This window comes from Ciconia boyciana, chromosome 4 (genome assembly GCF_034638445.1).
Source record: "Ciconia boyciana chromosome 4, ASM3463844v1, whole genome shotgun sequence".
In the NCBI taxonomy this organism is placed as follows: domain Eukaryota; kingdom Metazoa; phylum Chordata; class Aves; order Ciconiiformes; family Ciconiidae; genus Ciconia; species Ciconia boyciana.
In genome coordinates this window covers 19,493,127-19,637,305 of record NC_132937.1, presented here as the reverse complement: position 1 = coordinate 19,637,305, position 144,179 = coordinate 19,493,127, and positions in this window count along the sequence as shown.

The window sequence follows — 144,179 nt, the reverse complement described above, 5'->3', positions numbered from 1 at the left end:
TAATGACTCTGATCCTGCTGCATCAAAGTCAATGAGGATCTCAATTTTTTCAGGGAACACTGGATGATTACTAGTGGACATGTAAGTGAAGTGTCCTGGATCCTGAAATTTTCACTCCAGACCTCTTTTCTGCAAATCTTCCCTGAAGTCTGTGTATGATATGAGGACATAACAATTCTACATTTGGTATTTTGTTGAATTGTTGGGCACAGTGAAAATATTTATAAAGCTGTTGAAAAGATGTGAAGCATTCAGCAGTGGTGTATTTAGGTCTGTGAACTTTCCATGATTATATTCTTCTGGGATAATCTCCAGACCTGAAAGTACAGGTTATAGATCCACCTTCTGATGCTGTCTGTAATGACATTTTGTGTGCATTGGCATCAAAGGAGATATATATTCCACCATTACCACTGAAAACTTAAGAGGAATATATATCCACTACAATAGGGAATGCAGTACAATAATTATTATTGAGGAATTTAAAAAAAACCCCAACAAACAGGTGACTTGGCTAAGATCATAAAGAAGGCTGTGAAGGAGTCCATAGTTCTCAGACAATTTTTAAGATTTCCATTTTTCTTTCACAAAACAATAAAATAAAGAAAAGCTAATCTTCTCTCTCAGTAGGAAACTATAATTTTGGCCCATCAATAAAAAGTGATGTTTTTCCTAGACAAAATGAAAGTATGGAAACCATTAAAGTGGCTTGAAAATCCATTTGTTTTTTAAAATAAAAGTGAAAAAAATCTGGGCATAATTTCTGCATAAATGTTGCTTACACATACCAATACAATATAATAAAACATATTTTTTAATAGATTTGTTAAACCAGTCAAGTTATTTTTTTGGAAAAAATCATGTATTTCTCCTTTTTTCTTGTATTTAAGACAGACACACACACACACACACACAAAATTCCTGTTGTTAATTTTTCATAGGCTAATTCTGATTTAAGTGACTGTATGGAGAGGTCATAAATATTAATTAATTTCATCATTGTTAGAGACTTTGTTGATATAAATAACCGTCATGCTAATTTTCTGCACATAGCTAACTTGTGACATTGGCTATGACTGTTGTTATTCTCTTCCATCTCTTGCCACTATTGTCTCAAATAGGAATGTACATTTTTAGGAATGTGGGTTGTCTATCCCTTTGTGCTCAATATGTTTCTAACACAAGATTCCTTTAAACCAGACAAGACTGTGTTAAGAAATTGCAGCAGCTCAATTTGTATTATGTTTCCTGGTTGTGCAAAATGCTAGTATTTCTGTCCTGAGGGTTCAAAATGGATCCCTCAGTCTTGTCAGAAGAAATATTTTCCTACCTCCATAATATTTAAATGCAAATATTTTTACTATAATAATTGAATAAAAGAGAAAATGTACTTTTCCATTCCTTCCCTTTATGTGTAAAAATGAATAACTGAAATCACTTTTGAATTTTCAGTTCATCAAAATTCATTGGTTGTGGTGGCAACAAATGTCTTTGGTGCAAATTTTGAAAATATTACTGCTACTACTAAACCCTAAAATACTGTAAGAAAGCATTAGGGAAGAAAAACCACATTTCTTATAAAAAGTTATCCTTCTGGTTGAGAATAGCATTATCTTCAGGAAGGATCCAAAGACTGAAAATTACAACCACATACTGTTTTCAGTTGATTAATCATGGTGTGTGCAATAGATTAGTCAAGTAACATAGTATGGTTATAGTGTCTGATTTGAATTCAATAATATACAAAGAACAACAAATAATGAACATGGAAAAAATAATAACAAATAATAAATTATCTGCACACATGGGAATTTCAAGGTTAATCCAATACAAGTTGAAATAATGAAAAGATTCACTTTTTACTTCAATAGAATTTGGATCAGACCCATGAGTTATTGTATAAACAACATTAAACGTTAATTTCTTTATATATCTGTGTAATAAAAACTCTTATGAATCAAAGCAAATAAAATGGAAACAAAAGAGGCTGAAACTGCATACTGAAGAGTAACAAAGAGTTTGAGAGTTTGGAGAAATATCTGCTGTTTTTTCCAGTTGCTTTGTGGTTTGGTTTTGTTTTGTTTTCATTTTTGCTAGTATTCAACCATCTCTGTTAAATAATTTGATAAAACTGGCTTCAAGACAAGTATCTGTGGCAGGGAAGAGGGTCATTACTCCCAATCTGGAATCTTGATTATTGGTCTAGAAGAGGTCAGGAAGTTTTTCCTTTCCAACGTGGGATTTTGGAAGAACTATTTCAGAAGATGTCTAAATAGAGGATGTCTAGTTATTCATTTAAATGCCACATAGTGCACAGAATAGTGCTTAAGGAGATTTTTTTGTTGTTGTTGCTAAACATTTGTGAGAAATGCTAACAAAAAAAAAAGTTACTGTCTTCTCAGTTAATGTAAAACTAAATACTAGAATTGCACATAATGAATGCATTTACAACTGGTTTGTGAAGGATCGCAATTTGGTTTCTCCATTTTGGAGGAGAATGGAAACACAGAAAGAGGGATCTCTGATATGAGTTAAGAAGTCTTGAAGTCTTCTTTTGGGTTACCATGCTAGTTGCCTGTTATTCCAACAAGAACATATTTTGCTCTGTTGTAATTTACTGAGTTCCATCTTAATGCTTTTGCCTTTGGAAGTCTCTACCTAAACTTCTACTGCTCTAAAGGTTTCAGAAAAAACCTTATGATTTCCCATATGAAGTTATTTTCAGCCATCATTATCAGTTAGCTTAACCGCTCTGTACAGAAAGCAGTCACTTCCTCATTCAGCATTTTATGGTAAGAAGGACTTTATTTTCTCATTTACTCTTGTAAAGCAAGACCTCTGTTCCCCTGCTAGAGGTGTAGTCCAAATCTGTCTTCTGACACTTCCAAACTCCTTCTTATAGCGGATCTTTAAATTGATATTATACAATACTATGATACAGTTATATTTTACCCAATTTCTACTGATCAGGTTTTCAAGGGCACACAATATATTCTTTACAGCATTCCAACTTCCATTTGCATTTGTAGTTCCTTCCCATGCTGTGCCTCTAATGAATATACATAACACATAATTCTTTTTACAAAGCTCATTAACAAAATCATTGAGTAAGACAAGGGTTGAGGCAAATGTTTGAGGAATACCATGAGCCATCAGACACATTAAGTCATGTGCACTTCCCCAGAGTTTGTTGTGGTCCAAGACAGAGAAGCTTCTGGAATAAACCAACACCAGGGTTATGCATCTCTAGAAAGTTAAATTTCTGGATTGGTCTCTGTTACCTAGGTGTTTATACCCTGCCAGGATTTGACTTAAATGCATTAAATAGGTGGTTTGAGAATTCCCTGTGTCTTTAACTGGGAACAGAAATAAAAGATGTTTCTCATGAGCACAGAATCTCTTTCTTACTGTACACAGCAGAAGAGGTAAAGGAGGGAGTGAAAAGGTACCAGCCTACCCTAGTTGGAAAGGTAGAGTAATTTAGCCCAGAGTCTACCAACCACCACCTTTCCTTAAGCAAGTTCTGACAGTTCAGCATGGGCTGTAAACAGAAGCAATAGGTTTAAACCACAAATTCCCAGTGCCCAAAATATACAACTGCAATGTGGATCTTCCACATGAAAACAGAAAAAGGGAAGACAAAAGAAATTTCACCATTCAGTTACACTTATTCAGTGATACAATAGACAAACCAAATTTTTTTAATATTGCATGTCATCAGTCTCCATCATTATCAAACTCCTTGTGTAAGAATAAAACGGGTCGATGAAAGAATTGATCATACATGAAAGTTATGCATTTTAAGGAGTCTCTACCACATTTGTATTTTATCAAATAGTTCCTAATGATGTTCTATAATACAAAATTAAATATTTCTGTCTCCACTGTGTGTTCTTATACATGAGTTGGGCATTAATCATTCAACAATGTACCTGCTTGTTTATTTATACTAGGTGTGATTATTTATATTCTGAGTAGTTTGCAAGGTCTTTAACTGCATTGCCTAACCATTTTTATGAGTTTAAGATTGTGTGGGGAGAAGGGAAAGGTTAAGTTATTGAACTCATTTCCCTGCTCTTGTAATGGAAACCATTTTCTTATTATTTTATTAAAAAATAAATTGATTTTTTAAAAAGACAAGAAATAAGAGAGCTATAAAAATATATGTTTACACCTACTACTGTTTCAGTTATACTGGAAAGTGTCTAGAGCAACTCCACTTTGATATGAATGATATATGTGTATTTAAAACACGTCCCTATTCCTATTGATGACTATTTGAGTTGTGGAATTTTAACACATTTTAGGTGCTTTGCTAAATCTGTTTTTTGTTAAGGAGTGAAATTTATATGACCAGTTATATGCATTATCTATCTCACTGAGAGCTGTCTATATTTTCCTTATACTTACTGAAAAGAAATAGGTAAATTTAGATAATAGTTCACATCATCTTATTTTCAAGCAAATGCCTAAGATAGATCAGATAAACAATGTACTAAAATACTTAACACTTTTCATTAATTAGGTTTCCCTCAGACACACTTTGCAAAAACTGTGGAGTTTGGTAAGAGGAATTTTCTCCTCTCCAAACTTCTATCCATTGTCCTTGGATCAGGCCCTATGAGCAATATCAAGTGTCACTTTACTAATGATTATGATACGATACAATAAGAGTACTAAGATTACTTTGAGTATACTTGTGTTTAGCTTTTAGCAAATGTCACATTCATTGTGAACTACATATTTACAGAAGCCTGAACAAGCATAGACAGAGCAAAGGACTTTACAGTTCATATGGCTTTTAAGGCTCCATAGAAAATAGTTTACCTGAGTGCTTACCAAGCAATATGTCGTGCTTTTGCAACTACTTTTGGTTTGGGGTTTTTTAATGTGGATTTATTTTTTTTTTAAATGTGGATATTTTAATCTAAAATTTACTGCAGACTGTCATATAGTAACAGAAATTTTATTTGCTTATTTGTCTTAGCCCAAGGTCTTAGATCAAATCTGTGATAAAAATTGATCCCTTCACTCCCCACACCATGGTGTAAGGATCTTTATTTCAATCAGATATTAGAATACTTGGTTGAATAACCAAAGTAACTTTTTATATTTGTCATAAGATAACTACATAGCTAGCCAATGCATTAACTGATCCTACCCACCTGATTCATCTATCTCTGTCTCTCTCTAAGTTTTTCAATGATTCTTGATTCCACCCATGTATTACATATATGTAATAAGCTTCAAGATATTTCTGTAAAAGACATTATAGTAGTTCATCTATGTTCCCCTTTTTTTGCTGGAGTTCTCACATGGAAGAGGAAAAAGTTCATTGGAAAATTACCTAGGAATGACACTCAGAGAAGGATTAATCTTTCCTTATTTTATATGTCTACAGTGTAGAAATCTGCAGCTCATCTCCTTCATCTAAACACCTTAGGAATTAGTTACTCTGAATTCTCACATATCGTCTGTTTTAGAGGCCTACTTAAGAATAGAGAAATTTTGTCTGAGCTGTGGATATTTCTCTACATTGATTAAACAGGGATGTTTTGTAAGTGAGTAGTTCAAATAAAGTTGTTTATAACTTTGTTGTGGTTTAACCCCAGCCGGCAACTAATCACCACACAGCCGCTCGCTCATTCCCCCCTGGTGGGATGGGGGAGAGAATCAGAAGAGTAAAAGTAAGAAAACTCGGGGGTTGAGAGAAAGACAGTTTAACAGATAAAGCAAAAGCCACACACGCAAGCAAAGCAAAGCAAGGAATTCCTTCACTACTTCCCATCGGCAGGCAGGTGTTCAGCCATCTCCGGGAAAGCAGGGCTCCATCACGTGTAACGGTTACTTGGGAAGACAAACGCCATCACTCTGAATGTCCCCCCCTTCCTTCTTCTTCCCCCAGCTTTATATGCTGAGAATGACATCATATGGTATGGAATATCCCTTTGGTCAGTTGGGGTCAGTTGTCCCAGCTGTGTCCCTTCCCAACTTCTTGTGCACCCCCAGCCTACTTGCTGGTGGGGTGGTCAGCACTGCTCAGCAGTAACAAAACATCCCTGTATTATCAACACTGTTTCCAGCACAAATCCAAAACATAGCCCTATACTAGCTACTATAAATAAAATTAACTCTATCCCAGCCAAAACCAGCACATTCTCCACCCCTTATTCTAAAGCATCTACGTCATGCTCAGGTCTCACACTATCCAATACATTCTCATTAAGCACCATCACCCTTCCCATCCTTTGATATAATACACAGATATCATTCCCTTAGTCTATGGACCACCCCTGTGAAATGTCTGTAAAATGTCCACAAAATGTCCACTGAGTTCATTTAGTCCATGACTTTGGGCTCCATCTGTTATGGTGGTCACTCAAGACAGGAGAGGTGGTGTGTTGCTTGGAGTTACTGGGCACCAAAGCCAGCTCAGGTTGGGTCACTGCTGCACTTGCACTGCTTCTTGTAAGGCTTCTCCTCCATTGGTTCAGGTGGTTCCTTCTATAGTAATTCCCACAACATGCAACTCAAATCCCGGGTTACAACAATTTAAAGGTATTTGCATTACAATCTTGTCGCGGATGGAGTGAGCGTGCACTTCACTCGCAAGAGAGAAGTAAAAATATAGTTTATTGATACAGAATAGGGAGTTAACAAAGTTCAATGCGACAGTGTTTTAACAAGATTTGATGGCGAGGCACACTTGATTATTTACTGCATAGAGGACAGGGTCAGACCAAACTGTCAGGGAGACCCTCCCGTTGAGTCATGAGGTTCGGAAAGGATCCCCTTGCTTTCTAAACTCCTTCTCAGAGAGGAGTCTAGGTGCGGCTAGATCCAGTCCTAGTCCCAGACTTGGTCAACGGTTTATGTCTAAAGGATTATATGCGCGCAATCAATCCTTTATATCACTTAGCTAAGATTTCAAAGTTTAGCATGCTATTAGTCACTTACCGAGGATCTGTTGCGGCAAGGAATCTCTCAACCTCGAGGAGTAACCTTGAGAGGCGTCCGTGCTCAAGGGGAGATCCTGGCGTGCAGCCCGCTGCCGTGCAGGAGAGCTCAAAGGGCCCTGGTCTGTCCATTACTTAAGGAGTAAGATGATTGACTTATGGTCATATTTGCATATCAGCAAGAGGTTTAGATCCCTGCTTCAGGCAGCCCTTGGCTACTTTGTTGCCATTCGTCCTCAAGGTCCAGCATAAGCTGGATGCAGCTATCAGGATGACTCCCACTGATGGTTACTGCTTGTGCAAGGAGCAGGGCGGGGGGAGCACACCGCCACACTCCACCCCGTGACTATAGTCAATTCATCTTACCTTCACAGAGTGGTGGTACGGTCACCTCTTGCCTCTGTGCCATAAATAGTATATTGATAGTTTGTGCGCTCATAGATCCACGGTAAGTAGACAGTGAAGCACTGCTATTTGTTATGCGTTAATTTGTATGTTTTGGGTGGTTGAAGTTGGGTTATTTGTTTTATCGTGTGCCAAACCTTTATATACAATATAATTATAAGCAATAGACACACTAATGTTAGAGTTAGTAAAATGACAACTGGGTGAAGCATAAGATTAAACACTCCCGTTGCTGTCGGTGACCATCCAAGAAGAGTCTCCCACCAATGGTGTTCTCCATCCTTCTTCACTCTTTCCAAGACATGGTGTATCTCTTCTGCATCATGATGAACGGTGATCAGAGTTTTGTGTCCATTGTTTCGTATGCGTTCTAGCAGTTGACACAGGTTATCGTGTTGTAGTAGTTTCTTCACCAATGTAAGATTCATTCCGATGGGGGTAGGCAATAAATCTCGACTCAATGTATAGTTAGATTGTAACAATTGATAAGACGTAACAGGAGCTGAATAATTGAAGTCACATCCCACAATTTTAGTAAAGTTACAAACACAAATATTTGAGCGATTGCTTGTATCTACAGTAACGTTATCTACAAATATAAAATCACAAAGGGTTCTCATACAAACACTTCCTTTTCCAATATACACAAGTACAGTTTCAGGGGCTTCATCAGGCTGTATTTCAAAATGACAAACATTTTGTTCAGTGTCAAGACAAATGTCTTGTGCTTTGAGGGTGTTACTCTCACAAATAAATCCTTGTTGTTCCCGTACAACGCATGCATTAACATCAACAGTTTGCCATTTGTTTCCATTTCGGTGGGCCCATACTCTATATTCTAATGGATAGAGTACAGTTCCATTGTGATTCAATCCCAGCGCAATGATTGGGTATATGGTATATACCGAAGCATTGTGAATTGTTAAGACAAAAGCTGTGGCCTTATTGCTAATGGGGTCATAAGTGAAATTGACTAAATACCACCAGGACTGGAATTCTTTCTCAAATTTAGTTGCATTATCCCAAATTACCTTTCGAATTTCAGTGGGTAAGGTGCCCTCTTCACCTTCTCTTATAATTGCTGCTACCATAGATTGCATCCACAGTTGAGCTTGGATACAACTAAGAGCTAGAGCAACATTGGTTTGGGCTACACCAAGTGCATCCACAATCAGTTGGTGGTCCCTTTCATTAATTCTTTTCCACTGAGGTAATATATCAGATAAGAGCCATTGGTTAGATCCCAATGCTAATAGAGAAGACCGTAATGGGTGTTCTAATTTGTTTAAATCACTTGTTGTTGTGCTCAGTTTGTTTACGAGTACTTTGGCATCGATACTATTTAAGACTCCCAATCCTGTCCCTATGATACCGGTCACATCTCTCCTTGTTCGTCTTGGAGAGGTGAGGGTTCGCCCATGTAACCATGCTAACCATCCTGCATAGGACGCACCTAGGAATGGTGAACAGGTCGGTTTGATTGCAGACATATTAATTTGCATCAGTAGTTCTACTCGTTTAAGAGACCATGATGGAATAAATAACACTTGTTGTTGGCCTGTATTTTTGATCACATATGGTCCAACTTCAGAAACCTGTGGGGATAGAATTGTCTCATCCTTTACAGTCAGGGCGGATGTTGTGCTAGGCTCAATAATGTCTATTTTAAATTTAAAGGATAATCCCACACGACGGTGAGCCCAGAGGCAGACTACAAAAACAGGTTGTACTAAGGTAAAATTGTACCAACAGTCCAGTCTCTCAAAGGCGCAAAGTTTCGTATCTTTGGCTATTGGTTTTGATGTAATGTTGTACACAGAAATCTGAGATGCCTTCTCATGGGTAGACCCATTGATCATCCGGCATCCTATTTTAATTTCTTTCCCTGCTGTTCCTCGGAGCCGGGGAACTTTATCATCAGCTTCATCTTTATCCCAGCTCCATTCGTTTTCTAAGTATGTTTCAGTTCCGTGCATGACCACGGTGGAAAGCTTTAAATCCCCCTTACTAGAGTGTATTCCCATACTTCCAGTGTACTTAACACGAGCTTGGGACCATGGCCATTCTAGGGTTCTTTGACCACAGGCTAAGAAGAGCAGCATTGTTAGGGTTTGGAATAGTAACACGAGCACAGCATTTCCGTCTGCCATCCGGTGGGGTGCTGTAAGAGAAAATAGAGATTTGTTTCGGTGGGGAGAGTCCGAACAGGTTACCCCATTAAGAAGAAGGAAAAATCCATCGTGAACTAATTCTGTGTTTTGCACCACTGCTATCAGTAGCTTCCCAGGCAAGTGGGCCACGAGGTTTAGTTAAAGTCATAGGGACAGTACCGATGGATGGTAAGTTGACCATCACAGGCTGTCCTGGCTGTAATGTCATTGGATATTCTCTTTTCCTAGTAGGTGGAGCGCTAAGCTCAGTTTTTACAAAGAATGCTCGGCTTACAGGGCTTCCAGTAGGCCCATATTGATTGTTTAATTGATGGAGTACTTTGGGAAGTCTCGTATCCCATTGAGCTTCCTGTGGTTTGAGACTCCTTTTCAACAAGCCGTTAGCTCTTTCTACCATCCCATTTGATTGAGGGTAGTATGGGGTGTGGAATACCCATCTAATTCCCTCTTGTTTTGCCCAATCTTGCACTTCCTTACACGAAAAGTGTGAGCCATTATCACTCTGGATAACATCAGGAGTAGGTAGATTTGAGAACCAAAATGATAGCCCTCGCACTGTGTTTCGCCCATCGGCTTTCCGACATTTAGTCGCCATAAGCAAGCCGGAGACTACTTCCACTCCTGTAAGGATGTATCGATATCCTGCAGAGGATTTGAATGGTCCGATATAATCAATTTGCCATGTAGACCATAAAGTTTTCCCTTCATTGATATGTAAAGGTGGTGCTTTAGCAGGATGATCTGCTTGTAATTTCAATCTACACTGAGGACATTCTGTAAGAATAGTTTCACAAGTTTTTCTATTTATAGGCCAGCCTTTACTCTGTGCAGCAAAGTAAAGTGCTTCTTTACCTGTGTGGCCTAGGTTTTGATGTAACCATTCTCCCAGTCGATACCACTCAGGATTTAAGGTGATTTTCCTCATTTTAGTTAGCTCATCTACCTTTTGATTCCACTTTGTGGCTGGTTGATTATCTTTAGCATGAGCTTTTACCCATCCCATCTTGAAAGGTGTTTTCCTGGCTATATCTAGTAATAATTGCCAATCTTTGTTTCTCCAAACTGGGGATCTATTTACTTCCCAATTCAAGGTTTCCCATTGACAGAGCCACTGTGTGGCACCGGCCCACACAGCATAGGAGTCTACATATATGATTTTTGCTCCATTCTGTGCTGCCAAAACAACTGCTCTTATTTCTCCTACTTGTGCACTGCCTTCACCTTCTTCTACTACTTGTTTGCCAGTGGCAATGTCTAATGCAACAGCCTTATATTGCCATTTACCGTTTACCCTTTTTGCTGAAGCATCTGTAAACCAAATGTTTTCTGTTGGTATACCCTCAGTGAGGGGTGGTGCATCCAGAATGGGTGAAGGTTTAAAAGGTTGTTGTAACGCTAAAGGGTCTGTGTTTATGGGCATCTGCAATTTGGAAACCTTAGTGTGTCCTTCAGTTAGTTGCATATTTTCTGCCACTCCTGTTAGGTAGGCATACCATTTTCTGCTAGTGGGTTTTTGTGCAACTCCTTCTGGGGGAGCAGTCCCCTTTAGGATTGCTTCTAGTAAATTAAATGGTCCTCTAGTTTGCACAGGTTGTCCCTGATGTATTTTCTCAACTTGTTTAACTGCTCGGACTAAAGATAAAAGTCCCTTTTCCCATTCAGAGTATCGTTGTTCTGTTTCTTTAAATGCGGTTGAGCTAAACAATAAAGGTCTTTTTGGACCATTGGGCCCAGTTTGGAACAGGTAAGTAGCGTGTTCGGCGAAACCCCATTTGGCTATAATAGGGTCGCGGGGGTGCACTGGTCCCAGTGACTGATATGTTTTTAACTCTTCAGTTAGAGTTTTGACTGCCTCTTTATGTTCTAATTCCCACTCCCAGGATTTGCCTTTCCGTAAGAGGGACGGGAAATGATAGAAAATCCAGGCACATGCTTCCTCCAATATCCTAAAGTTCCCATTAATTGTTGTAACTCCTTCCTTGATTGGGGCATTTGCAGCTCTTCAATTTTTCTTAAGGTATCTGGAGGAATCACTGCACTGCCTGCTATCCACCAAGTACCTAAAAATTTTACTTCTTTACTTGGTCCCTGACCTTTTCCGGGTGGAATCTCAATTTCTGCTTTATTTAGTGCTTGCCATACTGCTGCTGCCGCTTCCCCAACTGTAACCAGATGTAACCAAAATGATTAGTTCATTCTTTTGTAACTAAGCAACATAGAGATAGGAGCAGGTTAGACAATGCTTTAATATTGTGTTTGTACACCTATGGCTATGGATATGCTACTATGCCCAAAGACAATTGGACAAGGAGTAGTACGGACATGCTGCTATGTTCCCAGTACAGCCCCAGCCCATCTTGACAAAGAGTCGAGGGTGGTTAGAATAATTGGTTTGTGTTAAGGGTGCCAAATCATTGTTAGGAACCATGCACCATGAAGAAGGGGAGCAAGTTACATAAGCAAGGTGGGATTGCGCATGTCCAGAAGAAGGGGTCAACTAAAGGACACACCTGTACGACCACCAAGGACCACCAGAGACCCCCACGGAAGCCCCTTGGAGTTCAAGGACGCATGCGTAATGACCACGCAAATATGATAATTAGTTCCAGGAAACAGAATGAATCTGCATGATCATTCCGGGAAATTTGATGCATATGTATGTAACTGGACAATATAAGTTTCGGCTGATGTAACCTGCGGTATGCACGCTAGGTGGAACGATCCCCCGTGCATCCGGCGCCGTAATAAAGAATGCTTGCTTCTTAATACTACATTGGTGTTAAGGAGTTTGATTCCCAATTTCAGTGACACAACCTTTTCAGGGGAAGTTCCTCCAATCAGAATATCATCTATATATTGGTACAGTTTCACTTCTTGGGGGAGTGAGACTGTCTGTAAAAGTTCAGCAAGCGCAGCATGAGCAATCGTGGGTGAATGTTTATACCCCTGTGGGAGTCTGTTAAAGGTGTATTGTATTCCCTCCCAAGTGAAAGCAAACTTCTCTTTATCCTCCTCCTTTAAGGGAACCATAAAGAACATATCTTTTACATCTAGGGCTGCCATCCATGGGTGTGCAGCTGCCTCCAAAGTAGCTGTTAAGTTGGCAATGTTTGGCACAGCAGCTGTGAGCGGGGCTGTATTGGCGTTCAGGCGCCGATAATCGACAGTTAAACGCCACCTCCCGTCTGGTTTCCGGACAGGCCAGACAGGTGAGTTATATGGGGAGTGCGTTCTGGAGATAATTTGTCGTTTCTCCAAATCAGCTATGACTTCAGAAATTCCATTTCGTGCTGCAGCAGAAATGGGATATTGCAGTACGTTAGTGATTTTTGACTCGGGGAGCGCAGGGGCTGCGCGCAGTGCCCGCACTGCAGCCTCCCGGTTTCTGCTGGGGTTAGGATCGATGTTTGAGCCGAAGGACCACACGCTGCCGTTTGGCAGGCGCCAGGTTCGTCCATTTAAAACATCAAAACCTAAAATATTTTCATGGTGATCTTTAATTGCAAAGCGAGTACTCGACATGCGCTTCTCGCCTGGGAGCCATAAATTGACCTTGGCAGTTTGGCACTGAACACTCACTCCGTTCACACCAGTAATTTTAACTCTTTGCCATCTGGGTTGTACGTCCAGCTTCTCGGCATCTTGTTGTGTTAATAGTGAAATTTGTGCTCCCGTATCTATTAAAAACTTTACCAATTGTCCTTGAGGACCAACTGGAATTAAAATGCATGGGCCATTATCACTTATCCACTGATAAGCCTCCACTTTCTGGACAGGCAGGCCCAGATGCCTTCCGGACACTACTCGCTTTTTGACTTCATGTCCTGCAATTCCTCCCTAAGGGGGAGGAAGGGGTTGTCTCCCCTTCTGGGGTCTGGTGCAGGAGGAGTTGAAATATGGTCCTTCCTTTCACCGTTATCTTGTTTCTGGAATGCTTCAATTGGACTCAAAATAATGCCAGTAGGCTGACCTTGAATCGCAGCTCTGGGAATGCCTAAAGCTAATGCATTCCTCCACAATTCATTCCTCTGTTCTCGAGATTCTGTTTGGGGGTTTTTAAATTTGTTTCCCTTCAATCTCGTTTCTGTTCCCCGTTTTATGGGTCTTACTTTGTGATCTCCTCCCCGGGGCTTCAGGTTTTGTTTTTCAGCTGGTGCATCGTCCCAGCCCATCTCAGGGCTGTAGTTCACAATGCCGTGCATCAAATCTGCCCATGTAGGGAGCTGCTTGTGGGCATTTTGAGCGTTGTCACCTAGTCCCTCATTGTGTTCTGTGTCTTTCTTGATCTCATCTCGTTTTGCAACTAAATGGGATTTAAGAATTGCCGGGGCTCCTCCAATCAGTGGTTTTAACATTGCAAAATCTACTGTAGCAGACAGTGGGACGTCATGGGACCCTCGTTTGTGCATGGCTTGTATACAGGTGGCTTTTGTGACGGCTGTAGAGAGCTCACTTAAAGATTTAATGGGAATTATGGAGGGTTCACCTTGCTCCATGCTGTCTATTCCTCCAGCCCAATAAGCTACTTGGCTGGTGATAGAATGGGGTGTATTTGTCGGGTCGGGTCCTAAATTTAAGAAAACTCCCGGACCCCAATAGCCGCTTGCTTCATCCTCACTCAACATTATTCGGTCACCGCCACTGAGGCATACTCGCCACAAGTATTCTGTTTCAGTTTCACCTGGTTTTCTGCTATATCTCTCTTGCAAATTTGTCAGTTGCAACGGATCCCAGGGGATGGTTCGCGTAGTATGTCACGGATGACCACCCCGAGGGCCCACAGTTCTTTCTGTTTTAACAATGGGCCTGGCTTCATACTCAGGGGTGTAACCAGATGTAACCAAAATGATTAGTTCATTCTTTTGTAACTAAGCAACACAGAGATAGGAGCAGGGTAGGCAATGCTTTAATATTGTGTTTGTACACCTATGGCTATGGATATGCTACTAGACCCAAAGACAATTGGACAAGGAGTAGTACGGACATGCTGCTATGTTCCCAGTACAGCCCCAGCCCATCTTGACAAAGAGTCGAGGGTGGTTAGAATAATTGGTTTGTGTTAAGGGTGCCAAATCATTGTTAGGGACCATGCACCATGAAGAAGGGGAGCAAGTTACATAAGCAAGGTGGGATTGCGCATGTCCAGAAGAAGGGGTCAACTAAAGGACACACCTGTACGACCACCAAGGACCACCAGAGACCCCCACAGAAGCCCCTCGGATCTCAAGGACGCATGCGCAATGACCACGCAAATATGATAATTAGTTCCAGGAAATAGAATGAATCTGCATGATCATTCCGGGAAATTTGATGCATATGTATGTAACTGGACAATATAAGTTTCGGCTGATGTAACCTGCGGTATGCACGCTAGGTGGAACGATCCCCCGTGCATCCGGCGCCGTAATAAAGAATGCCTGCTTCTTAATACTACATTGGTGTTAAGGAGTTTGATTCCCGATTTCAGTGACAGTTTTGGTGACCCAGATGGGACCCTGCTTCTGAATTTCGACGGATCCGAGGGATCGCAGGACCTCCAGCCGGCACCGAGGGATTCTCGGGGAGAACCTCCGATCCCCGGACCGAAGAATTCTGAGCAAGATCCCCTGGAACAAGGTAATAAGGCATTTTTCTAACGGGTAACAGAACTTTAGGTAGGACGTGGGTTAGAGTCCCACTCTGGGCAGTACGTGGGGTTAGAGTCCCACTTTAGGTAGGACGTGGGTTAGAGTCCCACCAAGCCTGCTCGTAAGGCGCGGTGAAAGCTACGCAGGGTTGGGCTAAGAGGTACCTCGGTTGGTAAGTCTCTGCTAGGCGAAAGCCTGTGGAGCGGGGCCCAAGGGGGAGTCTTTGACGGGGGGTTGAAGTCTCCAAGGTTGGGATTTCTGGCAGGGGGCTGGAATCCCAGAGGGAGCTCCAACAAGGGTTGGGGTCCCTCTGACTAGTGCTTGTGATAGTGCACAATCTCAACCACTAGTCGTTTGGGAGATGGGTACATTTCCGAGTAAGAAACCCATCCCACAAACCCATCCCACCTTTGGGATGTATTTTAAAACATTGGAAAGATCTGGGGGGTGATCCTTTGACTCGGAAACAATTAATTGAATATTGCAATCATTGGTGGCCAATGTATACTTTGGAAGGTGGGGAGAAATGGCCAAAGAATAGTACATTGCAATATAATACCATCTTGCAATTAATGTTATTTTGCAAAAGGGAAGGTAAATGGGATGAAATACCTTATGAGGTATTTATTTTTGCTTTGAGAAATCATCTGGAGTGGCAAAAACAGTGTGGGATTATCCAGTAAGATTTTATGGTATTGACTTTGGAGAAAAACAGGGAAGGAATAAGCGTTTAAGATTATGTTGCTCTGCCTGTAGCATTGGAAAAGGGAATGTCCCAAAGTGAGAGAATTGGATCACTCAACATTATTCGGTCAACTCAAAATTACTCAACTTCACTAAACTTTTTTCGGTCACCGCCACTGAGGCATACTTGCCACAAGTATTCCGTTTCAGCTTCACCTGGTTTTCTGCTATATCTCTCTTGCAAATTTGTCAATTGCAACGAATCCCAGGGGATGGTTTGCGTAGTATGTCGTGGATGACCACCCCGAGGACCCACAATTCTTTCTGTTTTAACAATGGGTCTGGCTTCATACTCAGGAGGATTTGTGGGGAACAAAGTGTCGTCGTCTTCTCGCTCGCTATCATCGGGATCACCCCAGATGTCTCCATCCCAGTCTTCAGGGGATACTATTAATTTCCTAATCTGTAGGATGTCAGGGGGGCAGGGAGCCTGTATAAGCATCATCTCGACCTTTTCTCCCAACTTTTGTCTTTTTTCCTTTTCCTCCTGTAATTGTTTCTGCAGTTGTTCAATTTTTAAACATAGTAACAACTCAGTTGCCTTTCTACCTTCTATTTCTTTCTCTAGGTCCTGCTCCTTTTTATTTCTGTTCTCTCTTTCCTGATGTGCAGCTTCTAAACAGGCACCTAGCATCTTGCAGATAACTCCTTTCCCTTTTCCATCCTTTATGCAGCCTCTAGTTACTTTTAGGTGTTCTTCAATGGCTTCCCAATTATGCCAATTGTCTCGAGTCCATTCTGCTGAGAATTTGGGACTCGGATTCACTCCATGCCTCCATAAATAATCAGTGATACTACTTGCCATCCTGACGACTACGCCAATTTGTCGCGGATGGAGTGAGGGTGCACTTCACTCGCAAGAGAGAAGTAAAAATATAGTTTATTGATACAGAATAGGGAGTTAACAAAGTTCAATGCGACAGTGTTTTAACAAGATTTGATGGCGAGGCATACTTGATTATTTACTGCATAGAGGACAGGGTCAGACCAAACTGTCAGGGAGACCCTCCCGTTGAGTCATGAGGTTCGGAAAGGATCCCCTTGCTTTCTAAACTCCTTCTCAGAGAGGAGTCTAGGTGCGGCTAGATCCAGTCCTAGTCCCAGACTTGGTCAACGGTTTATGTCTAAAGGATTATATGCGCGCAATCAATCCTTTATATCACTTAGCTAAGATTTCAAAGTTTAGCATGCTATTAGTCACTTACCGAGGATCTGTTGCGGCAAGGAATCTCTCAACCTCGAGGAGTAACCTTGAGAGGCGTCCGTGCTCAAGGGGAGATCCTGGCGTGCAGCCCGCTGCCGTGCAGGAGAGCTCAAAGGGCCCTGGGCTGTCCACTATTTAAGGAGTAAGAAAGATGATTGACTTATGGTCATATTTGCATATCAGCAAGAGGTTTAGATCCCTGCTTCAGGCAGCCCTTGGCTACTTTGTTGCCATTCGTCCTCAAGGTCCAGCATAAGCTGGATGCAGCTATCAGGATGACTCCCACTGATGGCTACTGCTTGTGCAGGGAGCAGGGCGGGGGGAGCACACCGCCACAAATCTCCAGCCCTGGTCCCTTTGGAGCAGACCATCGTGTTTAACATTGCAATGGACTCCTCCCCTTGCCCCTGCTCCAGCTTGGACTTATCCACAGACTGCAGTCCCTTAGGGGAGTACCTGCTCCAAGTGGAGCCTTATTTATGAGACACAGTCTCTCCAGGGGTATACCTGCTGTGGCATAGACTTATCCACAGGCACAGTTGCTTTGAGATGCACCTGTTCCAGCGTAGCCTTCTGCATGGGCCACAATGCCTTCAGAGATATACTTGCTCCAGCGTGGCCTTACCCACAGCCACAGTCCCTTCAGAAGTAAACCTGCTCCAACATGGCCTTACCCACAGCTGCAGTCCCTCCAGGGCTGTACGTGCTCTGTCATGGCCTTATCCATGGCCACACACTTTGAGGTGCTCCAGCATGACCTCATGCACAGCCACTGATGCTTCGAGGTGTACCTTCTCCAGTGTGGACTTATACTTGGGCCACCATCCCTTCAGAGGTATACCTGCTGTAGCACAGACATAACCATGGCCACAGACGTTTCTAGATGTACCTGCTCCGGCATGGGCTTATCCATGGGCACAGACACTTCAGGGTGTCCTGCTCCCATGTGTACTCATCCACAGGTCACAGTCGCTTTGACTTGAGTTCATACTGGAGTTCAAGCCTATCCAGTTGTCCTCGTTTCGGCTGGGATAGAGTTAATTTTCTTCCTAGTAGCTGGTATAGTGCTGTGTTTTGGATTTTAGTATGAGAATCATATTGATAACACACTGATGTTTTAGTTGTTGCTAAGCAGTGCTTATACTAGTCAAGGACTTTTCAGCTTCCCATGCTCTGCCAGGTGCACAAGAAGCTGGGAGGGGGCACAGCCAAGATAGTTGATCCAAACTGGCCAAAGGGCTCTTCCATACCATATGACGTCATGCTCAGTATATAAACTGGGAGGAGTTGGCTGGGGGGTAGCAATCGCTGCTGGGGGACTGGCTGGGCATCGGTCGGCAGGTGGTGAGCAGTTGTATCACTTGCTTTTTTCCTGGGTTTTGTTCCTCTCTCGCTCTCTTGTTGTTTTCCTTCTCATTACAATGTATTGTTATTATTATTGTTCCAATTATTAAACTGTTCTTATCTCAACCCACGAGTTTTCTTACTTTTGCTCTTCCAATTCTCTCCTCCATCCCACTGGGGAGGGTGGAGGGTGAGGGAGCAGCTGTGTTGTACTTAATTGCTGACGGGGTAAACCACACCAGTACAGCAGCACAGAAACAGCAGCGATGCCCTTGCCTTCTGCCAGCCCAGGCACATGGCCATTGCTGTTATCAAAATGTTCCCAGGCACAGCAGAGTAAGGTGATAAGCAGTACAGCCGCACAGCAAGCAGCAGAAGCAAAAAGCAGCCACTAACGAGCACTACTCTCTAATATACAGTAAGGCAAGCAAGCCCCATGGCAAGCACAGGAGCCTGCCGATTAATAGCTAAACAGCAATAACAGCTATAAATTCGATACAGCACATTCCAATCAAACCTGTTGTTATCTTAAATCCTTCAAGCCCCACGTTGGGCGCCAAAAAGGACTGTCGTGGTTTAACCCCAGCCGGCAACTAATCACCACACAGCCACTTGCTCACTCCCCCCTGGTGGGATGGCAGAGAGAATTGGAAGAGCAAAAGTGAGAAAACTCATGGGCTGAGAGAAAGACAGTTTAATAGGGAAAGCAAAAGCCACGCACACAAGCAAAGCAAAGCAAGGAATTCCTTCACTACTTCCCATGGGCAGGCAGGTGTTCAGCCATCTCCGGGAAAGCAGGGCTCCATCACACGTAATGGTTAATTAGTAAGACAAACGCCATCACTCTGAATGTCCCCCCCTTCCTTCTTCTTCCCCAGCTTTATATGCTGAGCATGATGTCATATGGTATGGAATAGCCCTTTGGTCAGTTGGGGTCAGCTGTCCCAGCTGTGTCCCCTCCCAACTTCTTGTGCACCCCTAGCCTACTTGCTGGTGGGGTGGTGTGAGAAGCAGAAAAGGCCTTGATTCTGTGTAAGCACTGCTCAGCAGTAACAAAACATCTCTGTATTATCAACCCTGTTTTCAGCACAAATCCAAAACATAGCCCCATACTAGCTTCTATGAAGAAAATTAACTCTATCCCAGCCAAAATCAGCACAGACTTATACCTAATTAGGTAAATCCTTATTTGAAGTAGCTTCTTTTATCTTTTCCATGTCATAGATCACAATGGCCTGAGACCAGAAAAGTAGGATAATTTAATTCAAGATTCAGAGATATCAGACTAAGAGTTATCAGTACAAGCAATTTTACTTCAAATCAGTAGTGTGCGAACTAGCCAGTTCCTTGCTGTATTATAGTCATAAAAGAACTGTGTAACCTGTTCAATTACCATAATCATTTCCTAACAGCCCTGAGGGTTTCTTTTTGGAATTTTCTACACCAGTGCTGTCCGCATTTAGACAATGCAGAAGTCCTCATGAGTTTCAGACAATAGAGCTGATCTGGGATAATACACAAAATACAGACAAGATGGAGAATTCATTCTAGGGAATGATAGAGCCAGAATCATGCAACAATAATAATAATGCAAGGCCCAGTAACAGTAAAAGTAGCACAAAAATTAAAACAATGACTATCAGCTTAGGAGGAGAGAATTTATTGGACCTCCACCTCTAAGTCCCTGGTCTGAATCCAGATCTAATGAGTGTCACCAAATGTCACTCTAATTAGACAGCGATAAATGTTCCAGAGTAAAATGAATTCCACAGTCTGAACTCAGCTTCAAGTGGGCATTTGTCTTCATTATGAGCCCAGCATATATTTGGCACAGCCTGTACTCCTGTCTTTAAAAGAGGTTCATAAGTTAATGAACAGGAAGACTGAAATATTCGCCTCATGCCTAGTACCACATATCTGGGACTGGGGTAGGGGACAGAGTGAAGGACTTCATCTTCAACATCCTTTCCTTCTCCCTTCTTTACATACATAATGGATTTGCTTCTTGTAGATCTTTCAGTTGTTAAAAAAAAAAAGAAAACATTTTCACAGGATAAAATGTGCAGGTGATAAAGTTACTCTCTTCCTGCCCCTCCCATCCCTTCCCCTCCCCTCCCTTCCTCTTGAGTATCCTTGAGTGGCACTCAAGGACACTCCACAAACATGCCACAAAGATTCAGAAGTTTTAGATTTTCACTGTTCTTCCATAACTCAGTGTTCCATCTTTTAAGTGTGATTACTGATGAAAAAAATAAAAAAAGAGAAGATGGAAACATTTCAAGATCAGGCAGGAAAGAGTCTTTCTGCTCTCTTACTTAATTCCTTCTTTCCCATCAGAAAGCCCTCCAAACTTTGGTTGATGGATCCACAGAGTAGTAAGTACATTGGTCTGTACCATAGATTTTGTATTTCCTTCTATTTCTCATTCTGGTTTTTTTTTGTTTTTTTTTTTTTTTACATAATTTGATTTTCTGATGGACAACATAGACAACATAAAAACACTTTAGTCTTCTACTCAAATTCTGCCCATGAATGTCTTTCTTAGAACAAATGATTCACATCATCCAAGGCTTTTGCTGATGCTGTATATCTGGAGAGCAACATTAGTATTGTAAGGAAGAGTAATAGTTTGCTTAGGAGTTTGACAATCTGAAACAAGGAGGGAGCTGATTAGGCAGTAATTTGAAAATGTTTGGAATTATAGTACTAGCAGGAACCCAATCTTTAATTTTTTTTCCTCATTTTGACTGTAATATGGAGTAGGCTGGATGGAGATGTTAATGTTTTAGAATCATAGGCATTAGAGTTGAGGAATGCTCTTTGGCCAGGACAGGGGCAATGCCAACAACTAGTCATATTTGCAAGTGCACCATGAATTCAAAGTAACTCAGCTGAGTCCTGTAGTATTACCTTGCACATGCACAAATATAACTAAGAGCTTGTTTATTTCCTCCTCACTGCTTAACCTGAACTTCTGTCACATCCAAATTTTACCGTTCAGAGTGTGTATGATTAATTTAAAAGTAATTTGATCCTATACCTTGAGAAAGCTTGCAGTATTACTAGAATGTAATCATTTACTAGAATGTAGTCAGAATCAATGACAAGCTTGCATCAATTACTAGAATGTAGTCAAAAAAAGGAGCATCCATCTCTTGAGAAAAGACTGAAGGAATTTCTTTTGTTGAAGCAAGCAAAATTAAAGCTGATATGGAATAGGGAGGCAGAGAGGAAAAGCAGCTACTTGAGCTAAAGGCAATTTTAACACAGAATAAATCAGTATAAATGACCATGAATAAATCATATTTAGTCCATTAATAGACTTTTATCCACTGGGATCTAGAAACCTTTCTGGAGAACCACTCCTATAGCAACAGTGGGGGAAAAATAATAACTGGTTTTAAAATGATTGCTCTAAGTTTACAGCAATGGTTATACACCATTGTGCCAACGGCAGCAGAGATGGGTCTGGATGGATAAAGACACCCATTCCACTTTGTGTCTGTAGGTTAGCATATAGCCTGCAGTAGATATGTCCTATCTCATTGATGTTATTCCATGTCCTAATCAAAAAATAAAATTCTTTAGTAATTGAACAAGGAGAAAAATCTAGAAATTTCTTGCAACAAGCTTCCAGTTTCTGCTTCATTAAGCTGACCCACAAGCATGCTCTGACTATGAAGTTAGCAGGCAGCGGCTCCTCTTGACTCTTGATGGCTTTGAATACCATATTCTTAAGTCAACTCACTCTATGCCTTGCATCAACCCTCTCACAACCCAACTAAGAGCTCTGACTCATTCTGCCAACAGAGCACTTAAAATGAGGTGTTAATGCTGAGATTTGCCAAATGGCTAGATCATAAGTAACTTTGCAAGTCCATTGACTTGGACTCTAAGTCAGAAGTAAGTTACAGGATTTAAGAGCATACATATATTTAACTGCTCTCTTTTTACCACTTTCTCTTATACAGCAGAGAGCACCTTTATTAAAAAGCCTTACAATGCTTTTTTTTTACCTAGGTGTGGCGGTGTGCTCCCCCCCGTCCCTGCACAAGCAGTAACCATCAGTGGGAGTCATCCTGATAGCTGCATCCAGCTTATGCTAGATCTCGAGGACGAATGGCAACAAAGTAGCTGTCGTGGTTTAGCCCCAGCCGGGAACTAAGCACCACGCAGCCACTCGCTCACCCCCCCCGTCGGTGGGATGGGGGAGAGAATTGGAAGAGCAAAAGTAAGAAAACTCGAGGGTTGAGATAAAGACAGTTTAATAGGGAAAGCAAAAGCCGCGCACGCAAGCAAAGCAAAGCAAGGAATTCCTTCACTACTTCCCATGGGCAGGCAGGTGTTCAGCCATCTCCCTGATGGGTTCGCCCCGAGAGAGGGTCCCGCGCTACACACATATCATTCCCTTAGTCTATGGACCACCCCTACAAAATATTTGTAAAATGTCCATAAATGTCCACAAAATGTCCACTGAGTTCATTTAGTCCATGACTTTGGGCTTCATCTCTTATGGTTGTTACTCAGGACAGGAGAGGTGGTGTGTTGCTTGGAGTTATTGGGCACCAAAGCCAGCTCAGGTCAGGTCACTGCTGCACTTGCACTGCTTCTTGTAAGGCTTCTCCTCCATTTGTTCAGGTGGTTCCGGCTGTAGTAATTCCTATAACATGCAACTCAAATCATGGGTTACAACAATTTAAAGGTATTTCCATTACAGTGTCTACCCCTGGTCCTTTTGGGCCAGGTTATAGGGTTTAACATTGCAATAAACTCCTCCCCTTGCTCCTAGCCCGGCCAGCAACAAGGGGTTCCTGCTATAGTAATTCCCACAACATGCAACTCAAATCACGGGATACAACAATTTAAAGGTATTTCCATTACAATCTCCACCCCTGGTCCCTTTGGACCAGACCATCAGGTTTAACATTGCAATGAAGTCCCCCCCTTGCCCCTGCTCCAGCTTGGACTTATCCACAGACTGCAGTCCCTTCAGAAGTAAACTTGCTCCAACATGGCCTCATGCACAGCCACTGATGCTTCAAGGTGTAGCTGCTGCAGCATGGACTTCATCCACAGCCACAGATGCTTCGAGGTGCACCTTATCCAGCATGGACTTATCCTTGGGCCACAATCCCTTCAGAGGTATACCTGCTGTGGCACAGACATAACCATGGACACAGACGTTTCAAGATATACCTGCTCTGGCATGGGCTTATCCATGGGCACAGATGCTTCAGGGTGTCCTGCTCCCACGTGGATTCATCCACAGGTCACAGTCCCTTCAACTCGAGTTCACACTGGAGTTCCAGCCTGTCCAGTACAGCAACACAGAAACAGCAGCGATGCCCTGGCCATCTGCCAGCCCAGGTGCAAGGCCGTTGCTGTTATCAAAATGTTCCCAGGCACAGCAGAGTAAGATGATAAGCAGTACAGCAGCACGGCAAGCAGTGAAAGCAAAAAGCAGCCACTAACAAGCCCTAGACTCTAACATACAGTAAGGCAGGCAAGCCCTATGGCAAGCACAGAAGCCTGCCGATTAATAGCTTAACAGCAATAACAGCTATAAATTTTATCTAGCACATTCCAATCAAATCCGTCATTATCTCAAACCCTTCGAGCCCCACGTTGGGCGCCAAAAAGGACTATCGTGGTTTAGCCCCAGCCAGGAACTAAGCACCACGCAGCCGCTCGCTCACTCCCCCCTGGGTGGGATGGGGGAGAGAATCGGAAGAGCAAAAGTAAGAAAATTCGAGGGTTGAGATAAAGACAGTTTAATAGGGAAAGCAAAAGCCGCGCACGCAAACAAAGCAAAGCAAGGAATGCATTCACTACTTCCCATGGGCAGGCAGGTGTTCAGCCATCTCCAGGAAAGCAGGGCTCCATCACGCGTAGTGGTTACTTGGGAAGACAAACGCCATCACTCCAAACGTCCCCCCTTCCTTCTTCTTCCCCAGCTTTATATACTGAGCATGACACCATATGGTATGGAATAGCCCTTTGGTCAGTTTGGATCAACTATCCTGGCTGTGTCCCCTCCCAGCTTCTTCTGCACCTGGCAGAGCACGGGAAGCTGAAAAGTCCTTGACTGGTGCAGCAACACCTAAAACATCTCTGTATTATCAACACTATTTTCAGCACAAATCCCAAACATAGCCCCATACCAGCCACTACAAAGAAAACTAACTCAATCTCAGCTGAAACCAGGACATAGGGAAAGCAAAAGCCGCGCACGCAAGCAAAGCAAAGCAAAGCAAGGAATTCCTTCACCACTTCCCATGGGCAGGCAGGTGTTCAGCCATCTCCAGGAAAGCAGGGCTCCATCACACGTAACAGTTACTTGGGAAGACAAACGCCATCACTCCAAATGTCCCCCCTTCCTTCTTCTTCCCCAGCTTTATATGCTGAGCATGACGTCATGTGGTATGGAATAGCCCTTTGGCCAGTTTGGATCAACTACCCTGGCTGTGTCCCCTCCCAGCTTCTTCTGCACCTGGCAGAGCATGGGAAGCTGAAAAGTCCTTGACTAGTGCAGCAACAACTAGAACATCCCTGTATTATCAACCCTGTTTTCAGCACAAATCCAAAACATAGCCCCATACCAGCCACTATAAAGAAAATTAGCTCTATCTCAGCTGAAACCAGGACAGTAGCCAAGGGCTGCCTGAAGCAGGGATCTAAACCTCTTGCTGATATGCAAATATGACCATAAGTCAATCATCTTACTCCTTAAATAGTGGACAGACCAGGGCCCTTTGAGCTCTCCTGCACGGCAGCGGGCTGCATGCCAGGATCTCCCCTTGAGCACGGACGCCTCTCAAGGTTACTCCTCGAGGTTGAGAGATTCCTTGCCGCAACAGATCCTCGGTAAGTGACTAATAGCATGCTAAACTTTGAAATCTTAGCTAAGTGATATAAAGGATTGATTGCGCATATATAATCCTTTAGACATAAACCGTTGACCAAGTCTGGGACTAGGACTGGATCTAGCCGCACCTAGACTCCTCTCTGAGAAGGAGTTTAGAAAGCAAGGGGATCCTTTCCGAACCTCATGACTCAACGGGAGGGTCTCCCTGACAGTTTTGTCTGACCCTGTCCTCTATGCAGTAAATAATCAAGTGTACCTCACCATCGAATCTTGTTAAAACACTGTCGCATTGAACTTTGTTAACTCCCTATTCTGTATCAATAAACTACATTTTTACTTCTCTCTTGCGAGTGAAGTGCACCCTCACTCCATCCGCGACACTAGGACATTTTATTTAGTCTTCAGGCTGTCTCAGGTAGCCTGTAAAGTCCATTGCCAAAGACTATCTCTTAAAAACATGCAAAAATGATCCTAACATATTAGCACTTACAATTTAATTAATTTCTTTTTTTTTCTTTTTTTCTTTCTTATGTTAAACATTTACTCTTTTTACTTTTTGTTTAATTCAGGTAAACCGCCTTTTTAACTAAATAACTCTCTTGACTCTAGGAGAGAAGAAAAAAAAAAGCAAAACAAACAAATAACAGGAACATGAACAAATAGTTGTAGCTATAGTGATGATATGGAGGCAAGGAGAAAGAGTTCTACCACTGACCTTTTGATCACTGATGTAATAGAGATGCAGGCATCAGACTGTTTTTTCCCACTTGAAGCCAACACTTGTGGCTTATTTGTAGACAACAAAGCATAAATTATCTCACATGGGCTCTCCCAGAGACAGGTACAAATCAGAAGAGTTGAAGGTAATACCATGTATCATTTGAACTTTCTTAAGAGTGACAATTAGCTGTGTAACCGGAACATGACAAAGAGCACTGGAACATTAACCATGGTCCTTTGGTTGGCATTTCTTCTCCTGTGGGAAGATATTTCCAGGACCTTGCTCTGCTGGTAAATGTCAGACTTGGCATTTCTATATGTTTGCGGGGTTTTTTGTACAATTTTAATTTTCACAATTAGACCAACAGTATTCTTTTGCCCTCCTTACTAGTGTTAAACTGGGCACCCAACTCACCAGATGAGGAAAATCCCCAAAATCTTTTCAGATAAATAGATCTGGTGAGTTTACCCAGATTATGTGACTGCTTTTTAAGAGTAAATATTTGCAGAATTGTATTTTACTCTACAAGGGATTTAGGGCAGGACCTGTCTTGATGTTTGTGCCTGTACAATGCCAAGCTGTTGTCAGCATTGAAAAGGGAGACTTTCATTTAAATTATAAGTAATTAACTGTTATGATAGCTTTATATGGGTATTTATTTTTAAGGAACTAGTCCGACAGTTTTAATTCACTTTATGTAATCCAGCTACACAATAATAAACCAGCCACCTTGTCATCTCAATTTCTTGTGCCTCTTCTACCTCAGATTTGTAACATGAGATACCTTTTACCCTACAATTAATTTGAAAAATTATATATGTTTTTCCAAGCAACTTTATTCCAAGAAATGCATCAATTCAGTATATTTCCTAATTTATTTGGGTCCTTGTAAAGTTTCATCTGATAGACATAAAACTGTAAGATGATAGCATTGAAATGCAAGTCACAAGCTTCAATTAGGTACAATCAGAAATCATGTGGTGACTTCATTAAGTATCATTAAGAATGATCAAAATATTGCTCTTAGGAAAAATACATCAAAAGCATGCATTTACACATTGATTAAACAGGATCTGCAATTTCTAAAATCTGGTACGAGAAAAAAGAATGTAGTAAATTAAGTGCTCATACCCTACTTAGCAACAAGGGACTGCTTAGCAACCAACAAAGTGAAAAATAATGGATATGGCAGAGCACAAACTCTCAGCTCCCTTCAAAATGAAAGTATTGGGCAGCCATACACAGAAACTGAAAGAAATTGCTAGAAAAAGTAAAAAGAAAAAAAAGTGTTTATTCTCTAAATAAATTTCACTTGTATCAAAGATAGCTAATCTGACCTAAGAGAGAAACAGCTGGAAACCATCAGCCACTGAATAACTGTTACAGTCACAATTCCTCAGTCAACTGATCTCCTAGTCCATGTTCACCCCCTTCAGTTATACATCCGCAAAGTCTTTGTCCACTATGCCCGAGTATGGGTTCAGCATTCCGTCTTCATGTGGTTTCAGACAGTTCAAGCTAGAGCATCTGTACAGAAAGAGTCCATTTCTTAACTGGTCCTTCTCATATGCTTATGTTTCCCTGCCAGATATAAGCAAGGTTCATGTCAGTTGTCCAGATACAACAGAAAGCAAGAGGTATGAAGTTTTGCAACTGGAGATTCTGAGCTTAATTACTTGAAATAACATGAGTTTATAGACATACCCTTCAAGAAAAGTTCTCTTAAGTATCAGTTTCCTAGCTGTCATCTTTGTCCAAATGAAATCCTTCAAATCTTTCTCAGAGTAAAATCTTACAGTCCTTTGACTTTAACCTTTTTAGCACTTTTGAACAGAAGTTAATTATTCTTTCTCTTAGACAGGTGAATTGCAAAAAAACTTTTTAGTTGCCTTGCTTGTTTTCTCAGAAGCCTGCTGAACCAGGATTATATATTTGAAACACTGACAAGAAAATACTTACAGATTATGGAAGTGTACACAATTGTCAGTGGATACTCTGATTCCATGTGGTCTCTCCCAGACAAAATAATGAAGATGCTGTAGTGAGATACATAGAAGGGAAATCCCTTCCAGCACACAGTCCTGCAAATGGTTCAGGTTCAACCTAATGGGACTCATCTGCATTTTCAATATAAGCATAGATTAGAGCACACTAATAACATAGTAATTATTATATTGGCTGAGACCCATAAATCCCTCAAAACCGGTGTTTTTTATTTGATGGAACATTTTTCCACATGGTCACTTGCTTACATTGTGATCACTAATGTCAGAGACTATCTTACTCCCTGAAGGTATGAATCTTTACATCCCTTCCAAATTTTTATTGCTGTTACTTACTTAGGATAACAAGGGATATTTATGATGTGCATATACATATCTACTTGTATTCTGTAGCTGTGTAAAATCTTGTCTTAGGAACTTCCAGTGACTACGAATTCTACCATGTAAACAAACATAATCCAAAAAGATATATATCTTTTCCACCACTCTATAATTTTCTCTTTTTTCTAATTCATTTATGGCCCCTATAACAGAAGAATAAGATCTCAGTCTTTCTTCTCTGGATTCAACACTTGGTCCTGACAAAACCTGTTTTATTCAAAGATCTCAAAGCAGATAGCAAATATTAAAAGCAATATTTTCTAAAGTGACCTCAGATTTTTACTTGACTCCTGTAAGGGAATTACAAATATGAGTAGGCATGAATGGATATGCATTGCCTAAAGTTTACAAATTACATTTCTCAAGACCTTTGTGCAGTATGCAAATGCTGTTACATTTGCTTACAGGTGAATAAACTCAGGCACCAAGAGGTTAAGTGGCTGGCTCAAGGTTGTAGAGCAAAGTGATGCCAACACCATGAGCAGACCCCCAGGGTCCTAGTTTCCAGAGTTGTGCTGTACCTGCTGTATTGATTCTCCCTTTACAACCACTGCAGTGTTAATGGGCTACAAAGCTAATGGAATATTAAAAGAAGCTTAAGAATTTTGTCTATGGAGATTGTCTGGCCATTTAATTCTACAAAAGGAGGTTTAAAAGAGAGAGAGAGAAAGAAAGAAAGGAATAAAAGGGAAAAGGAAAAATGTCAGAACTGATTGATTAAGGGGAGAAGTAGGTACCTGAGAAATGCCTGGTCCAATGCCAGTACTGGTTCAGGTCAGACAGGGCTATTTTTAAATTATTTGGTATTTTCAGAAATTAATTACTTGGCTAACACATTAAGAAGTAGCTCTACACATTCATTTAATGGGCCAGTGCCTCTTGTACAGGTCTGGAACAGTCACATTCAATCTTATCTACTCCTTGTTAAGTAGTGTTTTCTTCTTCAGTGTGTTTATTTACTGCCAATGCTGTAGGCATAAAATATATAACAAAAAATAAATAATACCTTAAATAGTCTTTCAGTCATATGGGCCTTCAGGACAAGTGAATTCACTTCAGGTCTTGTGAGCTGAGTTAGGGCTCAGACATCAATTCTCATTCTTTCATATACCTGCAAATTGCGCAATACTTTCTTTTCATACTGTTAGCTTTTTAATATATAGCCACCTCAGTCTAAAGCCTCCCTGAAACAAAACATGGTAGGTTCTTACAATAAGCAAAGACAAATGAGTCATTTTAATTTGATGACACTGTATGCACTAGACTAAGAGCAGAGTATTTTAGGTGAGGCAAAAACAGTAAACGCTTTTGGAAAATAACTAAGTGTCTGCTGATGTATTGATTAATGTGCAGATAGGGGTTGGCTATTGGACTATTTCACTTTTTTCACTGACTTTCCCGAACAAGATGATATTCAGAGGTACATTTCTAAGTAACGGCTTCTCCATTTTTCTAAAAAACATTTCTAATAAAGGCACCCTTAACCATAATAAAGATTTTTCTTAACCAAATCATCAACAATTACATGCTCATGGCATTATCTTCTGTGATGCTGGGAATACCCAGTTGACTGGAACTAGGTAAAACATTTCAGTTACAGGAGTACCCTACTTTGATGTCACATCAGAGTTTCAGGAAAACGCACAGAGGAAGGCTGTAATAATAATAATAATAATAATAATTACATCCTGACCATGAGAAACTGCATTCTCAGCATGAATAATACTGATCTCTTACCTACACTTAGGCCTGCCTTCCACCTTACTTATTGTTAATAAAACAGCATGGCAGAAAAACTCAAGCATCCCAGCCAGTGAGGGAGAAACAGATTTTCAGTCTCTCAAGTTAGATGGTTAATTTTTAATGTGGGTATTTGACTTATGCTCCCAGATTTAGAAAGTTTCTCCTTAGTCTTTAATTTATCTATAAAGGGTGATCTTGCAAGGCTTGGTATGCCTTTGTCTGCTATTGCCCTCAATGAAAGCCAAGATGATGCAAACCATGAAATAGGCAGTCTTCTGTTGTTGCAATGGCATCTTAAATTATTTTTCTGTAGAAGCTCTTCACTGATTCTCTATACAAAGTGTATATAAACAACCATACAGAACAGTTCTACTTGAGCAGGACTGTACTACAGAAAGACATAGCCCACTCTCTGGGATATGCCATCCCATACCTCACTCCTCATTGCTCATAATGTATGCTGACCCTGTCTCAGAAGTAATCTGAACCTATAACAAAGCTGAGATCTATTCTGAAAATAAGTTTTCCCTGCATGCTTGGGTTCAAAATCCAGGCTTGAAAGTACATTTTACATTTCTAAAAAGATTCTCTAAAACTCCTCTAATTCCGTACTACTGTAAAACACAATGAAAAATCAACTGATTCATGTTTTTACTACTTTATGATCTTGAATATTATCATGATGATGATGGAGAATGAAACTATCATCCCCTTCAATGATAACTTATGAGTTACCTTTTTATTTAATTTCCTCAGCAGAACATATATAATTTTATTTTTCACTGGAACTGTTAGTAATTTTTTATAAATATCAAATATTGACTTTTTGATAAATAAGTAATTAATCAATTATTACAGAAAATTGAATGAAAAATCAATGTTGCAGAATTAGACAGAGGTGAGGGAACAGTCTTTACTCCTTTGTGTTAAGGGGATGTGCAGAAGATGTTGGATCTTCTAATCAAGTTCTATGACTTATAGTCGTCTAGTTTTTGGATACTCACTAAATGCCTGCTCTGAAGTATATTTCTATACCAAGTTATGTTTCAGTAGTTTATTTCAGTTTTCTTGTCCATTGGCTATGACTCTGCAGTTCCCTAAGTCTTTTAAAAGAAAAAACATAGTTAAGCTTTTCTTTTTTCTTCTGTTGTACATATCTGGCCCTTGCAGGACCTCATTGCTTGCCAAAGGGACTGTACAGATGGAGAATCAGAAAAGAGGTCTCAGGTCATATTGCTCACATTGCTCTTATTGCCCAATGTTCAGGCTCAGCATAGACCTCAATATTCATTGGTTGGTAGACCCAGAGGTTTATCCATTCCAGCAATAAATATTTCCATAATCTAACAGATCTCACAGTAAGGTGCATGCTGTAATATTTTAACAGATTTTTGTTTCCTTGATTTCATCCCATCATTCCTAATTATACCCCCTATGAATCTCTTGCTAAATCTCTTTAATAGCACAATTGTGTATTTTCTTTCAACTCAGTCAAATGATATGTACTTAATTCAGCTCATCAGGCTTTACATTTTCTTCAACATGGAAGAAATTACTCACCCTTCCTTCTGCAAGAACTAAAACATCCTCCAGCATATCCCCAAAGGATGTTTCTGGATTAGAGGAGTTCACAATACATTCTCAGAGCAGGGGGATGTGGCATTTGCTACAAAACATTAAAAACCTTGTTCCCTCACATTTAATACCTGAAATTACATGTTATTTAACTTTCTGAAAAACTTTAAGAACAAAATTGCTTTATATGCCACTTCAGAAATAACTGGATTTGTTACTCATTGCAATGATAATAATTTGCACGTCTACTCACCAAGAATTTTGAACCCATCTTTATAGGTGGGGATCCTAAGGCACAGAAACTGGAACTCACCAGAGGTCAAACAAATCATTACTCCTGGGAACAGAAACAATACTGCTTCTGTTTCACTGAAAATATAGCATTTCACTGTCATAATCTCCATTCACAAAGCCACATCTTGTTGTCATTGAAAAATGTATTCATTTATTGTTTCCAGAGATTAATAAGGAGAAGCTCTTGTATCACGCATTTTTGTGGTATGAATTTTCAAACATGCATACATTTATATCTAACTCATGAAACTCAGGGATCATTGCATATTTTTGTCTAGTGGTCATCCATATGTTCTGGTATAAAAAAAGACTGCAAACCCAATAACAACTTCAATATGAACGTCTTCATTAAAATATTCCTCAAAGAATATTTTGCACCATTATCTGAACAATTGTCATAAAACTAGAAAGTCTGTGTATCAATACCTAGGTCTTTAATAATAAGAAAATACAGATAAGCAGCATTATTTTTTTCTTTGTAAAGCTAAATAAACTTCATTGTTACTTTCATTCTGAAATGTATTAATTTATAGTTAATTGTCTTACTGTCATTATTAAAAACACATAGAAAATGCAGACTTTTCTAAAAAACAGAGTGGAGGTTAATTATTTAAAGGTTCCATTTCATAGCTTCAGAAAAAGAAAATAAACAAATTCATTATTATTAATTGACAATATTTTACCAGTGTGTAGGGGCCCCAGTGAACTAAACATTATGCAAGCCACAAAACACAGAATTAAACCTTGACTGGTAAAATGAGTACAATAATTCTATCAAGTTCTCTGAAAATTTCATCCCTGGCTAGAGACAGTCCCTCTTCTGAACAGTATGCAAAATTTAGTCCCCAGTTTTGCACGCACACAATATGCATAACTTTTCTCAGGTGATTAGTAAAGCTCCTTTTTTATTCATCCCCAGCACCAGAACAAATTACAAAGATAAAAGCATTGCAGGGACTGAAGCGAAGTTGGATTAGTTGTCTGTGATGCCTTTATCATGTGTGATAACTTTACTCAAGGTTACACAGGTTTTTAAGAACAAGATTGGGGGTTAATTTAATAGATGATGTAACCACTGGGTGTAATAAACAAATCTGAGGAAAAGGGGAAAGAAGTCTCACAGTAATGCAAACGGATATTTAAGAGGGACAGATTGGTGCTTTATTTATTTGTGAATGTTTTATGTTAGAAATAAACTGCATGTAGATCAGACCAGAATGATCTCATGGCATGGCACTCTTTCTTCAGGATATGTCTTGCCAGCTTCTTTTTCTGACTTGCTGTTGTGCTGTGAATGCTGCAGGAAACTCTTACTTCTCTGTGCTCTTCTCATCAAGATCACCTTTTCATTTTAACTCCTAAAAAATCTACAGAACTGAGTTTCATTTCTAAAGTTTAAAAGGCTTGTACTTTCTTGAATGCGAAGCTTGTATAAGGACAGTGGGTTTCCTGAGTGAGGCATTCCCCTGCACAAGAGTCTTTTCTATGTACTGTTGCAGGGCAGTCACTAGACATACCGAAGTGCCAGGATGAATCCATGTGCTTTCGCTGTCTGCCAGCATTGTCATCATGGCAGATCACACAGCTTTACTTCACTCTGTCTGGAAAGATTTTGTTTCTGCAGTCAACTTAAGAATTGAATCAACTGAAGTTGGAAACAGGAGTTTCAATACTTACTTTCCAGGACCCAGTATGTATTTATTCCATTTATTCTTGTGAGATTCTCAGCTTTAACCTATGACTGAACTGAGTATATTCTGGATATCCAAGGTGCCAGTTAGCTCTATTTCAGCAAGGGGCTTGAACGTTTTGTTTAATTTATTTGTATAAATTTTCCCTGCTGATACAAATTTCTGACTTACAAGAATTAGCATGAATAATGAGTAATTTAGAAACAAAACCCAAAACAACAGCAACATCCTGAAACACATTTTTCTTCAAAGTTCAGGGGTTGATCACTGCTGAAGTTCTATGAGGATTTTCAACAAACATCCAGAGGAGCTTACAAATGGCTGGAGCTTCTGTCGGCCATCTGAATGGAGTTCTTTACACACTGAGCACATTTAACCATTAGTGCTATTGTCAGGAGAAAAATACCTAGATCACTTGTTACCCTAGAAAGATGAAAATGCACCCACCTGGTGCAAACCCATTACAGTTAAATACAGACTAATGGCATCAACTTTTATTTCCCCTCCATCTTTCCATTTTCCATCATGAAAGCAAACAAATAACTAAATACCATGTATGTGGTATCTGATTTATCCTTGTACTTGTAATTTATTAGTACTGTCCATTTACTTTTTAATGCCTCTGCAGCAATTATGGTGATTTTCACTTCTCTCATCTGACTGTTGAAATAAATCTTCAACAAAACCTGAGGAATGGGAAATAGCTTAAGAGGTGCTATTGTTCAAAGTTAGTCTTTTCTACTTAGTCTGGTGTTGTATCATTCATCCATGCTTTTAAATCTGAAATTAGGGAAGGTAGGGCTGGAAAGAGAATAACAGACCAGTGACAAGACCACTCTAAATCTCCATTCTTAAGAGATAAGGGGGAAAAAGCACACCTAAAACCATATTTTTTTCCTTTTCTGGTTATAACAATAGCACAGAAAACTGGCACTTAAAGCTGAATTGATCACTGGGTAGATGACATATAGCCTTTATGAGTGGGGGAAAGAAACTGATAAACAGGTTTTTTTTCCCTTCACAACCTTTTTCTAAAGCTGCAGAAAATGTGTCATGCATAAAAAGTATGCAATTTTCATGTAATTAGAGGAACAGGAGATGAAAATGAGTTCCATCAGAGCAATCAAAGATGGTAATGTGGCATGGATTTGTCAGTGCCTATTTGTCATGAAAGCAAAACCCAACAAGTGTTCTATATTTTATTTCATTATTATCATTATTATACCTTAAAAAAACACTTTTAAAACATCAACAAAATATAATTTTATAATAGTGGTATAAAAACAACAACTAACAACCCATTGAATAAACTCAAATAATCTCAATTTTTTATAAAACTTGTTCCTTTTTTTTTAATATTAGAGACTAAGTTAGCTTTGTTCCTTCAAAGAGAGTAAAAGTGTAATTCATTCATATGTTATTGTAGTTTTGCTCCAGTATGATCTCTGGGTTAGCTGCTTCCATTCTGCAAATTCATATAGCAATCTCTGCTCTGTTAAAGACTCCTCCATTCATGCCACTAAGTAATAACTAAGGCATCCAAATTAGGAGTGCAATCATCCTAAATTGCCCTATAATCTGACAGAAAAAGAAGTGCGTCCCACTATGCCTGAGAAATGTGTTAATTCCTGACCTGTCTCCACCTGCCTATACAGGTCAAGTCAGTAGTCTCCTAAATTGTGTGACTCGGATAAGCACCTAAAGCTAGCCAGGGTGAATCTGAGCCTTGTACAGAAATCTCAGCAATGTCACCCTCCATTGGTCCTGTTACACCTTCATTTCTCTCTGTGAACCTCAGGTAGCAAATAAAAATATAGCTCCCTTTCACGTTAGTAGCCAGGCCTCTGTGTTTTATCAACAGCAATTAAAAGACCAAAGGGATGAAAATGTTAACTTATGTTGTCTGTTTTCTCGACACTTCCACGGAGAGTGTAAATTCACTATAACTGTGGCTGTATGTTTGCATAATGCCTGGGGACTGTGGGATAATTGCTGGAGGTGACTTAGAAATTAAACTTATATTCACACTTTTAGGTAAGGTACAGCATTGAAGAAGATTCCCGGGTGGAATGCGGCTGACATGCAAGGAATCCATTCCATGGAAGTTCCCTAGGCCTGTAACCTTAGACGTCGGTGACGCCAGGGGAACTTGGTGTACTGACTCTAAGAAGGTACTGTTCGGAGGGTGGAGCGGTGTGGAGACGCCGCGGCCAGGCTCTGCAATTAAATGGGAACTCAAAGGTATTGTGTGTGACCAGTAAGCTGCACATTTGCTATCCTGGGCCAACAGTCTGTCATATTTCTGACAAAATGCTGTCCTTTTGGTGAACTTTGCTCATTATAACTTCATTATAATACCAAAACACACCTCCATCCCAAAAGCTACCCACCTCCAAGTTGCGACCACCCCTCACTGAGCTTGCGCTTTGAATTTTTCCTAGCCTATACCTTTAAAAGCAAAGCGAGAAAACTTTACACCAATCCTAAACAAAGGTATGTATGACTAGAGTCACTCAAGCTCCACCCAAAAGGTGAAAGATAGTATAAAATGGCTTAAGAGAAAGAAAATGTTAGGGAAGACACCATCGCGTACCTCTGAGATCAGTCGACGGGCTGAGCCTCTCTTCCCCCCCATCAGGACGCCTTTGGGTAAGATTCGAACACTTGGTTATTCCAAATGCCTCCCCGGGAAACTTAGAAATCTCTCTAGAGTTGCTTTATCATCTTTAACGTGTTTATAGCTGGCAGCGTCACTCATACTCTTGGTATTTGCATGTGCTTTGCAGACAGTAAATTTATCACCGGTAATCCAAAGAATCTGTGTGTCTGTTGCTCTAATAAACTGCACTCTTTATTAATGTGGCCGTGATAGTTCATGCAACACGACTAGACTGGGGGTGCAGCGCGTTTAAATTAACACTGTCACCTTTACTCTGATGAATGGCTGCATATACAGTCCTTAGAAAATAACTGTTGACCAAGTCTGAGACTAGGACTGGACTTAGCCGCACCTAGACTCCTCTCTGAGAAGGAGTTTAGAAAGCAAGGGGGTCCTGTCTGAACCTCGTGACTCAACGGGAGGGTTCCCCCCCCCTCAGCCACTCCTCAGACTCCTACATGACAGTAACTCTTAACGCAACAGGGACAAAACTTATAATAAAACAATAAAAGCAAGAGCGCTGTAAATCAGTGTCGGTAATAATTCAGGATGATAAGATCTGCCTTGCAGGGTCAGATCAAAGGTCTATCTAGCCTAATATTCTGTTGATGACAGCGGTCAAAGACAAATACTTAAGGAAAAAAAATAACCAGTCAAATATGCAATGGTTGTTCCCCTGGTTTATTCTCTCAGCTTCTGGAAAATCTGTGGTTTAGAGGCTGATGACTCAAACAATGATATACATGGTTAATATGGTTCAATTTATTTCTGGAAGGAAGCACTAAGCATTTACAACAGTTAGTGACAACTTTAAAAATTGCTGCTCAGGAAATATCCCTTCATTTATTTCCCATAAATATTTTATTTTATTATAGTCTAGTTATGCACCAAAAAATATAGGCATTATACACAGATGGACACACTCCCCAGTTTGATATACAGGCTACTCTGATTATAAATGCAGAGCCCTTTAGTTAAAGGTTGCTGACGGTTAATATATTCCGTTTTCTCCCTTTGGGCTGAAGGTGGGAGACAGTTGCTCTCAAGTTGCATATGGCTCTCTCAAGCCACCCATGATAAGTCTCTTCTCAGTCTTTCAAACTGGCACATGAACAGATTTCCTGCTAATGCAATAGGAATAACAAAAGCAAGAACCTGAGAAGACAGAGAGTAGAAAACTTATAAATGGTTGTTTGAGTATTCTAAATGAAGGATTTCTCCTAATGGTACTTGCTGAGAGAGTACATCTGAGCTTGCAGCAGGGAAGGAATTGCTGAGGTCCCCCCAGATGAGCTGAATGGTGATTGTGTGTCTTCATGGATGGTCTTCATTGTCAAAGAGCAGACTATACACTGCTGAACCACGCAGTCCTCTGACCTAAAAATCTCTGCTGCATTCAGTGTACCTGCTGTACACTGGTACTGGAGAAGATGGTATTTTTCCACTGGTGTTTTCATTTTAGAAACACATAAGACACAAAGCTTAAATACTTATTCAAGGGAAAACAATCTTTTGCTTTGCTGGGAAAAGAGTTTGGCAGGCACTTCTTAAGACAAAGACTTTGGGAACTACAAAAGCTCATGTCTGCCGTCTTATGTCCATGGGAAGAACCAAGAGATTCAATAATTGTTTGCTTCTCAAAAAAGCAAGACAAAGCCCTGAAACAGAGCAATCTCACATTGAGGGCTCAGTTTGTGTTGGAAAATATGGGACTATTTTGGGGGCTGAATGTAAGTTGAAGATAAGTCAAAATTCCTGAAGGAATATGATTGAGAAAGTAGGTGTTTGTGGTTGGTTGTTTGGGCTACTGTTGGGTGTTTTTTTTAGGGACACACACACTCACACACACACACACACACCCCTAGTCTTTCATGAGAGGAGCTAGCATGTGATATCTGCCATTACTTTAAAGCATGCCATTCTGCCATACCTGGCCAGCTCCAGTGGCAAATGAGAAGAGGAGCCATGGCCTCACTTCCTTTTCCATTTGAAGCATGTAGACTGGCAGTGCCTGACTGACTCAATGCTCAAGCTCCTTGCTCAAACTGTGATGAAACTGAGAAGAAAGTTCTTCTAAAATTGTCCTCCATGTGCCAAGAACCATATTGATCTAGTCCTAAACACGGGAAAATTAACTTCTCCCTTGGGAGCCTACTCAGGTGCTGCACCCATCTCTGCCTGTGGAAGCTCAGTCTACACGCTGCATTGGCTCATTGCAGGGCCTCTGGGGCAGAAGTGAATTTCATACCTCCTTAGCTTTCAGTCAGTCTTGCATTTTGGATAAATACACACTTGACTTCAAATGGTCTCAGTAAAATAAGATTACTGACATTTATCATGAATTAGCTAATAATATCATTATCTAGACTAGTTAAAAAATAATCATGAGAAGGAAAAAATATCTGGGGAAGAATTATTTGATTTAGTAAACTTTTTTTTGAATTGAGTAATTATTCTTCTAAAGCCAAGATTTGCTGGGAGGAAAAAAAGCCCTTCAAGCATTTTTTCCATTACTTCAGCTCTGCATAAGGTTGGGATAAAATATTAACTATACCATGGCAGAAGAAATGTTTTACAGTTAAAATGAACAAAGTGGTTTTATTTTTTCTTTTAATCTTTTTTCTAAGAAAACAAAATTATTCAGGTCTATTTAACCCCTACAGCAAGGTAGGAGCCATGAGTAGTTCTCACTTCTCTGTAAAAAACAGTCCCATACTAGAGGAAGTGAGAGAAAATGTAACAAGGGAAATGAGGTCAGTCAATGCCTTGACTTTCCAGACACATGGTTCTGAAGGTCAAACCCATATGGTCATTGGGGTGTCAAAAATGGAAGAACCAGATCAACATAAAACAGTGAACAACACCACAGAGCATCTGGTGGACACCAAGAAGGGTCACAGAACAAGGAAACTGGGAGAAGTAATTTTCCATCCAACCTGAAGAGGTAGCAATTGCTTTTTTTGGTAAGTTTCCAGTTCCTTGTAGTCCAAACTCATCTGTGAAAATTGGTGAACTCTCCCAGTGCCTTGAAGCCAGATATGAGGGTTTGGGACCTTGTTTCTTTTCTCCCATGGGCACACATGCCTTCTGTTTTGATGTTAATTATTAGAAAAAGGACAGTTCACTTGGTTAGTGTCTTTTTGCATAATCTCTTACAAACAGAAACATCCACGATTTTCTAGGCAAAAATAACATGTGTATGTGCATATGTAGTAAGCATATTACATGCTGGGAAGTGTCTGTGCAGTTGATCCATCCAGTATTCCCTAGGCATTTCAGATTTGCAGGGTCAAAATGCAGCAATTAATATGTATAGTATTTCTGGAGTTTCTCAAAAGTATGTGCTAGGTGGCTACAGTGTACATGTTTTGTGGGATTTCTGGAGTTTGGCATACAAAATGAAGGTACTACATGTGTTTAAAAGCATCTGATCTGCTGGGACTGTGAGACACCTGGAAGTTTTAGATAAATATAGAATATAGCTATATAGAATATAGCTTCAGGTGAAAAAGACAACAAGCACCTATTGCAGCTGTGACTCTGACAGGGTGGCTTTCTCTGCAAACCTAGGGTTTTCCTCTCTGCAGAGGTGCCAGGACATTAGAAGTGAGGGGGAAATGAAAAAGAGGTAATTCATTGCTAAATAGAACGAGCTCCCCATAGTGAAACACAGTACTGCTGGTTCTGGTGTCCAGTGAAATCTGAATCCAGATATTTTTCTCATGGGGGATGGGGAGGAAAAGGAAGGCTCTACAATTTACAGCCTCCGAAGGAGAGATATAAAAGTGACAGAACAGAAATACCAAGAAGGATCAAGTTATCTTCAGGACTAGCTCCTGACTGTCAAACAGTAAGAGATGTAGAAATGCATTTTACCATTATCTGAAACGTTGTCTCTATGTCTCTGATTCCCCTTAATGTGAGTCACTCAGCTTCCTGATCACCACATCAGACATTTAGAAGGAAGAAAGTATCCATTTTAAGGCAGATTTGACTCTGTCATGTTATGCAGCTCTTACTGATACTAGGGGAAGTTGAGTATGAATGACGCAAAGACATGCTATAGCCATAAAATTTCGAGAATCCTCACTTGCTGCTTTAACATGTCAATATTCTGCTTGGTATATGGCTTTGGCACCTTATTCTTTCTTGTTAGGGGAGATGGGGGAATAACAGAACGTGGACACAGCACTGAACACAAAGGTGGCACAATCACATTTTCTTCCCTGGCATGATGGTTGTTTTTTTTTTAATTATTATCTTTTCTGGTCATGACTGTTGTTCAGCCCCCTCCCCCCTGCCTTCCCCCTTCCCACCCTCCTTCTGCTTCCCAGAGATGAGAAACTTTGCCATCCTCGTTGAGTAAATAAATAAATAAATAAATAAATTTCTGTGAGACAGCTTGGAAGAATGTTTGATAATCTGAACCATTACAGAGGTGAAATTTCATTACACAGATGGTGACATCCCAATGTCTATCATCAAAACACAGCAGGTAGAAATGATCAGCTAGACTATAGCTAGCTGACATTCCCCACTATAAAATTACACTTACATTAATGTCACTCTAGATTTCATTATGCGGAAAATGATATTGCACAGGTCTCTGGCATGAGGGAGACTGGGAGAGGAGAAAAAAAAAAAAGGAGAGATGAGAACCGAGTTGAGGGAGTGGGGGGAGGATGGGTGGGCACTACGGAGAAGCAGAACATGGGCTAGGAACGATCGGCTCTGCCAACGAAATAAATACACAACCGCATCAAAACCTTGCAGTCTTTGCTGCAGTGCCATGTCGCTTCCTGATCATCTCCAACCCCAGCTCCCACTTCAGATTCTGATGGAGTGCTTTAGAAGCCCTCCTGTGGGAATGAGGGAGCTTCACAATTAATTTTTATTAATAAGGCCTGACACTCTTAGTTTAGTGAAGAAGGTACTACACCATTTCAGGAAGTCTCTTCTGTATGCTGAATGTACAGGCAGACGCAAACCCTCAGACACACATGAACGCATATATGTGATTTCACATGTATGGTGAGCAACCTCCCCCGTGAGTGAGGATTTTGAGCAATTACTAATAGCAGTTGCTAGAGTTAACATAGAAGGTCTGAATGAGTCCTGTGGTGTCATTGTTGCCATGACCAAATCTGAGTTTCCTTCTATGTAGCTGAACATGCAGTCCACTAGAGAGATGCATTTGTAATAACAATAATAAATAGGTATCAAACAGTTTGGGACCTGTCAGTCAAACTAGGGAAAACATCCCCTAGGGGTTTTTTTCTTTTTTCTTTTCTTTTCTTTTCTTTTCTTTTCTTTTCTTTTCTTTTCTTTTCTTTTCTTTTCTTTTCTTTTCTTTTCTTTTCTTTTCTTTTCTTTTCTTTTCTTTTCTTTTCTTTTCTTTTTTCTTTTCTCTTTTCTTTTCTTTTCTTTTCTTTTCTTTTCTTTTCTTTTCTTTTCTTTTCTTTTCTTTTCTTTTCTTTTCTTTTCTTCTTTCTTTTATCTTTTTTTCCGCTTCCTCTTCCTTTTCATCTTATGTACAGGGAAGCTCAGCTTTTCATTTAATATGAGAATGACATTCAAAAAATACTGATGCAGAATTATCAAGCTTAAAGCCTTTTTATTTCCCAGATTTAGACTTTTGGGTAAAAATCCCAGTCATCTTCATCTGTCTGCCTCTCTGTCTCTGTCTCTATCTCTCTCTAGCTAAATTTTTTGTAAAACTTTTTTTGGAGGGTGGATTCGGAATGTGAAACCTACTTTTCAACAAAAAAGCCAAATACTTTGGAAGTGTTATTCTTCTTTGAAAGTGTTATCCTGCTACAAGTTTGACAATTCGTGTTTAAAAAAAATCCCCAAAAGCTAATGATGTTCTTTTTCAGGCTAAATTGACCACAGTCAGAATATTTCTGCCTGAAATATTTCTGTTAACACTTGTCTATGCTTGCCTTAGCTCTCATGAAGACTCCTGAATATTGTAATTCAGGTAACTCAGCAGCCATTCACCAATAGGGTCCAAACATCATGGCTTGATTAAATATCCCATGATGCAATCTACACTCTGGTTGCATCACCACAATTATCACTGGAACATTGTTGCTGTGGTACATGCTAGAGGACATCATTCAGCAAGGATATCATTCAGCAAGGACACATCTGAAATAGAGTGATGAGTTAGCACAGCAGCTCTTAGGAATATGGGTTAATGCTAAGGAAAACTGACACAAAATATCTGATGAGGTTTCACACACGAAAACAAAATAGTGTGGGACACCAGAAATGGTTCATTTTGATTTAAAAATGTCATCAGGAAATATTTTGTTATTTCTGAGTTTAATGTTTTTACAGAATCTACCACTATTTATACTTTTTGCCCTAATTTGGAATAAGAACAAGTCCTGATACTGGAAAACAAACTCATAGGACAGGAAATTCACATTTAGGGTGCTCACCTGTCTTTCTTTCAGCAATCACACATTTTTTCACTTAGAATCCAGGTTATTTTTTAAATCTCTCTACCCTATATGTTAAGTGATGAGACATGACAGAATTTCCTTGTCTTATCAATGAGCTGTATGATGCTTCAATCTTATATTTCCAAACAGACTAAGGCACAGATTCATACTATAGTAGAAAACTTAGTATTCAAATTACCCTGGGCTCTCATTATACTTAAGGGAGAGTGAGTAGTACTTTGAAAGAATAACTTTCATAGTAAATAAATATTATATAGCTTTAGAAGTTAAAATTGAAGGTGTCTACATGTTATCTAGATCAGGCTGCTTTTATAATCAGTAGGAATCTGATCAATAGAGTAGAGTTTAGGGTGCGATACATCTAAGCAAATCTAGGTGTCTACTTTAGGATGACCTGAACCTCAACTGAATTTTACTACACTTATCTGTGGATTATATAAGAACTATTTCTGACCTCAAATTACAAAGTTAGTGTCTATAAAAATTTGTCTTCATATTAGACTAGGGATTGATAGTAATATTCTAAAATATATCTAAAAAAAAAAAAAGGGATGGGGGATTCTGAAAGTGTTAATCTCCATTAAATACTGAGAAATCTGAGACCCTAATTTACATGAGACAATAAACCTCTAAATATCTAAAATTAGATTGCATGACTCTTACCAAAAACCTGAGGAATTTTCATTCTGGGGTTCAAAATCCTTAGCACTGATAAAAACTTTGTGTGTATATATATATATACACACACACATACACACACACACACAGACACCTGCACACACTAACATATATGTATGCAAGCATTCTGACTAGAAGAATTGCTTTAATAAGTAGTCATCTGGCAAAGGATCTTCCAATGAAATTTTATGTCCAGTTTTGTAAACTGAAAGGTGTGACTATTTTAGACAAACATTTGAAGACTAATTCAAACAGAATTAAGAACTCGTATGTTTTAAGCATTGCTATGTTACATCCTTTATTAAGCAACAGTATCTAGGGTACAAATAATGGATCTTCTTTGCATTTCATTTAACAAATATATTGATTGAAGTCCCTTTTCAAACCTCAGCAGATGGGTTGCTTTAGGGGTAATTTTTTCAAAGGAAGTTTGCATGGGGATTTAACCAGCCAACTTCCCTTGATGTTAGCAGGAACTATGTGACTAAACCGATACACTACTTTGAAGACACCCTTAAATGCCTCATGTTGAATTGCTGGAAGTCTTTGAACTCAGCAGGATCATTGCTTGAATAAGAAGTGGTGGTTCAGATCCAACATATCCATCAGTTATAATAAACAGTGCTATAAATGGGACAAAGAGTGCATTTGTCCAAAGAGAAAGGGAAGGTTTGGATAGCATAGAGCCAGTAGACTTGGCATTAAATCTTTTCTTCCTCCTAATTCCATCTTGGAGAACACTTCTGGGAACATCATAGATGAAGTGGTTTCATTAAAATAATTTTCTTCAGTCAGTTACTAGTAAGGTGGTCCTTAATGGATTTTACTGTAGTACATTTTAAAGCAGACCTTCACTTGTTCTAAGAAGTCATTTATAGATAGCAAGATGATGACCAATCTGAAGCTAAGGGCAAAGACATACAACAAGGAGAAGATTCTGTCTGGAGACTGGTCCAACCTAGGACATCATTACTTTAAGATTACTCAGAATTTGATTCAAGCAGTTCACTGTGTAACTATATCATAATTTTCCTCCTGACTAGTTTATCATCCTAGACAGGAACTAATACATGATTAAGTTGAGTCAAGAAGGAATCACTTCCTATTCTTCTTTGACATCACATGCTGTCTCTGCAGGAGCTCTGTGTCCCCTCCATCTCCTATGGAGAAGAAATAGAAGTCTCATAGATGGCTTTTATAGGTCATGCTGAGCAGGAATGTACAGCAAAGGTCAAATTCAGCCCAAATTATTTCAGACCATAATGTCATTCCCTGAATAAGCCTTTCTTTGTACTTTATAAAATCTTTAAAGGAAAGTGCTTTGAACCATTCAACTGGAGAATTCTGATTTCACTTAGTTTATGCTCCTGATATAAAAGAAACATTATATTATTTCAGGAGGAAAATAAAAGGGAAATACAAAACATTCCTACAAAATATCTAAATTAAAATTAAAAATACGTAGCATGGTTATAGGAAATGTTAGTCTGGCAGCATTAGTTTGATAGAAATGTTATACCCAGGAATACATTGTCATTAGATGTGATTAAGGTAATCTTCCTAAAATTAGACAGACAGACAGAGATGTACCATTGTTATCTCCTGAAGCTGCCTGCCTACCAGATTTGTGACATTTTGGGGGTATCTTTTCAACGCAGCATACAGAGTTTTAGCTGCATGACTCTCAGAAACATCAACAGAAGCTGATCGATTAAATCCCGCACTTGCCCTTGCTTTGAAAAATTTTCCCCTAAGCATCCTGTCTGTTGGGCTTTTGGAAAGGACTTCTTTGTTTACATGTAGAGAAATGTAGAAAATATTCCATCTATATTAAAAGTCAAATTAAATTAAATTAAAATTTAATAAGACTAAAATAAAATAAAATAAAATAAAGATCAGTATTTCTACTTGTTCTCTGCTCCCTTGATTTCCGCTCTGGTACTGTGAATGCATTCCAAGCTTTGTTACATCCATCAGGGATGGTACAGATGGACATTTTGCCTGTCCAACCTGACTCAACCGCTTGAAGATTCATCAGAGAGAATCTGTTGGCAATTGCAAATGGATCCAATCCAGAGACAGCAGATTTTGTCTCTCTAGAAGAAAGCAGGACTGTAAAGGGCAGACTAGATAGATAGGCAAAAATATTTACTTTTATATTTCAACACTTCAAATTTATAATGGGACAAACTGCCTTTAAAACTTCACCTTTTTAATAGGATACTAACAGAGATTTTCAGTGCAATTCATTTGCTGGCAAGTCAGATGCTTGAGAGCAGGAAGAATTTTAAGCTAAAAACAAAGGAAAGAAGAAAAAGGAAAGAAAAGAAAAGAAAAGGAAAGAAAAGGAAAGGAAAGAAAAGAAAAGGAAAGAAAAGAAAAGAAAAGGAAAGAAAAGAAAAGGAAAGGAAAGGAAAGGAAAGGAAAGGAAAGGAAAGGAAAGGAAAGGAAAGGAAAGGAAAGGAAAGGAAAGGAAAGGAAAGGAAAGGAAAGGAAAGAAAAGAAAAGAAAAGAAAAGAAAAGAAAAGAAAAGAAAAGAAAAGAAAAGAAAAGAAAAGAAAAGAAAAGAAAAGAGAAAAGAAAAGAAAAGAAAGGAAAAGAAAAAAGAGAAGAAAAGAGAAGAAAAGAGAAGAAAAGAAAAGAAAAGAAAAGAAAAGAAAAGAAAAGAAAAGAAAAGAAAAGAAAAGAAAAGAAAAGAAAAGAAAAGAAAAGAAAAGAAAAGAAAAGAAAAGAAAAGAAAAGAAAAAGCAATCAGCAGGGTGACATATACTTTATTAGTTCTCTTCAAAATCACTTCCTCTCCTTTTATATTTCTTGTCTTTATATGTGATCTCCTTGTTACATTACATCCTTCATTTTAGGCATTTTAATCTGTCCTGGTTTCAGCTGAGATAGAGGTAATTTTCTTTATAGTGGCTGGTGTGGGGCTATGTTTTGGATTTGTGCTGAAAACAGTGTTGATAATACAGAGATGTTTTAGTTGTTGCTGCACTAGTCAAGGACTTTTCAGCTTCCCATGCTCTGCCAGGTGCAGAAGAAGCTGGGAGGGGACACAGCCAGGATAGTTGATCCAAACTGGCCAAAGGGCTATTCCATACCACATGACGTCATGCTCAGTATATAAAGCTGGGGAAGAAGAAGGAAGGGGGGACATTTGGAGTGATGGCGTTTGTCTTCCCAAGTAACTGTTACGCGTGATGGAGCCCTGCTTTCCTGGAGATGGCTGAACACCTGCCTGCCGATGGGAAGTGGTGAAGGAATTCCTTGCTTTGCTTTGCTTGCGTGCACGGCTTTTGCTTTCCCTATTAAACTGTCTTTATCTCAACCCTCGAGTTTTCTTACTTTTGCTCTTCCAATTCTCTCCCCCATCCCACCCAGGGGGGAGTGAGTGAGCGGCTGTGTGGTGCTTAGTTGCTGGCTGGGGCTAAACCATGACGTAATCCCTCCAAAGGGATGCATCCCAGTGGCACAGACAGTTGTAAGGCACAATTCTCAGCTACACCATGGCTCTTTTATGGTGCTGTGGCAGTGAAAAGCGGCCTTATAGCCCATGGAACTGGCCACTGTGGAATATCCTCCCCACTATGCACAAAACAGGGTTTCAGAAAGCGAGTAAAGTCAGCACATTGGCTATGTAATGGCCTCTGTCACATCTCCTGGTGTAAAAGACCCCATGCCTAGGGTAAGCATGGGGAATGAAGAAAGGGGAGCTTACTTGGAGTCTTATCACAGCCTCAAGAGAAAAATTCCACAAAATTCAGGTTGTGATAAAAATCAGGCTACACAAAATCCCTAAAGGGTACCTCTTTCCTACAATATGAGCCATGGTGCAATGAGGAGAATCAGTCATTTATTACCTCTTCTAGAAATGTAGGGAAGTCCTCAGAGGTTTTTCTGGGGTAAATATGAATATGTGGAATTTAATTACTTCACACCTGAGGAACTGTCAAACATAATTATTCTCCTGCCTTCTCATATTCAGCAGCTGGGGGGCGTTAATCTAGCTTTGTATTTACAGGTGAAAGTCTTGTTTGCAGCATAGTCAAAAAGATTTTTTGTGTTTTCTATTTTTTTGTAATTGAAGCTTTAGATGGTCACCACAGTCTCTTTCTAGATCCGAAAGGGATGTATAACTTGCCTTCTCCTTTTCTTCTGGGGCCTGTTTGGTCAGTTGTTAAACACTGGAATTGGTGAGAACATTTTTCTTCCCAGGTTTCATATGTTTGCTTCATCTCATCTGTGCTTCATCTACTATGGGTACTCTAGGTACTCATACGAAATGAGCTCTGAGTTTCCTTCTCGCTCACGTCATGGAGTGTATGTAGTCTGCAATCCTTTGTAGAGATTCCACTGATGAAACCATGCAGAAAGTGCGGAATCAGGATGTTGTGGTATAGCCCCACTCAGCAATTAAGTACCACACAGCCTCTCGCTCACCCTCCCGCCGCAGTGGGATGGGGGAGAGAATCGGAAGAGCACAAGTAAGACAACTCGTGGGTTGAGATAAGAACAGTTTAATAATTGGAACAATAATAATAATAATAAAATAAATTGTAATGAAAAGGAAAAAACAAGATAGCGAGAGAGGAACAAAACCCAGGGAAAAACAAGTGGTACAATGACTCACCACCCACCGATCGACACCCAGCCAGTCCCCGAGAAGCGATCGCTAGTCCCGGGCTACTCCTCCCAGTTTATAGGCTGAGCATCACGTCATATGGTATGGAATAGTCCTTTGGCCAGTTTGGATCAACTGTCCTGGCTGTGCCCCCTCCCAGCTTCTTGTGCACCTGGCAGAGCATGGGACGCTGAAAAGTCCTTGACTACTGTAAACATTACTTAGCAACAACTAAAAATCAGTGTGTTATCAATATTATTCTCATACTAAAATCCAAAACACCACACTATACTAGCTACTAGGAAGAAAATGAAATATCCCAGACGAAACCAGGACAGTATCCAGCCCTTATTCTATACCATCTACGACATGCACAGGTTCTACCCTTTCTAATACATTCCAAATAATCACCACCACTTTCCCTGTCTTTTGATATATACACACAGATATCATTCCCTTGGTCTAAGGGCCATCCCTCCAAAATGTCCAGTGAGTTCATTTAGTCCATGACTTTGGGCTCCATCTGTCATAACAGTCCTTCAGGGCAGGAAAGATGGTGTGTGGTGTTGGATTGTTGCATGCTGAAGCCAGTTCTGGTTCCATCACTGCTGCACTTTGCTTGGTTTCATCAAAGTTCATTCTTCATTAATCTGGGTGATTCTCACTGTAATACCATTGATATGGTGTATAGCAACCATAAAAGTGATGACATACAGTATTATATAGCAATTGACATCATACCATATAGTTCATTGGCTATTCTCACCCAAAATCAAATCCCCTTGAGGTACACAGCGGACTTCCCCATCCTTTCGCATTACCCACCAAGTACACCCGGGTCCTTGAGCAAAAGCAATCCCACGAATGGGCTTGCCTTTGCCTGAGGCAGGAGTAACCCAAACTGTCTTCCCCAGTATGTTTTTTATGTGTACTACAGGGACCTTATCCCCTTCTACAGTGTGTAAAAGTTTTGATTGGGCAGGGCCAGCTCGATTGACAGATCCTCTAGTGTTGACTAACCAGGTGGCCTTTGCTAAATGTGTATCCCAATGTTTGAATGTCCCACCACCCATTGCTCTCAGTATAGTCTTTAACAATCCATTGTATCGTTCGATTTTCCCGGAGGCTGGTGCATGATAGGGGATGTGATATACCCACTCAATGCCATGCTCATTGGCCCAGGTGTCTATGAGGTTATTTTGAAAATGTGTCCCGTTGTCTGACTCAATTCTGTCTGGGGTTCCATGTCACCATAGGACTTGCTTTTCAAGGCCCAGGATAGTGTTCTGGGTGGTGGCATGGGGCACAGCGTATGTTTCCAGCCATCCGGTGGTTGCTTCCACCATTGTAAGCACATAGCGCTTGCCTTGGCGGGTTTGTGGGAGTGTGATATAATCGATCTGCCAGGCCTCCACATATCCAGTCCTGGCTAACTGGGGAGGTCCCTGCTGACTGGAGACTAGCTAATGTGACACCCATCTACAAGAAGGGCCGGAAGGAGGACCCAGGGAACTACACGCCTGTCAGCCTGACCTCGGTACCGGGAAAGCTGATGGAGCAGCTCATCCTGAGTGCCATCACACAGCACGTAGAGGATAACCAAGGGATCAAGCCCAGCCAGCATGGGTTTAGGAAAAGCAGGTCCTGCTTGACCTGGACCTGCTAGACCAACCTTCTACGACAAGGTGACCCACCTAATGGATGAGGGGAAGGCTGTGGATGTTGTCTATCTAGACTTCAGTAAAGCCTTTGACACGGTTTCCCACAGCATTCTCCTGGAGAAACTGGCTGCTCATGGCTTGGATTGGTGTACCCTTCGCTGGGTAAAGAACTGGCTGGATGGCCGGGCCCAAAGAGTGGTGGTGAATGGAGTTTACTCCAGTTGGTGGCCGGTCACAAGCGGTGTTCCCCAGGGCTCTGTGCTGGGGCCAGTCCTGTTTAATATCTTTATCAATGATCTGGATGAAGGGATCGAGTGCACCCCCAGTAAGTTTGCAGACGACACCAAGTTGTGCGGGAGTGTTGATCTGCTTGAGGGGAGGAAGGGTCTACAGAGGGACCTAGACAGGCTGGATCGATAGGCCAAGGCCAACTGTATGAGGTTTAACAAGGCTAAGTGCAAGGTCCTGCACTTGGGCCACAACAACCCCATGCAACGCTACAGGCTTGGGGAAGAGTGGCTGGAAAGCTGCCCAGCAGAGAAGGACCTGGGGGTGTTGGTTGACAGCTGCCTGAATATGAGCCAGCAGTGTGCCCAGGTGGCCAAGAAAGCCAATGGCATCCTGGCTTGTATCAAAAATAGTGTGGCCAGCAGGACTAGGGAAGTGATTGTCCCCCTGTACTCAGCACTGGTGAGGCTGCACCTCGAATTCTGTGTTTACTTTTGGGCCCCTCACTACGAGAGAGACATTGAGGGGCTGGAGCGTGTCCAGAGAAGGGCAACGAAGATGGTGAAGGGTCTAGAGCAGAAGTCTTATGAGGAGCGGCTGAGGGAACTGGGGTTGTTTAGCCTGGAGAAAAGGAGGCTGAGGGGAGACCTTATTGCTCTCTACAACTACCTGAAAGGAGGTTGTAGAGAGGTGGGGGTCGGTCTCTTCTCCCAGGTAACAAGTGATAGGATGAGAGGAAATGGCCTCAAGTTGCGCCAGGGGAGGTTTAGACTGGATATTAGGAAATTTTACTTCACTGAAAGGGTTATCAAGCATTGGAACAGGCTGCTCAGGGAAGTGGTTGAGTGGCCATCCCTGGAAGCATTTAAAAGACATTTGGATGAGATGCTTAGGGACATGGTATAGTGGTGGTCTTGGTAGTGTTAGGTTTATGGTTGGACTCGATGATCTTAAAGGTCTTTTCCAACCTATACGATTCCGTGATTCTGTGATATTTACATCTCAATGAGTTGGCACGCGACGCTGGTGCACTCTGTACCAACTTCCACCACATGGGTCTTCTGCACTGGACTTCATCTGGATCTTTGGGTAACTGCTCATTGTCCAGGTCACCATAAATCACCTCCAGCATGGCTAATTTCCTCAGGTACTGGATACCTCTCTCCATGTTGGTCCATTTCCCCGGGGTGATATATAACATCTTCCTTGAAGGGATATCTTTCCTTCATAGCTGACAGGAGTCGCCTCCAGAGGCTGAGGGCTTGTGCCCCTTTTCCAATAGCTTTGTCAATGCCCCCTTCCCTAGAAAGGGATCCCAGCTGCTTGGCTTCCTTACCCTCTCATTCCAGGCTACTGGCCCCACTATCCCAGCATCGGAGCAGCCAGGTGACAACGTGCTCTCCTGGACGACGGCTGAAATCTTTTCGCATATCTTGCAGCTCACTCAGGGATAGGGATCGGGTGGTTTCCATCTCATCCACAAGTTCTTCCTCTTCCTCTCCTTGTGATGGCCCTGATCTTTCATCTTCCCTTTCCAAATGAGCTTTCACTTCCAAGATTTCTTCTTGTGTATAGGGGCGACTGATACCGACACGGGTTGATTCCCTGGTTGAACCGCAGAGCCTGTCGCAGAGGGGGCTGGAGTAGCCACGGTGCCTGTTGTTTTGTTGCCAGATCCAGATCCCTTCTCTTCCTCTTGAGGGTTCTGAATAGTGTTGAACAGGGCTCGGTAGGTATGGGCCAGACCCCAGCACATTGCAGTGATTTGGATCTCCTTAGAATTGTCAGGGTGACGACATACTTTTTCCAAATATTCTACTAATTTTCCAGGATTCTTCACTTGGTCAGGGGTGAAGTTCCAAAACACTGGAGGTGCCCAATAACTTAAGAATTTGCCCATGCTATCCCACACACCCTGCCACTCATAACTATCCAGCCTTGGGGCAGATCTCCAGATGACATTCTTAAATTGCTTACTAACCTTAGACAAAACCGAAACAATATTCCCAAGCAATACCAATAGATGTATCTTAACTACCCAAGGATGTTCAAGATACTGAAAAGTTATTGTAACGAAGGAGGAAACATTGTAGAAGAAGGTAGTGAAGGTGCCATTTTGTATTTGCTCCATAAAAACCTCTCAGAGGAAGAAGTATAATTGCTAATTGCTAATTGCAACACCGATCTTTAACATGTACAGCAAAAATATGAGCATGGTGCAGTTCAGGTAAACCAATATCGAGAACAGATGGATCAATATCGTGGCCCGCAACTACTAACAGCGATCTAAATTCCTTAATACACTCTGGTGAATCTGTTATTATCTCAAACTCTTTGTGCCCCACGTTGGGTGCCAAAAAAGGACTGTTATGGTTTAGCCCCAGTCAGCAATTAAGTACCGCACAACCGCTCGCTCATCCTCCCCCCACGGTGGGATGGGGGAGAGAATCAGAAAAGCCAAAGTAAGAAAACTCATGGATTGAGATAAGAACAGTTTAATAATTGGAACAATAATAATAATAATAATACATTGTAATGAGAAGGAAAACAACAAGAGAGTGAGAGAGGAACAAAACCCAGGGAAAACCAAGGTATAGGACCACTCACCACCTGCCGATCGACACCCAGCCAGTCCCCGAGCAGCAATCGCTACCCCCTGGCCAACTCCCCCCAGTTTATATACTGAGCATGACATCATATGGTATGGAATAGCCCTTTGGTCAGATTGGATCATCTGTTTTGGCTGTGCCCCCTCCCAGTTTCTTGTGCGCCTGGCAGAGCATGGGAAGCTGAAAAGTCCTTGACTAGTGTCAATATTAGTTAGCAACAACTAAAACATCAGTGTGTTATCAATATTATTCTCATAGTAAAATCCAAAACACAGCACTATACCAGCTACTAGGAAAAAAATTAACTCTATCCCAGCCGAAACCAGGACACAAGATAAACTTTCTGCTGGTTCTTCTCTCCACTAATGCCCTCATTGAAACAGTGAGTCATCCCACAGCTATGCCAATCCATTTGGGCATACTAAATAACTCTGATGTAAATGTTCACAGTCACATAAAGTACACCGTTGAGTGCTCAGTAGTAGGCACACTTCACTGCATGTTGTCAGTAGAATCTGTTTATGTAATTTATTCCTCTCAAAAATAACACTCTGAAAACATAACTAACTACAGCACAATTTCTCAGGAATTGCTCTGTGACGAAGGTGTGGAGTGGACCTTTACCACATTAATGGCTGCTGGGAATCCAAGTGGATTTCTCAGCCACAAAATGGAAAGGAACTTCAGGCTCATCTGGCTTGATGCTAAGCACCAGCCGCAAGATGTTGCATGTTCTCATGCCCCATCAATTTCAATTGAGTTGAAAGGCCCTGTTTCCCATTATTCTCTTCCTCTTAGTAAAAAGATTCCTATTAGCTCCATTGAGTTTTGGGTCAGTACTCCCTAACTGCAGAAACCAAAATGGAGAGGGATTAAAATGGCTTTACGTACCTTTGTGCCTCCTGCATTTCAGCCCTGACCAGCCCCTGAAGGAAGGTAAGGCAGCCTCAGGGTGGCTAGAATTTATATTCTGCACACAATATTGCATACCTTTTAAATGCTGCTTTGTAAAAGTGGGTGGGTTTTTTTATCCTTTTACATTTCCAGATTTTTTTGTATTCTGGCGATTAGCAAAGTAACAATATAGACTATTTGCAACTTCTAAGAATTTACCACTATACTTTCCTACTTCTCCCATACCCTCCAAGAGTACCTTTAGTAAGCTGTTTTCAGGTCTCTTTACTTTAGTACATTATTTAAATTAAGCTGGAAAAATTATATTGCAAACATTAGTTGATTCCACAGTGGATGCCCAGTACATTATTTAATTAGAAGATTTGGTTCCTTTAGAAAAAAGTTCCTGTGCAAATGTAAGCTATAACTGTATAAAGGTACATATATATATATATGTATGTACATATATATGTATGTGTGCATGTAACTACTGTTAATATTGTTTTTATTATTTTATTATTTAACTATTTATTGTCTGTGGTTATTTCTTCTTTTGTTTTTGCTTTTTCCTACTCTTTCCTCCAGAAAAAAAGTCATGTCACTTACTGTTAGAAAACATAACAGCTTTGAAATCTATTTTCTTCTCTTTTTAATCCTACTTTAATCCTTTGGAGCTATAAACCAAGGAAAATGCCTATTTTCTACTGTATATATTTACAGCTTCTATTCTAAATAACTTTAGCGCTTTAGGATTTGCAATCACCATAATTTCCTGTACAGAGGAAAAAAGAAAATCAAACTTTTAAGCCCCACAGGGAACAATTCAGCTCCACTGGGTTCTTTAATGTAGGATCCATATAAAAGCAATCAGAGCTGTTCTTTCTCCACTCCAGCTATTCGGCTCCTTTCTGCCATTGTCTGGCATATTTTTACCTTCAGTTCTCAGGCATAGATGCATTTAATAACTAAATGCACCAAGCCAGTTATTAAAGTCACCATCGTGATCCTCCCAATACATACAAAGGATGGACAAAGCTTAGAATTGTCTTCCAAATATGATAATTCAGTAATTCATGAGCATCTAAGAATTTGCCTTACACAATCTTTAGTTGTGTTACAAAGAAAATTGTTGAATGAATATAACCAAAAAGTGACCATGAACTCATAAAACAGTTTCATCATATGAGCTTCAGAGATATAACTGTTCATGCCCCTGTCTTTCTGTTTGATACTTGTATGCCCATTAAGTAAAATGTACACAAGAACAGGGAACAGAGATGAAAAGAGTCATTAAGCCATCATATTTTTGTGTCATTACATCATTGTTGCGTATATGTTCTCATTCTTCCTAGGAGAATAAAAAGAGAAAGGAAAGCATTTCCTAATGTATGATTTCATAATGAGTACGTTGGGTATGAGCTGTGGGACATTTCATCTCTGGTCTACCTGGTCAAAAAGTGGCCATGTTTATGAAACATCTTGAAAGTTAATCCATTAATGCATAGGCCTAAAGCTACAGAAGTGTTCACTTAGTAACTCTCATTGAACTCGAAGCATAGCACCTACACAGCATTCAAAATCAGTCCTTAAAGGAAGAAAGACTGGAATGGACTATTGGTTATTAAATTTAGTTCCTTAGTGTCACATGTAGTTATAAATTTCATGACCCTGGAAGCTTCTTTTTTAGAATGGGTTAGATTCTTGAATCCTTCTACTCCCAAAGATGGCTCTTTGCCTGGTATGCTCATATGTGGGGCGTATATTGTCCTTCGGAATAGGGAGTTGTCCTCAATGTCTAAGCTCTGATATGTTTGTACCAGTCAGCTGTTGATCTGCTGGCTAGCTGTTTTCCATTTTTTTCAGACTGCCAGTCCTCTACAGTTTTGCACTGGAAGATTGAACATTTGTTCAGAAGTTTGAAGCCTATTGACAGTAGACTTGTTCTTTTTAGTTGCCTGTCATGGACTGCTGAGAACAGCTCCCTCAGGGCTAAACAAATGAAGCAACTTTACTTCTTGCTAATATAAAATGTTTCTACACTTTTGATTATCATAGTCACCCTCCTCTATGTCTGCTACCATTCAAAGTCAAAGTTATTTACTTCTAATTTCCTTCCTGATTCTGAAATGGGGGTGATGATGGTTGGTTAGTGTGGAGAAACATCTCTGCTGCTTCTAGATCACAGCTGAGAGTCATCAAGGATAAGCACCACATGGAGACCAAAATGACAGCACTGACCTATAACTAGTTACTCTACAAGAGAAATAAGGTCCATCATTTGATGGAATGTTGATGGAAACAAAAATCTGTGACTAAATACTGTGATTCACAGGATTATAATGCAAACTCTTAGGAACACAAAGAGGAAGGCCTCCTTTTCAAAAACGAAAACTAACAAACCGTATGAGAAATCAAAATAATTGCCTTTATCTAAACAACAGTTGTTTTTAGTAGAGAATCATGTTTTGCTTTTCATATTTTAAACAAAATTTCTCAAGTTAGGAAAAACAGCAAAAATAACAGAGTGGAGCAAAGACAATGAACTCCTGTGTGGATTCTCTGATAGCTAATGCAGAATGGTTTTGGTCAGGATGCAAAATTGTATCTAAGTTTCCATGTATAAAAGATTTCTCTCTTCTTTAAACAACCATAGATTTTTGTGATTGTTCAAAGAACTTCATATCGCATTATTCTTCATATTTTCTTATATTTGGGTGCAAAACATAGAAAAGGACACATGTAAATATACAGGCATGCGTCAAAACAGTATATACTCCATATTCTCAGGAAACTAGGCTAAAAATGTATCTGACTTTGAACAAATGAGAATAAAGTAGCTTTGACATTTAAAAAATACTGTGAAAATAGTTTTTCATTTTCACAACCAATTCTAAAAACCACAAGAGTTAGAAATTTAAAATCAAAATGCCCCAAATGAACATACAATATAACCTGAAAAACTTTATTTTAGGGTTCATAACACACCAGTTCATTTTGGCTTCATTCTTTTAGCACATGCTGTCATGCTTTTGGGTTTCATCTGTTAACAGAAAAACAACAAAATGTGATGAGAAAATGCTGTAAAAAGAGTATTAGCAAAGTGGCTGAATGCACCGAGTCCTTGAAAGCCCATAAGAAAGCTTCTTTTGGCCATCCTAATGTCAAGAACAAAGTTACAATGATATTTGGAGACCAGTTCTCAGCTGGTATCAATTGGCATAGCTGCACAATGGAGCTATTCTGGATGGAGCTTTGCTGATTTCCATCTGTAAGGGATTTGGTTTTAATCTTCTGATACTGACTACCATTATAGTCTTCTCCAACTGACTCAAAATAAAAGACCTACTCTTTTCCTTTGGGTAATGCAAAATGATTCCCTAATGTTTATACCAAGTATTAAATGACTAACACCATAGAGAGAGTGGTTCTGGCTTCACAGATCTTCTTAAACTCGCCTGTATCTGTTGGAATCATAAAACCGAGTGAGGATAACTGATTAAAAGGTGGTGCTTTCCAACATTTCCTTTCCGTAACCTTGTCATAAACAAAACTGTTACTTCTATTCATCTACCACTTCATAGCTCAGAAAATCTGGCACTTTATTTTCTTGTTTTAACAGTTATTTGTGTATTATCCTTTGGCTATATTTATTTATTTTATTATAAATCCTCTCTTTGCTTCTATTCTTTATTTCTTTTCTTTTTTATTTACCCATAGGGCAACTTAGATAGGCTCAATTTTCTTATTCCTCTTTATAGATATAAAAACCCAATTAAGTCTGCACAAAGTCTTGTTTTTCTGATGGAAAAGAAAATCAGGCTTCCTGCAACATAATAATGCTTTGCACTTCTATAGACCCTTTTATCTGAGGTTCTCAACTAGCTGTAAAACATGCATTCATTAATTAAGCCTTGAAAGAGCCATGAGACTAAACATTATGCCTAGACTGCAGATAGGCAAACCAAGAAACAGAAAATCCATGTTTTGCTGAAAAGTAATCCAGATTGTCAGAACTGGAACCAGGACTAAGAAGTCCTAATTTCTAAACGACAGCTTTCAGTTCCACATGAAGTCCAGTCCAGTACCAACTGTTTTAATACACACAAGTAAATGTTTCTTCTAGAGTTAACAACAACAACAATAAAACCCCTTATTTTGTTGTTATCCAGAATGTTCCTAAATCACAGCCTCCTTTCTCAATGAAAAGACGGGCATGCATGTTCTCAGTAGGTATAAACTGCTGTAATTCAACTTTAGCCTACTGAGATCTGACAGTGTCCTAGGTAAGATGAGTCTGTCCTTAAGAGAGTCCACATACATGATGGACAACAGTAGTACTAAGAAGAGCATGACCCTGCATAGCGACTACTGAAAACTCAATGGCTATGCCTCTTACAGCTATCCTGAAAACAGAATGCAAGCAAAAATGTCTTTGCCATCTAAGAATAATGTTGAAAGACAAAGTGAATCACATGTTCTAATAACTGGGCATAACTTTGTAGTTAGCATCAGGAGAGAGAGAGGATGAGAGGAGAATTACAGTTTACTTGTCTGTCTTAAGAGAACAATAAAGAGACAAAGGCAAAAAAAAAGCTACTTGCTCATTTTCATGGCCATTGTCTCTTCCTCATGGTATAAAACAGGGAGAAATAACTGTAGATTGTATATTAAAGTAAGAACAAAATTCCTCAGACAGATGTCATTTCATCATCATGCTATAGATGGTTCAAGGGAACACAGCATCATAGTATAGTTGATCTGAGGGAACATGCTTTCAAGACATTACGAAGGAAACAAGGTGATTTTTTTCATGTGCAGCTTCTTTATATTCACTCCAAAGGATCTTTACAGTAGGATTCAAAAGAATATTTATACAGTTTCTTAAATTTAACAATGGATTGAAGTCCATAGCCGTTAGGAGATTAAATTGAGATTTCAAATTTAGAATTTATTTCATTACAGTTTTGAAAGGTTTTGATTCATGGGTAACAGGATTTACTTAATCTAACTATAGATGTCTAAAACTTAGACATCTGAATTATTCAGCCTCAACCCCTTCAGAGTCCAATACAGAAACAGGTACTTCAAGGAGGAACTGTACCTGAACAGGTGCTTCCATCTGAAAGTGCCTATTTCTCACCACTGAGAATAAAAGAAGCCTTGGTTGGTTAGCTCAGCCATACACAGACAAATTAAAAACAGTTTAAGGAAGATAAACCTCAGCCTCAACTGGTTTCCATAATAGACATTCATGTACACACGTAACAACCAGCCTTTGCTGGTGGAATGAAACTTCCACCATCCCACAGACGAGCTGAGGATAATTCATTTCTATGCAGAGGCTGTTAATTGAATCTTCTCATCCAAAATGAGGAACCAATTAACAATCTAGAAGACAAATAGCACCACAAAAAGATAGAGCTCATGATAGTTAAGAAGGAGGAATAGGAAATAAAAGAATTCATAAATAAGGATTCAGAAAGGTATATTTCAATAAATTCAGAGAATTGGTCGACAATATGTCATGAAAGAAAAGTAATGGAGAGGCAGTATTTCTTTAAATAAGCAATATTAAAAGAAAAAGTTATCCTAATATGAAGGAAAAGTATAAACTGTAGTAAGGGATAAAGATTAGCTACATCAATACACCTTTACTGATCTTAAATACAGAAAGGAAGAAAATGGAAATGAGAATAAATTTCAAAGCCAGCTTACGCTGATCTCTATCTGTGCTATTGATGAATTGAAGATATGACAAACCTTCCCTCATTCTTTTCAACTTCACTTATGCTTTCCATACAAATCGGTTTGAGCTGATCCAAACCAGCCCCTGAGAAAAACTGATTACTCTTCTGTGAGATCAACGGGTTGATCTGGTTCACTGAGCAGCTGCGCCATTATTAGTGCAAATAAGGGATAGAGTGGAAATGTGAGGAAGGACTGCAGAACCTGGCTGTCTATTTCATCAGTAGCATGGTCCTGTCTTGGCATGTGTTTACCATACAGCTGCACTCTATAAAGTGTATAAAGATAATAGCGTAAGAATATAAAGACAAAATGAAAAAGGAACAATGCACAAAATGTAATCATACTACAAAACTTCGTAAAATATGCTAATACTAAAAGAGGGCCAAGAAAGGATCATGATCTTTCTGCAACAGAGAGAGTTTGTTCAACAAAAATCTACGAAAGTGCTTTTTTTCATAATTTTTTAGATAATTTATTATAGGGTGCAGCTGCCCTCAGACAATTAACAAAATTGATGTTATTGAATGACAGGCAGGTGATCACCCTAAAACAGTGAAAGTCAGAGGCCACTGGAATAAGTATACTTATATGTATATCCATATGTGTTCTGTGTTTATGTTGGTTGCATTTCACATCAGGATCTGTAAAGGACTTTGAAGCAGTCTCAGGGTTGCTAGTGGTTTTCTTTGAAAATTTGGGGATGAGTGTACCAGAAAAATGGAAGAGAGCAAGCATTGCCCCTGTGTTTAAAAAGGGGGAAAGGAAGAGAGATGATAAACAGGTTGTATATATTTCTGCTGGGTATTATATAAATCCTCATTTGAAGTGCATTTATCTAAAATATATATATGTGCATATTATGTGCATGAGTTATCTGCATTGTATAATGAATACGTTTTCTCAATAAACTGATATTACATAAAGATATAAATATATTTGTGTTTATATTTATCCTTATATATTATAACCTAAAGAAACTGATGATTCAACTGTTCTAATATTCTACAAATATTTTGTTTGATTGATTTTTGAATTCTCTGTCATTTAATATTTAATGGGATAAAGAAAAAATCTGCTTTGTTTCAGGGGCATTAAATATATATGTGTGTGTGTGTGTGTGTGCGTATACATCTCACAACAGTAGAGAATTCACACTGTTCATGGACCAGTGACTGCCTCAGTTTGTCAGTAATTGAAAGGTGTTTGGCACATTTCTATTAAAAAACTTCCTCTTCATGAATTTTTAAGCAAATTAGTTTAAACAACAAGTGGCATATAAATAAAAAAAAATTTCTGTAACATAAAAGCACCCTCCTGGTGCACTTGCCAAGATTATTCTCAGCTTTGGGGCATCTCTAAACAACACAATGAAACAGAAACCCCTATGAGGATCTCCCAGAGAAGCAACAAGCTCTAGATTAAGAAGCTGGTTAGATCCATCAGTGTGATGCTTTAGTAAAGGCTTCTTAGTAATCCTAGTTAACACACTGGCATAATGCTCTCTTATCATTCCTACATTGTTTTTGAGGCTCCAAATTTCATCTCTGCATAGGACCACATCATTCTTTTCTCTCGCATAATCTTCCAGTGGTGCAGATCTACTTACTGCACTATACCTCATTGCCTAGGGTAGATGTCCCTTAAAGAAACAAGGACAAAAAGGAGCATTATTATTCCTATCTACTCAGGAGAAAATCAAGGCCCAGGCAGAGGGCGGCACTTTTCTGTCTCCTAAAAAATCAATATCAGTCTTGGAAATGGAGGCTGCACAGCACCTGAGTCAGTTCAAAGTCTAAAGGAAAATAAAACAATAACAAGCTTTAGTTTTCCTCCCTGCCATTTTTCTGTGACACAAAGAAATTACTCCCATTTAGTGCCACTCTGATGTTGACCTTGGAGATGAACATGGTTCCTACGCAAAACCCCCTGAATCTTCCCCTTTTATGTACCCTCAGCATGCACTTCTACTTCATGCTTTGACACTGATTTTCCTTTACTGATGTGTTGACTTGTCTTTCCTGATTTGTTTGGATTTGAATCATAACTTACTCCTCAAACCTGCCTTATGTTGCCACTAAATTTGACCTATTGCTCAGATTCTGACACATTTATGCAATGAAGGGCTGTAGATATACAGTGGAAATGTGTTTTAAATTTCAGTAGCAATCCTACCAACACTCCTAGGTGCTGGATGCAAAGGGGGTGACTACCTCTGTGTTTTATTTCATGTTTTGCACTTTGAGAAAACAAAATCCCTGTTAAAATAGTAGCTGGGATGACTGTTCTGTGCGTTTTCTCTCCCCATCCTTCCTTCTTCCCTCCCTCCTTCACATTTTCCCATTTTCTTTTTATTTTTTTTCTGCAGTCTGTTGTTTACTTTTACTTCTAGAGATAACTATGGTAAATACATGCAGATTTAATCTTCAAATCCCCCGTCAAGAGAAAATGCACAGTCCAGGTGAATGGGGGAAAGATAGGCAAGAAAGGGAGTGGGAAATATAAAGAAAAGAAAAATCACTCTGCTGATCAAATCTTTCATTTCCAAACAGAAATAATTACAGTGATGGTCAGTTGGGAGATTTTGGCAATTTACGGTGGTATAGCAGCAAGTTCCTATCAACAAGATTTGATAATCAAGGCAAGCCATAGAACTACAGGTCCTGAAGCATTGCCTATAATCTTTATTTCATTTTTAGATGTTATGCTGTAATAAAATGTAAAAAGGGAATACATAAAAAGTTATAGAGGTGGGAAAAAACATGGTTTGAAGTTGTATGGCATTTCTTGACAGGGCATATTCCTAAGGATATGCAGAGAATAACAAATGCTATTTGAAATAAGTACAATAGAGATCTGAAACTAGATTGAAAACCCAAGTCAATTTTCCTGAGTGTCATTTGATTAGCTTTCTTATATAGAACTGAAGCTTAAACAATGCTGGGAATTCAGAGTGGAGAGGTGCTTGGGAACACAGTGAGAAATGGGTTACTCCTACCAATTTCATTTCTGTGGCTTTACAACATTATCATTGCACATTGTTTCAGTGTTTTTGCAATAATCCATAAATGAAGCAATGTCAGAGGGAATTTGATTGATAGCTGGGAAAACACAAAAACTGTGAAAGTTATTTCTTTGCTCTCTCTCTGTCTGTCACTGCCTTCTGGGCAAGAGATGTTACCCAGTAGCTGTATAAAATAGCCAGAGCCTATTGCTTAGCTGTGTATAAGGGAAAACACTGATTAGTTTCTAGATATTGCTTTGGACAACTAAAAGGTGACAAATATGCATGTAATATATTTGACCTGTGGATTGGTTTGAGTGGTTTATGTTGGTGGTGCTTTTTTCACCAGATATTGCTTGCTTTTTATCTCTGAATTTAGCAAAAGGAGAAACAGCCGTCTTGCAACAAAACTAACCTTGAACTCGGTTTTCACCTTTGGGGAACTCTAGATTGAGAATGAGTGCACAGATAGTGTTTTGATCTGAATCTAAAATAAAGAGGTCCTTCAGAGCTCAGATTTGAGCTTTGCATGTTTATACATACATGTATAGCTCTCCCAAAAGGACTGAGATACACAGCAAATTCATACTGATACTAAAATATGCTCTTTGCTGTTTCATCTGTACTCTCTCCATTTCTCTCTTGTTCTTCTTATTATTTTAACATTCAAATCCTCTAACTGTTCTTCAAAGTTAGATTACTTTAAAAGGGCAATTTGTCGGGAACCCTTTTTATTTTTTTTAAACCCATAGCAGAACATCTCCTTTAAAGTTCTGGCAAGGAAGTGCTCGCAAAGCCTATGTTATGTGTAAGAATTAACATCCAGGGACTCAATGGAGATAGTAATGGAGATGGTTCTAAGTGGGCCAGGGTGATTCCAGCTTTTCTTTGGGGATACTGCACTTTGAATCTTGCACAAGTGATCTTTGAAACTATAACATTTCTCATTGCTTTAGGAAAAAAATGCTATTTTAAGAGGTGTTCTATATTACTAATGTTATTTCCCTCTATTTTTCTCTCTCTCAATTCTCTGTCAATCTGTCTGTCTCTACTTAACCTTGTAGTAATGGAGTGCAAAACAGCCTCTGAAAGGTATTTGAATTCTCAGTGAAGTTCCTAAAATATGTACTCTGAAAGTAGTGCAATGTACTTAACTTATGATCATGAGAAGAGATACAGCATGCATAAGTTATAATTGTTCCTTTTCAGGTTGATCCACTTCTGTTCTACCATTTGTGTATACCATGGCCTCCTCTAATGGATGTTAATAAAAATTTCAATTCATAGTGTGCATTATGGCACACATTGTGTTTGAGTACCGAATGATGACAGACTTGGTGGGCTTCCATAGCAAATATTGCCCACGGGGAAAAGTCGCTTCTGAGGCTGTGGTAAGCTGTCTCATAATACTATTTACTTTCCTTTTCTTTAGGATTTATTGTATTTTATCATGTATTATATATTTTATTCACAGAAGTCTTTCTAGGGATAAGGACTTCAGTACATAACAACAGCTCCCTTGAGTGGGAGATTTCAGGGCGACCTGCCAGCTCTTCTTGCTGCAGATGTCAGGCCATCTGGCTGCCATCTCTGGGGCAGGACACATCAAGGGAGTTGGCTGGCACATCTCCCCAGCAGGAGTTACTTGGTAGGGTGGAGAGGGGAGGGGAGTGTGTGAGGAAAAGAGGTAGCTAGCTACTGTCATGGGAAGTTTGTGAGTGTGACTGTTTTTATGTATATATGTATGTAAATAGATAGAAAGGCAGGCACTGAGAGACACTATTTCCAGCAAAGATAATTGAGGGTTAAAACTGAGCTTGGGTAACTTGGATATGAAAGACATCTCATTCATGGTATTCAACATTTCTAACATTTTTATTCCATCCTGTTTGTTTGTTTTAGTTGCTTCTTATGGCAATGCAGATAATGTGTGCAAGCATGATGTATGAATTCTGGTATGTTTTATGAAAGTGTTGTATCACTGCATGTGTTTGAGTGGACAACCATCTGTTGTCAAGAGAGGTACAAATCTTTCTCTGACCTGGAACACTGCATAATAATTAACTTATATAATCTTCCATCCAGATAGCTGTACCTTGAAACAAGACAATGGTGCAACCTCAGGAATCAGACCCTTCTGGTTTTTCTACAAGGATGATGATTTGACACAGTAGATATTCCTAAACAGACCTGAAAACCAAAGACAGTGGTAAAGACATAATTTTATAAGTGGAGAGATGGTCACCAAAACTTGAATCTTTGATGGCTGAAAGCTGGTTAGAGTGTGCTGCAGGAGCTAACAAAAAAAAAACCCAAAATGAAAAACCAAACCCAAAACCTGGTTAGGAAGGGACAGGAAAGTGATGTTAGTGGATGATTTCTGAGAAGACCCTAGCAAACTTCAAGCAATGGTCACATGTTGTAAGGTTTCTGAAGAATGGCATATGAATCCCGTACTGGGGCAGACAGGTCTAAGAGAGGACAGATGTGTATGGCACAGGTCTCAAGAATGAAAAAGGGGTCAAACCAGTAACTCCATATTAAAATTTAAGACTTCTACTCATAGAAGACTTATGTCTGAGTCTTGGTACTGAGTACTGACATTGATCCCTAAGTAATTATTCTGTAAGCAAGTAGATGGCAGGAGGATGGAAAAGCTATCTATCTTCATCATAGCCTGCCAAGCTGTTTATTCAGAAATGAGCTGTTGCACTATCTTAAGCTGATTTTTCAACGGGAATGACTGCATGGAAAGTGCTTACTTTTCCTGAGATGGAAATGCTGATGTTACCACAAAGACATAACCTCAGCATGTTCTTCAAGAACTGGTATTGCCTAATGAACTCCTGGGAATGCAGCTGGCATGATTTGGGAGTGCCCCTTTGCTAATTAGGATAGGCTCCTGACTTTTACCCCTCTGCCACTGTTTGACTTCCTTGTCAGCAGTGGGAAGGGACAGATATCCCATCTCCCTGAGTGTCATTACCTTCAGGTAGACAACAAGGTTAAGATCAGAATTTGACGTAAGTTTTTCCCATGGAAATCTCTCCTGCATAGAATAATTAGAGAAAACAGGAACACAGCCCTGAAAGGGATCCCCGCAGTCAGTACCTTCTGACTGAGGCCAGTCCCTTGTTCTCACAGGCAGCTATGCAATCAGGCATTTTTACTTCTCATATATACCTCTTACGTAAACTTCTTAACAGGGCTAGTTAACCAAAGGATCTGATGAGATTTCAGGTATCATGTGTTAGTCAAAAGGAGGGAAAATAGTGTGTTAAGATGCTGCATGAGTAATGAACTTGGCCTCTAAATATAAAGAGTGAACAACGGGAAATCAACAAACCTTACACTTTCCATTAAAGACAATAGAAATTACAAGTATTCACTGGTCAACAGGATACTTGAGTGGTTTTTTTTAATTTAAATGTTGCCCTTATGTGATCTCTCAAGCAGGGTTTGGGGGCTTTGTTTTCCCACATTTCATTTTTTAATACCATTCAGAAGTTCTCTTCTCTTCTCTTCTCTTCTCTTCTCTTCTCTTCTCTTCTCTTCTCTTCTCTTCTCTTCTCTTCTCTTCTCTTCTCTTCTCTTCTCTTCTCTTCTCTTCTCTTCTCTTCTCTTCTCTTCTCTTCTCTTCTCTTCTCTTCTCTTCTCTTCTCTTCTCTTCTCCTCTCCTCTCCTCTCCTCTCCTCTCCTCTCCTCTCCTCTCCTCTCCTCTCCTCTCCTCTCCTCTCCTCTCCTCTTCTCTTCTCTCCTCTCCTCTCCTCTCCTCTCCTCTCCTCTCCTCTCCTCTCCTCTCCTCTCCTCTCCTCTCCTTTCCTCTTTTTTCTTCTATTTTATCTCGCTCTAAAAATTTCTGTCCTTGTTTAAAATACAACAAACCACAAATGATAGCTAGAATTAGTCAAGTGTGCTTTAAGACCATGAGGCACTATCAGTAAATGCAATCTGTCCTCTATAGACCTAATATCTGTGGAGATGAAACAAAATGTTGTTTACTGAATCAACACTAACCACAGCATGGCCTGCATGGGGGAACCAGGCACACATTATTGCAGAGGCTAAAGAGCATAAAACCACCGATCCTGCAGTTACAGGGTCATAAAATCCTGATTTCTATGTGAAAAGCATTTCATAGTGGACATTTTTAATACCTCCTCTCTGGGACACACAAAATACAAGGGACCTTGAATAACTACTCAGTATAAAATATTGGGAGTAAACTTCTGTCAACAAACCAGATGGTCCTCCCCCTCCCTCCGACACCCCCCGAATCCTCCAGCCTTGAACATACAAAGTGTGTTCTGACAATTTGACAGTTGATAAGGAAAAGACATTTACCATTAACTCTAAATAGAAACAAGGAGCACAAAATGAGAATATGGCCTTTTGATGAACATAAGTGTGAGTTCCAGTCAGCTGATCTCGGTTGTGCTTTGTGAAACGGGACTGTTTTGGCTGTCCCTGTGCATGCTATTTTTGATGGTAATAAATAGAGCTTAACTGAATAATATTTCAAATGGGTTGCAAGCTACAGTTTTATTTGAGGTTGTGGCTGCTTTTAGTGGTAGGCAAAGGGATAAGCTCTGTGCAATCGTCACATCTATTTGTTGAGTTTGTACAGCAGTTTCTGGATTTGTGTGTGGTACAGAAGAGGGTTATCATTTGCTTTTATTGTAATGAAGTACTTGTGGTTGGAGATCATGCATGCACAGGTAGGATTCTTCTCTCAGCATTTACAAACAGCGTAATTCATTTCATTTAACAGAAGACAGGTTGGATTTATGATGGTAGGTGTGAGAGGGTTGAAACCCACAGTGTCCCACCTGGCTCAGCACTTTTGATGTTTATAACATTGTTCCTGTGTATTTATTAAAATAATTTTAAATGTAAAAAGAACATTCTCACACTTGCTAGACAAGACTACACTGGTGCAAATGCAAGAAATAAGTGGATATCAGGTTTTCATATTCGTCTCAGCCCATGAAAGATATGAGGCAGTTATAATCACCTACAATATTAAGCTTATATTCCAGAGTTGGGTGGAAAATTCTTCCCCTAACTAAGTAAAATCTTATTTTAAGAATTCATTCCCACTCACCTGCCCCAACTCTGCCATCAGATGAAACTGCCCTTCAAAAATATAGTGAATAATCGTAAGAAATAAAAATCCACTCCTTTCTTCCCCCATATCAGCTAGTGCCATATTTCTTTTTCTTCATAGCATGGATTTATTCCATTTATGTAGATTCCAGCATTAGGATCCTGCTGTGTTGGTGATAATGGTTATGTTTCTGAAGGCTGGCTGAGTCACTGTTCAGCTCAACCTATGGAGGTGCATGGTTTTAGAGCAGGGGATCACTGGCTCCATGTTTCTATGTTAATGCAAGATGATTCCCACCTTTGCTGGTTCCAGTGAGTTCAGTATCATTATGCACTAGATAATCATCTCTGAGTCAAAAGGCCTGTAGATGTTAAGAGGGTGTGTCCTAATTTTTTAGTAGATCTGTATCAATATGAAACCCTACATTTTAGATGTCTATTTATGTTCAGTCAGGAGTAAAGGGAAGCCTCTGTTTGGTCCTGTTTTATAAGAACGTTGCATGAAACTGAAAGGGCAGTTCTGACTTCCTAAGAGTTTTGAATCATTTGGGTTCTGACTCAGATTTCAGATCCTGTATCTGTGGTTTGAGACTTTCTGCAGAACTTAAAAAAAGAGAAAGATATTATCACTCTAATGGTATTCAAACATTAAGTCAGAAAAAACAATGTGAATCCAAGATTCATCTTTGATTTCTGAAGAATTACTCAAGTGTTGCAGGATGTAATGGAGACACAGATTTCATCCTTTGTATACAACAGCACAATAATGGAGCAGAAATAAGGCCAGGACCTCAACTCCACTAACCGTAATGTTGTTATACCAACGCACAAAAGCTGAGACTCTTCCCTGTTGACTGCAGTGTATGTGCAATGATTTTAAGATTAACCATTTTTAATAATCTGCATCCATACAAAAGCACAGTATTATGGGGATAGTATTTTGTAATTATGCTCTGCATAATATAGCAATCCTGTCTGAATAATGTCAGATTGCAAATGGATGTAATCCTGTATGAAGAGTTTCTTCAGTTGTGAATTATGTTACATTATATTGCAGAGACTCTTGAAACAGAGAGCTCAGTCTTTGAATAGAGGGTGTTTGTGATTTATTAACAGGTGCAACTGATTGGCAATGTGCCTATTTTAACAGATATCTACTAACTACGTGTTGTGAGAGAAGAACTGTGACACTGCTGTGGAAAGATGATGCATACAAACCCACTGGTGGCAGTATCACTTGACTTGAATGTAATGTAGCTGTGGCTTGAATAATGGCCTGTTCTCCTTTTCTACTCAGGAAAATCAAGAGCAGTGCTATGAAGTCAGTGGAGTTACAGTTGCATAAGAAGCACAAGGATTATGTCCATTATAGACAGCTCTGTTTTTCACTATTCAGAGGAGCAGTGAGGAAGTTTTTCAGATCACAAAAGAAATTATAAAAGAATGAAAAAAAGAAGGGAAAAAAGGTAGAAAGACCTTTAATTTGAAATACAAAGGCATTTTGCCATTAACTGCAATTATACCGGCACCTCACCCATAGTTTCAAGAGGTAGCTGGGTTGTGATCATAACTGCATCTACTGTTAACTATCTATAAGCAGTACATAAAGACAAGAAATTCAGAAGTATTTAACTGTCTAAATCCCAAAGATCTAGAAATCCAGAAAAAAAAAAAAAGAAAAAAAAGTACAGCTCAAAGCGGATGGAAGGAAAGACACAAGGAAGGGAAATTATAATTTCAAACACATGCACACAAAACAAAATTTAAAAGCCATTGCCAGGAAAAATTAATTTAGCACACAAGAATACAGAGATGCTGAAGAGGAGCACTGTTATCCTGAGAGGTAGCAACTGAACACCCAGTTCTGTCTCCTGTTTAATCAAACAGAAACCACTTGTTGTCATTTTGATCTTATACCCCAAGGGTCACAGGACGATAATTTGGAGTGATATCTGCATATGAATTCTTACACTGATAGCATGTGGTAGCCTTGTGATTCATTTATAGTCCATGAAGACATTCATCCTAAAAGCTTGATTCTTAGCAACCTTGAATTGTCTGGGAGTCATTTTTGGCCAGAATATAACTTAGGGACAACAGGCACTTAGAGTCTCTTGAGGACACTAACACTAAAATATCCATGATTAGATCACACCTCTTTCTTCCTGAGATTTCTATGTCTCTAAAGGAGGATGCAAAGGCCTGGGTATTCTCAGCTATGTCAACTTTACACTACCAAGTGATCCCCCTCTCCTATGGAGTCCCTACCTTGTCCCTCCACCTCATTCTTGTGATGTTCTGCACTGCCTGACCAGAATAACGCTGCACGAAGGTCCTGTCTGTTTCTGTATATAAGTTGTCTTATTTCTTCCTAAGGAAAAGTTTGATATAAAACAAGACATATGGCAGGCAAGTAAGATGATTTGTAAAAATTGCAGCAATGCCTAAGATGGCAGTGGTCTCCACATGCACAGTTCTGTGGTTACAGACTGATAACAAAATAACTAAAATTCACCAAGTGCCTCTATAAATCTCTTTACTGAAACAGCAGTGCAGGCGCCTCCCAGGAACTGTAACACTACAGATGCAAAAGCTTAATCTCTCCCCATACTAGCCTGCAGCTAGACCACCACTGTAGGTGGTGCTGTGGGAAGAGTCTATTGGCAGTTGGGTCTCTACAGGGGGAATAAGTAACAGAAAATTACAATGCTTCATTCCCTTGCCCCCACCACGTCTCAAAAGTAGTTTTTAGAGCTGCTGAAATGTTCGAAATAAAAAAATCTTATTTCTACCTATCAGCTTCTCCTAAGAAGGAAATCCTTAATGGAATTATTTAGTTCCCAGTACAGATTTCAATTTTTTACTGTGAAAGCACTAAAGGAAAAACAAGGAGGAGAAAAAAAAAGAGAGGAAAAAAGAGCCTTAGGGAAAAAAAGAAAAACAAAAAAACCCAAAAAAAGTGGACATATTTTAAAGAGACAAGTATTGTAGCTGAGAGATTGCAACTGTCTACAAAATGTAGACAAAAGAAAGGTACACAAGCAAGGGAAGATAGACTAATTCTAATTATTCTAGATCTTCAAGGAGAGATAAAGATGTAATGATTAGATGTAATGGATTTAAACTGCAGCAGGGAAAACGGTTAATACAGGATATGACAGAATTAGATACAGTAGAATATTTTATTTTGACAAAGAATTGGGTTCTCTGAAGAACAGAAACTCACTGAAAATACCAGGTGTTTTCTTTTTTTTTCTTGTGGAAAGCTATGAATAACTTTTATTTTTTTTACTGTACCCTACTAGTTTTTTTAAATTAATATATATATATTTCTTCCCACAGAGGCAAATCTTTTTTGAACTATAATTACATATGGATAAATCCTAACCACATTTCCACATGGACACCAATTGGTTTCTGACTGGCTTCTGAAGGGGCTGTTTCTAGAGACAGAATTAGCTTCTACCCCCCTCAGAAAGAGCTCTGGCATCGGAACAGTCTGGCAAAGAATGGGCCAGAATTGTCTTGAATGAAGAAATTCCTTGCTGTGAAATCCACTCCCTGATGGAAAGGATTACCTACCAGCATAAACTAGATCTCTCTGTAATGATGTTTTGATTTCATATAGTACTCTCTATCAGAAATCCTAAGAGATGCCTAGACAAATCACTTAGAGTGCTCAAAACCAAGAACATGTATATGTACAAGTAATTAATAGCAACTTATTGTTTTCATTGTCTGTTTTTTATTGTCTCATTTTGTCTTTTATTTAAAAGAAAAGAGAATGTATTTTACATTTATTGGTCTTATACACAGTATAAACCCTTCCTCACTGTGTACCCATTATCATCCATTAATTACTTTCCCATCTGATCTCTCATATTTTGTTTCATTAAGTGGTGGTTACTTGTGTCATGCCATACCCTTATGAGGAGCTCCACATGAGTGAATGATTTGAACCTTGATCGAACCTCATTGACTTCAATCATATCCTGTCCAGAAACCATTCATATATTTCTCATATTTGTTTGCAGACAACACCAAGTTGTGCAGGAGCGTTGATCTGCTTAAGGGGAGGAAGGCTCTACAAAGGGACCTGGACAGGCTGAATCAATGGGCTGGGGCCAATTGTATGAGGTTCAACAAGGCTAAGTGCAAGGTCCTGCACTTGGGCCACAACAACCCCATGCAACGCTACAGGCATGGGGAAGAGTGGCTGGAAAGCTGCCCAGTGGAAAAGGACCTGGGGGTGTTGGTTGACAGCTGCCTGAATATGAGCCAGCAGTGTGCCCAGGTGGCCAAGAAAGCCAATGGCATCCTGGCTTGTATCAAAAATAGTGTGGCCAGCAGGACTAGGGAAGTGATTGTCCCCCTGTACTCAGCACTGGTGAGGCTGCACCTCGAATTCTGTGTTTAGTTTTGGGCCCCTCACTACAAGAGAGACATTGAGGTGCTGGAGCGTGTCCAGAGAAGGGCAAGGAAGCTGGTGAAGGGTCTAGAGCAGAAGTCTTATGAGGAGCGGCTGAGGGAACTGGGGTTGTTTAGCCTGGAGAAAAGGAGGCTGAGGGGAGACCTTATTGCTCTCTACAACTACCTGAAAGCAGGTTGTAGAGAGGTGGGGGTCAGTCTCTTCTCCCAAGTAAGAAGTGATAGGATGAGAGGAAATGGCCTCAAGTTGCACCAGGGGAGGTTTAGACTGAATATTAGGAAATTTTACTTCACTGAAAGGGTTATCAAGCATTGGAACAGGCTGCCCAGGGAAGTGGTTGAGTGGCCATCCCTGGAGGCATTTAAAAGACGTTTGGATGAGGTGCTTAGGGACATGATATAGTGGTGGTCTTGGTAGTGTTAGGTTTACGGTTGGACTCGATGATCTTAAAGGTCTTTTCCAACGTATACGATTCTGTGATTCTGTGATATAAAAACTTGAAAATTTACAGTGTCTGCATTCTGAGGCAGGCTCTTTATATCTGATAGTGCTCCTTGGTGCTATGAAATCAGTTTGTCATTGACATAATAAATGAATTGCAATGGCAAGGGAACTGCAAAGAAATTTAAAAGACACACCATTTTCCATCCTTCTCTCTTCACCAACGCTGTCCAAAGAGTCAAGAATCAGATTTGGAGTGTTTTCCTTACATATATTTCAGAGGTATATTTGAAAAGCTTATGAAGAAACTCAGAGCCAGACAAGCTGGTTGACAATCTGAAGAATGCTTTCCTCAGTCTTCACTTGACATGTGCTTAATGTCTCCACAGGAGCACATTTGCTTGTGGAGACTAAAATTCTTCAGAGGAAATTCTGAAAGAAGATAAATTAAGTAATAAAATCAAGAGTCTTTGACTATATCCTCTAATTGCAGATACAAGAATGTTTACAAGGTACAAATTTGACTTTGGTTGTGTTTGAGGTCTCTGAATCTTGTCTATGAAACCATGAAAGGCCAGGTAGACATGGCCATGAGGAAAGCTCTCCATTGTGTGAAAGATAATATACCATGCAGTACTAGATTGTGGAAATGGCCTATGGATCCCACTTCAAGTAGTAACAGAAGGAAATTAATCCGAATTCACAGATTAATACATTCTAGCACAATTACATTTGGGAAGGGTTAGACAATAGAATTGGTACCAAAAGTACTGATGCAAACAACCAGATGTTGTTCTCAGGCACTAAGCTTGGAGAATTTAGAAAGACCTGATTATCTCCTAGCCAGTATTATGTTTCTTAATAACACAAGCAGCCACAGTCTCATGTAACCTGTTTTCTGGTGCATAAGTAGAACACTGTGTCATATACAAAATGTCACCCCTTATCTTGAATATCCTATACCCTAAGGGGGTATAGCTTCCAGAATTATATAGCTTCTAAGCTTCCAGAATGAAAATCTGTAATTAAAATGCTGAACAATATTTGGTTTATTATTTTGTTCATTCCCCAACTCTGTCATATGCTATTAGACCACAATATTTAGTGCACTCAGGTTTCTCTTTCAGGAGATGATAAGAGAAAAAACAAACAAACAAACAAACAAAACCCAGAATATCTGCTCATGACAAAGAGTAGCAACTATTAGTAACAAAATTTAGTAACAACTCTGTTCTCACTTCCAGATGTGGGTAAGACACATTTTGGCTGCAATTGTTTTCTTTATTTTATCACAATACATACAAATAAAAAGCACACTCAAACATGAGATAAATGGTGCAACTCTTTTGTCTTCAGTGAGGTTTATCATGTTTTGGAACACAGTCAGAACCACGGTATTTTAGCAGAATGGATATGTCAGAATTCAAATAATCTCAGTTATTAAATTACACCCTTAGAGCCCTTAAAACAACCCTTAAAATAGCCCCAAAGCCTATGATTGTATTTTAGAGTGGTTGATGCTGGGATGAACAGATTTAGGGACATATTCTTAAACTATTTGATGTCTATGTTAATTAATATATTTTATCAAAGAGCATAAGCCAAATTCAGCAGAGTGTTTATGATCTCGTCTGCCCAGTGTGGTGCTAGCACATACCCTGACCTTCTACAACTTGAGTTCTCTAGTCAGATCCCAATGCTGCTGTAAATGCTAATATGAAGCACAAGATCGCCACTGTGAAATTTGTTGCTGTCCTTGTTTTAAGGTAGCCATTTTTCACAATGATTGGACATCAGGGAGGACATGGAGACAGCTGGGGTAGACCTTTTACAGCAAGTTCTCTGAACTGAGCATATTTACTATACATATCAGTCATAAAGACATGTGCTCCTGGAGCGTCACAGATGTCCTGGCCAGAGAGAGTTGAACAAAGAATGTGTATATAAAATGGGAAAAGGCATATGTAAAAAAGAAAGAGACAGTAGTAATGCAAAATTCGTTACCAAGAGGGCAGTAAGATGTACAGTAATAGGAGCAGTGATGATCAAATGACCCTCCCCCATTTAAAAGTTTGATGGGACCCCTACTAACTCTCGTTTCATAGACTTTCCACTTTGACCTGTCCCTGGAAAAATAAAGAATTAATTTTACAAACTGGATTTCCAGGACCTACTTTTCAAAGTTACTTTCATGGTCTTTTAACTGTTGATAATGATCACTCTATGCACATGAGGAGAGATTTTCCTCTTTTGGTTTTTTTGTTTGCTTGCTTTTTTTATGGGATGGACAGGATGACAGATCTTTCCCTGGTTCTTTCTTTGCTCATTTGCATAAAACTTTTTTCTGTAGCATCTATCATTTGTTGCTGATGAGAACCAAAATGTGCAGATAGCTGTTCTGTTCTGAAAGAGCTCCCCTTAGCTCTATTTGTATCACTTCAAATGAAAGATACATTATTTTCTTGGATGGCTTCATAAGTTGATGGCACTTGGGATATTTTGCCTGTTACTCTGAGGGTGGAAAGCACAATGTTGGTGATTCACTGTGTTACATAGGAACACCACTGTGCTTTCTTGCTGCTATTGGGGAACTTGGTATTAGTGACATAACTGGCTGACCTTTTGACTGAAGTAAAAAGTGATTCATGTACAGATGATGATATACTGATGGCATTACAGTATATATCACATACCTAGCACACACTGACATAAGTGATAAGAAAGCACAGATCTGGAATGCAAAGAATGGGCTTCCAAGAAAGTGAAGATCAGGTGCCAAGAGCTCCAAAGCTTCTCATATATTATTTAAACAACAAGGTCTGGGCATGTGTTATATAAGGGTAGTGCAATGTCATAAGATTTTGAGGTATATGTCTAAATAGTTCACTAAAAATCTTTGAAGACCCAAATCTCCAAAAGACATGAAACAAGGTTTGGGCATTACAGTGGTGGCTACATTCTGTGACACAACGAGGACAGGGACAGATGTTAAATTTAGATACGCATTTTAGGCCAAAAACCTCTATAGGCAGAATCATACTCCAAGATACAAAATTAAACATAAATAATCAACAAATAAGCTCACATGCCTCACACAGAGTCAGATGAATGACCCTTTGAAGTTGCCCATTTTGTCTTTGACTCAGAAGTCAGACAAGGACAGACTTAAAGAGTATTTAAACAGCTAGTCTGAATTAGTCTAGAGAAATCTAATATAAATGGTTCAGAGCTTATAGAAAAAACCCCAAATATTTATGTTGTGATTCATCACCTTTACTTTTAGATATCTACACTAGACATCTACCTCTGAGCCATTCATGTAGGCTCCATTATAGTCTAGGAGAGGAATACTAATTCATCTGATATATTCTGAATATTTTCTTAAGGACAAGATAAATCATGACCTTGTTTCCCTCATTTGCTGGGGTGACAAGATAAAAAATACATGGCTACCTCACCGATTGTTGTGGTTTAGCCCCAGCCGGCAACTAAGCACCACGCAGCCGCTCGCTCACTCCCCCCCAGTGGGATGGGGGAGAGAATCGGAAAAGCAAAAGTAAGAAAACTCGTGGGTTGAGATAAGAACAGTTTAATAATTGGAACAAAATAATAGTAATAATAATAATGAATTGTAATGAGAAGCAAAACAACAAGAGAGCGAGAGAGGAACAAAACCCAAGGGAGGAAAAAAAGTGATACAACCACTCACCACCCGCCGACTGACACCCAGCTAGTCCCCGAGCAGTGATCACTACCCCCCGGCCAACTCCCCCCCAGTTTATATACTGGGCATGACATCATATGGTATGGAAGAGCCCTTTGGTCAGTTTGGATCAACTATCCTGGCTGTGCCCCCTCCCAGTTTCTTGTGCACCTGGCAGAGCATGGGAAGCTGAAAAGTCCTTGACTAGTGTAAACACTGCTTAGCAACAGCCAAAACATCAGCATGTTATCAATATGATTCTCATACTAAAATCCAAAACACAGCACTATACCAGCTACTAGGAATAAAATTAACTCTATCCATCCCAGCTGAAACCAGGACAACGTGTTATCAATATTATTCTCATACTAAAATCCAAAACACAGCACTATACCAGCTACTAGGAAGAAAATTAACTCTATTCCAGCTGAAACCGGGACACTGATGTATACATTTAGTCACATGAATCCCAGCCTTAATGACCAAGTAGAGGCTAACACTCTCTCTAATAGCTATTTGGAAGCGTCCACATTATCTGAATTGTCTTGATGAAATCTAGAAGTCTAGACAGTCTAGGAGGTTCTTGGAGTGTGTGGCAGATAACTTCCTGACACAGCTGGTGAGTGAGCCAACTAGGGAAGGTGCCCCGCTGGACCTCTTGTTCACGAACACAGAAGGACTTGTGAGCCATGTGATGGTTGGAGGCCATTTTGGGCAGAGTGATCACGAAATGATAGGGTTTTTGATACTTGGAGAAGCGACGAGGGAGGTCAGCAGAACTGCCACCTTGGACTTCCGGAGGGCAGACTTTGGCCTGTTTGGGAGATTGGTTGATAGAGTCCTCTAGGAGGCAGCCCTAAAGTGCAAAGGAGTCCAGGAAGGCTGGTCATTCTTTAAGGAGGAAGTCCTAAAGGCACAAGAGCAGGCTGTCCCCAGGTGCCGAAAGATGAGCCAGCGGGGAAGAAGACCGGCCTGGCTGAATAGAGAGCTTTGGCTAGAACTCAGGAAAAAGAGGTCTATGACCTCTGGAAGAAGGGGCAGGCAAGTCAAGAGGACTACAAAGGAGTAGCAAGGTTGTGCAGGGAGAAAATTAGAAGGGCCAAAGCTGAGCTAGAGCTCAATCTGGCTGCTGCTGTAAAAGAAAACAAAACATACTTCTTCAAATACATTAGCAGCAGAAGGAGAGCTAAGGAGAATCTCCAGCCTCTAGTAGATGAGGTGACAGTGACAAAGGATGAGGAAAAGGCTGAGGTACTTAATGCCTTCTTTGCCTTGGTCTTTAAAAGTAGGGCCAATTGTTCTCTGGGTACCCAGTCCCCCGAGTCAGAAGATAGGGACAGGGACCAGAATGGAGCCCCCATAATCCAGGGGGAAATGGTTAGTGACCTGCTGCACCACTTAGACATTCACAAGTCTATGGGGCCTGATGAGATCCACGCGAGAGTACTGAAGGAACTGGCAGAAGTGCTCACCAAGCCCCTTTCCATCATTTACCAGCAGTCCTGGCTAACTGGGGAGGTCCCAGTTGACTGGAGATTAGCAAATGTGACACCCATCTACAAGAAGGCCCAGAAGGAGGACCCGGGGAACTACAGGCCTGTCAGCCTGATCTCAGTACCGGGGAAGCTGATGGAGCAGATCATCCTGAGTGCCATCACACGGCATGTAGAGGATAACCAAGGGATCAAGTCCAGCCAGCATGGGTTTAGGAAAGGCAGGTCCTGCTTGACCAACCTGATCTCCTTCTACGACAAGGTGACCCGCCTAATGGATGAGGGGAAGGCTGTGGATGTTGTCTATCTAGACTTCAGTAAAGCCTTTGACACGGTTTCCCACAGCATTCTCCTGGAGAAACTGGCTGCTCATGGCTTGGAATGGTGTACTCTTCGCTGGGTAAAGAACTGGCTGGATGGCCGGGCCCAAAGAGTGGTGGTGAATGGAGTTTACTCCAGTTGGCGGCCGGTCACAAGTGGTGTCCCCCAGGGCTCTGTGTTGGGGCCAGTCCTGTTTAATATCTTTATCAATGATCTGGATGAAGGGATTGAGTGCACCCTCAGCAAGTTTGCAGACGACACCAAGTTGTGCGGGAGTGTTGATCTGCTTGAGGGTAGGAAGGGTCTACAGAGGGACCTGGACAGGCTGAATCAATGGGCTGGGGCCAATTGTATGAGGTTCAACAAGGCTAAGTGCAAGGTCCTGCACTTGGGCCACAGCAACCCCATGCAACGCTACAGGCTTGGGGAAGAGTGGCTGGAAAGCTGCCCAGTGGAAAAGGACCTGGGGGTGTTGGTTGACAGCTGCCTGAATATGAGCCAGCAGTGTGCCCAGGTGGCCAAGAAAGCCAATGGCATCCTGGCTTGTATCAAAAATAGTGTGGCCAGCAGGACTAGGGAAGTGATTGTCCCCCTGTACTCAGCACTGGTGAGGCCGCACCTCGAATTCTGTGTTTAGTTTTGGGCCCCTCACTACAAGAGAGACATTGAGGTGCTGGAGCGTGTCCAGAGAAGGGCAAGGAAGGTGGTGAAGGGTCTAGAGCAGAAGTCTTATGAGGAGCAGCTGAGGGAAATGGGGTTGTTTAGCCTGGAGAAAAGGAGGCTGAGGGGAGACCTTATTGCTCTCTAGAACTACCTGAAAGGAAGTTGTAGAGAGGTGGGGGTCAGTCTCTTCTCCCAAGTAAGAAGTGATAGGACGAGAGGAAATGGCCTCAAGTTGCACCAGGGGAGGTTTAGATTGGATATTAGGAAATTTTACTTCACTGAAAGGGTTATCAAGCATTGGAACAGGCTGCCCAGGGAAGTGGTTGAGTCACCATCCCTGGAGGCATTTAAAAGATGTTTGGATGTGGTGCTTAGGGACATGGTATAGTGGTGGTCTTGGTAGTGTTAGGTTTACGGTTGGACTCGATGATCTTAAAGGTCTTTTCCAACCTGTACAATTCTGTGATTCTGTCATTCTGTGATATAAAAGTAGACTAGTGCCTAGATTTCCAAATCCTTAACCAAGTGACAGCTGGCTCCCTCAGGAAGGATGCTAAAATTTGACTGAAGATGGAGAATGAAAACCATCACTTTTCAGTAGGAGGCCTCTCTAGGTCATTTGTAAGGCAAGCTAAAATTATTTTATTGAACACAGATTGCAGAATAAGATTCCAGTCTTCAAAGTTCATAATTTTTTTGTTGAAAATATACATTTTTATGGTGAGTAACCATTGCTGAGTGACAGGAGGAAATTCATATTGAAATATGTAAAACATGTTTTGAATTGATTGATTTTCAAGACCATTGAGTAGATTGCACAATTAGATTGATGTTAACAGATTTATGCCATTTCCATGATTCTGTCCAAGCTTTTCAAGCTGTGTTACACAAAACACAAAAAAATCCCTCCAAACTAATTGAAATAACATTAGGCATAACACTAATGAAAGGAAACATTAAGCATGAATTTAAGCAAATATTAATAAAACAAAAAATAAACCCATTATGAAATAACATTCTATGTAATCTTTCTACCCATCTAATCCATCCATCTAATTTATACATAACACATGGAAACAGATTTTCTTTCAGTGTGTTCTCACCAAAGCCTGATACTCTTTGGAAGACATGTATGCATATTAATTGTAATATGTGTTACAGATAGAAAAAGCTCATGCTTTCCAAAAAGTCATAAGCTTTTACAACTGTTTAGTTACCACCAAGGTTATGAAATAGCTGAAATGTTCTTTGTGCAACACTTACATTTTCAGATCATATGTTCTCTATAAATATGGGGAAACACAGGAAAACATATTGCTTTGGCTTATTATTCAGGAATCTTTATTCAGAAGTGCCCTGTCTGTCCTTGCTGTAAAGGTACAGATTAGGGATCACAAGCTTAGCCAAATATTAAAACTTTCTGGTAATTTTTCATCTCATATGTCAAGTTGCCAGAGGAAGAAAAGTGGAAGAAAGCAATCATTTTAACTTAGGATTCAAAGTTCTCAATTCATACACAGAGTGTCCACATACACTGCTTATACAATTAGTAGTCCCTAAGAAACAAGTATTAGTAAAGGAGCAGTGAGCGTTCACAATGTTCTTAAAGCTTTTCTTTGTACAAAAGAACTACAAATCCATGTGAGGAAAAAGAATATTTAAAAAAAATAAATACAGAAAAGAGACATTTCGTCGAAAGGAAAGCAGCTGAGAAAATGGAAGATAAAATGAAAAATAGAGGGAAAAGGAATTACAGAAGGAAAAGGAAGGTGTGAAGTGGCACAAGGCAGAGAACAGGAGGAGGGAAATTCAGTACACCAAACCATAGGAAGCAGGACCAGCTCATTGCAGGTGCTCACACAACTATTTATTTGCAACTATGCTAAAATGTTGTTGCATTTGGCAGCTACATTTCTCCAGATTTATTGTGTAAATGGTAACCTTCCACATCCTCATTTCAGCTTCTATTCCAAAGGGCATGATTTTCATATATTCTGGATAATCAAGACATCTGACAGTGCCAACTGAAACTGCAGATGTTCATCCCCTCTGAAAGTTTTATCAACACAGATGCCCACGTGCAGACAGCCAGCCAGGAGCTTCTGCCTCACTTTCACATCCTTTGTGGAAAAAAAATTTGGACAAGTTAGAGATTATTTTTCTATCCACTGATACACTGGTTTTTACAGGGGAAAGTTCCCTTCAAAAGAAAGTGAACTTAATTGTGTAGCGGGTGGAATTTCAGATCTCCAGTTCCTCTCTGTTATCTCACCACCACCCCCCGCCCCAAACTTCAAAACAAACTAACAAAAAAGAAACAATTATTTATTCTCCCTTCACTAAAGCCATTCCAATTTATGTCAGAGTGAGTGTACAATAAGTAAGAAAGGAATCCAGCCCCAAACATTTTTAGCTGCTTCCTTGTGCTGGTTTTAGCTGGGATAGAGTTAATTTTTTCCATAGTAGCTAGTATGGGGCTATGTTTTGGATTTGTGCTGAAAACAGTGCTGATAATACAGAGATGTTTTAGTTGTTGCTAAGCAGTGCTTATACTAAATCAAGGAGTTTGCAGCTTCCCATGCTCTGCCAGGTGCAGAAGAAGTTGGGAGGGGACACAGCTGGGACAGCTGACCCCAACTGACCAAAGGGATATTCCATACCATATGACATCATGATCAGTATATAAATCTGGGGAAGAAGAAGGAAGGGGGGGACATTCAGAGCGATGGCGTTTGTCTTCCCAAGTAACCATTATGCGTGATGGAGCCCTGCTGTCCTGGAGATGGCTGAACACCTGCCTGCCCATGGGAAGTAGTGAATGAATTCCTTGCTTTGCTTTGCTGGCATGCACGGCTTTTGCTTTACCTGTTAAACTGTCTTTCTCTCAACCCATGAGTTTTCTTATTTTTACCCTTCCGATTCTCTCCCCCATCCCACCAGGGGGGAGTGAGCAAGCGGCTGTGTGGTGCTTAGTTGCCGGCTGGGGTTAAACCACAACATTCCTTCATAAGATTCATTAATAGTATTCAAGTGAATATTTCTATGTGTATATAAATATTTTTTAAAATTGCTCTTGTATGACTTCTAAGTGTTTAAAACTCTTATTTTTATGGGAACACATACAGTGAAAAATTGGTTACCACAGGTCATTATTGAATTTCATCTACATTCATTTATGGTTCTTAGTAAATACTATAATATTTATGGTTCTTAGTAAATACTATAACATAGCAAAACCAAATCAAACCAAACCAATGAGATGGTTGTCCAATATAACCCTTTCATAGGAGGAACTAACAGCATAATTTTACTGCCTTTTACGGTATTCAAACTTGGGCAATTTCAATGGCATTGCTTTTCTCCCCTGTTGTAAATAATTTGAAGACAAAGTTCTCATGCAAGCCATGAGGTCCCAAGATATGTAAAGCAACACCAAAGAGCAAAGTATTTTGATGCAAATTGAGTTTTCTGTGAAAATTAATGAATCTGAGACAGATATACAGTACGCAGCAAGATTCCCCCAAACAAAATAAAATAGCAATAAAAATGCCAAGAAATGGTAAGGCAGCAATAACACATAAGAGATTTTATGTATTGCTTGGAAAAAAATAATTACTGTAAATGAGTGGGTGTTCTTCTCATGCTGTATTTTCCCTCCTTCTTTCCTTTTTTGTTTGTTTCATTTTCCTTGATTGCTGAACAGAAACGTGTCTGCAAAATGATGGATTAATTAGAAGAAACATAGAGTTCTCGTTCCCACCACTACTCTCTCTTTAAAAAAGGGAATAACTTCATCTCTATAAGATCCCTTCCAAAGTCCTCATTATTACAGTGTGGTGGGCTTTGAAAGTCATTTACATAATAGCTAACAAAAATGTACTCAGCAATACACCGGGCCCACTAAACACGGAAGATAATTACACTGGGAGAATGATATTCCACTGCCAGCTCCATTTTCAAGATACATTTATTTGCCCTGTACACAGCCCTGAACAACCAAACAAGCATTAACATATCGCGTAGGTATGCACTATTGCAATCTACGTGATGGGGGAAGGGAAGAAATACAACACACTATTCTTGGCACATATGTACCACCTGAATGGTATTTTTCATTATCTCCTGCACTGGGAACATTGTATTATTCCACTGGGAAGTCATAGCGAAGAGGATATAATTATCAGCAAAGTAATGGGGATCCTCTTGCTAATGGCCAGCTATTCAAATATCTCAATATAATCGCCTTGCCCAATCTCTCCCCATTGCCTACTCTTCTGGAGAAACTCATAATTTTTTCCACTTACTCCAGCATAATGAATTCATTTTGCATTTTCTTTGTGAGAAATTAAGAGGAATAGCAATGTAATGTGTTGACATTTGAAATGCAGCATAGAAAAGTTTAGACTGGTAATTTAGTTTAATCGCCCACTAGCAGGGAGAGGTTACTTATTAAATTAGTTCTTGGTGTACAGGACATGTATTTCTCAGTTGATCTCTCTTGTCTTTTTTTTTTCTTTCATCCATGACTCAGTTCACTAGAAAGCAAGCAGGAAAAAAACACACTCAACTCAAGTATTTTAATCTATATATTTCCCTTTGTGATCACTGATGTTGATGAAGAGGATGAGTGATGGGTGAAGACACATCACATGAAGCCAAGAAAACACATCTTCTGAAAATCAGTAGAAGTTACTATTAAAAGCCCCTTTAAGATAAGTCCACATGGAATGGTACTGATCATTTGTTGTTATAAAAGCTCTGATGGTTCTTTTCCAAACAGCCTGAGTTCATCCCTTGCTTCCTGATGAAATTTCAACATAGGCATTAACACTCTACTCCTGCTTATGCTTACTTTGAAGTTTTAACAGGATACAGAATTATTCCATCCCAAGATCACTTATTAAAAGTTGCTCTGAGTGGTAGAAAAATGGCTTCACATATTATATTTTTGAAGTGGATACACTGGAGGGGCAGCTGGACAAATCTTGGTGGTATTTTTAAATTATTATTTGTTGGTTTTACATGGATGCAAAATATAAATCTAGGATATAAAATTGTGGTCATCTGTGTTTGGGATATCAATGTAGCCTATAACTTGTAGAAAACACTGGTGATAGGCAGGTCATCCAGAAGGAGGACAAGATAGTGAAATAGTAATTGCTTTTCCCACCACCACATAAAAACTTTTGGGTAACACATATTAATTGCCATAATTATTGCCTGATATTTTCATAGTCTGGAAGTTTTTCAGGTGCCTCACAACAGTATGAATACACAGTTATTTCCTTTAAATGGGCAAAAGTATGTTTAATGTGATCCATATTTAAAACTTGACAAGTTAAACATAATTTATTTTTATTTTAACATGGCTTTATCTCAGTGAAAAAAAGTTGCATAATTTTAAAAATGCTTTTAGCCCTACTATTAATGAGATTGTGACGGTGTGCTTCCCCCGCCCCCGACCTTTATCTCCTGCAACCCTGCTCACGTGATAACCACCAGTGGTGATTGTAATGGATGCATCTGGTCACGATGGCTGCATCAGCTCAAAGTGGATTCAGGAGACAGATAACAACACAATAGCCTAGGGCTATTGTGCAATGCGCCCACCGAAGAAACTAAAACCTGTGGTCAGCATGCAAATATGACTATGGGTCAATCATCTTATCCCCCATAAACAGTGAGCAGCCCAAGAGCCCTTGGAGCTCTTCTGCATGGCAGCGGGCTGCATGCCAGAATCTCCCCTTGAGCAGGGACGCCTCTCAAGGTTACTCCTCGAGGTTGAGAGATTCCTTGCCGCAACAGATCCTCGGTAAGTGACTAATAGCAGGCTAAACTTTGAAATCTTAGCTAAGTGATATAAAGGATTGATTGCGCACATATAATCCTTTAGACATAAACCGTTGACCAAGTCTGGGACTAGGACTGGATCTAGCCGCACCTAGACTCCTCTCTGAGAAGGAGTTTAGAAAGCAAGGGGATCCTTTTCCGAACCTCATGACTCAACGGGAGGGTCTCCCTGACAGTTTTGTCTGACCCTGTCCTCTGTGCAGTAAATAATCAAGTGTGCCTTGCCATTGAATCTTGTTAAATCACTGTCGCATTGAACTTTGTTAACTCCCTATTCTGTATCAATAAACTATATTTTTACTTCTCTCTTGCGAGTGAAGTGCACCCTCACTCCATCCACGACAGAGATAAAAAGTCTACACCAAGAGTTATTGCCTGTGGCTAAAAATGGCATCATTTCAAAACAAAAATACAAAATAATCCTCTCGGATAATAGGGGTTGATTCTGGTGTGAGGAATGGAATGGAATAAAAAAAAATTGAATGGATTGTGTTTTGAATCCTTTCATCAAGGATCTTGATAGTAGAAAAATACTAAAGCAGAGAAGCCATTTTTTTCTTATCATTTACCTCAAGGATATATTAGCAGAGATTTCTAGAGAAAATTAGAAGAATCTGGGTATGGCCGAGGACTTTCATTACTTCATGTGACACACTGTGTTAAGGACAGTCACTATTTCAGAACATTTTTAGATGACAACCGTAATGGCTGCCTGCATATCTGAAGTGTATGTTCCTGAGCAAATGACTGACCAGGACTATTCTTTTTTTTACTTGAAAGAAATAGGGCAAATTCTTCTCACATTGCCTTGTTTTACTCTGGCAGAATATTCTACTGGCTTTATCTGAATTACTCCTGATTTACATGGATGGAAGAAAAGATTCAACTTCCATGGTTTATGAATTTCTTCCTCTGGTAGTTTTGCTTCTTAAGTAACTAAAGTTGTGTGCTGTGACTTACTGGCTTAAAAATCCCTGCAATTTCCCACAAACATTACTTGGAGCTCAACACATACTATACTGGAACAAGATGCCAACAGCAGGTCCTTAACAAAGCTGTTGATTTCTCAGAGTAAAATAGAGTTTTCTGCTTGAAAAGTTCTGCAATTTCCTCTTAGTGCCAATAAGCCTGCTCTCCCCTTCTCCTTCCTTACATATACTCTGATATTTTTCTTCTCTTTCTTGCAGTTTCCAAGTCTCTGAAATATGGGCAATTTTTTTTCATTTCTTTTTTCCTTGCTGAGGAGCTTTATGAGTATGCAGGCTGCTCACCACTATTCCAACCTCCTGTACTTAGCCTCTGCAAAGGAGACACACTAATTTTCACATCAGAGCCTGCCAGTTTGTAAACTTGTCTTATGCCATTAATTTCAGGAACCTTCCAATGTCTTTCAATGGGAAATTAGCAGTCAAATGTGTTTAGTTTGCGGAAACAGCAGCCGTACCACCAACAAGAGCGACAACTCATACAACTGTAAGTCGTTAAGAATAGAATTTCTTCAATTATGAATACATACATTGTCAGTGGTGAGTGAAAGGAAGAGGCAAAAAGGAGAGGTGGAGGGGGAGAAAGTAAAAGAGACAGAAAGTGCCACAATAGGCTCCAAAACTTTCTGCGTTAGTCAAAACCTGTCAGCATTCAGCCTGCATTTCCGAATGACTATTGTTAAAAAAGTGTTAAAAAAGCAGACTGGTTCTATTGTTCATCTCCTGGGGAAAAAAAAAAGACCTGAAATTTTAAAGGCTATTTTTAAAGGATCCTATTTAAAGTTTTGGCAGACTAGGGAACCTAATTACTATATGTCATTTTTCTAAATGTAAATGAGAAACCAGTTAAAGAAAGAAAGAGAAAAAGAATCCATGGTCTTTTGGGGTTTGAAAAGCTCCCCTGCTGCTGACTACATTGCTTTTTTATCCCTCCTTCCTCAGTGCGATTACATCCTAGACTACAGAAAGCACCCTTTCCCCACTGAGAGCACACGGAGCCACTGTGAGCATGATGGGGTGCCCTGGTGAACTGAAAACAAGGAGGCAGCAGGTCCCATGAAGATGACAGTTGTGTTGAGACATCTGCTGATCACTGCCACCTATGCCTGGGAATTAAAGAGTGACGAGAGAGACACAAACACAGATCCCACCAGCTGCTTGAGGCAGGTTCTGCTGTTTTCTCTATAAAATGCCAAATACGTCAGGATTCTGAGTCAAGAGTATGGTGCCCAGGGGTTACTGCAATACGAATTTTGGTATTAGTGAGAGATTACTAGTAAAGGTGACCTAAAGTTGCCTATGGGTGTACTGGGTACATGGAGTGGGAAATTAAGTGACAGTGATAGCAGCCCCCAGAGCAGTGATGGAGGATGGGCACCCAGCTCTCATGGACCCCTTTGAAAATCTCCACACTGTTTGCTACCTCTTTTCTCAGGCTTTCCATTTCATGGCTAAGAGGTATTTCACATTTTCCTCATCCCCTCTTTACACTGCAGGGCCCTCTGGCCCATCATCACCCTCTTCCTCATCTTCATCATGCCTACAGCTTTTTAAGGCTTAGTTGTGGCCTGTCCCAAATTGAGAAAAAACTCTATATGCTCATGCCCTTCAAAAGAGACCAAAGGAAAAGAGACCCAAGGGGAAAAATGAACTGCAAAGCTGCTCACCTCCTAGATTTGCACAATGGCTCTCAGCGCTGGTGTTGTGCAGCATTTCCCTCTCAGTCTCAGCTGGATGTTTCTTACCTCAGGATATGTAAGGAGGTACTCTAAGGCATCCTCCCCAGGTCCGGATGTAGAGTTACAGATATGAGGATAATGAGGAGCCATGGGCTACTGTGTTTTTCAGCATGCTCTTGTCATCTGGCTCCCTACATCTCTATTTCAGCAGGATGCCGAGTGCCACATCCCCTCTGTCAGGCTGGTTTGCTGGATCAGGCCTCAGCCCTGACACAGCAGGACTGGTGCTGATGGAAGGGTAATCAATCAAAAGATATGAGGAGTCTTATATATATATTGGGGGGGGAGGGGCAGGGGGCGTCTGCTATTTATTATTTGCAGTTTGCAGTCTGGATTATGACTGTCTGCCAGTTATTACTAAATAGCCTGCAGGAGAACCCACTGGGTGACTTGATTTTTTTAATTTTTTATTTTTGTTAGGCTTACCTAACTCCATGCTTTATAACATCTATTGTTTAAATCAGTCTGTGTCTCACACTGGCTATGCTTTAATTCAGAGACTGAATCCACTGGCACCATGTTGTTTTGGTGAGCCCTCTGTGGCACACATCAAGCTCTTCTCATCTTACCAAAGTGCCATTTGTCACAACTGGTCTCCTCTTCAAGAGCCTGGAATAGAAGAGGTGTTACCAGTCATGAGTTACATGTGCTAGCATACACGAAAGTGAATCTTCCTTCTGCCTATCTTGTACATACATTTAAACATGATTTGGTGCATTAATCTCTACACATCTCTTTCTTTTAAATAGGGTTGTCAACCTGCTATGGCATACATAGGCTTTCCAGCTTAAGTAAATAAATATGGCAGAGTTTTTACTGGCTCTTAAATGACTTAGTCACAGAAGTTTTTGATGGCTATGTTTATAGCTATAAATTAAATAGATCCCTGGGACTGTTCAGTCACAGAGGTGAAAAAGCACAAAATGACTCACGTTCAAGCTGTTAATCCACCCAGCCCTAAGAAGAGGATGGCCACCTTCCAACTACCTGTTGGGTCCTTAACCCATGATAATGATCAGCCACAAACAGGAATTACTTTGGAGTGTACCAGTTGATTCAGACCAAAACCAGGCCAGGAACACTTCTAAGAACAGTGTAGACAATCACATTCAGTGCACAGAAAAGTAATATTTAATTTACTTATATAGATACAGCCCAAGTGATCACTCACTAAGATGTTCTGACATCTCCTTTTGACTGGAGGTGAGAGGAAAGGATAGGTGGATAAATAGATATATAATTGTCTTAATGCACTGTTTTCTCCATTTTAGGACATTATTTGGTCATTTTCTCAGACTAATAAAGCTGGCAATAAATATAGTTTATTTATTTCTAACTTGGTCATTACAGAAGACAACTACTCATCATCTTTTCTGAAACAGCAAAGACAGTTTATTCATTTGTTACTTTTAACATTTTTTATTACATCATAACAACCCTAAGTTTTTGTCCCACAGAGATCCTAAGGGAAGACAGCAAGAATGATCTTGTCCAGCACTGAATATTCACAGTGTTAAATAAAATTACTTTAGGACTTCCCCAATTACTTCTATTTGTGGAGGAATTTTCCATTACAGCTTTGAAGCTGATGCAATTTTTATGCATTATAAGGCCTCACTCTTTCAATTTATTGCCCCTCAAATGAGTGCATTAATATTGATGGCAGCTAAACACATTGCAAACATGTTCTGCCCATTAATGCCCTGGAATAGAGTCATTATCCCATTTTATTCCCACTGCAATGGTGGGACTGATGGGTGTAGAGAAGGATCTGAAATAAAAACTGAGAACCAAGTATCTTCAGAGATCAGGGCTCATATCCACTAGTAGCAGTTCAGATCTGCTAAAGGTTCACAGTCCATTACTTGTCCCTGACATCTTGAGACTCATAGCCATAAAGAATAATTCACCCAAAATAAATTTGAGGACTGCAGTGGTAGCTTTTACGGGTATACACACTTCCTGACCTCAATGGAAATATGCCATGGAGTACCCAATACCCATTATTCACATATTCAGGAGAGAAACAAAAGGATATTTAAATGTGATTTCCCACTACTCTTTTCCTACTGAGCTCTGCAAATGCTTGCTTGGTGCCTACTAGCCTGAGAGAAAGTGGTTATATCCTGATCCTCTTCAGAACAGCTGCCTATGAAGTGTCACACTTGCTGGGCCTCCATTTGGAGGAGAAAGAACAGGAGGCAATTTCTGGACACATGAGAGGCAAATCCATCACCCCTTTATTCCATCTCAGTGCCTCAGGTTAATAAAAAAACTATAGTCCTGAATGCTACATGGAGATGAAGGACTGTGATTTTGTGTAATTTCCAAATTCTGCAATATTTAATTTTGGAACTAAACACTGCCACAGGAAACTATGCTGTTTCCCCTGTCTTCCCCTTGCCTGAAAAGTTCAGAAGTTATGTATATGTACATATGTACATATGCATATATATAAATTATGTCTGAGAACACAATGTATACATTACATATATTTAATACACATATATATTGCATATATATGTGCACTGGTCGTGGAGACCAGTGATGAGTGGCATTCCTCAGGGGTCGGTATTGGGACTGGTGCTGTTTAACATCTTTGTTGGCAACATGGACAGTGGGATTCAGTGCACCCTCAGCAAGCTTTCAGATGACACCAAGCCATGTGGTGTGGTCAACACGCTGGAGGGAAGGGATGCCATCCAGAGGGACCTTGACAGGCTTGAGAAGTGGGCCTGTGCAAACCTCATGAAGTTCAACAAGGCCAAGTGCAAGGGCCTGCACATGGGTCGGGGCAATCCCAAGCACAAATACAGGCTGGGCAGAGAATGGATTGAGACCAGCCCTGAGGAGAAGGACTTGGGGGTGTTGGTTGATGAGAAGCTCAACATGACCCAGCAATGTGTGTTTGCAGCCCAGAAAGCCAACCATATCCCGGGCTGCATCAAAAGAAGCGGGACCAGCAGGTCAAGGGAGGTGATTCTCCCCCTCTACTCCTCTCTCATGAGACCCCACTTGGAGTACTGTGTTCACCTCTGGGACCCCTGACATAAGAAGGACATGGACCTGTTGGAGCGAGTCCAGAGGAGGGCCACGAAGATGATCAGAAGGCTGGAGCACCTCTCCTATGAAGACAGGCTGAGAGATTTGGGGTTGTTCAGCCTGGAGAAAGAAGGCTCCGGGGAGACCTTATAGCAGCCTTCCAGTACCTGAAGGGGGCCTACAAGAAAGCTGGAGAGGGACTTTTTACAAGGGCATGTAGTGATAGGACAAGGAGTAATGGCTTAAAACTGAAAGAGGGTCGATTTAGATTAGATATAAGGAAGAAATTCTTCACTATGAGGGTGGTGAGGCACTGGAACAGGTTGCCCAGAGAAGTTGTGGATGCCCCATCCCTGGAAGTGTTCAAGGACAGGTTGGATGGGGCTTTGAGCAACCTGGTCTAGTGGAAGGTGTCCCTGCCCATGGCAGGGGGGGTTGGAACTAGATGATCTTTAAGGTCCCTTCCAACCCAAACCACTCTATGATTCTATTCTATATAACTACACACATATACATATAACTATGCACTGGCAAAATCACAGCTATATTAACAAAGTCTCTTGGTCTTGTATCCTACTATTCATCAAAGTTAGGGTGCCCTCCATACGCCAGAGGGGATTAAACACATGGAAAATTCAAGAATAAAAACTTGTTGAGCTCAAGTTTTTTAAGCCACCAAACACCACCTAAATGCAAAAAGAAATAATAAAATAAAAAATCCATATACATGGACTTTCTTTTTTTCTTTCTTTCTTTTTTTTTTTTTTTTTGGTTCAAGGGTTTTTTTGTCACATTTTTTGTTTGGAATCTCACTTAGAGAATTTTATTCCTGGGGGGGGATTTTATAAGTAGAAGAACTAAGAATATAACCGTCAGTTTAAGTACATGAAATAAAAAGCTGTGGGAAAAATAATAATTTAAAAAAAGACTCTGAGCTTGAAGGTTTAGAAACTGTCTGCAACTACCTCTGGAAGAATGAGTTACATTGGGGTCATAAGAATGCCTCTGACCACCTGTTCATGTCAGGAAAATAACTACCTCCTTTTCTCTTGCCTTTTCTTATTTTTATTGCCTCAAGGTTGGACTGCAGCTATAGACTGTAGCTAGAGAGATGCCTTTGATCTGAGAGGGAGTGGGCGCTGGTGTGGAGTGCAGCGGGCAATGGCAGGAGATGCACCCTACTGTAGAGTCCCAAACCAACACCCATAGGTAGCGTACACCTGATTTGGAGAACCCAGACCATTTTGAAAGCCCAAACATAAAAAATTTTATTTTGAAAGTCAACTCCTTATAGTCTTGGAGTCCTGCATATTTGCAGTATCTGTCTGGGTCAAATAAAAGTTGCTGGTTTTACCGAATCAAATCCTGAATGCATTATGACCATGTTATTTGAGAGACCTTTCCTCTCTCAAATAACTTGTTCACATAACAATGTGAACACTTGGAGTCAAGTGAGCTCCTATCATATATAAACATCTTTGTTAATCAGGAATAGGACCACCAAAGTTTCTCAGTGAGGTCCTCAAGTCATTCCTGTGGGACCTGAATTTCACCTCCTTCATGGTGCACCACAATGCTCATCTGTCCCCTCAGGGTGACAGTAAGAAGAATAATGATGAAGGTTGTTACAACTGATACTTGTTGCTGTGGGAGGTGGGGACTTGGTCTGTAAAGTTTGTAAGTTAGGGGAAGTATTTTATGCTTAATTAAGGTAGAGGGTTTTTTCTGTACTAGAAGATGCCTTGAGTTTAACATAGGCAATTACCAGTTTGAAGTAAGAGAAATAAAAGGAATAAACTTTTCTCAGCTGCACTGTGAAGGCAAGAAGAGAATTTGACCCATTAACATTGTTGCACTGTGCCCTTAACTATTATTTTAATGTTGTCTCTCTCAGTTATCAGTACTGCTAATTATGAAGCATTCTTTGTGGAGTGCCATCAGTGCACTCAGTGTTGTAATCAAGCAATCAAGCCTGAACTGGGGAAGGATGTTCTCAAGTTGGAAAAATTAGCTGAAAACGGAATGGGAATTTGGAGCCACCTATCCTCCTGCTCTAAAGCTTCAGGCAGAACTTCCACCAGAGACCAACAAGGAATCATTGCAGGGGGCCTCATTAAGATCTCAAGTCAGCAAAGCACTTAAGCATGTGATAGAGTCAAAAGGATTTAATAACTCAGTTGAAGTTAAGTGCCGAGTCAGGGTCTAAATCTGGAAGAATATACTTTATGGTCTATTTCTTTGGAATATTGTCTTTTTTGAAGTGAAGGAAGGGAAGAGTTCAGGCTTTCTCTAAAGTCAATTGTGCTAAGCATATTATCCCAAGTCCTACCTTCTAGCAAATCAACCAATAAAGATAACTGAGATGATTTGTTAAGCTACCAGAACTGTGCAAAAATCATCACTTGTTTTCCTTTTCCTGTCAAAATGAAAATATTCCTTAAAAAAAGAAGAAAATTTTCCCATTATTTAAAAATATGCCCATTGCAGCCCATTGCACAAAGTGATATTTTTACACTTCTCATTTTCTTTTCTTCAGCATAGTTTAAACTTAACTTTTATGCCAACTCATATGTTAGAATCACTCCTAGTTACATCTTCCCTCCGTGTGCCTGAGTTTTCCCACCATTTAAATGGAGGAGAACGATGTCAGTGTTCCTTGCAATATAGTCTGAAATACAGAGTTCAACAGAGCTGCATGTTATGGAATAAACAATATGCCTGAAATTAAATAAATAAATAAGAATAAAGATAAATAAATAAATACAACAGAAAAGCAATGCAGGATAGATTGATTAGGGGGAAAAAAGTCCCTTAATTTCAATCTTAGTAAACCAGGTGTAATTTATATTTTTTCCTTAGGCAATTTAATCACTTCTCAATAACAAAACTGATTATTTAGCCACAGACAGTTCTGCTCAGAGTAGTCACTTTTATTAATAAGATCCAGTCTGATCTGATTAGAAAACAAACTTCAGGAACATCTCCTATTAGCTTTCATTCATCTCAGCAACAATTTGAAGTGCAGCTGATACCTCATAAAAAAACCAAACCAAAACAAAAAAACAACAACAAAACCCCACAATGGAACATTTTACAAGCACTCCCACTAATATATTAGCTATTTATTTTTGCCTTTTTTTCCCCTTACTCCCAGTTACTCGAAAGGTAAACATTTGTAGATGACAAGGCTGTCAATATTGCATCTTTTGTTCAAAGCAAGAGTAAACAAAAGAGATGAGCAGCTGCCTGGAAAGGATGAGGAATTTGCATTACTAAGGAGGCATGTAAATCTTGCATCAAGCTTTAAATTAAAACTCTGTATAAACCAGGTTTGTCATGGAGGTACTGACCAATAGAGTCTCAAAGCAGGTACCTTCTTTCTTTCCTTGCAAAAAGTACTGTTCTAAAATCAAGCAATCTACCAGGGGAACAAAAGCGAGGGTCTGTAGCAGTTGGAGCACCAAAAACACAGTCACAGTTCTTCTTGCTGCTGCCTTACTGATGACAGCATTGCTTTCACCCCTGAGGGTGTGCAGTTTGGAAATACACCTTCAGACTCTTGCCTGTAACCTTTATTTTCTCTCTTCTCTGCTGATTTCAAATGTAGGGGACTCCTGAGCATGGTAAAGTTGCATTACCAGGTGGGCATTTTGTATACTGACAGCAATGAGTAAGGGGGAGCAGATTTCATGGAGTTGACAATGTAAAATAAAATGGGGGAAGGGGGAAACAGGATAGAGAAATCAAGGCATCTCAACTTGCTTAAGAGTTCAGAAGAAAGGAAGATGCAGAATCTGCATCCTCTTGCTGAAGGATTTTGTCTCTGTATCTGTGCCCTTAAGAAAACATAACTCATGAGCCACATCTGCACCCACTAATTAAATATCTAACTTTTCTCTCAGATTCAGCAGTTTGCATGAAAAGCACAGAGGAGCACTGCCAGCAAAAGGCTGCTCCTCCCGCAGAAGACACTCGCGGCTCAGGATTCAGCAGTAAACCAGCTGGGAGTACATTTTGCCTGTCCTCCCAGTCACAAAGCTCAGCACTTGCAGCTCTTTGGGGTATAATGCTGTGTCTTGACCAACTGCTTGTAACTGCTTTCATCCTCACTCTGGTACCCAATTAGTACCTTGTTAGCCACACACCTGCAGTGCCTTCACCCGGAGGTCACTAAACCTCATGGGCCTGATTCTCCAGTCACTGCTCCAGCCCCAATCAGAAATCACTCCATTAAGTCAACAGCTTTAGAGGAGTCTAAATAAAAGGGGAACGAGGTGATCTGCAACATTAACCCTTTTCCTCTCTGTTTTTCCAGCACATGCACCCTTTGGCCATCTGTCACTGCTGTGAAAGTAATTAGCTAACAGGCACATTTCTTCTAATCAGGGCTGGGCAACAGCAAAAGCAAGAACAAATGCAACTCTCAGGCTATTGTAGTGTTTCTCCAAATCCTTCTGGAACTGCTACGTCTCAGGAAGAGTAGTCAGGAAACTTGACTGATGTAGTAACCGAATCAGCAGTATGCTAAAAGTTGTGCATCTAAATAAGTCATTCATGATGACTGCTTTGTGTTTTGGCCTCATCAAAATTCAAGCCTACTACAGCATAAGGAGAAAAGCTCTGGGAAGTGAAATGAGAGCAGGGAGAGACAAATGTAAATAGAAAATGTGTTTCTGAATTGTGCTACAGGGACTAGTCTGAATATAAGCTACTGGTAAATGATGGTGTTTCACTCGAAGAAGGATATTGTCCAGTGGTGCTAATATAAAGAAATAAAGTTTCCAAGAATTATCACAGCATAATATTGACTCAAAGGCACTGTCTCCAAGACTTAAGCTAAAAGAAATCTCCTTAAGAGAGGTGTATATGTAGCTATGAAAAGATAACATTACCACTTACATTTCAGGACCAATATTACACTAACTTTTCATACCAGTAAATTCAGTGTTTGATGCCGTAAAGTCCCTTACTTGGCTGGGGGGTGCAGGAGGGAATATAATACATTTTAAAATTTCTGTGCATCTGGCACAGAGGATGGCTTGAATTTAAGAAGAACAGATAGTACAAATAATGCATATGTTACAGAGGGCTGAACTAATGAGCATAAACTAGGAAAACACTGAATTTTTAACATGCAGGAGGTTGTTGTAACCCTTAGATAGACGTTATTTTCACACTTATGAGCAAAAGATTATACTGAAAAATATGGTGGAAAAGAGCATTTACAAAGTATACTGGCCTTTAGGGAAAGAGAATACTCAAACCCTTACAAAGCAGGCCATTCTTATAGTGTTTACATCTTAGCATACAGATCCAAAAAGTTTACAGCATTTGGATGAAGAATGCTACTCCATAACTTTCCACTTGAGCCTTCTGACAGACTCTTCTGAGAAACACAGGCTTTAGTGATCTGTCAAGAAAGCTGTTGCTTAATGATCGAAGCTTTGAATTTAACACTTTTAGGCTCAAATCTTGTCCACCTCTGCTTTTCTGAGGTCACTTAGTGAATGCCACACCATACTTTGCACAGACCTTGAAAAAGTCCCTGAGGTTTCTTATTTCTACAGTTGTGTGGAGTCGTGAATTTCCTTATTTTCAGGCAGGGAAAAGAGAAACTAAGGTAGGATTATTTGACAGCAGTTCAGTTCAGGGTTGGCTGTTTTACTGCCAAGATTTTGAATTAAACAGAATCAGTAGAACTGGTATTAGTACCTATACACATCGCTGTAGTCTCAACTAATTAGAAAGGAATCAGAGTGATGCATTCTGCTTAACTCTGATGACCATATGAGAAAGTAACGGCTGGCTATAAAAGCATCAACAGTGTAAATACTTCAGAAGCAGAAGGATTTTTGAGGCAGGCAAGACTCACAAAGACATAGGGCTAAAAGGAGAAAGAAACAAGGGTAGGCCAGGCTGAGAAGTTATTTCCGTAACTTTGTAGTTTTCTAATTCTAATTGCTGGTAATAGCACACTCCTTGGACTGTTATTGTAATACAGCTGCTTTTATGGATAAAGTGGATGACTGCAGTCAGCAGATATCCTTGTGTCTGTTTTCTGCTTCACTACTAAATTTGTTTTATGGTCATAAGCAAGTCAGTAGGACTGAACTTGTCCAAACAGTATAGGTTTGATCCAGTCTTAAAGCTGGGAACCTATACAATGTCATGCCATTTTCACTAGAGGACTGGTGTAATGAAAACACAGTTTCTAATAGGTCTATTCCATCACTGATTTTTTTTAAATCATTTTCCTTTCTTTTTTTTTCAGTTCAGGTTTACTGCAAAATGGAAAGCTGAGGCAGGAATTATGATAAGACAGCCTCTCCCACAGATTTCTGCTGCCAGTATTCTTGTGTCTGATGCTAGTTTTTCTCATTACATTCAGTGTATCTGAAACTAAGCTCCACTACAGGTAACTAGCCTATGGTAGTGAGCAGAGGAAATAGCTTTTTTAGTAAGCTAGAGAAAATTCATGTAAAAATGTAAGCTGATGTTATTAAGTTGGTTGTTGATGCAGAAGAAGTACTGAAACTTGCTTGTTTAGACAGTTGGCTGTGGTCAAATTAAGCATGCCTGAAATATGAATAGAACCACAACTTAAATAAAAGATGACAAACAATTATATCCCACGTTTACTTTTGTGCTAAGGAGAACTGTGACATTTCATTTTGAGTAGCTTCTTAGGCAATGTAAGGATGTGAAAAATTCCATTCCTCTTTTGCTTGAAGTTAAGGCTGTGTGAAGTTGAGGCTTTGTCTCAGAAGCTTCCTGTGATGTGGTAATGCAAGGAAAATCTTTGCTACTGTGACCAACTCACCCATCTGTTATGTTGTTGCTTGCTGGATGCACAGAGATTTTCACTGTAGTTAATACTTCCCCAAGGGGTAGACTAAGGCCAAAGTTCCCCTGTACCACGTGTCCAGACAAACTGCATGTCCCTAATTAAAAAAAAAAGAGGGAAAAGAAAAAAAAAGCGGCATAAAACAAAACCTCGATTTTATCTATGTTTATTTCGTGGGGAAAAAAAGTCATATCATTTTCACAAAAAGTGTATCCCAGCTTTCATCCAGGCATAGGCAGTCAGTGATTCCATGCCTCTCTAATTCAGAAATTCCCTCATTTTTACATCTTTCCCTTTTGGGTGTTGGAGATACTTCTCTAATTAGTTCCATAGCCATCATTCCTAGCCAACACCAATTCAATATCTGAAAAAAACCCCGGTGTTTTAACTGCTGGTTTCTCATCTTAGTTTTGCCTTACAGATAGCTCTGAAAAATAGTTAATGGGCTTCTCTGTTTAAATATTTATTGATCTGAATGATACTGTTGATCATTCCACATCACATCATCTCACTTTAAGATATGCTATGGTATGATGAATGTAACAAACTTGCCCCTTGTGGTTTCTGTCTGTTTGGTTTTGGGAGGAGGGTGGGGATTTTTTTAGTATAAATTTTTAGTAGAAAAATTAAAGACTGGCTGTATCTCATCATATAATAGTATCATTTTATATCAGAAAATATAACTCAAGGTATGGCTCAGAAGTCATATGTGGTTTACTATATAGGCACCTGTTCAACTGACAATGAGAGCTGACATTACTATAATGGAAATGCCCAATGTATATTTATGGAACATTAATTCAGCCTATAATATCGCAGCTGTCAAAATCTACTGATGTAGATTCTATTTCATACATTTTCCTTTTTTTCCTTGTAATTCACTTTGAGTTTTTTGTGTCAGAGCTTTAAAAGGAGATTAGTTAAATGTCCCATTTGAACTATTTTCTTTGTCTTCACATTCTTTGTCTTAATGAGTCAGGCTGAGCATCTCAGTCTTTTCAGAAGAACAGACTGAATGAAAATATGACCTGTTTAATGCAATAGGCTTCTTCTGTCTAGCAAGAGGAATAGGGCTGAGATAATACCACATAAATGGACAAAAGAAGATTCCCATAAGTGAAGGATGCTCACAGACTTTCCTGGTCCCCTAGGGAGAGATTTGAATAATGCAAGGTTAAGGGGCTTGGCATATTACCTCAGGACAGCTGTTCTAGTCCTGCAGAACAACATGAAAAAAACAGAGGCAGATTGGGATGGGAGGTGTTATCATACAAACAACGCTTGCTTCACTGGTATAACAATGAACACAAGGTGCAATGTTGGGCCAGATGGATAGTGAGAAATCAGGAGGGAAAAGCAAACATTATAAACTGGAATTGAGGAGAACCTAGACAAAAAGCAAAGGTATGGGTCACTCGTGACACTGAACATTCTGATCTTGAGTTCTGCTGAGGGACTGTTTATCCTGTTGACTAATATTGTGGTGAAGTAAGACCAGTCAGGGGTAGAGGGAGGTGGCAGGAAGACATTGGTCACTTAAGGAATGAATTGGCTCTTGAGGGACCCAGTTATGCCATGCTTCAGAAGTACAGACAAAAAGTTGAACATACTGCAGTGAATAGAAGCAAAGTCTTGGAGGCGGGGGGCAAGGAAGGAAGATGTGAGAAAAGGAACGATTGTGTTAGCCAGGTGGGCTGTCATTACTGACACACAGGTTATGGTAGTCATTATAAATTGTCAGCCTCACCCGATAAGATTCAGGCACTTCTAATAATACAGGAGTGTTTGTTTATAATGTATTGACATATGACTTTATTCAGGTAAATGACAAGTCCCTAAGTACACTTTGCTGGGGAGAGGGGTTTCTATGCCTCAGTTGCCTTTTGGACCCTATTTTCTTTTCCATCCTTAACCCTTCCTTATAATAGCTTATCCCTGTCCACCATCTCTCTCTTTCATTGGTTTTATGTAAGTCTTCCTGAGTCATTGCATGTCATCTCTGCATCATTTAGTATCTTCTTGTAAATTTGTCCTTCTATACTCCTCACTTTCCTAGATTGTTTTGAATTTTCACAACTTCTTCTTCACCTTTCTATATTTGAGGTGCTGTGCGATCTTATAAGGAAAAAACTTGTCATCTTTATGTTTGATCATGTGAAATCTTCATGAATGCATATCCATATGACATATTTTTGTCATTGATCCATCACGTTACAACTGTACTTCTGTCTAATTTACTGTCTTTTCCACTGTCTGACATGTAGATATAATTACATGTTAAGAAAACTATAATATTGGAGGATGTTATTTTTTGAATGAGTCTGTTATCAGTACTACTTATTCGTGGTGAAAAGATAAAAACAAAGCCTAAAAAAGGTATGACTGTCAGTCAACATAAGCTGGCAAAACTACTTTGACTTAAAGCAGTTGAAATTTGGACCCAATAACATATTAATACCATGGGAGCTTCAAGACTTCTGCAGGGATCTTATTTCAGAAAATAAGGTCAGTCTTCTAAAGTTAGTGACACTCATTTTTATCAGATAAGCCTGGTGGCCCCCATCTGAGTCTACAGAGATTGACTGACTTATTCTACCTTAAAAAATGAAAAGTGGGAGAGTATGTTCCTCATCAAAAAATCTCATGGCATAAAAACATTCAGAAGCCATCAGTTTATGTGATGTGAAAAGTAATTAAATGCAACAACAGCATGACATCAGCAGTGGATAATTTTCAGAATTTAAATGTCATTCTCTCCTTTTAAACTCACAGTTGTTTGAGGTTTTTGTCTCCATTTCACAAGATAGAGTACAAAATATTGTGACATGCTTAATATTTCTTCCACCAAGCCGTCTGTTCTGATTTCATTCTCACCCTTTACAGAGTTGTTGATTTCAACATGCATTTGGCTGCCAAAAATGCGATTGCACACACAGCACTAAGAACAAAGTTAAAATGAATTATGCATTGGGAAGGAAAGTTACATTTGAGTCAAAAAACTTAAGACTTCAGCACCTCCAAATTACAATATAATTTAGGAGGGAATACATTTAAAGAGATAGCAATGGACTGAGGCGAGAAAGGGTCAGCCATGCCAAGGCTTAATATAATTTACAGTAGCTTTCAATTATTTATTTTTAAGAAGCCACTGAGCACACTGGATCTTTTCAGTGGTAATGTCAAAATATGGATATTGGGAAAAAGACATGAATAATAGTGACAGGTTGTTATGCATGATAATGGTATATGGGGACATTTAAAATATGGATCGCTCACCAGAGCAAAAAGTGCATGTCATTTACTCTCAGAACACATGGCTGTATGTTTAGTGGCTCTTCTGCACTACAAAAGTTTGCTGAACTTGATTTTTTTTTCTTTCTTCTTTTCCTTTTTGATTTAAAACTTTTTGCTTTGAAACAATGGCCAGTGAGTTCAGACTTATTTCCCACAAATTAAAAACAGTTAGGGCTGTTTGCAGTGACCCAGATAGAATAAAAGGAAGCTTTTTAAAACTTTCAGTTCATGCAACCAGCAATGTTTTGCTTTTTATTTATCCGTTTGATAATATTATATTTAAGGGAAGTGTGTGGCTTTTGAAACCCTGGAATGAAGTTTGGAATATTGTTTTCAGTTCCTTGACAGGCTTCTTTCATAGGAATGGGCAAATGATTCAGCACTGGCTTCACAAAGTGCTTTTTGATCCTCAGAGTCCCTATTTAGCTTTTGCTTTAATACTATAAGCATCAGAATCATTGATACTTTGGTTTCTACCTGTAGATATATGCAAAATAAGGAGCTCCTATAGCTATTTACCTAGGATCCCAGCCTGTGCCTAGACTCCAGAAGGATTCTGAAACCAGGAGATTGATTGAGGTGCCAATCCAGACAGAAACAGACCTCCTGTAGCTCCTGCATCATATCTGCCAGCCTCAGGCAGATCTGAGATGCCTTAAGGCAGTCATTGAGACAATTCTATTTAGTCATCTGAAATCTGGCTAAATGTGTCCCATCTATCTCTATACAGGCCATTCTGCTCAGCATTTTCAGATGGTGCTTGTTGGATGTCCACAGCCACATCCACAGCCACAGATGCTTCGAGGTGCACCTGTGCGATTACTGCTGAGGTGACTTAGAAATTAAACTTATATTCACACTTTTAGGTAAGGCACAGCATTGAAGAAGCTTCCCAGGTGGAATGCGGCTGACATGCAAGGAATCCATTCCACGGAATTTCCCTAGGCCTGCAACCTTAGATGTCGGTAACGCCAGGGGAACTTGGTGTGCTGACTCTAAGAGGTACTGCTCGGAGGGTGGAGCGGTGTGGAGATACTGCGGCCAGGCTCTGCAATTATGTGGGAACTTGAAGGTATCATGGAACTGATAAGCTGCATATTTACTACCCTGGGCCAACAGCCTGTCATGTTTTTGACAAAATGCTGTCCTTTTGGTGAACTTTGCTCATTATAACATCATTATAATACCAAAACACACCTCCATCCCAAAAGCTACCCGCCTCCAAGGTGCGACCACCCCTCACTGAGCTTGCGCTCTGAATTTTCCTAGCTTATACCTTTAAAAGCAAAGCGAGAAAACTTTACACCAATCCTAAACAAAGGTATGTATGACTAGAGTCACTCAAGCTCCACCCAAAAGGTGAAAGATAGTATAAAATGGTTTAAGAGAAAGAGAATGTTGGGGAAGACACCATCGTGTACCACTCTGACCTCTGGGATCAGTCGACAGGCTGAGCCTCTCTTCCCCCCCATCAGGAGGCCTTTGGGTAAAATTCGAACACTTGGTTATACCAAGTGCCTCCCCGGGAAACTTAGAAATCTCTATAGAGTCGCTTTATTATGTTTTTAACGCATTTGTAGCCGGCAGTGTTACTCATATTCTTGGTATTTGCATGTGCTTTGCAGACAGTGAATTTATCACTGGTAATCCAAAGAATCTGTGTGTCTGTTGCTCTAATAAACTGCACTCTTCATTGACCTAGCCGTGGTAGTTCTCATTGAACACGACCAGGCTCTTTAAGAGTGGCCGTGATAGTTCATGCAACACGACTAGACTGGGGGTGTAAGAGCATTATTAGTGAATCTGTAATTGTGAAGTTCAGTACACTGGACACGACCGGACTTATAACGTTGTAAATTAATGCTGTCGCCTTAGCGAAAGCCCTGAGAGGGCTCTGGTTCTGATAAGTGGCTATACACACAGTCCTTAGAAAATAAACCGTTGACCAAGTCTGAGACTAAGACTGGACCTAGCCGCACCTAGACTCCTCTGTGAGAAGGAGTTTAGAAAGCAAGGGGGTCCTGTCTGAACCTTGTGACTCAACGGGAGGGTTTCCCCCCCCCAGCCACTCCTCAGACTCCTATTTGTAACGCGACAGTAACTCTTAACGCAATAGCACCTTATCCAGCACGGACTTATCCTTGGGCCACAATCCCTTCAGAGGTATACCTGCTGTGGCACAGACATAACCGTGGACACAGACGTTTCAAGATATACCTGCTCTGGCATGGGCTTATCCATGGGCACAGATGCTTCGGGGTGTCCTGCTCCCACGTGGATTCATCCACAGGTCACAGTCCCTTTGACTCGAGTTCACACTGGAGTTCCAGCCTGTCCAGTACAGCAACACAGAAACAGCAGCAATGCCCTGGCCATCTGCCAGCCCAGGTGCAAGGCCATTGCTGTTATCAAAATGTTCCCAAGCACAGCAGAGTAAGATGATCAGCAGTACAGCAGCAGGGCAAGCAGAGAAAGCAAAAAGCAGCCACTAACGAGCCCTAGACTCTAATATACAATAAGGCAAGCAAGCCCCATGGCAAGCACAGAAGCCTGCTGATTAATAGCTAAACAGCAATAACAGCTATAAATTCTATCTAGCTTATTCCAATCAAATCTGTCATTATCTCAAACCCTTTGAGCCCCACGTTGGGCGCCAAAAAGGACTGTCGTGGTTTAGCCCCAGACGGCAACTAAGCACCACACAGCCGCTTGCTCACTCCCCCCTGGTGGGATGGGGGAGAGAATCAGAAGAGCAAAAGTAAGAAAACTCGAGGGTTGAGATAAAGACAGTTTAATAGGGAAAGCAAAAGCCGCGCACGCAAGCAAAGCAAAGCAAAGCAAGGAATTCCTTCACCACTTCCCATGGGCAGGCAGGTGTTCAGCCATCTCCAGGAAAGCAGGGCTCCATCACACGTAATGGTTACTTGGGAAGACAAACACCATCACTCCAAATGTCCCCCCTTCCTTCTTCCCCAGCTTTATATACTGAGCATGACGTCATGTGGTATGGAATATCCCTTTGGTCAGTTTGGATCAACTACCCTGGCTGTGTCCCCTCCCAGCTTCTTCTGCACCTGGCAGAGCATGGGAAGCTGAAAAGTCCTACTATGATCCTGTGGCCTATGATATGGAAAAGTCTATAAATCCAGGAGCCTCTAAATTGTCTGCCCAACACTTTTTTGGCAGTTCTGGGTTGATAGTTATCTTTCCCACTGGGGCTGATCAGAAGTAGGTAATCAGCATATTTTAGAATAACAAAAGTGATACTTAATATTAATGAAGTATTTCATACAGCAGGAACTGGTACCTAGCACTTCCTCCTTCTTAGTTCATTGATTTCTATGCCTCTCTTTCGCCATCCTTCTCTCTTTCTTTTTTCTGCTCTTTCTTACCAAGATAGAAATGCACTGAAGAATACCTGATCGCACAGTGGAGATTCTCTCCCTCCTGAGGTATGAAAGTTCTGGTCTCATAAATTCAACTCTTTGGGTATTTAAAGAAAGGTTTTTCAAAGGAAGTGCTACAACCGCTGAACATTTAAGGTAGAGTGCATACAGTTGCGCTTCCTTTCCATGTTGCTTCTTTACAGGAAAAAAGCAACAGGACATGACCTGCTGTAGCTCTAAATTTCAGATAAAATTCATAGGTTGCAGTCTAAGGTAGAGAAAAGGAATCTTCAGCTGAGGGCTAGGCATTTGCATTACAATGGATAAGTGAATCTTTTAGACTGCTCGTGGTTTTCAGTAAACCACTCAGATTTGAACTTCTGAAGATCCCATTCTATCTCTCCCCAAACACTGTATAAAGACCCTGCTTGCCTTGGAGCTATGGCATCTGGTGGTAGCTGTAAGAGTTCAGTTAATGTCACCACTGTCATTATTGCCAGTACTAAGTGTAGGCTTCATCTGATTAAGTGTAGAACTTACCCCTGAGCTAGTGATCCTTTGGCTCTCTTAAGAAGCAAAGGAGATAAATAGTTATTTTTAGGGTAGGATACACCTTATTCTTAGCTAGAAATCTAAAATATGTCAACTAAAGAGACTGTCTTTCTTAAAGTGTGGGGGGTTTTTGTTTTTGTTTTTGTTTTTCCATAGCGTATAAAGGCAACCTTAAAACTAGCTGAGGAATAAACGTAAAAGGTATAAACACCTAAAATTAGCTGAGGTGAATCATTCTTTATGTCTCTTTGTGGATTTAGCTCTTTCTCAGAGGTTGACTGTGCTTATTTTAAAGAGAGAAGTATAATGGGGCATTGTGGGATGTTTTTTCCATTTTGTCATTTAAGATTTTAGGAAAGCACTGATCTGAGTTTTGTACTTTGGGAATGAGTTTTGTTTTGGTTTTTTTGCATGTTTTTCTTTTTTATTTATTTTCTGCTTTGGGTTTTTTGCAGAGAAAGAGGTTATTGCTGATAGGTTTTACTGTCCTGTCACTTGCCATGCTGGTAAAGACAAGGAAAGGCTAGAATTGTAGAAGTATTTGGTGATTCAATTCTGCAACAGTATGTTCAAACTCCTCTCATATGCAAGGATAGCATAATTTTATTTTTTGTTTTATCAAGTTAACATAACTGGTTCATATTAACATCAACAGTTCTGAGCAGACCAAATGACCAAGTCTGTATGAGTATGAAGTGAAATCACCACTTTTCTGTTAGTCATAGTAAGGAATATCTAAAGACATTGTGAACTAAAGAGGAAATAATTTACTAAGTATTGCATCTTCTGAAATTCCTTATTGATTTTCTAGTATGATCTTGTCTGATATCACAACGACAGGAGAAAATGGGAATTATCTGATCTTTGGTTTATCTATAGATCTCATTTCTTAGTAAAGAAAAAATGTCACAAACATAAGCCAAATCCTAGAGCTAAGTAGCTTCTTAACTGTTCATTCTACATTGACTTTTTCTTTTTAGCCTTTCCAGATTTATGAAGTGAAGATCACTGTGTCTGATCATCGGTCATGAAATACAGTCCATGGTGGAGGGCAGGAGTGGATTATTTTATTTTGGGTTTCCACAGGGAGTGAACTTTGTAAAGAAAGGTGAAATAGCATGATTCAGGTGCTATTCAAGAACATAATCTAAGAAAGGTAGGAACAAACAAGTTATAGGTATCCTCAGGCAAGCTTTGCATACTGGGGAAGGGATTGCAATGCTGCCTTTCTGGCTGTCCACACAAGCATATGGAAAAGTGAGAAAATGGGCAGAGTGGGCAATTAACAGCCACCTCACCTAGTCCCAGCCTTCCTTGTTTCTTCTTTGCCCCATTTTGTGACAACAAACAAACAAACAAACCCTAAAACCAGAAGAAAACAGTTCCTCACCTTCTACCAAGAGTCACATAGGGACAAATACTGGGCTCAAAGTTGAGAATTGTAACCGATCGATAGAAGGATGAAGGGTAAATAAAACCCTTTTCTCCTTTCAATATGTTACTCTGTTGTTCCCTTTGTGAGGAGTTAGCTAACACCAAGCTGTTTATCTCCTTCCAACACAGATGAACTATAGCCACTCTCATTCATCACTCAACCCAGGAGTGCTGCACACGTGAAAAGATTGGCCTAGAAAGCTAGGGCTGGATCATGACAGTAAGAATTGTCCAGTCTAGTTTCTTATAAGGCAGGACATTTAAATGCTATGGCTTAATAATGCTGGATTTGCTAAGGTTTGCAACAACAGTCCATCATGAACAACACCTGCTCAGCAACCTGAGAAAGCATGACTTTGTTCTTTACTAATATGTGACCCTATGAGACATCACTCCTAACATGGTCCTTTGAGCCAAATACCTCACAGACAAAGAGCTTTCCTGATGATCTTCAATCTGCATTTGGAGGTGCCATTCTATGCCTTGCAAACTTCCACGTTTTCCTCAGGAATCTTGCAAAACTTTAAGGTTTAATGGTCTCTCACACTTTCTTTCCTCAGGTGACTCTACCCTTCAAGAAGATTTATGCATACCTGTCAAAAGCTGCTAGATGTCTATCTCTCTTTCTTTCTCCCTCTCTCTCTTTTCTTCCTACCCCTCAAGTTTCAGAGCTGGTTGTCACTCTTTAACAGTTTATTTTCCATAAATACACAGTGAACACCTCACCCTTTCCTCAACACTGGAGCACATTCTGCTTTCATATGCAAATCCTCTCAGTCAACAATGTAGCAGGAATATGTTTAACCAAGAATAGAGATAGCTAATCAATGTACTTTCCTAAAATTACTTATTCCTGAGTTGCTGAATCTGCCTTTGCTTGGTCCTTGCTTGGGTACAGCTCTTATGAATGTCTAGGGAAGTTTAGTTTGTGAAACAACTGAGGGAAATAAGAGTAAGAGTATTAGCATATGATTCTATATTAGTCTATTATTATATCAGAGATATCACTGGAGTGGACTCTTGAGGGTATAAATACACTGCAGTCTTCTTACTGACATCCTCCTATTACCATTGTATATATTCTCCAAATCAGGTGCATGTTATGACTTGGTCTGTAAATCTGGGCAGCCCCACAGCATTATACAGATATTCCAGGAGTAGACAAATTGATGAGCATCTCAGATCTGTTTTCCCCTACCCTCATTTAAATTGGTTAAATTAAAATGTTTCCATTTAAATATATTACCTTTTGCTCTACTCATATTTGTTTAGAGGGGATCTTGATGTCTCTAGGTTAACCAATTATTTCTCAGATCTGCAGATATGTGTTCAGAAACACAAACATTCATTTCCAATCACTTATTAAATGTCGAGATATAAAAGCCTCATTTCCAGCTGTATAGTCTGCAACAGCTTTTAAACAGTCCTATTGTGGCAAAAGGTTTTCTTACGATTTTGATCACCCGATGACTATTGAAAATGCATTTATTGAATATTTAGTATTCTCAGCCTGTCCTGTGCATCCAAAATTCCTTGTGAATGCTTTCCCATGGCACAAATCATTTCACCTACCTTCAGCCTTTTAAAAATTAGTTGTTCAGTTTACATTAACCATCCATGATACTTCTATAGTCGATGAAGAAAGAGATGGGCAACTTCAGAGAATAATTCCTTGTATCCCAAGATAATAGAATAGACTGAGTGATCAGCTTCTATGTGGCTAAAGCTGAGTGGAATAAATATCATTCTAGATCACTAGGTCTGAGGTATGTGGTCATGTGTTTTATAAAGCTTAGTGTTTGTTTAACATGACTTTAATTTGAAGTAAAATTCTTCACATTATAGTGATACAAAAATTATCTTCTATTGGCCACTGGAAGGTTGCTGAAGCTTTTGGATAGGTTGCTTATTCAAATAATGATTGAATTGTGTAGGTGCCACTATACTCTTCTTCAGTAAGTCACTGTGTTTCCCCAGAATAAGATCTATGCCTTACACAATTCTAGGTAACATAAGCATCAAATAGGGATTGAATCAGCCATATTAAGGGAAGATCTTTCATTATGGCATATTTTTAGCAAGGTATCTTTGGTGTTTTAGAATGTCATATGCTGTTGGCAGTTCTACAATTGACTTTTCAAGATTCTCTTTGATGTCTTGCATAAAGTTGGCCAGTATATGACTTTCTCAAGTGCAATCCATTTCCCTCTGGAATAAGCTGGTCTTCAAAAAATGATGCCAAGTACTTTAGGATGAGGTATTTATATTATTTATAAAGCTGGCATAGTAAAGAAATAGGCCTGGAATTTTTCAGCTTTGAAATATTCTCTTCTGACTTTAGGAGTGCTGCAATCTTTATTTGTTGCAATATTGAGATTTTTGTAAACAACTGAAATGAATTAAATAGTTGAATTAAACAGGCCTGTACTGTAGGTTCAAAATATTTTACCTGCTTGGTGAAGATGTTGTTAGAACCATCAGCTATTCCATTCCTGAGAGAATGAATATTCTCCTCATCTTGTTACTCAATTAAGGATTTTTGTTGCTTGTTGTTACTTACCTCTTTTAAGGAATAGACACGACTTGTATTTTTATCACAGATCTGACCTCAGAACAAGCTATCATACATAACCTAACTTTAATCTATATCATTTTGGTACCCATTTTATCTGTAGTGGCATGCAGTTCAGCAGAATCCAATGAAGACTGAGGATTCATTGTTATCATCTGCACTGGAGTTCTACTAGTTTGGATACGTCTACTATATAAACCCAAATGCAGCTGCAGTTGAAGTATACTCTTATGCTGCCCTATAACATTCTTATCATTCCTTAGAGTGAACAGTATGCTGTGGTCACGTAGCATCTTGCTGATTTTTTCTCAGACATACATTCATCCAATTACATACATTATTCTCTTAGACCTTTAGAAATTTATGGTAAAAATGATGAAGTCTAAGACTACTAAGGCTACTAAGCATAAATATCTACTGGAGAATATGTAAAACCACTCCAGTATGTATTGAGCACAGAGATCAGAAAAACATGTTTCTAACATTTACATCATGTATCTCAAAGGACTAGATTCTGTCTCTCTCCCTAGAAATGTTGGACAGTAAGAACAGAGATGAGAAATACCTATTGCTTCATTGCTTTTCCACTTCCTGACAGTCCAGGATTCTTTCCTCTAAGATATTTTATATCCTGCTTTAAATATTCAAACTGAGGGTTAAAAGATTATCCAACAGTGTTAATGTCAAATTTACTTTGCATGAAGTGCACTAGAAAGGAAAATTCACCTTAACAAGGATCAACAGTACATGTTAAAGGACTTGCACTAAACTACATTGATTAATTTCAAAGATATTGAGAAAATATGCACATGTTCTAGACTATCTTTTTTTAAGGTACTGTGAGATTCTGTAGGTATTCCTCAATCGACACTGTATCAGAAGCATCATGATTCCTTGCCTACATAAGCCCTGGCCAGATCTTCAGCTTCTGTTCAGTAGAGGCTTTGTGGGGACAAAAGTATATGTCCAGGATTAAATCATGATCCTGAAACTCTCCTTGCTCATTGGCAAACATGATTAGGGAATAAAATTCTTGCATTCAAAGGCTCAAAAGCATGCTGGAGTGACAAGGGAATTTTGCATGGACAGTCAAAACAAAAGCTTTTCCAAAGTAAGTAAGCAATTTTCCTATCTACTATTGATCACGGCAGTGCCCTTGCGTGTCCTTAAGGATTCAGACATGTTTTCTCATAACTGTGAACAGTTACAATTGAAGCAGTCCCTTGTTATCAGTGGGGATGTTGGGCAAGTAGCGGTTTCCTGGTATGAATAAGCAGTGCACAAGTGGTTCTACATCTCCTCAGTATGCAATAAAATAGAAGTCAAAACCTGCGGATGTGAAGACCCTGTGCTCTGCTCACTTCAGCAATAAACAAGAAAATTTTACAGTGACATGCTGAATGAGTTTTTCATCACTGCATTTGTGCTAAGAGACTGAGTTGGACTCAGTTCAGGTAGCAGACCCGTTTTAGTGAAACAATGCTTTGGGGCTTATATTAGAGGGCAAAAATAAAACATAATGCTTCCCTATCTCCAGCTTCAGAAGCAACTCTTGCTGTTTTTCAACCTCCTTTTGAGGTTTCTATTGGCAGAACATCAGTCACTTTATTTCTACAGCACCACTGTTCATAGCTCTAAAAGTGTTTCATAGAAACCAGTAACATCCCAATTTTGAGCACCAGCTGACAAATTATGTGTTCGGAAAACATGCCTCAGTTCTTTGTTTCAAAACCTAGTTGATCTAGTTTAGTTTAAAGTAGGGGGTTTTTTTGTTTGTTTTTTAATAACTCCTTGTAGGTTGCATGGTTAATTTACAAATAATATTCATGTAGCAGCAAATAGTATTACACACACAAATATGCTGCTTTGCTCTCTTGTTGTCCCTCATACAAACATATGATAAATACGAATATTTTTACAATGCATGCATATTCTGAATCCTACATTTAGGTATTAAAATCAAGAGCTGAATACATTGAATGTGAGATACAGCTTCTTATTGATTTTCCTTTGCAGTTTTCCTTAGCAATCTGCTTGCACAATGCTCTTATTTAAATAAAAGTGGTATAATTCGTGGTTTGAGGTACTATTCAGTATAAATTGTCTTTTAACTCTAAAAAGTAATCTTGCTGCCATTTTTTCCAGAGATTTTCTGTATCTCAATTGAGAAAACTCCAGTGGAAGTCAGTGGTTTCATACTTGAACCAAGGCATTCATCTTAGCATAGTTTTCTAACCGATAGTCTTGACTCTGTCACAGTGGTACAGACATCTCCCATACAGTTAGAAGAGAAACTACATGTCTTCCAAACGTGATTCAGAGGAACAAAGCACCAGTGACTATATAGATAACTTATGTATCTCCATGGGATTAACAGATGAGACAGGAGGATGCTTAAAGGTGTAATATGGGAAAAACAGAAAGACATATAAATCCAAGCTGACCAGAGAATACCTCTCTCCACTTGAAGCCAACAGTCTTCTCAGAACAGATTGTTTGAGAGAGGATGAAGTCTCCTTTCCAGTTTATCCTGGTGGTCAGATTACTTCCTTGAGAAATGGGGAGAAACATCCTCAAAAGCCCCCATCAGACTGAGTTTGAGCTGAGTTTTAGCTTCCACATCCCAAGTAAGTTTCATTATCCCTTGCCTGAACAGAAACAGTTCTCTAGCCTATGTGCTGCAGCTAGATTATTTAATCTACCAGAAAGGCATATATGTCATGTTGGACCAAAACACAGATGAGCAAGGGTGAGTTAATCTCATGGAGATATCCTCCTAGATTTCAGATTCTGTTTTTAGTTATGTTTAGTTAGTTTAGTTATGTTTTATCTAGGAGAGAGTATCCCTTAGTGGTGGGCAATTAAATCCAGATTCTGCTTGATTATTCTGCCTCTGGCTTACACATTTTATGTTGCTTTACTGTACGGTGACCTAAATTTAGCAGCAGTGGTGGAATATGTGCTGGCCCCTGGCTGTTCCATAATATGGTTGGTAAAGCACAGTTTTGGAAGTGAAAGCTGTGGCCTCTTTCACCCATATCTGAAGACAGAGCTGAAACCAGTTTTAGCATATCCTAGGATAGCATACAAACTATGGACCAGTGGTGTAAAATCGTAGCTTTGAATCAACACCAAAGATTCTTCCTTGGCAGGACAGCTGTATATGACAGGCCATTGAGACTGGGGAGTCAAAGACAGCGCAATGGGGTGGTAAGTATATCTGTTGTGACTAGCTACAGCCTCATGCCTTGACCATTGAGCCAACAATTCCTCATGCCTTTGATATTGACAGTTATAATAAACTATCTGGAGTTCATTCTTTGATGTATGATCTGGAACCTTTTTTTTCTGTCAATATATTACCAACTTGAATTGTTTCAAAAGAAATGTTCTATTCCTTTTAACAAACTAACTTAAAAGGAGAAAAGTAAAAGATTCATTGAAGGCAGAAAACGAGTAAGTGTAGCATACAAAGAGTAGTTTGTTACAGCAGATATATCTCTATTTGCACTTCTGCTATTATTAACATGTGCACTTAGAAACATGAAACAAACCTTAAAGCCATATTTCTGCAGAGCCCTAAAGCTGATTAAATCAAATGCAGATGTGGAATTGGTGCAAAACAGATGCTGAAAAGCCATGTCAATATCCTAAAGGAATCCATTCCCTATCAGAAAGAAACTTAATTTCTACTATAAAGAATTTGATTATGTATTGTTATACCAAATGTGATTAATGTTTTGTGGTGATTAATCAACTGCAAAATATATAATTATGCCATCTGTATTTTTCCAGCTTCTTGTCACTTAAGAATTCCATTGGGGAGTGGGAGGTGGGATAATGAGTACTGGTGGCATTTAGAGTGCTTAAAACGATACTCTGAAAGCCTGGGGAATCTAGTAACAAAAAGAACTGGCATTTATTCTAATAGCAAAATCTCTAAGCATATTAAGTAAGAACCCAGAAGACCCATTGGCTTGATAGCTACTTATGTGGAAGACCCAGTTATGGGGTTCAAACAGCCTGGGACCCATGAGAGCTTGCTCCAATTCAAAGGTAAACCATTAAGACCCCAAGGGAGCACTCAGAATTTGGCTTTTGGACCACCTCCTGCTGGCTGATTTATGGAACAGCCCTGACACTGATGCAAGGATCATCGACTGTTTTGTGGTTGCAGGTGAAGTGACGTATATTTGCAGTGGCAGTTGAGAGCAAAGAATAACACTAACTACTTACATATTAAAACAACTTTTCTTTTTTGTTTTTCCCCTTGGCAAAGCACTGGGTTAAGTTCAGACCTGAAGTAAGACACTTGGCCCACAAAGTCATCTATCAAACTGAAGAGCCTTTTCAAAATGTCATGCAGAATTAAGGTAAAAAGTAAGAGGTAAAAATAAAGGTTCCTTAGGCAAGTTGGTCCCAACCACACCACAGATGAGTGATCTGTATCAGTCTTTTATCTACTCTCAAATTAAAACACATCATTTGGGAGATTCATCCTTTATCTGTTTGGTGTTTGTAGAGGGAAGGAAATGTGAAGACTGAATCCAGAGTCTTAATGACTCCCACATGTTTGTAGGAAAAGCGATCTTTTTCTGTAGGAAAAGCGATCAAAAAAAAGATTTTTGCACTCTATTTTCTTTTCAGCAATTGCTTATTTTGTGTTCTGGTGGTGGTTTTTTTTGTCTTGGTTGGTTGTTTTTTTGGGTTTTTTTTTTTTTTTTGAATGATATTAAGACTATCTAAAACATGGTCTAACAATTTTTCCCCTTTTTCTCTTCTTCATTTGACATTGTTGTAAATTAACATGTTGGAACACCCCAAGTTCTTTACTGTGAGAGTCATTTTGATGACTGTGGAAATCAATTTTCAACTTGTTACATACTCCCAGAGTCACTGTGGTTTTGGGTAAATATGGTACATATGGTGAAATTCAGAGTCACCTAGGTGGCAGAGGCATTTCCAGGCTCAGTACACCAAGATTTGTACATCCCAGGGGTCGGTACATAGGCTCTCTATAGATTCAACAAAGAATTAAACATCTCCAAAGAAAGAGAAGATGGACACAGGTCCCCATACGTACCTTGAATCTTGATCATGGTGTAGCTTTGAATAAAAGATTCATGGGGTCAGATGGAAACTAAATGCAAAAAGCTTGAAATTGTAAACCAGTTAGTACGCTTATTTTCTGTTACTTGGGAGATGTTTCTGGGAAGAAAAAGACAGGGTTTAATAAGCTTTGCAAATAGACAAAAGTCTACTTAACAGTCTAAAAAAGGAGCAATATATGTGCCCATATACAGGCACCTACCGACATTTTAGACACCCACCAATAGCTGTTAGTGTTCAGCTGTAACTCCAGAAGACCATGAACAACCCAAAGATGTTGTGTCATATTTACCAGCTCCTTTGCCAGACTCTGTGGATAACTTGGATATCAGGGATATCATGGGTTCTGACACTGCATGCTTGTTTAGGTATTTGGCCCACCCTATGTCTTTTAGTACACAGATCTCTGTATCTATCAGTCTTTAAATTCTCCCTGTAAAAAGATGTCTTTGGCTCCCTTCTTATGTTCTGTCTCTCCCTTGCCTTTTTAATTTGTAACAACACATTTATACAAGGTCTATCCTTCCTGATCTGCTGGGGGATTGGTCTTGATTGGTTCAGGCCTCTTGCAGCTCCCATGATAAAAAACATAGTGATGTTACTAAAGTTAGTCTCTGGCATAACTCATGAATCAGGGGAGAGGTACAGGTTGACAAAGGAAAAAAAAGATTCTGCTTACATGAACACATATTTTGGTAATAAGCAATAACAGGGGAAAAAATAAACTACAATAAAAGGTGCATGACAGTTTGAGTTTGGGTGATATATAATTGGTTTTAAAGTTGCCTCAGTGTGTCAGTGTTTTATTCATGGCTGGCAGCTAATGAGAATGCAACAGAAGCTAGTGTGTAATGGTTTGAAATATCAGTGCAATTATGGTTTAGGGTCAAGTACTTTTTTAACATCCTTCCTAGTTTAAAAAAATAAAGGAAAAAAAGAAAAACAAAGAAAAAAGAGAAAGGAGATGGGGAGAAGTAAAAAAGCAAACAAAGAATACGTCTAAAAAAAGAACATAAAAAGATAATGAAAAGACAAAAATATTTGGAATCCTACTACTCTGTCCAACGTGAGACATTGGTAGCTGCAGTATCCCATTTTGTGTTCCTCCCTGTCTTTTCCTCCCTTTTAAGGGTCCTTCAAATTGCAGAACATCCTGAGCAACAGCAGAAGTAGCTGGTGTCACCATGTCACCTTCATCACCTTTTGTTCATTCCTTCCTAAGTACTTACAACTTATTAGTCACAACTATTGCTCTGATGCTGTTCTTGGTACAGTTTGGATGAAACGTATTCATTACAAGTGTGTGTGTGTGTGTGTGTGTGAAGTATTAATGAGTGCATGTGTATGAATGATCAGCAGAAGTATTGTGCACTAACATAAGAACAGTAAATCTAAGTTAGGAAGGTAGTTACTGGAGGATCCCTTTATCATCAAAAAAAACCAGACACCACAAAAGGATGATTGAGACCACTGGTGATTTGCCTGGAATTTGCACCCTAATTTTCACCTTAATAGAAACAAGGAACAATTGCATTGATTTCAGTGGTCATGAGATTTTTAATTTACTGCAGTGGAAGTGAGAAGAAAACTTGGTTCTAGCATGCCATCTGTATTCCAGCCATTCTTTCAACATAGAATGCTCAAATTCTAAAGAATGGGCAAAGCACTACAAAATGTACTGCAGGGAAACCACCTACACTCTTCTATGACTGGAAATGAAAGAAAAAAAGCCTGATGACTCAACAGGTCATTCCATTGCTAATTTTTATGATTTCCTGCCAGCCCTTTTCTCCAAGTCTTGATTAAATATTCAGAAAAATCATTACTTATACATAAACCTAATCATTTAAAGGTGCTTCAAATACAGCAGACTACAAACACTTTGTTAAAGGAAGACGACATTCAAAAGATACCATATCTTTGAGTCCCAATTAGGCCAGATCATTAAGGAAATATATTGCAATTAAGTTTACATCCACTGGATGGAACTTGTTGCCAGATAACAGGAATCTCTCAAATGTTTTTTCTTTTCATTCTATCATGATTATTATCACAGTATGAGTTCATTATTTCAGATAAAATATAGTCAAACATTATTGAATTTTGAAAAAATAAATTAAAAAGTCAATTTACCTAATTAAACAATTATAAGTTCAAACTTACAATTACAAATGAAAACAAATATGAAAACTATGTGGTACAAAGGGATTCTTTTCTTTCAAATGGGTACATATATGTCTCAGCAGTGTTAACTCCTAGAGTACTGTGGGGAGGTAGATATACTTCTCTTAATCACATTATCCTAAGGATCTAAATTATTTCAGGTAACCTCATTCTGCCTCAAGGATGATCCAAATACTGTTCCACTATGCATTTTCTCTGTCTTCTTCAGAGTGCCAAATTCAAGTAAGTTCTTCAATCCCCAATTGCAATGTGTCTAGTCTAGCTCCAGTTATGAGATACTTACTAGCTCTCAAATGCTGTCCTGAAGTTTATACTTCCTACTCTGCCTTTGATTTCTTCTAGAACCAGCTCTTGGCCCATTCGCAAGCTCCCAGCTCTCAGCATAAGAAGCTGCTGCTCTAATTGAACCTGTTTTCCAAATTGCACAATTACCAGTAAGGTGTCCCAGTGCTGGATGTATTCCAAGTTCAAGAACACCCTTTCCATAAAAAATGTGCTGTAGTCAACTTTTCAGCCACTTTGTTTTGTTTCCATCATGAATCATATGTCCCATCTTCCTCTCCAGCCTGCTTGTACAGTTGTGAGTTATGGAAATCACAAATTGTTTTAGGTCTCTGTTGCCTTTGAATTCTGATTGTTTTTCTTTCAAGGAACCCATCCTGAGCTTGAATATGACAGGGTTAAACAGGCTTTTTATTTTGGCTGAAGTTCTGCCTCCTGCATTTGCTGAGCACTAGTTCCCACCATGTGTTTTTTAGCTGAAAACCAATAGACTGTGAATTAATTAGTTTGGGATTTACTGTAGGCCAGAATGAGACATGCACAAAGATATTCTTAAATTGTTGGCTTTTTCTGGTTCTTTGTATGATGTTTATTCACAGCAACCTGCCTTACCTGAATATCTTGGTTGCAGGTGGTTGTGTTTGCACTAGTGTATTTATAAATCCTGTCAGGAACCTCAGGTCCTGCTCCCACCACAAACCTCTCGTAGCTCCCCAGCCAAAAAAGAAAAATCTTTAAAAAAAAAAATCTAATTTACTACTTCAAACTCAAAACTAAAGGTTAATTTTCATAGGTACAAAGTACAGTTAACCACACAGGGGCAGATCTCCACTACTAGAGCTTTCTTTCTGAGATACCATAATTCTCTTGGGAGGAGTCATTCAGGACAAGCCATGTAATATTGGCTGACTATTCAACAGTTTTGGTGACATAGGTCAGCTTTGTCTTTTTCTGAAGATCTTGTAATAGACTCTGATATCTCAAAACAATAAAAACAAGTAAACATTCTGAAGGGCATAGCAACTGGAGTGACACATGACATACCTTGTGAGTGGGTGAGAATTGCCCACTGATCATTTCATGAAAGGAATGAAGCTACCCCTTGCAAGTATCAGGATCCGTGAGGTATGAAATCCAGCAAGCTTCATAAACAATCCCCTCCCTCAAAAAAAGAGCAAGTGAACTGATTCTCCTTCACAGTGCAAATAAAGGTTTGTTCCAAAGAGATGGCACAATGAGAAAACTGGTCTAAGTGTGAATACATTTTCAGGAGCTAAATTTACCCCAAATTGTAACTCACAGAACCTTGCTCTGATGATGATGGCTCACTTTTTACCACAGATTACAGATGTTCTCATCCAGCTTGGTGCCTTAATGTGCTGGAGATGGACAAAACACATAAGATAGAATTTCATCATGAAAGGTGCTTTAGTCAGGTGTTCCAGTACTGCACTCCAAGTTGACATTTGAATCTTTTTGTCTCCCTTTCACTCTTTTTGTGTCTCTTTCACTTTGTCTTCCTTTTTCTCTTTTTTCTTTTTTTTTTTTAAGAACATGTTTATTTACATTACTTATCCTGTGAGTTTTATGGGTTTTGTTATCATATAACTACACTAAGAAGTTGAAGCTTAAGAAGTAAAATCATGAGTTATGTCTTTGGGGGAAAGGTACCTTTGTATTAAAAAAAACCCACAGAAAATTGTCATAAAATAGTACATAACACATTTTAAATAACTTATTAATAAGTAATACTTTCCCGCTGGCAATCCCTTTGGCAATAGAGTATAAAATATATATTTAGTGATGAACTTAAAAAGAACCCAACACTTTGCAAACATAAAATTCTTTCTGTCAGTTCTTATAATCTATCTTTAAAAACAAAAGAGTAGACAATATATATCTCTGGATAAAGGAGAAGTTCATCAACTCTTTAGACAAAGAACACCTCCTTCTTTTTTTAAAGCATTTGTTTAGGGCCAGTGAAAGGCAGCAGTTAAAGTATAAAGAACCTTGAAATCTAGTTCCTCACTTATCCATTGAGAACGGACAACACCAATAGCAACAATTAAGCTTTCCTTCAGTTGCACTTAGCAATAGTGTATTCCTCAGTCTTTATACAGAATTTCTATGAGTGAAAGAATAATTAAATCCTGCTCTCTACATTTCTCTTTTCTTTTCTTTTCTTTTCTTTTCTTCTCTTCCCTCCATCATCAGTGATCTAGATAGAGCAGGGCATCTATAGTGCTTCTTGTGTGGCTGCTGTCAGAAGTATGAGTTTTTTATTTGCAGTGAGCAGAACTTTTTGCAGACCTGCCAACCACTCGTCATATGCTCATGTCCCTCTTTCACTACCAGAATGGGCCGAATATGAACCAGTTGTGAGAGACAGAAATAGAAAGATTCTTTGTAAGTATTCATTTGGGTCCACACTACACATTTGTTTGGATAGTATATATAAGTCTGTCTGTCTGTTCACAAAATAAGGTGTACAAGTTTCTTCCAGGAAAGAGATAAAGCAAATACCCGTGTGAAAATGTATCCATACAGTATAGGTATCTGCAATTAATTCTCAATCATATAAATGTAGTTTGTCCTAGCTGTGAAGTAACTGTGCCCTTGAGGCAGAAACTCCATCTGAGTTTGGGAATGACGTAAGACAAAGAAAACTTGATGTCAGTCATGACTGAATTATTTTCATACCTTTGTGACCTTTTTTTTACTATGTTCTTCACTTTTCATTTAGCTAGAGGTTTTGATTGTAAGGGATATCCCAGCAATTATGTAGTCAATGTTACTAGAAATCTGATTGTGATCTCACAGAATACTTGATTTTCCCCCCATGTTTGTCATCCAAGAAGCAAAAACAATAATAAACAGTCTAAGTGGACAATTAGTGTTGATATTAAATTACTAATAAAGAGAACATTTACACAATAATGGTTGGTAATAATGTATGAGCTCTTCATGGGCTGCAGTGTATTTACATAAACTACTCATCAGTAACTCTGAGTGTGATGGATTGCCGGAGTGGGAGACGGACCCGGAGTAACGATGAGTCTCAATATGAGTATGGTCGTTCTCCTCTAATTAGACTATTCGACAGGTTTATATAGACAACCAAGCAAAGCACGCGCTAATAACAACTATACTATTGGATAACTACATTTGTCCATGCACCTAAAACAGTTACTTGGTTGGTACAAAGCTGCTGTTCACGCGCTGCTCACGCGAAGGGGGTCCGTCGACATTTCCCAGGCTTGGATCCGCTTATCTTGTTTACCAAGTGCTCCTCCTGCTTTCTTCCTTATCTCAAGGACATTCCACCGTGACATCTGGTTCTTCAGCCATATCAAAGGCTGGAATGCTCACATCAATCAAATCGTGCCCTTTGTCACTCAACCACTCTCCCACAATTCCCCCTTCTTGTTTTTGAGCAATCCAGGCATGATTTACTATGGTTAAGAGGGTCCTTTTAATACAGCTAAATGCTATACAAAAACACAAACCTACAATAACTAAGATTATTAAAAGTCGCAACCCTTCAGCCAACAAGCCTTTTAGCCATTGCGTAAAGGCCCAAAATGAACTGGTTAACCATTCATCAAGAAACCCCTGATCCTGTTGAATTTTGTTGGCATGCTCTTTTAGCCGCTGCAGCTGTTTGTGAATTGATTCACCATGATCAGACAGGTTCATACAACACATGCCTTCAAAATCTTCACAACCATGACCTTGAACTAATAGCAAAAAATCAATTGCTGCTCTATTTTGCAAAATTGCATGGCGCAAGCTATTTTGATCCTCTAATAAAGCCTCTATTATTTCGGTAGTGATATTTGCTTGTTTTTCGGCCCAACAGGCTAGTTGCCCTATCTGTTTTGAAAAGGTGTCTATAGTTACATGCAGATACTTCAATCGACCAAACTCGGGAACATGTGTGACATCCATCTGCCATCATTCTAATGCCTTTAGTCCTTTTGGATTCACTCCAGACCCTATACCTGGACCATGATTTCCACATTTTGACAGGCCTGAATTATACCTTTTGCCTCATTTTCTGTTAAATTAAATTGTCTTCTTAACCCTTAGCATTTTGATGGAAATTTTCATGACTTTGTCTAGCTTGTTGAAATTTATCCATAGGAGGTACATGACACACTGGACTGACTAGACTATCAGCCAGCTGATTACCTTGGCCAAGACCAATGTCCAATTGATGACTACGAATATGGATAATACAACAAGCTGCTGTTCGTTGACCTAATACATGATCGTAGTTTGACAAACAAATTCCCCAATCTAGGATTCGTTGTTTCCCTTAATAGGGCATCTTCAGACGCGGCACTACTCCAGCCACATACATTGAATCAGTCACCACATTTAAGGGAATATTTATCCAGTTAGTCAAAGCCCAAACTACGGCAGTCAGCTCCAAAGTCTGGAGGGAATCTTGAAGTTGTCCCTCCATGATATGTCGCTTCCAATTGTCACCTTCCTTCCAGACACAGGCTGCACGTTGCAGACGCTTGCCGGCATCAGTGTAGACAGTGACACCGCCTGGCAATGGGTTCTTACTTACTTTGGATCTCTGTATCCATTGATTCCGCCTTAACAATTGCCATAATTTCTTGTGGCTGCTGAGAATGTATCTTGCCACCATAGCCTAAAAAGGCATTCTGTATGGCCTCACTGTACATGAAGCCACCAATCCACATCTACGGCGCTAACGGGTATGCTAATATCTCCTGGCTCTTGGCCACTGATTTCTATGGTTCGTGACCGGCCTTTCTGTATTAGTTCACCTATTGCTTCAGTCCGTGTTTGGATACTCATTTTTGGTTGTACACCTAAGAATACCCATTCCAAAATATTAAACATATCTCCTTGTCCTTTGCATTTGGCAGTGGCATCTAACTGAAGGGGAGAAATGAATTCCCTTTCTTGTTTTGCCACTGACAAATGACTGCATAAGGTGAGTCTTTTTCCATTGCATATGATCAATGATATTGGTAGTGGCAGGATGCGGCGTGATGACCAAGCCGCGTGCATTTTTTGAATAATTTGTTGTAGCGCTGTGTGGTGCTCGATTGTTAACGTCACTTTGTCTGCAGGATTTGTTCCACGCAACAGCGCAGTCAGGGGTGCAATATCAGTATTGGAAATACCAACACAGTTGCAAACCCATTGAATGTCTCCAAGCAAGGTTTGGACATCATGTAATGTATGCAGTTGAGTGGCAAGTTCTGTCTTTGTGGTCGGATTTTTGAGTCTGAGATGGACCACCCAAGATATTTCCAAGGGGCAGTACGCTGCACCTTTTCTGGTGCAATGACAAGCCCTTTTTTGCTAAGATGCAGGTAAGCTGCTGTAATCGACCCGTCTGAGAATGGTTGTTCTTGACAACAAAGAATATCGTCCATATAATGACAAATTATTGTATTTGACCACTGGGCTCGAAGTGGTTGCAGCGCCCATGCTACATACAATTGACACAACGTGGGTGAATTTTTCATCCCTTGTGGCAAAACAACCCATTCATATCGCTCTGCCGGTGCGGCCTTGTTCACTGTCGGCACCGAAAAGGCGAAACGTTGGAGTGTCTTGGCGGGTGCAGTGGAATGGTAAAAAAGCAGTCTTTTAAATCAACTATCAAGACGTGCCATCCACGTGGTAACATACTAGGAGATGGCATCCCAGGCTGCAATGCACCCATAGATTGCATTTGTTCATTGACTTTACGCAAATCATGCAAGAGTCGCCACTTTCCACTCTTTTTGGGGATTACAAAAATGGGAGTGTTCCATGGACTAACAGAAGGTTCTAATATGACCAGCTGCAAGCTGTTCAGCAACCAGTTGTCTGGCGATTTGCAGCCGCTCTTCAGTCATGGGCCACTGGTCAACCCACACAGGCTTGTTTGTAAGCCATGTCAACGGCGGGTTGGGCGACTGCTCCCCAGTGCCCATGACTGAAAATACTTCGTTGTTAAAACTGCTCCAATTTGACTCAAAACATCCCTTCCAATTAGTGCTTCTAATGTCCAGGTAAAGGTAACACATACACCTTAAGAGTGGCATGCTGCTCCTTCCGGAAATTGCAAATGTATTGGCTGTTTACTAATATAGGGTGTTGATTGTCCACCTACCCTGCGATACATGATGTCGGTAACTCTACTGGCCACATTGAAGGCCATATGTCACGGCTGATGATTGTAACATCAGCTCCCAGTGTCTAACATTGCATCCATTTTTTGTGATATGCCCTGTTGAGTAATGGTTATTTTTATCGTTGGCCGTTGGTTCAGTTTTGCTGTAAAACAAACGGCAGGTCCAGTGGACCCGAAACCGTGATTGCCTCGGTGAACATTTGATTGTGGCAAATGGCCTAGTGGATTGCAACTGCGACTATCTGTGCGATTTTACTACCTCCAGGGATAAACAAAGGCGGACAAACGGTATAGACCATAATATAAATACGACCCGTGTAATCTGCGTCGATCACTCCGGGCAACACAATGAGACCTCTTATACCGGCGGAGGACCGGCCTAGTAACAATCCTCCAACGTTGCTATCTTGATGAACGAGAGGCCCTATAACATTGCTGGGAATTCTTTGAACGTTAGAGTCAACAAGGGTGACGTCTATTGTGGTTTCCACGTCGACTCCCAGACTTCCTCGGGTGGCTGGTTGGTACTGTTGTAAAAACCTGTGTTTCGTTTTGGGGTTCATTTGTGTCTGCGCGTCGACCTCTCCCGCGCTCGGCTTCCAGTTTCCCGAGCATGCCTTGGTGGCATGAGTGCTTTTCTGACAGCGCTCACACCAAACTGCGACACGACAATTCGCTTTAACATGGCCTGACTCCCCGCAGCGGAAACAATTTCCCCGAAAAGGTTGTCCAGGTGGTCGATGAGACTTTCCCTTGGGAGCTGGGCCTTGTTTTTTCTGCACCACTGCGGCTAGGGGTTGCATTATTTCTCGAACTGCTCCCCTGACCGCAGCAGCGACGGTGTTTCCATGTCGCTGTGCCCTCGGCTCTTTCCACCCGCAGAAGCATTTCCTCTACTCCAGCTCCTTTGGGCAAACTGGCCAGCGTTTGTTTTGTCGTTTTATTGGCATTGTCAAAAGCCAATATTTTGAACATTTGTTGTTTGCTGTCTTCTGATAGATCAGGGTGATTCATGATCGCTTCCCAGAGTCGATCCACAAAATTACTGTATTTCTCTGTTGCACCTTGTTGTAGATTACTAAATGAGGGGACGCTTGATCCTGGTAAGCCAAGGAATGCTTCTAGTGCTAACTGAGCAGACAACTGCAACATGTGTGCCGGAAATGTAATTTGTACCTGAAGGTCACTGTATGGTCCTTGCCCATTTACGAGCATGTCGACGGTGATTCCACGAAGTGGATCCCCGTCCCTTTGTCTTTGAGCCGCAGCACTAGTGGCTCGTTGCTGCCAAGACAACATCCACAGTAGATACTGTGTTGGGGTAAGTAACAGTCTCATTAAGTTTTGACAATCCTGCGGACACATGAGGTCGGCAGCAAAAATCCAACTAACAATTTGTCGTGTTGCTTCGGACTTTACTCCATATGTTGAAATAGTGGTTCGGGCTTGTTGTAATATTTTCCAATCATGCGGCACCCATTTTCCTTGCCCGTTCTCTTGTATGACTGGGAACGCTAATGTTGCAGGGCCCTCAGCCCCTCCAACAGGCTTCCATTGTCCTTCTAAAATTGCATCTTTGATGACAGCACTCCAGCGTGTAGTTCTAGGGAGTGCTGGAGGGTTCATTAAACATGGAGGCACAGCTTCTCCTTTCCTTTTTGCTTGTAATTCCAGATCGTCAAGACGTTTTACAACTGTTTGCAATATTTTTGCAGTGACATCTGAGGATTGTGGCAGCTCCACTGTTTGCAATATTTTTGCAGTGACACCTGAGGATTGTGGCAGCTCCACTGTTTGCAATATTTTTGCAGTGACATCTGAGGATTGTGGCAGCTCCTCCCCGCTAGTCGGCGTGGTGGTTCCAGAGGATTCGGTAGAGGGAGGCAGAGGCGGGTAGAAGGAGGATGAGGGTGGTACCGGAGGCGCTGAGGGTGGTTCACTGGAAGGGGCTGTAGGGGGGTCGGCAGGATGCTCCGCCCGAGTCATTAAGTTTCGTCAACCCCGCCCCTCTAGGAGCCTTTGGCGGAGTTACTTCCGCATTTACTCCACAGTTCGCATCAACTCTGCTAGCAGGAACTTCCGTTTTTCCCGGCGTTTGCATCGACCCCGACGTAGCACTGCCCATTTCATTTAATGAGACGAGACCTTCTTTTCCCGCAGTTCAGAGACATTTTTACAGACAGCTCCAGACATGCCCTTCACGGCAGGCAACCCAAAAATCGCGCAATAGGTCCCGGTTTACTTCTGGGCTTATCACTAGACACTCCCGGACCTAACATTTGGGCAGCGGCGCAAGCTGCTTCTCTCTCTGCCTTCATCGCTTTCAAAGTCTCTAACACAGCGTTCCAGAGCCCACGAACCTCTTTTATTTCCTTCTCATCCTTTTCATCTCCCTCTATTGTTTTTTGCCACATTGTTCCTCCAAAATCCCGCCATTCCGAGACGGAAAACAACATGCAGGTGTCAGAAAAGTGACCCCAACTTTGTCCCAGCTTAATTAATCGAATTAATTGCTTCACTGGTGCTTCTATCCCTCTCTTGGAGAGGATTCCAGCTTGCTTCACTGGTGCTTCTATCCCTCTCTTGGAGAGGATTCCAGCGAGCAGCGTGGCTGCAGCTTCTATTTCCATCACTGCACCTGAGAGGTGAGGAGCGACCTCACACCAGCGTCTGCCCCGCTTCTGCCCCAAGCAGCGCTTTCTCTCAGCCGTGGTTTCCCACTCCCCTCCTCTAGCTGCTTACCGCAGTCACGGAGATCTCACCGGCGAGTAACCATCCTCTGCTACCAGATGCCGGAGTGGGAGACGGACCCGGAGTAACGATGAGTCTCAATATGAGTATGGTCGTTCTCCTTTAATTAGACTATTCGACAGGTTTATATAGACAACCAAGCAAAGCACGCGCTAATAACAACTATACTATTGGATAACTACATTTGTCCATGCACCTAAAACAGTTACTTGGTTGGTACAAAGCTGCTGTTCACGCGCTGCTCACGCGAAGGGGGTCCGTCGACATTTCCCAGGCTTGGTTCCGCTTATCTTGTTTACCAAGTGCTCCTCCTGCTTTCTTCCTTATCTCAAGGACATTCCACCGTGACATCTGGTTCTTCAGCCATATCAAAGGCTGGAATGCTCACATCAATCAAATCGTGCCCTTTGTCACTCAACCACTCTCCCACAATGGATTTAAAGTTTCTTCTAATAATTTATAAATATTATGTTATGACATGCTTATTTTGATGTTTTGTTTGTTTATATGTATGCAGTGAATTAATTTAATATCTAGACTGTCAGGAAAGCCACTCAGGAAAGTGAAGAAGGAATTTTTGGTATACTCTCCTGGTATACTCTCCACAACATACAGAGGTCTTTTACAGAGATGTCCTATATCAGCCCTTCCCTAAGTTTGTCCAGGTATTCTTCTAGAATATAGTTAGGTTCCCAAGGAGCTGAAAATAATGGGGATGGGGGGGGGTGTATGTGGAATACAGAGTCAAGCCAGTGTTAAAGAAACAATTGGAAATGCTTTGTGAGACTCAGACTTCAACACCAAGCTGTAAGAATGTAGGATCAGGTAGGCCATCTTAAAGGTTTTTTTAAGTGCACATGGATAACAGGGCAAACTGAAAGAAGTTTTCTCTGTGTTTAGAGTACATCAGATTCACATAACTTATTGTCTGGTGGTCATACACCCACTTTACTATCATGTGCAACCTGAGGTATTGAATCTTTTTGAGAAACAGGTTATATTAGCTGTTGTTTAACCTTGCATAAATCAGGCTACCCATCCTCTGAACTGGAATTGCTTAGTCCAGATACCTTAGCTGCTGAGGGTCTCCCATCAATCTGCCCTGCCTTTGACATATAAAGTTAATAATGCACATGTGTGTGCACAGTGTGAAATACTTCAATGATTTCCATATTAGGCTTTTATCCTACTTTAAAGGTATATACTACTTATCTCAGCATGCTTTAGTTCATTCTATGAGTGCTAGTTCTTAAGGAAGAGAGTTGCATAGGCCTTGATTCATTAAGATGAGTCAGTAAATTATAGAAGATGAGCAACATCTTATAGCCAAAATCTAATCTGAAAGAGAGAACTTGGCGATTCTTTTCTCAAACTGTGCCTTCCTGAACAAATATAAGGTAACTATAAGGTAAACAAATTACTACAAGGTAATTTAGTATACAGTCTGATAATGTTACCTACATTTTGCATTTATTGCAGAGTATTAGTATGCACAAGGACAGATATGAAAGAGTAATCCTATAAAGACCCATCGTCACTACCCAATGGCAATATTATCATGTAACTCATATCCTCTGAAAGCCACATGCACGATATAAGATTTGAACAGTGTGAAAAGAGAAAGTCCAAAGAAAGGATTAAAGGTACAGCTATTCCTGTAATTGTGACATTGAGTAACAAATCTGTAGAAATCCAAATCTGTTTGAATATAAATTCATGAGCCCAAGAAGGGGCAACTTTTGAATAAATTAGTCACGGTGAATAGTTTACCCAATTTTATTACAATCTGGAAGTGAGGAGCTCAGTATGATATCTTTTTTACCTAATTTTTAATGTCCTGAAGCATTTGCCATGTTGTTTCCTTTGTAATCAGCATCTTTTTTTACAGGCAACCAATCTCCCAATTTAAATAACACACAACAGAGCAATGTGCTGCAGCCATATCTTGACAGTTTAGGCTCTATAGCCTCAATACCCTATTAATAGTTCCGGTGAACGTTAGAGTTGCTTCAGCAAGACCATGGAATTTTAGTTTAAATATGGTTTAAGATGACCCCCAAAATTTAGTACATTTTAATAAAAAAGGTTGTTCTGCAAGATTGTTTAATATTCTCATTTTGAGAGGGTCATCTCTAAGAATGAACAGATTCTTCAGTTACTTCATTATATATATCCACATAGGCAGACAGACAGACAAACTATCTCAGTAGAAACTACATTGAATTAGCATCAGTCCAGCTGAGCTATGGATCTGACAAAGGTCTCAACCCTTTTAAAGTTAGCTGTATTTGTTAATATTTTTGTCAAAATGTGAATACATTTCAATAATATCAGAAAAAGCTGCTTGCATCAAGTCTCACAGTGACTTGTATTAAAACTGGGAGTATTGCAGAAGTTATTTAACATGCTACCCAGTGACCACAAAGCATAACTCTTGCCTCACAAAATAATTAAATATCTTAGACAGATTTCCTGACCTACAAGTCATAAACAACTTGGACAGGTTTGTATGCCAGTGTTCTGGATTTTTGTATAGGACCAAACTGTCACATTATGCCTCATGTCACTCATGCCTCAGGTTGAAAGGGGAAGGGAAAACAAAACATAACAAAACAAAACAAAAAACCAGAAACATGAGAAGAGGAGACCAAAGACCAGCCGTGAAAGAGGGAAAAAAACGCTTTTCAAGTGCACTGTAGTTTTTCTCTTGGTAATGGATTCTCATCACAAACCCTAAGCAAAGCAACCATCACATTGTGTGAATATAGTATAATTTTTTTTGTTTAAGAAATTTATATATGTGTATATATATGGGTTTGTTGCTTATTAGAAATGACTGACTTTTCTGAAAAGGTACTTGAAAGACAAAAGAAGAGAAAGAGGAAAGTTGTAAAGTCAGATATCTTAGAAAATGTGCATTTCTTGAAAGAATAGAGGAGTGGCCCATGGTTGCAATCCCTCAGGGGTGTCCCTGCCCTGGCACAAGTTGCCCATGGGCTGCAGTCCCTGTCCCAGTGTGCTTCTGTGAGTTGCGGGGTGGACAGTATTCTAGTCTAGAGCTTAACATGGAAGGAGAGAAAAAAGGCAATCCTTGCGTATGTAGCCTGTTAAGAGATTAAGAGATTTCTACCCATATGGTGTGAAATGTATTGCAGGCACGCGTTTGTTGGAGAATTCAGCAATGCAGGGTTTGTAAGGAAGACACAGCACAGGAACCTGGAAGAAAGCTTAGGTGGAGTGTGGGAACAATCAAACAAGACAGCAGAGAAAATGCTGTTAGATTTAAAATGCTGCTTAGGGCAGTTTGGCTCTATAAATAAGTTAACTTCTTGTGAGGGTAAGGAAGGGGAAAAAAACTGCTTGCAGGAGTAATGAGACACTAACTTTGAGCCCACAGATGGATTCTCTTAATGCTTATTTGACATGAACAGTGTTAAACACAGAGCCAAGATTATGCTGAGAAATGAGTTATTGCACAACTCAAAGGGAGAGTTTTCTGCTTTGCACTTAACAGCTTGATCTGAACTGTAAACTTCAGGGCTTCTTTGTCCGTAGTCTCTTTTCATTACCACCTAGATGGCCTGGTCTAACTGACTGAGGCAAGTTCTGTGTTTCCTTATCAGAAGAATCTAGGTCTTGCTCATTGACTCTAGCAGTGAATACAAGAAGACATTGTCTAATAACTTCAGTGTTTTCTCCTTTCTACCAGTATTGATGCCTTTGGCTTTAAAGTTAAGTCAAAAAGTGACCATTGACATCTGCGAATGATAGTAATTGTACAAGATGATATTACTTGTATTCGTAGGATAAGAGCAGGAAAAAACATAGTTTGCTACAGTCATTGGCTCTGTAGGAATAAAAATTGCTCATTCATAATTTTATTTTTATGGTCTATGAGCTGTAAAGACCATTTAAGGTCAACACTTCATACTGTATTAGGTAAACATTTAAGAGGTAAATACTTTTATACAACTTTGCTTCAAGCAAAGAAATAGACCATGAAAACTCAAGAGAATGGGCTTGATGTTTTCATGCTATTATTTTCACTAAGCTAAAGCTTCAGTATTGGAGGTGTTCAGAACCTCATATTTAATGTGAAAGCTTCAAAACATCACCAAAAGAAAATTGCATTGTCACAGCTATAAAAGAAAAGTATATAGTCTCAGGATTACATGTTCTGTCATTGTGGTACCAGAACTGTTTTTGTTCTCACTGATGTTTATGTCAGGGAGAACTGGGAATCGCAATGGCTGAGGTCTAACCACAGTTCTGCCTCTGTCTTCCCATCTCACTGTACCAAATTATTAAGGCTAAAATTTCCATAAACTGTTCCAATGTTTTACTATGGATATCCTAACCATAATAAACATTTTGTATGTTTGTCTGGCTGCAAAGAGGTGGTTCCAAACACCTAAGTCACCTTTACAGTGAATATGAGACTGGGTGCTTATAATGATTGATTAATGCGACGGAAGAAAGTGATGTGAGTCACCTGTGGGATCCCCAAGCACTTGCATGCTGATTGGAGTGTTGCTTAGAATTAGGTAATATGAAACACATCATTACGCATGTGAATTTAAGCACTTCTGCCCATTCAGGAAAAAGCACTAAACTGAGTACAGTTCTCTAATTCAAACAGTACAGGAGAGTAGAGTTCAATTTTTGTAGTGTAGATTGGTCATTAAAAGACTTACTGAAGTTCTCACTTTAAACCATTGACAGTACTTCCCATGAAGCTTTCTGTCCGTCTTGCTGAAAGGAGGCTACTGTTCAGACAGGAAAATAGGAACTGTGGCATGGAAGAGGAACAGCAAGATGGAGCTTGGGGGTAGAGACTGATGGTTAGGATACTATGCTGGGAAGGGTGCTTGTGCCCCAATTTCTTCTAAGGCTAAGGAATTTTATGTTAGATAGATAGACATTGGAAATGCCCTGCACTTCTAGCACATGAGTACATTTTTCTGCTTATTTACACATCCAGAGGGATATATTCTGCATGCATAGCTCCCTTTCCTAACTGTGTGATCAAACATTCAGCAATGGAAAACACATTCCCCTCATCCTGGATTCATTACTTGCTTTCTCATCTGAAGAGCAGCTCAATCTCAAGCTAGAAGAAGGTGTTCTATCACCCTCCTTTCTCTCCAGTCACTGTACCCTGTAGTTTGCTGGGTAGGATACTTGCAAGGGAAACAGGAGATGAAGTTTTCAATCCTTTGAAACAAAAAGGCACATGAAGTCAGACTTCCTGGTTTTTGGCAAGTACACCTTGCTCTGTGCTCTTACTGAAAGCTGGATGATTCCAATATCAATGACTATTTTGCTGTTAAAGATGACACCTGTGGTTAACATGCAGAAATCAACAGAGGTACATATGCCCACACACCTTTCAGAGTTACTACAAGTTCAGGCAGGTGCTAAAGGCATATTTCCAGGGTGAAATCCAAGCAATTTTCAGGATTGTAATGTGGCCTCCTGGTAGATTGCTGGTACTTAAGAGAAATACTGTTATTCTGAATCAGTGTTTCTGAGATTAGTCTTAGATAAGTTAATTGTACCCATTCCTGTTTTTGCCTTCACAATAGCCCATTCTCTTAACACCTCAATGCCCCTAACTGTAAAGCAAGAATGTATGTTCCCATCAGACTCACAGGACTGTTGGACTGCTTAATAATTAACTGGAATAAGCACATGAAAATTCTCACTTTTTTTTCATGCAAAATGTCTCCATTTCAGCTTCCACTGCCAGGATGCTTTAGATACTTCCATGGCCTTTTGATGCAAATATGATAAAGCAGCAACCAGAAAATACTCTTCACAGGGTGCAGGAGAAAATTAACATTAAAAGACTGAAAGTTTTGCTTTTGATGTTTAAATGATTTGTGGTGGCAACCTCAACTGTGCTTTAATGGCTATTTTACCCAATTAATTTCCTTAGATATTTTTGCTATGCTTTAAAAATACATGCTCAAATTTTGATTGTTTTTTCATTTTCTTTTCTGAAGTCCCTGTTGTGTTTTCTACAGTGAACTGCAGAAATGTTGCTGCAGTAAATTCCTTTTGTTTTGCCTTGTACAAATCATAAAAGAGTATATTATCTTCATTTGTCTTCCTTCTTCCCACTTAAATATGTACAAGATTTTTTCAGAGGATGAATAGGGAGAGTAAATATATATAACGATGTTTTGTGTTACTGATGAGACATTGTCATGCCCTTACATTAGACAGGGTGAGAATAGAGTAAACTGATGAAACAACAGACAACATAGGCAATATTTAAACTACAAGATCTTGATTCTCAGTTCTCTCTTTCTTGCAGTATAAACAATAATGGTCTTTGAAGGGGTCAAGGACCTTATTATCTCCAAAAACCTTTGATGTCACTTTCTGAACTGCTCGTTGGAAAAAATAAATCCTTTTTTAGAAGAAGGGTGTGCACACTCCTTCCACTGATTATATGGACTTCATAAAAACCAGGAATCAATACCTCTGTACCCCAATATGGTCTTCAGATCATCTCTGAGACCCCTTCACTTTGTCTGACTCCACTTGGTATTTTTAATAGATTCCTCAGTAGCAGAGCTAAAAGTTTTTCTTGTTGTCTCTGTAAAAGACCCCAAGATTCTAGAGTATTCAGGGAAAAAGAAATAGAGAAAATGCCTGTGGGGACTTTAAGGCTTGACTTATGAAGTCAGTAGATTAAAATAACCAAATCTGTATAAATCAACTAAACAGGGCCTAGGGGAAAGCAGGGTAATGTTCTGAAAATATCCAAAATGTTGTAAAATATGTGGAGTGAGAGGGATTACTCACGGGTCACAAAAAGAATAACAAGTGATGGGATGAGATTAAGGAAGGGGACATTTCCACTTGATAAAGTCTATTTATGCTGTGCAACAATTTTCCAGTGAACGGAGTGAAGGTAGCTATTCTGACTCATTTATAGATGGGCTGAACAATACATTAATAAATGAGCTGTAAATCTCTTCATTTCCTGAGTTAGAAGGAAAACTGGAAGGATGTCCTAGTGGAACAGGTATTTTACCTCTCCAATGCCTATGATTCTATCACACATGGTCCCTTTCAATTATCAAAGAATTACATGCTCATTTCAGCAACATGACTCCCATTAATGTCAAAGGGAGAGTCAAGATTAAAAACCCCAGGCATCACTTTAAAAATGCAGGAATTAAAATGATGTATCATTTCTCCACTAGGGAAACCAATTCCCCAAATATGAGACCCCTTTGCATTTTCCTTCAACAGGACTACCCTTGCTTATCCTCAGCACCCAAAAATAAATACTGAGGCCAGATCGCAATTAACCAAGAGCTTCTGAAGGTGAAAAAGAGAAAAGCAGAGACATGTTTTTAACCATTAAAGAAATTGAAGACTTTACTTTTCCAGGGAGAGCATGATTTAAGGGCTAATCAGCACCATGGTCCTACACATTATCTAAGAAATTGGAAATTACTGGCTACTAAACCCAGCTCTCAGAAACTCCAGAGGGAATCTCTGCAAGGCCTCTGATAACTTTTGAGTCTAGGCTTGAATGTTGTTCTCATCTTAATTAGAAATTCATCATGTGTGCGTTCATATATATGTTTGCATTCGTATATATGTTTATTGCTGCATGTGCACATATTTATGCACATACTTTGTCTCCATATGGATGCACACACATTACAGAATATATAACTCTTCACTCTAATTGCCTGCTTTTTTCCTTGTCATGTTTAGCAGATTATGCTCTCTACGCTCTATTTTCCTTTCACTGTATTGGCAAAGACTTACAAATGCCTTATTTGCTTTCTATTATCTCATTACATTATTCAGTGGTTTTCAGTACACATACATTCAGAAACATCAGCAAATAACTTACTTTCAAAGAGATTTAAGAAAAGCAGATGTATTTATTAAAGAAAGAAGTGTAAGACTGACTCAAAGCATAAGCAAAATAGTTGCTTAGGGCAAAAGATTACTAAGGATACTAAAATGACTACAGTCCCACTATTTTGCTCATGCCAGAGGTCACCATGATCTCCATACCTACAGCTTTCAACAAAGAAAGTTACACTGACAGCTAAGGTAGAAGGAACATTTGAAGAACAGTGCAAAGAAAGTTACACTGACAGCTAAGGTAGAAGGAACATTTGAAGAACAGTGAAGTGCCAAGGTTGGTCATCAGCTCACTGTTGCCTGCCTGAGTTCTCAATAATCCCCTGGAAATGCCTGATGCTCTCTTGTGAATATGGAGGGAAAATATAAGGTGCATCTACCTTAAGGAGTTGGTAAGCTAGTGACATGAATGTGCTTTGTATCAGTAGTTGGATTCTTGCCATAGAAAGCTGAGAGCACTACTAGTGTGCTCTGAGCAGATTCCCTCCAGGGAAACCAAGGCAGAAGGTGCTCACCAGAGCACTGTCTAGAGTTTACCTCTTGCAATGTGGTTGCTTGTCCCCAGCAGTTAGCTCTCTATGGTTTGTGCAGCACATAAATGGGACTGGCACCTGGCATGAGTTTCATCGCTGGTAAACTCACAGTATGGACACATGATCTCAGAGTCATAATGGAATGGAAATTTTGATTAGGTATGAGCAAAATCTTTCTGCCATGAGGGTGGTCAAACACTGGAAAAGGTTTCCAAAGGTCTTGTGGGATCTCTCTCCTTTAATGATATTCAAAGTTTGACCAAACAGGGTCCTGAGCAGCTTGAGCTGGCCCTCTCTGAGTGAGAGGTTGGGCAAGATGATTTCCAGTAATCTCTGTAGCCTAAACTACTCCATGATTCTTTGATTTGTTAGCAATGGCAGAAAATAAATGTTTATGGATCTATAAGCAGATGGAGCTGAAAATAAACACAGAAATTGTCAGTTTAAATGTGCCCAGCACTGTTTTCTGGCACTGAGGCCAACTGGCACGGAAAAGGCTCTGTCCATATTATTAAATGCTTTTCACCTTCAAAAGAAGGTGGATGTGTGAAAACTGGTCCCTGGCTTGTGCTAAGCCCAAAGCATATCTGGAAATAGGGATATCTCAAGTCAGAATGTTCAAAAGTGTGTTGGCGACCACTATTACAATTTAGTTTTACAGCCAATTGACTTCTAGTATCCAGAAATATTCCATGTAACTGTTTAATTTATTAGAACTAGTGTTGCCATGACACCAGAGACCTATATACATCCAAAGTAAAAGTAGAAAAATATTTACATTCCTGAGAATTATCACAGGTAAAGTATCTGCAATGCTAGTCTTTCTAGCATTGTGTTTGGTTTTTTTGTCTGTTTTTTCTCAAAACCCGCCCCCCCCAAAAAAAAAAAACAAACCAACCTGTGATGTTCTGGCTTTTTCCCACTGTAAATTGTAACCCACAGCTATGTGGTAGTACATGTACCTAATGCTCTTAAAGACATATATAAGATAATGTTTATATATAGACTTGTTCTGGTTTATTAGTGCAATTACTATATATGGGGGGAGTGTGATTCTAGAACAAAACCCTTTTTGTCAGGGATGAAGGAGAAGGAGCAGAGTTTGAGATTAGGCAAAAAGCTATGTGCAAGTATTTCATATTCAGAGAGGAGCACTTTCAAAGAGTTTTGGGATTTTTTTCACACACGTAAGGGTTTTCTCATATTTCCTTACCATTCTTTTCCCCCATTATAAGTTCTGAGGTTTGGTTTTGTTTTGTTTTGTTTTGTTTTTTCTCCAGAAAAATCAATTTTTGTTTTGTTTTGTTTTAAGTTCACCAAATCTCAAACAGAAATATGCTTATGTCTGGGTAATTTGTTCTTGGATTTTATGTTCTTACTTTATCTTTCAATGTAACATTGAAGATCAGATTAAAAAGAGGGAAAATTGAGCAACTGGGAGGAAAGAAGTGGAAAATTATGAAAAATGTAGAATTTACTCAACTTCAATTTTATAGGTTTCTCACCCTTCTGACAGTCCTATTTTATTAAGCTCTCATATAAAACAAAAAGCATTTATAAGCAGGGTGTCCATAAGAAAATGGACACAATCAGCTGCTTGATATAAGTGAGGGTGTACAGGGAATTCTTCACTGAATATAAGATACTATTTTAATTATGGTTAGAGATGGCAAAAAGTGCTGCACTGACCGTTCAGAGCAGTGAATGATTTGGTTTATCCACAAAATATAACATTTCTTTCTTGTCATCACCTGTGAAATGTAGCCATAGCTATCAATTCTGCTTCAGCAATTTACTTCAGTGAAAGACAAGTTCAGACTTCTCCAGAGGAGCTTACCTCTTCTGGCATGGACTGAAGAGTCCATGAAGAGTTTTTATATCTGCCAAAGTCCACTGAAAGAGTGGACCACAAAGAAAGAGTGCACCACAAAGAGTGGACCACAAAGTCCACTGAAGAGTTTTTATATCTGCCAAAGAGGCTTCATTGCTACTGATCTGTGCTGGATTTCAACAAGTGACCTCAGGGTGACTGTCTCTGCAAGCTATCACTCTAGTGAGCTGTACTTTCAATAAGGGTTTTTCATATTGAAATTAAACCAGGTTACCTCATGAATGAACACAACATGAAACAAAAAATAAGCGTAAGGAAAAAAAGTTTGTGCTTTTTTTTTAAAGGGACATCCCCGTTTTCAGTTCTATTATACTATTATAAACAGGGTGTTGCTCCAACAGAGCCAACAGAATTTCTTTTGATCCACATCTCATGTAACTGACGTCACAGTTTTGCCTGCAGATTGCTAAATTAACAGAAGTAATGGAAAATCCAAGTGTTGACTGCTGCTTGTCTCAATGGTGACCCATAGATGCTAAAACTTATAGAATATTAAACATGGGATGGATTTGCTAAACAGACTACACACAGCACAGCTGAAACAATTCATTGATCCAGAGGGCACACATTCAACCAAAAAAAAAAAAAAAAAAGGAAGAAATCCTATACATCCTAATGCCAACGCCATTAATGTGGGGAAACAATAAGTTAATTCCCTGACATTCTTCATTTGGAGATGGAAGGTTTTTTCCCAAAAGACAGAACTGAGAAGGATATATTCATTACACTGTCGAAGTAAAAATCATTCAGCAGAAAATATAGGTAGTATGGCTGATGAACAAACAACAAAGTAGATTCTTAATCTTTTTTTTCTCCTAACCAGTACATTGTTTCTTTTTACCCCTTCCTTAAGGGCATAAAAAGAACAATAAAAATTCCTACAACTGAAAAATCAGAAGCGGACAACCAAAGAAACAAAAATTTCACATTAACTATGTTACTGTATCACACTTTGACAATATTATGTAGACTTTAGACATACAACCTGGGATAAGTTCATAACCTCCCCTTCAGAATCAATCTGAATAGCCACTAAAATAAGAGAACATTACAGTGTCATAACAATGACTTTATGAAAGGGATTACATAGTATGAACAGTCATAACTCCATCTCATTGGGAATGACAGTTTCAATCTTTCAGAAGTAGAAGTAGTAATGCTGAAGTAACGCTTGGCTATTGCAACATACAGAAATAATATTAAAAGATAAATGTATCTTGAGGATAGGTGGTAAGTTATCCATGATCTGAAGCTTATAAAAATAGTTCTCAAGTATACTGCATGAATTGTCTTTACCTGTCTGGAGCAGCTTTAAAAAAGCAGGCAAAAGCAGCTGATAGTCCACACTATCCAGTTTCTTGTATCCATCTACAATACATGCTGCATATGCAATGGCTGAATTTACATGCTGGATTTCTTTATGGAATTTTACGCTGCTGTTCACAAAGACTGTTGTTTTATCTTAAAGGAGCTGCAGGTGTATATGTACATGTTGGATGGTAATAAATTATTTCATATTCAACCTAAAAGTTTTCCTTAGTGTCTTTTTATGTAAAGTGCCCATCAGGGATAAATCTAGTCTCCTGTTTTTCCAACAACTATGACAAGCTGCTGTGGTGGATGGTAAGCCAAAGATACTTTCAGTAATAGTTATCGAGACTAATAACAATCAAGATTACACTTACTTTGCGGAACTAAACCCATCTCTTGGCTATTCCAGGGCCTGGCAAAAACAACTCTCTAGATGAAAATGATAAATAACTAGACTACAGAAGATTAAGGCAGGAAGCATTTACCATACCAAAGTAAAGTTTGAGTCAAGGTTTGTCCAGGTTTGCGTTCCTTGATGGATGGATGCCAGACAAATGTTCTTAATAACACTTCATGCCTGCAAATAATAATAACAATGAATGAATGAAAATATGTTAAATGAACTCCACTGGGTGCAAAATAAAATAGTCTTCTGAAGGAGCAACGAGTAATGGCGAACAGCGCATCATTCCTGCATCCAAATCGATGAATCCAAAGTTAAGGTCAAGAGTTTGGTCCTAATGTTCATAACTCTCCATAGAATTGGTCTGAACTAGTACAGATACCCTCTTGAGCTCTGTAAGCATAACATGATAAAATCAGAGGAGATGGAGCCATCATGGTTAGACAAGAGTTTGAGACCAAAATGCCTTGACAGTTGCCAAAGGGATCTGAAAAGAGCATGAAATTTCATCCTTTTGGGACACAAAAAGAAAGCTCTTTCTAAGTTCAGCATTTTAGTCTTCCCTACTGGAACAAAAGTAAATAAAAAACATACAATCAAACAGAATGATGATCAACATGAGCAGTTGGAAGAAGAGTAGAAAACATCTTCTTTACAAGTAAGTATCTGAAACTCTCAGCTGGTGAGAGTGTTAGCACAGGTTTCATATCTTGTTCTACCAACACAAATAATGCACCTTAGTTTTCTGTCTGGGCACCCATCTCCCTTCCTAGATAGGTAATTGTAAGAGATTACCACAACCTGTTTGTTTAGGTATTGGGAAACAGACACAAAAGGACAGGTATATAACTAAGTTTTCCTTCTCCACCATATGCACAGGAACTTCAAGGCTTGCTCTGTTATATGAAGATATGCCAGAAGAAAAAGAAACTAAGAGTCTCTAAACAAGCAGTCTGTAAGGATGTAAGTAAAATGAAGAAGCAGAGAAAAATCAAAGATTGTCATATGAGTCAGGTAATGAGAATAATTCAAGGTTATTATTTCTTCTGCTTCTGTAAAAACTCCCACCAAATATTAGAGTGATTATTTATAATTTTCATTATACTGTTGTGTCCTGGTTTCAGCTGAGATAGAGTTAATTTTCTTTATAGTGGCTGGTATGGGGCTATGTTTTTGATTTGTGCTGAAAACAGGGTTGATAATACAGAGATGTTTTAGTTGTTGCTGTACTAGTCGGGGACTTTTCAGCTTCCCATGCTCTGCCAGGTACAGAAGAAGCTGGGAGGGGGCACAGCCAGGATAGTTGATCCAAACTGACCAAAGGGCTATTCCATACCATATGACGTCATGCTCAGTATATAAAGCTGGGGAAGAAGAAGGAAGGGGGGACATTTGGAGTGATGGCATTTGTCTTCCCAAGTAACCGTTACGCGTGATGGAGCCCTGCTTTCCTGGAGATGGCTGAACACCTGCCTGCCCATGGGAAGTAGTGAATGAATTCCTTGCTTTGCTTTGCTTGCATGCGTGGCTTTTGCTTTCCCTATTAAACTGTCTTTATCTCAACCCTCAAGTTTTCTTACTTTTACTCTTCCGATTCTCTCCCCCATCCCACCAGGGGGGAGTGAGCAAGCAGCTGCGTGGTGCTTAGTTCCCGGCTGGGGTTAAACCACGACAGTCCTTTTTGGTGCCCAATGTGGGGCACGAAGGGTTTGAGATAATGACAGATTTGATTGGAATGTGCCAGATAGATAGAATTTATAGCTGTTATTGCTGTTTAGCTATTAATCAGCAGGCTTCTGTGCTTGCCATAGGCTTGCTTGCCTTACTATATGTTAGAGTCTAGGGCTTGTTAGTGGCTGCTTTTTGCTTTCACTGCTTGCCCTGCTGCTGTACTGCTTATCATCTTACTCTGCTGTGCCTGGGAACATTTTGATAACAGCAATGACCTTGCACCTGGGCTGGCAGATGGCCAGGGCATTGCTGCTGTTTCTGTGCTGCTGTACTGGACAGGCTGGAACTCCAGTGTGAACTCAAGTCGAAGGGACTGTGACTTGTGTATGAATCCACGTGGGAGCAGGACACCCCGAAGCATCTGTGCCCATGGATAAGCCCATGCCAGAGCAGGTATATCTTGAAACGTCTGTGTCCATGGTTATGTCTGTGCCACAGCAGGTATACCTCTGAAGGGATTGTGGCCCAAGGATAAGGTCACGCTGGATAAGGTGCACCTCGAAGCATCTGTGGCTGTGGATGAAGTCCATGCTGCAGCAGGTACACCTTGAAGCATCAGTGGCTGTGCATGAGGCCACGTTGGAGAAAGTTTACTTCTGAAGGGACTGCAGTCTGTGGATAAGTCCAAGCTGGAGCAGGGGCAAGGGGAGGACTTCATTGCAATGTTAAACCTGATGGTCTGGTCCAAAGGGACCAGGGGTGGAGATTGTAATGGAAATACCTTTAAATTGTTGTATCCCGTGATTTGAGTTGCATGTTATAGGAATTACTACAGCCGGAACCACCTGAACAAATGGAGGAGAAGCCTTACAAGAAGCAGTGCAAGTGCAGCAGTGACCTGACCTGAGCTGGCTTTGGTGCCCAATAACTCCAAGAAACACACCACCTCTCCTGTCCTGAGTAACAACCATAAGAGATGAAGCCCAAAGTCATGGACTAAATGAACTCAGTGGACATTTTGTGGACATTTATGGACATTTTACAAATATTTTGTAGGGGTGGTCCATAGACTAAGGGAATGACATGTGTGTATTATATCAAAGGATGGGAAGGGTGATGGTGGGTAATGAGAATGTATTGGATAGTGTGAGACCTGAGCATGACGTAAATGGTATGGAATAAGGGGTGGATGCTGTCCTGGTTTCAGCTGAGATAGAGTTAATTTTCTTTATAGTGGCTGGTATGGGGCTATGTTTTGGATTTGTGCTGAAAACAGTGTTGATAATACAGAGATGTTTTAGTTGTTGCTGCACTAGTCAAGGACTTTTCAGCTTCCCATGCTCTGCCAGGTGCAGAAGAAGCTGGGAGGGGACACAGCCAGGATAGTTGATCCAAACTGACCAAAGGGCTATTCCATACCACATGACGTCATGCTCAGTATATAAAGCTGGGGAAGAAGAAGGAAGGGGGGACATTTGGAGTGATGGTGTTTGTCTTCCCAAGTAACCGTTACGCGTGATGGAGCCCTGCTTTCCTGGAGATGGCTGAACACCTGCCTGCCCATGGGAAGTAGTGAATGAATTCCTTGCTTTGCTTTGCTTGCCTGCGCGGCTTTTGGTTTACCTATTAATCTGTCTTTATCTCAACCCACGAGTTTTCTCACTTTTACTCTTCTGATTCTCTCCCCCATCCCACCGGGGGGAGTGAGCAAGCGGCTGCGTGGTGCTTAGTTCCCGGCTGGGGCTAAACCACGACATGTTGGTATAGGATATGACTAAAATCAAAGTCTTTTTGTGCTGAGTACTCTTGAGCATATAGGTCAGATCCATCTCTCAGTTTTGGAAGTCTGAAGTCATCTGACTTACTTTAACAAGCCATTTTAGGATGAAATGAACAGCCCTGAGGAATAAGCAAAAGTACTTATATCTCTCCTTTACTTATAAAAGGAGTTTAGAATGACTAGTTCATACTGAAATGTCTAACTTAGATGTCTTAACCTAAGTGATGGATTGGAAGATGAATTCTTCCCATTCTTTTCAACTAAGTTTATCACTGAAAAATAGGCACCTCATCTAAGCTAGTTGCCTAGATTCCCTCCATAGTCAATGGAGAAAAATAGGCACCTCCTGAAGGAAATTCTTTCCACATTACTTGGGCATCTTTCTTTTGAAAGGACAAGCCCTCCTCCAGAAGTGTTTCTAGTCACAAAAGCAACCAAGTTGACTGGCTGAGAGCCTTCTAACTTTCAAGGTGAAGTAAGTGGCATAGATCAGAATCTTACTGAAAGCACAGTGCCTTTTCCAAAGACATTATAATTATATATATAAAATAACGAAGCCGGGGACATTTACTATTGACTTCAATAGAGGATGGAATTCACTCTAATGGCTGGTTATAAGACAGATAAGGAAACATAAAGTAAGAGTGAAAGAACAATAAAAGTGAGTGAGAGAGAAAATATAAGAAATAACTTCTCCAAACCCTGTGAGAAATAAACACATTTACAACTATTTTATACACAGTCAAATGAGATACAACTAAGTTTAGTTCCAAAAACTAAGCCAGAGTGAGAGACCTAGTAATGGGCTCCAGAAATTCTGAAATGACTGCATATTGGCTGCAAGGTGGAGAGAACTCCATCTTGTGAGAGTTACAGCCCACAGGAATGAGTACTGGAAAATGCCTGAATTTGAAAATATTCAGGGCAAAAAAAAAAAGATCATGCACAATAAGATTCCTAGCTGATGGAAATCAGCTGGATGCTTTTAGTTCAGCTATCCAAATAAACATTAATTCTAGTCTCGACTCTGATACAGCTTTTATTTAATTCACTGTTAAATTCTGATATTAAATTGATAAAAGTTGCTTTAGTACTTTTTTTTTTTAAATTCGGGTAGATGAGTATTGGTTTGTTTTCCTTTTTAATCTTTATTTTTTCCTTTATTTCCCTTCCATTGAATCATTCTAGCAAGCTGTTTATTGAAATCCAAACAAAATAGTTGTTGATCCATTCTCATGATGAGACTGTATTTTTTTTGGAGTTAAAAATGTAACAAGGCAGGTAAGCATGGTACTGTATTTGCTTCTGCTAGAGCATGAAAGAGAGAGGTGTGCTGCAGTTTCCCACACACATATGTATTAACCACCTTTCTTCTCTTTTTTATTTAAAATTCAAACAAGTGCAGGTTTGAGAGGAAGATATGATTTGAAACCAGCAAGAATCACCCCTCAGGAATTTCAGATACTGTAATATAAATGAAAAGCTAGTCTGACGAATGACAGTTACACACAGGAATCATGCATCCAGCATCTATATGCATGCGTGTGAATACATACACATAATGCCAGTCACCGCCAAAGACCAGGCATGATTCTGTTGCAGTTCATCTTCTCAGAATAAAAATTCCTGACACAGCTTTACTTCTTGTGTCTTCCATATTATCCCTATAAATCTGCTGAAATGAATGACACTGTGATACTATGGAGTATCTGACATTCCTACCATTAAATTTTGGTAATCACTTGATAAATCTCCTATAAAATACAGCTATGTCCTTAAAAGCGGTGTTGGCTTAAAAAATCTCTAATATTTTCTCCCTTCATCTTTCTTTCTTTATAACTTGAATATATATTTAAGGATGTGGATTTTTTTTTTCATGTGGTTTGGAGGATTTAAGTAATGACTTGCTCATTATGATCGCAGAACATTTCTCTGTACTATGATGCTTCAGTCAATAAATAAAACTGATGTTTTTTTTCTGTAATCACTTTACTCCAAGAGCTGGATCTTAGAAATACAAACAAACAGGAAAAAACAAAACAAAACAAAACCCACCACCATCCAAGTATTGCAAACTTGAAATAAAATGCAGACAGCTGGAAACAGATTCTCAGCAAAGTCAATGCAATGTTTGCCTCGAGGAGAAGGTAAGGTCAGCTCGGTAGACCTCTTGGAACAGATCTCCCATCAGTGTAAACTGACACAGCTCCACCAAAGTCAATTCACACCAAATGAAATCTTCTTCCTTCTTTATGCTGCTTTATCTATCTTTGCATTGCAGTGTTGCTGCCTACAGAGTCCAGTGGTGAAAAACAACAGGAGTCACCTTATAGAGGCTTTTGTATATTTGCAGCTCAATGCCAAGTGCCTTTGGAGGTCTGAAAGAACAGCCCACTACTACATGTTATTTGTACTTCTTTCTGTATCAGCAATAAATTCCAACACACAATTCTCTGCTGTGCAAACAAATAATAATAAAAAGGGGAGAGAGCAATTTTCATTTCTCTGCTGTGTATGTAATATTCCTAAGACCAGACCACTAGAGTTGGTTGGAAAAAGAAAGGAAAAGTCTTTTGAGTCTTTCCAAAGCTGAGCACTGTGCAAGGACATAATGCAGGCAGATAAAGCCAAAGACTTCCTTGAAGCTCTTTCCAACAGAAGTAGTTGTACATTTAAAGTAATTTGCAGCTAATATTTTTTTTCCTTTTTTCCTCATCTCTGATAAAAACAGGTTTGTTTTACTTAGTAATAAATGTTATAACCTGCTCCCCCTTCTCCTTCCCTTTCACTTTCCCCTTCTGATTTCTCTTTCCAGTTGTTTTCCCTTTTCCCTTTTTTCCTCCTTTCCCTTTTTTCTCCTTTCCCTGTTAAAATCAAAATCTTGTTTTATGGGCAAAGGAGAAACACACCTTATATATGAAGATACCAATTTGTTGTTAGTATAGTTGAAATTTTAACAGTCTAATCCAAGAATCTTCATTAGTCAATACCATATTATTACAGACAAGAAACAACAATAATAATAGGATTAAAACTGTAATACACACACTTCTAAGTTTCTACCCCTTGCCCTGCTATTATGCTCACCCTTCCCTTATTCCTCTGTGTCCCAAGGTTGATGGTTTCTTTCTGGTGGTGGTAGAGGTGGTGGCAGGGGATTACAGTGAGTTATCAGCATCTGGAGTCCTTGGCCAGGAAGAATATCATGCTGATGTTGATGGTTTCTTCCTCCTCTCTCTAGGATCCACTTGGGGTCATTTTTACATGTTTCCAAACATGCTTTTGTATCTTGCTCTTTCTTCATTGGTCTGCACCTCCACGTTACACCCAAATGTGCTATAGATGTTCCCTTTTATGAATGTTGGATAATATTTCTTTGTTCTCTTTGTTACCCCTAAAACTAGTTTCATCCAGCTCCAGGTCTGTGTTTCTTTAACTGACCATGGATGAGTTGTTTATAGCTGTGGGGTCTCCAGTCCCAGCCTGTAACCCACCTATTATCACCCTGCACCTGCACTCCTCTGCACTGCATCCCATGTTCCCACTTCTCAAGGCTTCTGCTACGATATCAGGTCTGTATTTGTCTAAACTATGTCATTGTGTTAGAGTCACAAATATCTCCTTCTATGCAGAATAACTGCTTATCATTGCCATATATATATAGGTGTGGTTGTACCACACAAACAGAAGTAAAACAAACCAGTCATAGTCACCTTGTAATCAGAAGAATTGCAGTTACAGCTAAACCAGGTGAAACAAAGCTGCAGGCAGGTCAATAAAAGTTCAGCCAGTGCAAGCCTGGCAAGCCACAGACCTGAGGCCTTGTAAACTCATAAGGCCTGTGGCCTTCTATTAGCCATGGCAATAGGGTATTACAGGGTTAAAGAGTAACGTCCCTTCTTCTAATTCCTTATACTTCTTATTCCTCCTTCATGTTCCCCTTTTTTCCTCTTCACCTTTCAATTTGTTTTCCTTTCCTCTTGTTTCCCTTCTCCCTTTCTTCTTTGTTTCCCCTTTTCCAATTTATTTTGCCTTTCCTCTTTCCCTCTAAACC